The sequence below is a fragment of the Schistocerca gregaria genome, chromosome 2, assembly GCF_023897955.1.
Source record: "Schistocerca gregaria isolate iqSchGreg1 chromosome 2, iqSchGreg1.2, whole genome shotgun sequence".
NCBI classification, from domain to species: Eukaryota; Metazoa; Arthropoda; class Insecta; order Orthoptera; family Acrididae; genus Schistocerca; species Schistocerca gregaria.
The window spans coordinates 357447894-357592072 of record NC_064921.1 but is presented as its reverse complement, the minus strand read 5'-3'; the positions used below and the strand labels follow the sequence as shown (position 1 = coordinate 357592072).

The 144179-nt window shown below is 41.5% G+C and overlaps 1 protein-coding gene across 2 annotated transcripts; it reads left to right on the top strand.

Annotated features, from left to right (window-relative positions):
* The first annotated feature begins 94159 nt into the window (after positions 1-94159).
* On the top strand, positions 94160-138002 carry LOC126337060 (uncharacterized). Of its 2 annotated transcripts, XR_007565039.1 has the most exons (7): positions 94206-94287; positions 119514-119606; positions 124233-124377; positions 128924-129057; positions 129986-130135; positions 137371-137580; positions 137712-138002. XR_007565039.1 is itself a non-coding variant. In XM_050001388.1 (6 exons), exons 1-6 carry the CDS (start codon positions 94224-94226, stop codon positions 137514-137516), a joined length of 732 nt encoding a protein of 243 aa, XP_049857345.1. In that variant the 5' UTR covers positions 94160-94223; the 3' UTR covers positions 137517-138002. The 2 variants fall into 2 exon arrangements, 1 of the variants encoding a protein (XP_049857345.1); XM_050001388.1 differs by having other exon boundaries at positions 94160-94287; positions 137371-138002.
* The last annotated feature ends 6177 nt before the right edge of the window (positions 138003-144179 follow it).

Here is a 144179-nt window from a genome sequence, read left to right as displayed (position 1 = left end):
TTAATGCGGCTGTTGGGCTTATTAACATGGGGCTGGAGAAGGCACTGATGGCACAGGGCATGGGTCACCTTGCAGTCGTGCCAGTTGTCTGTCAGTAGATCAGGTTTCACTAGCCATGGCCTTCACCTCAATAGGTATGGGAAGAGGAGGCTGGAAAAAGCTTATAGGTGACAGTGCAGTGGGTGGTGGTGGGATCACTCAGGGAAAAATTGCTGTAATAGTTGGTGTTAGAGCAGCACCTTTTTTAGATTTAAGTCATTTGGTAGGTATACCTAGTTAAAGGAAGTACCCGTAACTAAGGAATCACATTCAAAGGATATCAAGTATCTAAGTAGTGAACGAATTGGCATATTTCATCAAAATGTAAGAGATATTAGAGATAAAGTAAGTGAACTGCTTATAGATGTTGACTCAAACATTATTGGTATGTCGGAAGACAACTTAAATAATTGGACAATTCAGATACTTTCTTTATCAGGATACAGAGCAGCTGGTTGTTTTCTAGGAGTTCCTTGCAGACTGGCCATTTGTGCAAAAATCAGTATTCCATTTGGGTCCATAGACGTTATCCAATAACATAGATGACAAATATAATGCTTTCCTTAACGTATTTCATAGGCTCTTTGTGAATTGGTTTCCATTAAAACTTTCTAAACAAGTTACTAGCAGTAAAACGCAGCCTAGGTGGCTGACCAGTCGGATAAGTATATCATGTAGAACAAAGCGGCAATTATATCAAAATGTTAGAAGTAGTACAACAGTACTTCAAGGCGTTCAGAAATGTTATTAGGAAGGCGAAGACTACGTGATACGCAAATAGAATAGCTAATTCATGATAGAAAACCATAAATTGAGTTGTGAAGGAAGTATCTGGTCAACAGCACAAGGTGCATGATATAATGTCAGTTCACAGTAAAAATATTTCTGTTACTGATAAGTCATATATACATACAGTATTTAATAATCGCTTCCTGAGCATTGTTGGTGAATTATTTTATCAGTTTCGTTTCTGCAGGAAATCATACAACTACCTTGGAAAATCCCTTCCCGAGACTGGTGTCTGAAATACTGCTCTGTGATACCGACAAGGGGAGATTGAGTCAATAATTAAATCACTAAAGCCTAAGGGCCCTCATGGATATGATAGACTGCCTAGAAGGCTATTAAAGTACTGTGCTGCACATGTTAGCCCTGTACTTACCTATATTTGTAATTTTTCCTTTAAGAATGCTCAGTTTCCTGAACGATTTAAGTACTCAGCAGTAAAGCCGCTTTATAAAAAGGGAGACAGAGATATTGTAAGTTGTAGACTTATTTGTATGCCATCAGTGTTTGCTGCAGTTATTGAAAGGGCTATGTATGTAAGTATGATTGATCTTTTTATACCACATAGTATACTATCAGATGTACAATTCGGCATTAGAAGCGTTTAATAACTGAAAGTGCTATATTCTTTTTTCTCTGTGAGGTATTGAATGGATTGAACTAAGTGTTTCGAATGCTAGTCAATTTTTTTATTTAACTAAGGCATTTGATTATGTTGGTCACAAAATATTGCTCCAGAATTTGGACCATTACGGAAAATTTGCAAATTTGTGGCAAGATCTTATGGCACCAAACTACTGAGGTCATCGGTGCCTAAGCTTACACAGGACTTGATCTAACTTTAACTAATTTATGCTAGGGACAACACACACACCCATGCCCGAGGAAGGACTCGAAACTCCGACGGGGGGAGCCGCGCGGATCGTGACAAGGTGCCGAAGACCGCTCGTCTACATAGGGCGGCCAAACATTACGGGATACGGGGAGTAGCTCAAAATCGGTTCACTTCTTACTTCAACAACATACAGCAAAATGTCATTATTCACAGTGTTGAGAATTGCTGTGATATAGGGATTGAGTGAAGTATGATCAAACAGGGGGTGCCCCAGGGATCAGTGGTACTTATTTATATAAATGATATGCCGTCTAATATTGTTCATAATTCTAAAGTATTTTTGTTTGCTGATCACACTAGCTTGGTAGTAAAGGATGTTATGCGCAACACTGGCTCTGTGTCAAATAGTGCAGTGCATGACGTAAATTCATGGCTTGTCGAAAATAAACTAAAGCTAAATCACAGTAATACTCAGTTTTTACATTTTCTAACATGCAATTCAAAAAAACCCAACGTTTTAATTTCACAAAAACTGAAAAGTTCAAATTTCTAGTTGTTCAGGATCTAGTTTAGACACTTAATGCTGCCAGTTTTACTATTCGAACGGTATCTGAAATAAGTGATCGTTCGACACGAAAATTAATCTACTTTGCTTATTTCCATTCGCTTATGTCGTATGATATTACGTTTTTGGGTAACTCTTCCCATTCTAAAAGGATATTTTTTGCTCAGAAAGTTGTGTAAGTTAGCAAACCTCTTGTCTACCCCTGTTCATTAGTCTGGCTATTTTGAGATTTGCCTCTCAATATACACTCCTGGAAATGGAAAAAATAACACATTGACACCGGTGTGTCAGACCCACCATACTTGCTCCGGACACTGCGAGAGGGCTGTACAAGCAATGATCACACGCACGGCACAGCGGACACACCTGGAACCGCGGTGTTGGCCGTCGAATGGCGCTAGCTGCGCAGCATTTGTGCACCGCCGCCGTCAGTGTCAGCCAGTTTGCCGTAGCATACGGAGCTCCATCGCAGTCTTTAACACTGGTAGCATGCCGCGACAGCGTGAACGTGAAACGCATGTGCAGTTGACAGACTTTGAGCGAGGGCGTATAGTGGGCATGCGGGAGGCCGGGTGGACGTACCGCCGAATTGCTCAACACGTGGGGCGTGAGGTCTCCACAGTACATCGATGTTGTCGCCAGTGGTCGGCGGAAGGTGCACGTGCCCGTCGACCTGGGACCGGACCGCAGCGACGCACGGATGCACGCCAAGACCGTAGGATCCTACGCAGTGCCGTAGGGGACCGCACCGCCACTTTCCAGCAAATTAGGGACACTGTTGCTCCTGGGGTATCGGCGAGGACCATTCGCAACCGTCTCCATGAAGCTGGGCTACGGTCCCGCATACCGTTAGGCCGTCTTCCGCTCACGCCCCAACATCGTGCAGCCCGCCTCCAGTGGTGTCGCGACAGGCGTGAATGGAGGGACGAATGGAGACGTGTCGTCTTCAGCGATGAGAGTCGCTTCTGCCTTGGTGCCAATGATGGTCGTATGCGTGTTTGGCGCCGTGCAGGTGAGCGCCACAATCAGGACTGCGTACGACCGAGGCACACAGGGCCAACACCCGGCATCATGGTGTGGGGAGCGATCTCCCACACTGGCCGTACATCTCTGGTGATCGTCGAGGGGACACTGAATAGTGTACGGTACATCCAAACCGTCATCGAACCCATCGTTCTACCATTCCTAGACCGGCAAGGGAACTTGCTGTTCCAACAGGACAATGCACGTCCGCATGAATCCTGTGCCACCCAACGTGCTCTAGAAGGTGTAAGTCAACTACCCTGGCCAGCAAGATCTCCGGATCTGCCCCCCATTGAGCATGTTTGTGACTGGATGAAACGTCGTCTCACGTGGTCAGCACGTCCAGCACGAACGCTGGTCCAACTGAGGCGCCAGGTGGAAATGGCATGGCAAGCCGTTCCACAGGACTACATCCAGCATCTCTACGATCGTCTCCTTGGGAGAATAGCAGCTTGCATTGCTGCGAAAGGTGGATATACACTGTACTAGTGCCGACATTGTGCATGCTCTGTTGCCTGTGTCTATGTGCCTGTGGTTCTGTCAGTGTGATCATGTGATGTATCTGACCCCAGGAATGTGTCAATAAAGTTTCCCCTTCCTGGGACAATGAATTCACGGTGTTCTTATTTCAATTTCCAGGAGTGTATATATTCTGTACTGTCGGTTTTTGTTAGCAATATCGGCTTTTTTTTCAGGAATTAGCAGCTTTCACTCAGTTAATACTCGCCAGAAATCCAATTTGCATTTGGATCACACTTCCGTAGGTCTTGTGCAGAATGGTGTGCAGTATACTGCTGCGTGTATTTTCAGTAAGCTACCACTAGAATTCAAAAATCTTAGCAGTAATCCACGCTCTTACAAATCGAAACTGAAGGGTTTCCTCATGGGTCACACTTTCTATTAATGTTGAAGAATTCCTTGAAAAAATGAAGCTGACTCTTGTGTTACATTGTTGATTGCTTTTATTTAAACTTACGGTTTGTCTTTTATGGGCTCATAAATATTTTATTTTACCTGCTATTACTTTTATGTTTTACTTTAATTTCATGTACTGACACTTTCCATGACCTTGGAGATATGCTCCTCAATTTGGTCCTGTGGCACTAAACGTGTAAATAAATAAAAATAAATACAGGAAAATTAGAGAGACCTTTGTAGAAAAGAGATCCACATGTACGAATGTCGAAGGCTCAGATGGAAACCCAGTTCTAAGCAAATAAGGGAAGGAATATGTAAGGGGTCTATACAACGAGGATGTACTTGAGGGCAGTATTATCAACATGGAAGAGGGCGTATGTAGATGTATATGTAGATGTAGATGAAATGGGTGACATCATACTGCATTAAATCTGCACTGACAGACCTAAGTCGAAACGAGGTCCCAGGAGCAGACAACATTCCTTTAGAACTACTGACAGCCTTGAGAGAGCCAGCCATGACAAAACTCTACCATCTGGTGAGCGAGATGTATAAGACACTCAGACTTCAAGAAGAATATAATAATTCCAATCCCAAAGAAAGCAGGTGTTGACAGGTGTGAAAATTACCGAACTATCAGTTTCATAAGTCACGGCTGCAAAATACTAACACGAATTCCTTACAGACGAATGGAAGCACTAATAGAAGCCTCCCTCCCTCAGGGAAGATCAGGTTGGAACACATGAGGAGATATTGACCCTAGGACTTATCTTAGAAGATGGATTAAGGAAAGGCAAACCTACTTTTCTAACATCAGTAGACTTAGAAAAAGCCTTTGACAATGTTGACTGGAATACTCTCCTTCAAATTCTGAAGGTTGCAGGGGTAAAGTGTAGGGAGCGAATGGCTTTTTACAATTTGTACAGAAACCACATGGCACTTATAAGAGTCGAGGGGCACGAAAGGGAAGCAGTGGTTAAGAAGGGTGTTAGATAGGGTCGTAGCCTATCCCTGATGTTATTCCATCTGCATATTGAGCAAGCAGTAATGGAACCAAAAGACAATTTTTAAGTAGGAATTAAAAACCATGGAGAAAAAACAAAAACTTTGAGGTTTGTCGATGACTTTGTAATTCTGTCAGAGACATCAAACGACCTGGAAGAGCAGTTGAACTGAATGGACAGTATGTTGCAAGGAGGATATAAGATGAACATCAACCAAATCAAAACGTGGATAATGGAATGTAGCCAAATTAAATCAAGTGATGCTGAGAGATTTAGATTAGAAAATGCGACCTTTAAAGAAGTAGATGGGTTTTGCTATTTGGTAGCCACATAACTGATGATGGTCGAAGTAGGGAGGATATAAAATGTAGATGGCTATGACAAGGAAAGCGTTTTTGAAGAAGAGAAATTTGTTAACATCGACTTTAGATCTAAGTGTCAGGAAGTCTTCTCTGAAAGTATTTGCATCAGGTGTTGCCCTTTATGGAAGTGAAACTTGGACAATAAACAGTTTAGACAAGTCGAGAATAGAAACTCTCGAAATATGGTGCTACAGAAGAATGCTGATGATTAAATGGGAAGTTCACGTAACTAATGAGGAGATGATGAATAGAATTGAGGAGAAGAGGAATTTGTGGCACACCTTAACTACAAGGGTTTAGTTGGACAGACACATTCTCAAGCATCAAGGGATCACCATTATAGTATTGGAAGGAAGCGTGAAGGGTAAAAATAGTAGGGACAGACCAAGAGATGAATACAGCAAGCAGATTCAGAAGGTTGTAGACTGCAGTAGTTACTCGGAGATGGAGAGACCTGCACAGGATAGAGTAGCATGGACAGCTGCATCAGTCCAGTCTCTGGAGTGATGTTACTCATCTGAGACAAAGGATGACAGACTGATGACCTCAGAAGTTAAGTCCCATAGTGCTCAGAACCATTTGCGCCAACACAGAATGATAGTCTCCCCTGCCTGCTAGACCACAGACATATTTCTCCAGTCAGTTTGAGTCTGTTGGCTGTTCCCAAAATACGTAAAACATACTTTTACCCTACAAGTACTAAGTATTCTGAACTTGTCTTATAACCTATTTTCAGCGACATGAAAATCCACTGAATGTATTCACCACAAGCCATTATTCACTTAAACACGCAGGTAACTGTAGATCTTTTTATAGCAGTTACGGTTGTCAGATCACTTGTTCTAAGTATGGAATTCAGGATGGCCACTCGACCCATTTTAATTTATCTTAAATTAAAGTCCATGTTTATAAATTCCCCTCTGACATGACAGTTTAAACAATTGTCAAACTCATTTTGATCAAACTTTTCCCAAGTCAGTGTATGACATCCTTAAACAACTGCTGGGAATGTTTAAACAATCACCCTACCTCTCTGACATTAAAGCTTCACAATTTCCCCCATTGCTCCAACAAAACTCTTTAAACAGCTCATCCTGATCTTGGAGATCAAAATGGTAGGAAAATTCAAAATTCAATTGTCCTAAGTTTAGAATGGTGAGAAATTCACTTACTCTAACTTTAAAATTAGGGGAAGCTCTCTGGTTTTCAGAACTATACCAGTTGTCCATCACTTGTCACTATCCTGTGTAGCAGTAGATTAGGTGTGGGTAGATATGCACCTGTGTCTTTATTTAATCAACAGGGTTCCAATACCACATAACACGTCGCCAACTTAACTGCACCCCCATCTAACCAGCGCGCAATATGCCCCATGATGCTGAGAGATGGAAAACCGTTGGCCTAAGCCTCAGGCAGTTTCAATGCGCATGCTGTATTTGCAACTGACCGCTAGATGCTCCAGCTGGTTGTTTGGTCCTGTGTACCCAACCGCTTTCACCCTCGCAGTACATGCCTGAACTGTCCAGCGCCACGTCATCAATTGGGAATGAAGGTAAACACCTTCTGTTTGCTGCGAACAGAGCGTCCCAGCACATTTGGTTTTCAAATTAACTCTAAACTCAAATTTTAAAACAAGAGAACAGCTGCGTCGTACAATCTGTGACCATCAACACTTTGTGAAAGCATCCACCAATCCCTGCAGTGAATACTGTCCCATATCAGTGTTACTCAGATGGAACTCTTCAGGAAGCTGGTAACATTGAAATGCTCGAAAGCTATACCTCTATAGTGCCTGTGAAATGTAGCTAGTAATCTTAGGCGTCGAGAATGTGACGCTATTAACATTCCAATGCAGAAAATCTATTTGTAGCATCTAACATAATTTCACCTAACATGTTTTCTTCTGTATAGAGTTCTACATACTTCGACGATAAACTTTAAGGGGGTGAAATTCAAATCCTACAGCTCAAAAGAACCCTCAGTGTTGAAGTGAATCACGTGTCACAGCTCTATAACGATAAACTGCCGCGTGGGATTAGCCGAGTGGTCTAAGGCGCTGCAGTCATGAACTGTGTGGCTGGTCCCCGCGGAGGTTCGAGTCCTCCCTCGGGCATGGGTGTGCGTGTTTGTCCTTAGGATAATTTAGGTTAAGTAGTGTCTAAGGTTAGGGACTGATGACCTTAGCAGTTAAGTCCCATAAGATTTCACACACATGTGAACATATTATGATACACTATTTAGTCAAGGCATTTGTCCAATCTGAGGAAAGCACATACAGTGCCTGTAGATGATCACAAGTAGTGCAGTTGTTACTTATGTGGTTGCCAGAACTCCTTAAGGTTGTATAGTAGCTACGATCGTGTGAAACTCTACTGCAGTTATGGAACGAACTGTTAATGGTCTAAAAAGGGAAGTTCTCGGAAACTGTTAAAATGTAACGTTTATGGCACCAGTTTCTACATCTAATGATTTATAGAGCAGTCATCCGCTGGTCTGGTGTCATTATCAAGTAGACGTCACAGCATTTAGAGGCGGTCTGCTCAGATCACAACAGGTGAATGCACCGAAATGAAAGTGCAATGCAGATGCTTTGCGAACTGAGATAAGGAAGCGGAACTTTGTGTAGCGCTGTGAAACTAGTAGTAGGACACATAGCTGTAGGCCTATATACAGAGGTGATTTCATTGGAAACTTATGGTGGTGTCAGGAAGAAGCATACCAGGTTGTAACATTTTAAGATGACTAAGTGAGTCACGGAAATTTTGCTCTCTTTCACACATTATAAAATGTGACATGGATTGAACAAGCCCATGATAGGTTGAAAATGAATGAGGCGTCTGTTGTTTTAAACCGTTAGACCTTTCTAAACCTGAGTGAAATATATTCAGATGTAAAGGTTTCCTATTGAATACTACATATGCACACAAGCCGAGAATGCCTAACTCACAATACGCATGAGTTGAAAATTTAACACAATTTAGCCGTACTAAGGTCTATATATTAGTAAAAACAGGTGGACATGGGAACAAAGGGCTGTTTGAGACGCACGTATAAGCACTGTATAGATACTTGATGTTTTACTTGCAGTATAGATGAAGTTACTTGACAGAAAACTTAACACAAAGTCAGCGAGAAAGTCATTAACATGGAATAATGCGATAATTTCACGTGTGTAGACTTAAGTTTAACTCCAGTCATTCCTCCTATAAGCAGATGGTTCAAATGGCTCTAAGCACTATGGGATTTAACACGTGAGGTCATCTGTCCCCTAGTGTTGGAACTACGTAAACCTAACCAACCTAAGGACATCACACACATCTATGCCGATGCAGAATTCGCACCTGCGACCGCAACAGCGCCGCTGTTCCGGACTGAAGTGCCTAGAACCGCTGGCCACAGCTGTTGGCCTCCTATAAGCAGAAAGAGATCTAGTATTCAGAACAGCATCGTAATTTTTAAACGATTCCTCGCATAAATTATAAGCTTTTTAAACATAGGACATCCGGCACCGTGAGCTTCCATGTGGAGTATCGTGAAAATCTTAACAGCAGAACACACTATCATGACCACCTGCGTCTTTGACAAGCAATAGATTTACAAAACAAGTGTACTGTTGAAGGAATCTCACCAGCATATCGCGAAATGATTTAGAAATCCTATGGAAAAGGAATGTATATGTCCGACACTTCTCCGACAATTTCCAGTGGATGTACTCTGTTATCATCTATCTTTGATAGTAAACCACTTTCCATCGTCCTTCTTGTTTTCTGTGTTTCCAGGAAAAGTATAGAAGCCTACTGTCTACACAGCACATGTCTACCCATTTCCAACAGGTTTGAGCAGTACTGTGCAGCTGATTTTACCGTGCATTTGGAAAGGCGGCTCAGCTGGCTGGTGTGTCATTATGGAGCTCTGACTTGTGATTCATTGGTGGTTCTCCTCAGTTGCACCATTAGAGTTTCACCTCTTAAAGCTTACCACGAAAGTGTGTAGACCTCTACACAAAAAAACCTTGTTGGATGAAACTACTTCGGGTGCTAGAAATGGATTCCCAACGAGTCTCCCAAAAACGTTGCAGAGGCGCATTCTTACGTTATCACATTCCTGACGAACGAAAAGAGCTTCATACAAGAATGACTGGTATGGGACAGTCTTCACTGCTGGGATTGCGGACGCTTTCACAAAGTGTTGGTGGATGCAGGATGTATGACATAGCTGTTGTCCTGTTCTAAAATTCGAGTTAAGGGTTAATTGCGAAACCATGTAACCAACTGTGTTGTGATGTATTTTTCATAGCAAACAGAAGGTGTTGACCGTCATTCCTAACCGATTATGTGACACTGTATATTTCAGACATGTATTGTGAAGGTGAAAGAGGCTGGGTACACGGACAAAGTGGCCTGCTGGAGCATCTAGCAGTCAGTCTAATTGCCTGAGGCTTATGGCAATGGACTCAATCTTTCGGCAGTGTGGGGCATGTTGGGACACTGGCAAGGTCGCGGCGGCAGTTCAATTGGCGCATCCAGTTCCCTTAATCCTCTGGCATGACATGGCGACCATAGTGTGTAAATAAAGATCCAAATGCGTGTATGTCCCAGTTCTATGCCACTGTATGCATGACAGTGGCAAGTGTTTGTCACGTTGTACCAGTGAACAACGAAACTTCAAAGTTAGGGTCTAGTTCTGACAATCAGAGGGCTTCACATCTTTTTAAACTTCTGAGTGTAAGTGAATTTCTCGCCATTCAAACTTTGGACAATTTAAATTGAATTTCACTGCCTTTTTAAACTTGGGAAAAGTAATCTATAAATTTAGACTGAGGTAAATTGTTTACACTGTGAAGGAAAAAGGGTTGGCAAATTGTTAAGCTGTAATGTCAAAGGGGTAGGGTGATCGCTTATCCATTTGCAGCATTTGGTTAAGGACATCCTAAGCTCAGGGAGAGCCAAATCCAAATTCACGGTGACAATTGTTTAAGCTGTAACATCAGAGTGGAATTTCTTAACATGGTGTTTAACTAAGGATAGACGGTATGTGTGGTGTTGGCGGTGGGGAACAAGTGTCCATCTGGACTTCTGTTCTTTAACATGTCATGTGGCTACCATAACTGCAATAAATAGCTCTACAGGTCCCTGTATGTCTGAGTGAATAACAGCTGGAGGAAAGATCTAACAGGTTTTTCATGTCACTGGAAGTACGTTAGCATGCAAGTTCAGACCGGTTACTACCTGCAGGGTGAAGACATAGTAACGTATTCTGGAAACAGCCAACAGGCTCAGATAACAGCTGTACCTAACAGGCAGGCTTCGACCTGTAGGGAAAACAATAACCTTTGTCTAAGATGGATGACACCAGGGAAGACATAGTGGGCCTCTTTGATTCTGTACTTTATATATGAGTGACATGAAAATCATCACCATGGATTTCCCATCAATGTATTTGTTGGACAACAGCCCTACTTCCATAGTGATGCCTTAGGAGTGGGAGAAACACTGTAGCACAACTGGGTTGTATCTGTATTTCATGCCAAATTTTGAATTTCCTATCACTATTTTAAATTCTTATCATTGTATACATTAGGAAACTGACGTATGTCAGAGAAGAGGGGCGAAGGGAGGGGCAAATGTCGCAGAAGTGTATGATGTCATCACTGACGTCATCAGAAATCTGACAATAATCCAGACTGTGTCAGAACTCTCGGTGTTGAATTACACGCCATCTACTGCCTATAGTCACTCGCAGAAATCATCCTCTCTATTGACACTATCTGTGATCTACAATCCGAATTCCTTTGTATATCTTAACCATATATTAAGGTTTAACATTCTCTTTTACTTTTATTAAAGTATTTCAAATATATTCTCAATTCGAACATATAGCAACATCCAAACTCCATTGATCTTCTCGCCTTGTAGCAATCGAAACGTTATGCTTACTTAAGACGCAGTAAAGCAGAAAGCAAGGCCGTCTTTGAAGAAGACTGTGGTCACGTCTGTCTATTCGCCAGCAACAAAATTTCCTCTGTGAAATTAGTTGATGCGCAGGCATCCATAAATTTCACTGTTAGTGAGTAAAACGCAAAACCGAATAAACATTGCACACAGTAGAAGAACTATCAATGCGTATGCAAGCTTTAAAATCCCAAAGCAGCTATGCAAATGTCGATTTTCTGTGGTTTACTTAAAGGGATGAATGCGAAGACCAGAATATTTCCTTTGGAAAGGATGCAGCCGATTCCCTAGCCCACTATTATTTGCTCTTTCTATAATGATCCAGTCATCGATGTGGCGTTAAACACCTGATGATTACTTCGGTAACAAACGAAAGAATGGAAGAATTTGTTAACTATCCCTAGACGATGGAACACTGTTATCTTCATTTGCATCAGCGCGGAAATAGAGGGTTCCACAACAACGGAAACATATGACAGGCAGTAACCAAATCACGAGTTTTAAACGATACTGTGCAACTGGACTTGTTGCCACTAAGCTGACTGTATGTTGACCCATTTTCAGATTACTGAACTAGAAGGTGAATGCAGTTTGCAACGTAACTACACTGCCAACTTATGCACATCTGGCACATTTTTACAATTATTTTGTGAAATGCCTTATTATTTGCGATTTTTATTGATTATATATGATTTTTGTTAATTCATTGCTTTATTGCTTTTCTATTTGATTTTTACCTGCAGAAAAGTATAGTAATTACATCAAATAAATTGTATTAGAACCAGTGTATAATTTGAACCTAGCTAAGCAGAGAATTTTTTAAATCTTTGGTGTAATCGCACAATATAAGCTGGAGAACACTCTCTGAAGTTGAGGCATGCTGCAGATTGATGTAAAAACATAGGTGTACTGTTTGCTTACAAGACAAGGAGAAATCATAGCGAAAACAAATTCTAGCTGCAGTCTGCTCAAGATAATAACTGTTAGCCTCAGATGGATGTACTGTAGTAATTTCAACTGCTATAATAATAATTTCACATAAGAAAGCATGCAAGAAAGAAGAATGTGCAGGTGGTTCATAAGGTGTACCATATGAAGCAACATGTCAGAGCGCCAATGAACTGAGCCTAAATCTCACTATAATCGACCACCAAATGGGTGAACTAATATTCGTTTAAATGTATTTTTGGTAATTAGTGTTTGTCCAAAGTTTGACAGTGCAATGTTCACACACAGTATGATATAGATGGTACGCTGTATAAGAAGATAGTTTGCCTTCAGTTGAACTTATTACGTGACACACTGTGTTACCGAACTTTAGATGAACACTAAGCATGCAAGAAAAAGGAACTTAGAAATTATATGTAAGCTATACAATGTGAAGCAACATGTCAGAGCACCGACGAACTGAGCGTAAGTGTAAATTTCACACTCATCGGCCACAAAATGCTAGATTTAAGCCAATAAAATTTACTTTTGACAATAAACATTCTTCTAAAATTTAACGGTATAGTATATAACATAACATGTTCAATGTGTTTAATTGATTGCAAACTACCTTATTATCCATCATCAGTGCAGTCATATCCACTGAAAAATATGTTCATGGTTGGTTCTTGTGCATATTCGACTTACTTCAAATTGGTGGTTCTGAACTTTCCAGCGCCATCAACCTTGATGTTTTTAGTAGTATTTTAATCCAGTCGCCGAAAAGTGGGTCGACTTTTACCTCATCCAGTTCCAATGGGTCAATTGCTGGCACCCCCAGGTCAGGAATCCCTAAAACAAAAGTTCCAACCATTTTACTCTAACTGAATAAAAGTACAGCTCCCTTGATAATCCGTTAACCGACTTGTGTCATAGTTTTTTGCATCAGCAAGGTCCACATACAATTATTTATCTGTCGCTTTTTTCATTTCTTTTGGATTTATAATGGTTATCGACGAATACCTGGAAAATTAGGCTTAGTCCATACCATGGCTGTGATACTAAGCTTTGATACTTCTTTTCTATGACGTGGTATTGCAGAATAGTCATTACTACGATTTCATTCTGGTCTTGGTAGTAGAGTTCCACAAGTAGTAAATGTCTCTGCCACTTACGTAGGCTAAACTTCTTATTCCAAGAGTGCAGCATGATCTGACTGGTGAAACTGGAGGGGAGAGGGGCAGGGCAAGTTTCATTGGTTTAGAAGAACAGGGTGGAGAGGAAATAACACAATACAGTTCATTGCAAAATAAAACTGATAAAATTCAGAACTATTGCAAGATTAGTTATCCATAAAATATACTAACGTAGTTCATGCAGACAGCATTTAGATATGTCTGAGTACTTTCTGTGTTCTCATTTTTTTGTAGTTGCTGATGTTGGCTGGTAACATGAGAATAAACATTGCAATCAGAAAGTCTGATGATGCTGGAGGTTTTCAGAATCCTGAACAATCTGGTTTTTGCAATTTCAAGGAGAATTGTAGTGAACGGTGAAATTCTTTTGAACTTTCACAAGAAATGTCGCCAGACACACTTGCTATTAATTAATATACTTTACATCATCTGTCCTCAGTGTGGTGCCTAACAGGTATATCTGTAAGGCGGGGAAGAATGCGAGTATGGTTGGCTGATATAATAACCTTTTTTGATAGGAGAAAGAGCCAGCTGCCCTTCCCTGTCCTATTGATGGGTATCCCATTGACATCTGTGTAACATTTCTTACTGTCATCTCTACTCTCTACGTGCTGAGAATCTGTTTGCACATCTGTCTATCTAATACTACGTACTTTAAAACTGAAGTGTTACTGCACAGTTTCCCTCCCAACAATTTGCATATCCGTGGGTGAGGTTGTTTCTCGATCATACAGGTACATTTGGCAGTGTGCAGTCTGCAGCACTGCCACTGAGGTTCCCTGCGTCAACCCAACAATGCAGAAGTTCAGTTGGCTCTACAGAGGTGTACCAACAGCATCATCTGTAGCTCAGTAGCATGTTCATTGCCAGAGTGGCTGTCAGTCCAGCGGGATCGGCATGATGGATAGGGTTTTCTATTGCCAAGCTGGCCCTGAATATGCCAGTCAGCGTTACGAAGCAAATGTGGCAGCCACAAATTCGTCCAATGCCGGAGGCTTTGGTATCAGTGTCAGAAAAATTATGGGCCGGATCTGGGCTCTGTTAGGGTACAGCCTACAATAGTTTTATGTCCAATGTTGTTGGACCAAACAATTTCTGTGAGGCACTATTTGGAGCAGAGAGAGTTTATTGACGGCCAACAAGTGAGATGGAAAGAGGAATAAAATGGAAAATAGCATTTGGTGGAACCTGGCTGCTTTTAGAGGGTTTAACGATAATCATGAGACATCAGCTACTTGATGTGGATGGTGTCTTTTCCCATGGTCGAGAAGGAGACGGTAGTCCACAGCTAGAGACAAGGAATTATGAAGAGTTTGTCTATTGCAGAAGTGTATTGCTGGGAGGCTGACAAGTGCCATCAGACTGAGGTTAATGTGCAGCAGGTGCCAAATGAAGTGAAGTCATCAAGTGTTTCTTGCAGTGTTTTCAAACATAGTGTGGTCTTTATAGGGAGTAAGGTCTACATTGCGTAGCATGGCCAAGATGCGTAGAGGGTGTTTTTACTGCAATTTGATTTTTAGTATTCACACAGAAGGCATGACTCAGTCATTGTAAGTGTTTATGTGTTATGTAGTTCTCCTTCGTTAGTACATTAGGTAGCCCTGTGAAGTTGTATTGCCTTTAGTTGTAGTTGGGTAAATAGCTAAGATTCATGCTAGTATAGTGTATCTCTTGTTGTGGCAGTTCTTAATTTTTAGTGTACATTGTTATTCTTGGTGTCCACTTGCAAAGCTACTCAGGCTGGCATTGTTCTTCTTGGTTACTCTGGGATCGAATAAGATACTGTTTAAGGAGATTGCATCTGTATAAAATAAACTTTTCCACTTTCATTATTTTGTGCTATGCTGAATTTGAAGGTATAATATTGCTCATTATTTTATGTTACCCTACAAGGATTTTTATACAGTCTTTTATGTTATATGTGGTTGTCAATAAAGGGCATTTCAAAGAAGCCCACGCTACCACAACCGCCAGTCCAAGTTCCATGCCACCTAAATCCTGTGCTAGAACAGGTAGATGAGAGCAGTTGTGTACTGTGCTGCTGCGGTGTGTATAGCTTTGGCATTAGCTTGTTGGGAAGCACTGCCTTGCTTTCCTTCGTCATGTTGCGGCTATGGCTGCTAGGGATGCGGCAGGTGATGTGCGGCTAAGCAAAGAAACGTTGGTTTATGAGGTGTCTTTTCTAGGGCAGGCCGAGTTGTTCCAAGAACTTTGGCAGATTCAATTACAGTTGGGATCTCAGCAAGGACACAACAGCATCTATTTGTCTCTCGTGGGCATCGATCCTTACGTTTTCTAAAGTACACCATATTCGCCATTGACTGTATAAATTATTTATTTTCACTACTGCAGTTTTGCCTTTTTGGCCACCATCATGTGGTCTACAGTAAAAGATTGGACTTTATCATTGTAAGAGGTCCGTAATTAAAGAATTTGTTGCTAGCGCACTCGAGCTGATGTAATTTCGATGTATTGCTCACGCGCTGCCTGCGATATGTGAGCTAGAAGAGAATCTGAGACCAAAGAGCAGTATTGACTGCAGTAGGAACTGTGTAGCAGTAGCAGTATGTTGTTGCTAGCGAGCAGTCGTGTCTGGTGTATCGTGTTGGCTGGGCCGGTCTTGTGCAGCGATGACGGAGCCTGAGCGTTGTAGGATAAGGTAAAAGCAGCCTCGGGCATATGTAGTAGTGTTACATCAAGTCCCATGCAAATGTTAAAAAAACTGTTAATAATAATCTTTCTCATAAAAAGTAACTTTTGACATTTATCTCAATTTAAAGAATTCACTAATTTCTCCAATCCTTGACAATCCCGATTATTGAAAAGAAAAATCAGTTCTTTCCTTTTATATATGACGAATCTATCGGCCAGCATTGCACTTAGCTGCGCCAGGAAAATTTCTTATACGAGCAGATATATACGCGGTATCCGGCGACCTAATTAAGGTAAGATTTTTCAGCTTATTCAGAATGATGTATCAGGGCCATGACGCAGCATTGCTGACGTCCAGAATTTACCAGGTTAAATTGACTGTCAATAATTGAAAGGTTATAGGTTTGTCACATTGTATTATATTTTCACTGTTGGGTAGTTACGCTATATGAGAATATTATTCATATTATTTTATTTTGTGGGGAGGTTACATCATATTTTATCCTTTAAAAATCTTCTGTTATATACATATGTCATCAGCGTATCTGAGCCTCTGATCGTACGTAACATAAATATCAACAGACCATGGTCCTTGTACACTGTTTACATGATAACTAATGTAAAGTTGTAGAGTTTGACATGTGTTAAAACACAGTCGTTTGAGGTACATCATTCGATAAAACTACAATAGTGTACATAAATGATGTATATAGTCAATAGCAACTGTCTCTTTTAAAAAGTATTACTTGGTCAAGATCCTCCAATCATGAGTAATCACCGAAGTATGTTATAAGTGAGCCATCTTCGCTTGTGCAGTTGCGTAGATTACAGAATAGTGCTACACGTTACATAAACTGAGTATCAACACATAAAGTATATTGGCAACTGGTTGCATAAGTGTAATATGAAAATCTTGACCAGGTTTCGGTAACACTAAGGGTATTTCTTCAGAAGGAAGTCCCGTCTAATGTTTTCAACATATTATAAAATAAAAGCCGAAAGTATGTAAAACTTGACCACATTGAAAACGAGAATATGGAATTAAACGGATACTTACATAAATTACATGACGTTAAAATTGTAAATATACATAATGAACTAAGGAACTCAAATCAAATAACAGGAAATATAGAATAAAATCCTCTGTGGAAATATTAAAAATTGTTACTTTTGTGTAATACATACATTCTGCTTTTTTATACCACATACCATTTACGTCGTTTAAAACATCTAAATATGTATCAAACTGATGTAATACTGTTATGGTTGTGTATTTCATTCAGTTGAGCGGTTATCACGTTACAAGCGCCCAGCAAGTGCCACGCTCTACATCACGTTTACCTGGCATGGAAATTAGCAGTCACACTTTTAAAAAGTTCTATGAGTTGTAACAATTTTTAATGTCTCCACGAAAGATTTTTTTCTGTATTTTTTGCTGTTGACTTGAGCTCCTTAGCTCATCATGTATGTTTACAATTTTAGCGTCATGTAATTTATGTAAGTACCTGCTTTATTCCATCTTCTCCTTTTCAATGTGATCAAGTATTAAGTATTTTAAATGTTTGTTTTGTAATATGTTTAAAAAGTTATATGCGACTTCTTTCTGAATTAGATACCTTTAGTGGTATCGAAGCTGGTCAAGTTTTTTATATTACAATTATGTGAAGGGTTGGCTGTATATTTTATATATTGGATTTTTTTATGGGTGCTGCTGTCAGCTATGTTTCACATTGTGATTAATTAGTTATTTTAGTTAAAGAGGGAGGATATAGGAACACATTAAAGGAATTGTTAAAAAGAGTAGCATGAGGAGACATTGTTTTTAGTGAATTATTGTCTGTTTTATCATCTCAGGATAAGAGGAGTTTAATTTAGTACAGCAGTTTGATGTTACAATTCTGGCAAAGTGGCTGTGAGGACCTCAGTTGTTAGGTTTGCACCATCTTCTACCCTCCCCTCCCCACCATTTACCACAGGGTGCCATAGTATTATATCAGATTTGGGCACTTGCCATGGGTTCTGTTCGTTGTGTTACGTAGACATAGTGTGGATATTTTGGCCCGTAGCTGCCCTAAATGATAGAAGAGTGTAAGACACGGGGTCTTTACGTCAGATGTATGTTACCTGTACTTATTTTTATTGGTGCCTCCTTAACAGGCTCAGGTTTGGTTCTTTTCGAGTTTGTAATCTGTTTTATTATATTGCAGTGTATCTCCAAGGGTGATAAGTCACTCTTGGCAGGCGATGGTAGCGACCAGTTTTACATGGAGGAGTATGCAGCACCATGGCACTGATATTATGCGGCACTCTTCCATCTGTCCCAGCCGGACGGAACCACTCCCCTCCCTCCAGGTGAGGCACTGTTCTCGATCCAGAGGGAACGTTTGGTGGCATACAGGCTGAAGCAGCAGCACTCTGAGGCTTCCTGTGTCAGCACAGCATTGTACCAGAGTATTTGGCAGTACAGAGAAGTGCCATCACCATCATATGGCGATCAGCATCATAGCCAATGTGTATTTTGTTGACGATTCTGTGGCCTGTCGTTAGGGGCAAGGCACAAGCTGCCTCTGGATATGAATCGGCGTCATGGAGCAGACGTGGTGACAACCTGTTGAGCCATTGCCAGAGGCCACTGTGTCCAAGCTGAAGATCGATGCCTGACTGTGTTAGGGTGCTGGACGCAATTGTTTTGGGTTCGTCGTTGCTGGCCCAAGTAATCGTCATGGGCTACTGTTCGAAGGAGACCAAGTTCGTTGATGACGAGTAAACAAAACGGAAAAGGAGAGGCCCGAACGTGGTATTCCGTCCAGATGGACAGCGCGTGAGAGCCAACAATGAGCGTGCCCAAGTTGAAAGTGGACATCGCCTAATTGAAGAGCGGGTGCTGCCTTTTCCAAGTATCCAGAAGAAGACACAAAGCTACAGCAGTAGATGAGGTACTGTGTAAGGTTTCTGTCAATCTTTACGCTTACATGTGAAGAATGTAGTTACTTCAGAAGTGATTAGATCACCAACAGTTGTGCTTTTATTGGCCACACCTATTGTAGAGCAGCTGACAGGCTTTGTCAGCATGAAGTTAGTGTGCGCCAGGAAACAAACGTAGTTAAGCATCACTGCACCAACAAGAGACTACAACACGGTTACTCAGCTTTACAATATGCTTTCCACGAGAGGCAGCAGCAAGATGCCACATTTGAGACTGCAACCCCTTTCCCGCCAGCACTAGCAGGTCACTGACAACGTCACACTTACCGGTCAATCGTTAAGAACTACAAGTAAGTACTCATAAACTCTATAAACACAATCACATGCAAGTTATTTTGTCTACTTACGCAAGGGAATGGGTCAGTAAATGCTGGGGTGTTACAGTCTGCCTGAAAACTGAAAAGTGAGCAGCTCACTTTTCAGCTTACAGAGAGGCTATACCGCCCCAGCGTTTCGTGTCCCACTCACTTATGTAAGTAAACAAAATAACTTGCATGAGCTTTCCTTTATATAGTGGTGGGAGAAGTTGCCTTTCCCGAAAGAATGCTGCAGCCTGTACCGTCTCATGGAAAGCATTCTAAAAACCATAGTAAAATATTACGATAATCACAGGTGAATTGTGTCAATAAAGAACAAAACTATGCGTGTGTATGTATGAAAATGTGGTATGAATGATGGAATATTATATTAGAACAACAAAAACACTCCAACTTTATTTGTTTTGAACATGAAAATACTAATAATAAATATATTCTTTGTAACAGAAAATGGTTCAAATGGCTCTGAGCACTATGGGACTTAACAGCTGTGGTCTTCAGTCCCCTAGAACTTACAACTACTTAAACCTAACTAACCTAAGGACATCACACAACACCCAGCCATCACCAGGCAGAGAAAATACCTGACACCGCCGCGAATCGAACCCGGGAACCCGGACGCGGGAAGCGAGAACGCTACCGCACGGCCACGAGCTGCGGACGGTGTATCAAATACTAAGAATAACAAACAATAAAATGATCACTCTGGTGTCACCTCTCGAACCTACTAGACTCTTCTGTACGAAGGTGCTTCTGAACGCACTACCGAGTATAGCCGACCTCAGGTGTTTATATATACAGTTATTTACGCATTCAGTGATACTGTAGCAGTGAGATAATTGCCACTAAAGAACTCATTCAACAAAAGGTTTTCGAATCAGATGGTTAGATATGTAGCAGCAGACACAATTAATGGGTTTACTAAGCAATTGTACAGAAATCTTTTCCGAGAAGCCAGGAATTGTAAAAGGTTATGTTTAAACATGAAACATATTGCCCCGCAACTTACTCTGTCCCTTGGGCGCAAAAGGAAGTGGCAACTAGAAAAGACGTTAGAGTGGAATATTATACAGCCTTCCTAGTCTTTGTATGGCAATCCACTACTGGCTATAGTAAAGGCGGCTGGAAGCGTAAGGCTTGGGTTTGGATGCGAGGGGTATTAACAGTATAGTTTTACTGGTACGTACCAGGCCGGAAAATTTGGAGGAACAGGATTTCTAACTGGTATTAATATTTAGATTTCATCCGGAAAGTAGCCCGATTGAACGAGTGTTCAAAGAGTTTAACAGATTTACATGAACCTACAGCCCTAGATAACATATGTGTTGGGTGGGCTATGTGGGTGAATATCAGCAAATATACAATAATTTGCTCCGTTCTTCTACTGGGAGAACCCCAGTAGAGATTAAGTTAGCTCCTAAGAGAGAGAATTTGTAATGAAATCATCTCGAGATCGACTGGGGCAGTTACAGGCTGGCACCACCTGACAGTATCACTGTCAAGGCATGTATCCATATAAGGACTTGAAAACTACAGTTGGAAGCAGAGGTCCGCTATGGTCGCAGGTTCGATTCCTGCCTCGGGCATGGATGTGTGTGATGTCCTTAGGTTAGTTAGCTTTCAGGTTAGTTAGGTTTTAGTAGTTCTAAGTTCTAGGGGACTGACGACCTGAGAAGTTAAGTCCCATAGTGCTCAGAGCCATTTGAACCACTTTTTAACTTGAAAAAATTTATAGAGTAATTTGCAATAAGAACAGTAAGACTTCTCTTGGAAATGTTTGTCTTCTTTGTATATGTGTTGTTGTTCGTCATGTAAGTATTTCTAGTATGTAAGTAGTAGATAGTAGATTTCTATCTTACGTAACAGTTTCAATGCAATTGTTAATAGGATGCCCATGCGGCAACTAACGCAGAAATCAGTCTACACAAAAAACGTGAATTGCATTTAAGAATTGACTTGAAAATGGTTTTCAAGCACTCTGAATTATGACTCTTGTATAACATTCGGAACAGGGGTAGAACACCACTAAATGCTAGTTACTTGAAATGGGAATGGCTGATGGTTAATCCATCTTTTTAATTCAGGTTCGTTTCCTTATAAGTTTCGATGAGAACAGTAATCTTTTTTTACATCATGTAAATGTAGAATGTAAGAAGATTAGAATAAGTTTCATTTTGCACCCACAAATAAACAATGATTCATTATTTACTTAAATGTCTTTATGTGCCTTCACAAACATTACCAGATGCACCATGGATTATCAGAGCTTGAATTGCTTTAAGATGAATAAATGTATGATTAGGGCCTCGCGTCGGGTAGACCGTTCGCCAGGTGCAAGTCTTTCGGCAACTTGCGCATAGATGGGTATCAAATGATGATGATTAGGACAACACAACACCCAGTCCCTCAGCGGAGAAAATCTCCGACCCCGCCAGGAATCGAACCCGGGGCCTTAGAATTGATAGTCTGTCGCACTGACCAATCACCTACTATGGGGTGGGCATTGTCTTGAGGTAAAGTTCTTCTTACCGGGTATAACGACGGTTTTGACTAGTTTCTTATGTTATTCGCAATTGGGCACCGGTAACTTCCTTTTGTATGTAAACAGGAACATGTACCAGTGTCTTCTACACATGTGACTGTATTCTTGAACATGAAAAATTATATACTGGCCACCACCTTGTAAATGTCAAACCAGAGCCTTGAATGGCAGACTCCAGATGATCAACTGATCATAAGATATGGAGTGGAGAGATACGTATTTAACCTTATGTGAGCACATTATGTATCCAGAAAATATTATTTACACGTCTGTATGATTATAATAAGCGACATGATGTACAGATGACTAATATACGTACATCGCGTAAACACAAACTGTATGTAAAAAGATGTCATAAGTCTTGCAAGAAAAGCTGTATGTTCGATATATAAAGAATAAACAAAGCTAATGTCAGTTACGTATGAACAAACTCAAAAGTGACTGTGAAATTTCCGTGCGGCTCCCTCTGTCAGAGGTTCGAGTCCTCTCTTGGACATGGGTGTATGTGTTTGTGTCTGTGTGTTGTTCTTTGTGTAAGTTAGTTTAAGTATTGTGTAAAACTAGGGACCGAAACCTTACCAGTTTGGTCCATTAGGAATTCACACACATTTGAACATTTGTGAAAGTTCCCGTCGAACGTGATGCATTAAAAACAGCAGTGAAGCGAATGTGTCGAGATTTACGGGACAGTCTGTTTCAGTGACAGCGCAACGCACTTCGTAATCTCTGGGTGACGGCGTCTGACGTTCCTAAAAATAAATTATGAAAACTTTTGAGTGCAAAACAAATCATTTATGCCGCCGATAAGACTATTCAGGTATTTTCAGCCGCCATTGTGTAGTGATAATGTGGAAAATTTTCACAGAGACAGTGAATACGAGGTTCGTGCTTGCTTATGAGTAAATCGTTGACTGGTAACAGTCTTGTTTTCACTTCCGAAAATAATATTCAAATTATAATTAAAAGTATAAAAGATCGGTGATTCACAAGTAATTTATGTAACATTGAGAAAATAGCGTTGCAAAGTAGGTGATTATATTGTAGCGTCAGAGCACTCTGTGGAAAATAAACGCCCCTGGTCATATCTGCACTCCAGTGATTCATAGGGCGAGCTGCGGTATGGTCGATATAACTTCGTGAAACACCTTATACTGGCTTTTTATAACGTAGTGGGATAGACAGATTGGGGAACTGCTTGCTCGATCTTCGTTTACAAGCCTACAACGGAGGGAAGTGCATGACCACACTCTGGGACCTACCTTCCCACACACATCCACTCTCCATCCCCACACACAACCCCCCCCCCCCCCCCTCCCCCGTTCAGAGCATCACAATCTCAGAACATAATTTATCCGTCAATACCCCTCTATTGCTGTTTGTTCTTCATCCACTTCATTTAACAATAAGCATCAATTTTATGCCAATAAAACACTGTTTTTAACGATCTGCTATTTTTCCATCACCTGCAACAGGATACTTTTTGTAAGAAATTTAATGTACGTTAATGTCGTACTGGGAAACATTTTTACTAGAAGTACTGGTTTCCGAGGTTTTCAACAAAAACATAAGAAAGTGACCTTTAAACGGGCCACCATCCCCACGGTCACCCTACTAATCAATAATTTAGTATGTTGTTCATGACACTCCCCCTACCACTACATAAAATTTGCGATTCCATAATTTTTTTTCCCCGAGGCGGCCTCTTGCGGTCTTCTTTGACTGGGATACTTGTCGCATTCGCATAATACACCAACGTACACATATGACCATTAAGTTCCGTTATTTTTATTATTTAATTAGTAAAACAGTCGTTATTTTTAAACGTAGCCGCTGAAACGAAACTATGCCAGTTTACACTGACAGAAAAAAAAAAACGCAAGACAAGAATGGTTGTGTGACATAAACGAAAGTTGGCAGGCATGTTTTTACATTTTAAAAGACGATGTCTGTTCAGATTTCACACCACTTGCGTATGAGTGGCGCTAGCAACGCCACTACGAGGATGCAAATCAGGTTTGCTTAAACACTCGTCGTGGGCGTAAGTTATCTTTGAGACTGGATGTGGTGAGTTGATGTTAGCCACGAATGCCTTTAAAGCGACAAAGACGTCATTATCAACACCTCACTGAGTTTGAACAAGGTCGTGTTAAGGGCAACGAGAAGCTGGTTTTTGCTTCTGCGATGTTGCAGAAAAGTTTGACAGGAACGTAGTGGCTGTACATGACTGCTGGAAGCGGTGGTGACGAGGATGTACAGTAGCAAAAAGCCCGGGCTCCAGACGGTCACGTAGCACTGTCCAGAGAGAAGACCTTCGTGTTCGTCCCATGGATCTGGCTCATCGTACTGTATATGCAGCGGTAATATGAGCAGCAGATAGCTCCACAGTGACACAGCGATCTGTTACAAATCGGTTACTTCAATGACAGCTCCGATCCAGATATAGAGGTTCAAATGGCTCTGAGCATTATGGGACTTAACATCTGAGCTCATCAGTCCCCTAGACTTAGAACTGTTTAAACCTAACTAACCTAAGGACATCACACACATCCATGCCCGAGGCAGGATTCGAAACTGCGAACTTAGCGGTAGCGCGGTTCCAGAGTGAAGCGCCTAGAACCGCTTGGCCACCATGGCCGGCCGCGATCCAGATGTCCTGTTCCGTGTATTCCTCCAACCCCAAACCACCACCATTTGAGACATCCATAGTGTCAAGTGACAGCTCATTGGAGGGCAAGGTGAAGGTGCACTGCCTTCGCTGATGTAATCTGGTTGTGCCTCGGTGCTATTAATGGCATTGTTGGTTAGAAAGACGCCAATTGAGGGCCTGAAACCAACCTGTATGCTTGCTAGACACATTGGACCTACACCTGGAGCTACGGTCTGGCTTGCGACTTCGTATGACAACAGGAGCACTTTCATGATTATCCCAAGCACCCAGCTGCAAAATTGTACATCATTCTGGGGATTCAGCCCGTCGTGCTGCGATCAGTGAACATTATTCTAGAGGTTGTTTTCCAACAGGATAACGCTCGTCCACATGCAGCTGTTGTAACCCATAATGCTCTACAGTGTGTCGACATGTTGCCTTGGCCTGCTCTACCACGAGTTCATCCTCCAACCGAACACATATTGGACATCGTCGGCCGATAACTCCAGCGTTATCCACAAACAGTAGTAATCGCCCGTGTATTGATCGACCAAGTGCAAGAGGCATGGAACTCCATCACACTAACGTCCGGTACTTGTACAACAAAATGACGCATGTCCTCTTGTTTGCATTCAACAATATTGCGATTACAATGGCTGTTAGCGTACCAGCATTTCACAGTTGAAGTAACTTATCTTGCACTTACATTAACCTTAATCTCGCAATGTTAATTAGTTAAATATGTTGCCTAGAGAAATGTACTGCCGATATTTCATTACTCTATTCTTGTTTGTGTTGCGATTTTTTCCGTCAGTGTATTATTATTATAGGCGTGGTACTACAACGACACATGACATCTGAAAATGTTACAGGTTTGTGAAAGTTTCGAGTAGTAAAACACGAGCATCATTGAACCCATGGTATGTCATTTACGTCGCAGACAGATTTATATTTCCATATCCAGATCATTGACACCCTGTTTCTCGTAGTCATAATGTTCACGCGGCGCTGACGACACAATCTCTTGGCCTTTAATGCACGTACCCTTTCGCCTATTATCCTCAAAAATCAAGGCTATTTGGGCTGCCGAGAGGAGTAGGTATGTGTCAGCATTGTGGTTCACTCCCATTATCAACAACAGAAACATGACACACACTCATTACAGTTACATACACTCAACAGGTTACGCTTAAGGAAAACTGTCATGCTTTAAGAGGTAACATTGAATGTGAAAAAAGGACACCTTGTGTTTTGGTTACTGGACGTAACTCTCAGAATCTCTCAGCCGACATTGACACTCAACTCTTTATGTGTAACGTTTACAAGAAAGACAATGGCATTAAGTGCAACTTTAGTCTAATGCTATGTGAGTTGTGACACCAATTGTAGAAGATATTGTTCTCTGTACATCGCAGTTTTTACGTAGGCGTAATGAGATGCTGCCGCATTTTCTCCACTGCGTTCGCGAAACACGTGTCGAGTTGAGTGTCGTCCTTGGGACACGAGACGCCCTAGGAATCTGTGACAAAGATAGACATACTGATGTGGTGAATAGTATTACATCGTGTTTTCGGCTACTTCTTATGACAAAAATTTTGAAAGTGTGCACTTGATGCAAAAACTTCGATCGAGTGACTATGATGTCGCTATACAATCTGCTAGGTATGTGTATTTTTTCTGGAGTTTGCTATCTGTATGACCTTGTCATCATAGTTCTAAATATGTATTTATATGAATAAAGCAAGAACCACAAATATATGTACGACATAACTAGCTATATACAGATGTTTTTCTGTTGTTTTTTTTTCTGCTAGACGGCGCGGTGCGTTTTCCTGCATTGAACGACTAACAGGAGTCCTACACCTTCCAAACGCGCTCTCAAACGTAAATTCATAGGCTTGCAAGTTAAGGTCGGTTTGAAAGTCTATAATGTTGTGGGACTCTGTCGTATATCTCCCTATGACCTGACTGAAATTCGAAACGCAGTTCTAACAATATTATTAATAGTGTCACTCGTTAAGCCCTTGCATGGGTGTAATACAATACACACGCCACAAGAATTGTGACTGGGTTAAAAGTACTACCGACGACCAAGTTACTCATAGAGAAAACCGGGATGATATCGACTACTTAGCAAGGAAACTGATAAAAGAACAATAAAATTGCTGAATGGACGTAAATATCAATAAAATACAGTATAAAAAATGGCGACAAGAAATAATCAAATTTTAATGTAACGAATAACACAACTTCCATGTTGTAAGCTGAATACAATTACAATTTAGGTTAAGACGGCAGAGGGAAAGCTGTTAAAAGATAACTAAACCTCGTTTTCTATTACATCAACTACTGAAACAACATGATAATCTCCTGTTCAAACCGTTCATTGAAAGCAGAGTGGACGTTTTTCTATACAGAAAAGTAGTCCGCATGATACCTCCAGAAACATTGGTACACAAAATTAAAAAACGAGGGAAAACAAAGCAAATAATAGAATTGAGGATTACGTGGATCAATAGTGGGAAGAACCGTACAAGCGTACTGGGAAGAAGCGAAGTAATAGCGCTTTGCGAATGCTCACTGATGAACAGAAAAAAAAGCGCATCGAAAGTGTCCACAAGTTTCTGCGCCATCTGTGATAGGAAAGGCGTTCTGCTGGTTGACTACCTGTAAAGAGGTACAACGTGGCAAGGTACTGTGAGACATTAAGAAAGCTACGCCGGGCTCTACGAGATCGTTTGCACCATGAGAATTCCAGCCACCAACGTCGCTAGCACCATGACAGCTCACATAGCCAAATTTGGGAAGGAAATCAATGACCATCCTCCATGCAGCCCTGATTTGGTTCCCCAACTTGAAACAATACTTGGTGAAAATGAAATTTTCAAGCGACGAAGAGCTAAAGGCAGCTGTCCGTTCCTTCCTGCACAAGTCGGCGGGAGATCGGTACGAAGCAGGTATGAAAAATATTCGATCGTGACGAGGACTACATTTAAAAATGGCTAAAAGTCCAAGCGTTCACAATCTGTAATTGTTTTTGCAATAAAATTACGTTTACTACGTGAAAAAGCATTGGAGACCTTCATTTATGGACAACCCTCGTATAAATAGTTTTTCATAAGTGTTAATATTCTGGACGTGATAACGATTCTTTTCTGTTTTTTTAAAAGCTGCTAATACTGTATTTAATGCAACTGGAGTCTTAGACAAGAAATTTAACCTGAGGAATTGGTGGGAACAAGTGCAAAAATACTAAGTCTTCTTATATAAACGATGACATTTAAAAATGTACACTAGAATAGATTTTCCTCTTGTGTTCTTCCGATCCCTCCAACTGTACTGTATCACATAGAGTCTCCCATCATAGCACTGCACCAACGACCCTGATACTTTCCTTGCATGAAGTAAATGTCTTGGTGAAAGCCTGCGACATGTTCTTCACTTACAGCTCCTACATTTTGCCTAAAGAAATTAATATGAGAAAATAAATACTGCATTGTTACCAACATTCATTCAAGTATGTGATAACAGAGTACCAAACTGTCTCTGAGTTACATGTAATTCTCCCTTCTGTGCCGGCCGCGGTGGTCTCGCGGTTCTAGGCGCGCAGTCCGGAACCGTGAAGCTGCTACGGTCGCAGGTTCGAATCCTGCCTCGGGCATGGATGTGTGTGATGTCCTCAGGTTAGTTAGGTTTAAGTAGTTCTAAGTTCTAGGGGACTGATGACCACAGCAGTTGAGTCCCATAGTGCTCAGAGCCATTTGAACCATCTCCCTTTCTGTTGTTGTCCTAAACATGTTGCCCTGCCATTCTAAAAGCACCCCAGTCATTTAGTTCATCAGTAGTCATCGAGTCTATAAATTCTTTTAACATCAGACGAATCTGAGGTCCTACAAAAACTCAACGTTTTACTTTTGCTTCAGATAACTTGTGGAACATTTGTCTCAGAACCTCACTATTGCTGTCTAAACCTTTATTGTGTTGTATAGAAAGGCCGAATTTGATGTGGAGTGCTGGTAACAGAATCTTCTATCTGGACGGGAGGGGCTTATTGATTATGTTGTGTTGGCCTGGCATGTGTTCTTTTCCTGCTTGCCATTCTTTCCTGATTTAATGCTGACCATCTGCACTGCTACTCCACAAGCAGAGGAAGCTGGAATATTTGGTATAGCCACTTTAAACCGCAGAAGATATCCCAAAATCTTAAAATCAAACATCCAATTTCCAACACCCATATTTTAGTTTTTCCAAGGTCAAAACATCCATGGTGGTGTCTGTTTGTACTATATCGTGTCTTCCTACCACTTTCGCGCAACAACGCTCTGAGCGTGTTTTTTAGGGAATTGACCAGTTTGAACCTGGGACCTGTTTCTGGTAAGGAGACGCCAGACCACACATGACATGTAGAATTCAGAAGAGTTCAGTGAGACTAGCGATGATATAACCATATAATAAATGATCTCAGCGTCAGCTCCACTGCACTCCCTGTAAAAGAATCTTAATACTAACTAAATTTAGTGGAAAGGGTTCAAGGCTTTCCTATTTTTAGTTAGCTGGTAAAATAACGTCGAAAAAGCAGTTAAGTTTACCATTGGAAATTTTATTCTACTCACAAAACATCATTTATAAATTCCACTATTGATAAAAGGAAATGTTTTAATACAGGATGGTATAAACCAACTACGTTCAACAAAAATGTGAACGAATATTCCCTGAATGGGTTTCCAAGTTCTACAATCGATCGAAGGATGACCTATGCCATATCACATCTATAATCTAGGTTAAATTTAAGTTTCGCAAAAGAAAAAACTATCAAAATGGTCTACAGTGACCCTCAATTATCTTTAATTACTAATCTAACCTGTCGTAAATTACAGTGGCTGATGTGGCTTCTCAATAACTATAAAATAGAAAAATCATCGCGTTTCAGATCTTTACTTCAAGTGGCAAATGTGAACACCATGAGTTTTAATTAACGATCGACACTAGTATTACGCAAAAAGGGGGTGTAACAGATGAGACTTCTGCAGTTCTGAGTGAAGCCTTATGCGCTCAAAAATGCGGCATCGCGTGCGTTCATTACCTTGTCGGTGTTTAAGCAGCGTCAGGGCGGCAGCGGCTGGTGCAGCAGCCATCCAGCTCGCCGTATCGGAACCAATTCTTTCCTAAATTCTCCTTACTACAATTTACCGAAGTTAGTTTAAAAAAACTATCTGGCTGTGTTTTCATCTGACCAATCAGGGTCTCAATGTCAACCTTAAGCTCCGCCTACAAAAATTCTGTCTATCCAATGAGAAACGTTATACTTTTCGTGGTGGTGCAATGTTTTTAAAGTTTGCAACGTAACAGAGACGCTAAAAAGTCTCACGCTAAAACCTGCAGCTAGTGTGGTCCTTTTAGCGTTATCATAAGATCTATACTGTTCTTCTGGAGGGCTCTATCTTTTAACATGGGCTGGAGGGTGGTCCTTGACGTACCTGAGACGCTTTACCTCACGCTAAAACGTGCGGGTTGTAGACTTAGCGGTAGGCTAGCGACGTGGGTGTCCACTCCGTCCCTTATCGTAGGGCTTCTAGCTTAACACGGTTCTGCTCTTAGCTTCTGTCCTCGTTTCTCCCCTCGGAACTGTGTCTGCCTCATGGTGGGAAGGTACGACATGCATTTAGGCATTCTTGTGTCAGTCTGTGGTATTACATTTGCTCACTCGTTACTCGTATTACTTTGGTTAATTTAATGTCACGATTTATTCGGAGCTATGTGACATACTACTGGATCTGCTTATTATGTCAGGGTTTTCATGAAGGGTGTTGGATTTAACTGACACCTTACATATCACCACCCTTCGAACTTAATTTTTGCACTGAATTTAGGCAATGATTGAATCGTTGTCTAACTCAGTCAAAAATTTTCTAATTTATCTAAATTTTGTTGCATGTTGTTCAGCCAAATTATTCTGTTCTATGCTAGTTTGTGTTACTAATTTATATTTTTATATTCTTCCACATTATAATTAAAAATGACAGGAGAAGAATATTTTTATGCTATTATTAATTTTTAATTATTTTCTTTCTTTATTTAAGTGTGAAGTTTGTTTTTTAAGAAGTTTGTTTTCGAAAGTGAGGAGTCTTTCACATCGATTTTCTTAGAAATATTGTTTTTATAAATGTAGTAATTAAGTAAAATCTATTCCTAACACATTTTCTAAATATCATGTGCAAGTAAAATGTTTTTGTTTCTAGACACTCATTTCAACATTGTTACACTAACAAATAAGAATCATTTCCAAGAGTTGCTTTGACAAAGAAATATACATACACAAGTATTGAGACATTGTCCTAACAAATGGTACAAATGTTAAAAAAAGAAAACATCCTAGGAGATAAGTTTTTATTCTTTGTTTTTATAAGGAGAAACTAAGTAAAATATAGTTATTCTTTCATTTTTATGAGGAGAAAATAAGTGGCATATTGTTTCTTTATATACTGGCCATTTCAGAACTAATGACTTATTTTTATCGATAGTCTATTTTTTTAAGTCCATAGTCAATGACTGTTGTTTTGTAGTTTATTAGCTGTCTGGTGTGCTTAACGTATTTAGTTTTTCACACGTTTCTTTTGCACAATTCCTATATCACATAATTTGATTTCACACACTCACACAATCCTATGAAAGTTCAAGCACGAGGTTGGCGAATGTTTTTGCGCGAAGGTGATGGACTTGAGCGGGATGGATGTGGGCAAACATTTGATGTACAGGTTCTTTCGTCGTTCCTTGTTGGTTTTGCAAGTGTGTGTCGATGTTGTGGATGTCCCATAATGGAATGGTGCTGTGAGTGCAGAATCTTGTGGTTTACTGGCTGTGTATGCGTGAAAGTCTTCGTTATGTGTCGCTGAAAGCGGTCGTTTTTCGTTGTAATACTTCTCAGACGACTAGTTTGCAATAGGATAGGGATTTGGGAAGGTATGTCGTCTATTCTTCACCCATCTTCTTTCTTGGTCTCAATCTTGCGAGTCTTCAACTTCTGTTCTTCCTGCTTTTTCTCTGCTTCTTACTTGCTTCTTGGTTCTTCTCTGGGCAGGATATGGAAATATTTATTGATAACTAATCGCTTTGAAGTTCTCCTCCTAGTAACAGTTTGATAAATTGTTTGGGCGCGTCATTTTTACTTTGTGGAAGTTCTTCTTCAGTTTCGTGCATCAGCGTGCTGTTTAATAGCAGTAGTGTGACTTTTATGCATATTTTTTGCCAGTGGTGGCTTGCCCAAGCGGTCTTCTCGTCCGGCCGTTTTTTGCTCGCTCCGTTCATTCGGGGCTGGGAGACCCTTCCGGCGTTCGCCGTCCCAACGCCGTCCCGCCGCGTCTCAGCAGGGGTCTGTCACTGTGCGGCTCGGTGTTCCATCCCAGCAAGGTTCCACCTAGCAGGCAAATTTATTGCCCACTTTCGCTACAAGGGCTTTCTGTTAGTTTCGCTGTCCTTTGCCTTCTCTCGACGCTCCTGCTATGTAGGAATCGTGTGTTGCTAATTACGTCCTTTTCTTTTTTGATACATCTTGCATTGCAAATTGTGGGTCGTTGCATCTCTTCCTTGCTGGAGTTTTTACAATGGTTCTTACAAAATGTTTTACTTATAATCATCTAACATATATCTAGTACCTACTTGTTATATGCCTTCTTAAAAAGCTTTACAAATTTCGGCGCTCTTTCCATGTTACAATTCTAAGATATTTGGAGTCTTAACACCTAATCAAGAATCCTCAAATTCGTTTTTTTATTTTTGTGTAGTGTCGTGGTGTATAGCATTTTAGTATTTCATGCTGTTAGACTATCTACGATTTATCCCTTCACCTTAATCTATCGTACTATTGGTGTTATTATTGAAACTACTTTCTTTTTCCCACCTTCCTCTCTCTTCATTCTTCTTTCTCCTGACGATCTTATCTGCAACACAATCTTGAAATATTGTGCTGATTATTTACCAGTAATAAAATTAATCTTCAAACTTTTTGATATGGCTCACATGGTGAAGTCCTAAGGTTTTGCCTGTTTTTGGGTTCATTTGTTCCACAGCATTATCATGAGCAATTCGGCTAATTATGACAGGTCCTTTGTATGCAGCATAAAACTTACGTATTTTGTGTTTCTGTTTGCTGGAGAGATGGTGTGTTTTTACAAATACTTTCTGGCCTACTGAGAATGTTCTTTTAATTGCTGTTCTATCTCCTCTTTCTTTTCTTTTAATGGCTGCCTTTCTGATGTTGGAGAGTGCTGTTGCTATGATTTGTTTGTGCTGTCTACGTGGTAGAATAGGAAATCTAACATATTCTCTGGTTATGTTTGGGGGTTCAATATTTTTAAGTACAGTAACTGGAGGTAGTGGTGTAGTGCTATGTGTCATTTCATTTATGACTTCTTGAAAATCTTTAAGGAATATATCCCAAGTGTTGTGTCTTTTGACTACATAGATCGTTCTGCTGGATTTACGCTAGGTTTGTACTTAGATATGTAGACGGGTTTTATTTTTTGTTGTTTTAACGTGTTCTGCCATTGCACTGATTTGTACTGTGGTCCATTATCGGAAATTATTCGTTCCACTCGACCTACTTGTCTGAGAAAATCTTGTCTAAATGCTTTACTTATTGCAAGACCTGTTGCCCGTTTTAATGGTGTCAAGGTAACATATTTAGAAGTAAGTTCCAAAACGACAAATATGAAAATATATCCATTTTTTGTGCGTGGGAGGGGCCCCATCAAATCTGTTGCAGCTATTTGTTTTAATCTTTTAGGGATTATTGGAAACATAGGTGGTTTGGTTTGGAAAGTGACGTGTTTAGTCCTCATACATTTTTTGCATTTGACTAATACTGTTCTAATTTGTCTTTCCATATTAGGAAAATGGCTTGTTTGTTTTATTTTTAAAAAGCATTTATTTGGTCCAATGTGGCCATTACTTAAATGTGTATACCATATGTACTTATTAATTAGTTAATCTGGGATATTAATTAACCGTTCATTCGTTACAACATTTCGTCTAAAAAATAAAACATTGTTTTTTACGAGATAGTACTGTCGAATGTCTAGAAAATCCTTACTTCTCCACTTGTGTTTGATTCCTAGTATTTCGGTATCCTTGTCCTGTTCTTTGCCTATGTTTTTCAATGCTGTCGTAATGTAGTTTTCGAAAGGTACTTGTTTCATATAGTACATTGTAAACTGGTCATCTGCTGCTTCCAAACCTATGTTATTGGATGCACCCTGTGGACATCGTGATAAAGCATCTACCAATACATTCGCTGGTCCTGGTATGTGTGTAATAGTGAAGTCAAATTCTTGTAGTATTAACATCCATCTGGCTAACCTCCCATGAGTTAGTTTGGCGGATAACAGAAATTCTAATGCTTTGTGGTCAGTATATACTTTTGTTTTTCTTCCGAATAGGAAATATCGAAAACGTTGGAAGCCCCATACAATGGCCAATGCTTCCAGCTCCGTGACTGAATGGTTTTTCTCCCTTTTTGTGAGTACCCGACTGGCAAAGGCAATTGTTCTATATGATCTTATCCCTGCCCGTTCGTATTCTTGGAATAAAACAACTCCTAAACCTGTTTTCGCGCTATCAGTGGCCATACAAAAATTTTGTGTTAGATCAGGATGTGCTAAAATCGGTAGTGTTGTTAGTGCGTTTTTCACTTTTAAAAATTCTTCATTGGCTTGTTGATCCCATACCCATGGGGTGTTTTTTCCAGTCAGTGCACATAGGCGTGGTGTTGCGAGAGAGTCGATCCAAATAAATTTTTTATAGAATCCGGTGAGACTTAGAAATCCTCTGACAGTTTTCTTATTATATGGAGTACAGAATTCTTTGATTGCCGTTAAGTTTTCTGGGTCAGGCATTACCCCTTTCTCGGAAATTATTTGTCCTAGAAATTTGACCTCTCGCCTTCCAAATTTGGAATTTGTTATATTTACTGTGACCCCATGCTCTTTCATGATCTGTAAAAACTGATTTAATGTGTCATTGTGATGTTCCCAAGAGGGTTCTGCTATAATCACGTCATCAACATAACAAGTAATTTTTTGTAAAATTTCAGGACTGAGTATAGTATTAAATCCCCTAATAAATGCAGCTGATGATATGTTTAAACCAAATGGCAATCGTTTAAACTGGTAACATCTACCGAATACGATAAATGCTGTAAATTTTCTACATTCTGGGACCAATTCTATTTGTCAGAAACTACTCCGTAAATCAACTGATGAAAATATCATAGCACCATGGAAGTTCTGTATCAATTCCTCTAATTTTTCTGGGCGATCTGTCTCAGTGATTATGATTGTGTTGATCTGTCTGGAATCAAGCACTAACCTGATGCTCCCATCTCGTTTTTGTACAATATGGAGCGGGCTGTTATATGTGGAGATAGCTGGTTCAATAATATCGTCATCTAACATTTTGGATATCTCCTGGAATACTTTATTCCTGTAGCTTAATGGGATTGTATAGGGTGGCACTCTAAATGGTTTGTGGTGTTTTACTTCAAACTTGTACTGAAAGTCCTTAATACTGCCAGTCTTAGGTAAAAATACCTCTGCTTTATCTCGTAAAATACCCTCTAATTCTCTTTTACTGTGTTCCGAAATACCTTAAAGTTCTTGCAGTTTTTCGTCGATTTTTTTATGGACTTCTAACATGAGTTGAGGCGATTCCCCCTTTTGTGCATACCATTCTAATTCTTCTTCCTCCTTATCTCGCATCATACTTAATTGTTTGTTTATAACTGGTATTTCTTCTAATTTTAGCTTTTGCTCAAAGAGAAGTGTGACTTTCCCGAATGTTACGCTACCTTTCCCCATATCTATTATCGCTCGTCTCTCATTTAAAAAATCTGCACCTATAATCAAATCTACAGTTAGTTTAGGTATAATCACGAAGTTGGCTTCGATCTTTTGACCTTGGCACGAAAGAGTTAACCTTGTTTGTCTCGTAACTTCCACAGCATTGTTTCTAATAGGACCTCTTACTTTAATCTTACGTGTTTTCAGAACTAACAATTCCTCATTGGCATTACACTGCATGAATAAATTTTCTGAGATCGCAGTCAGTTCACTTCCGCTATCAATTACAATATTGACTGGGATATGCTTTATCATGGCCTTCACAATTGGTTGAATTTGAAAGGGTTGGTTCTGTTCTTCTTCTTCTTGATTCAACGAATCCTCCACTGAATCATACATGGGTCTTTTTTAGGAATTTCCCTTGTGAATTCGAACTTTCTGTAGGATAAGCTTCGACTGCTACTTCTCTTTCTTTAATTTCCTCTTCTCTATTTCTTCCTTCATTTACGCTTTCTTCTACATCGCCTACTTTTTCCTCATCCTCGTCTATCTTCTCCTTCTTCGTCGCTACTTCCACATAATCACATCTAAATGCTCTAATTATCGCTTCATAACTTCCTTCATTATATACGTTGGGTTGTGTGCCCACTCGTAACTTATTTTCAACTTCTGTCGACTGCGCATTATCCTCATTGAATTCGCTTTCCCTGGTTTTCATCTCAAATAGCTCTGCAATACTCATTACTTCGTCCTTTCCTCCTACATTCGTTGTGCATGCTTCTGGTAAATGATCTTCCTCGTCAGTATTCTCCCAATTAATTTCGTCCCAACACGATATTGTTTTTTTCTTGTCTTCGTTTTCATCTGGTCCCTGCGGATTTGTTTCTTCCTTCTTCTCTTCTCGTGATAAGATTTTTACTTTTCTGTTCAAGGTGCTGCAATTGTCCTGGGTCGGTGCGTCATTCTCTTTGGCATGGGCGCTTAGTTGTCAATCCGAACGTTTATCGGGTTTTGGTGGTCTTACCTCAACCTCTTCTATCTGCATTCGCTTTTCTTGTTCAGCTTGTTGATAGTGGTTTCTTTGTTGATAATTTGTCGGTCTATTGGTTCTCCAGTACCCGTTCCAGTGGTCGTTATTCCCTTTGTAATAGTTGTTGCCGTTCCTGGATGAATTATAATTATTGCCATATTCTCTTCTTAATCCGTAACCGGTTCTTTGTTGAAATCTATTGTCGTTTCTTGGTCCGAAGTTATCACGTGGTTCGTAATTATCGTTTCTTCGTACTGTGTCTTGTGGATTACACTGATTTTTGCTCTCGCTTTCACGTGCGCTTCGTCTTTTTCTTGCATCATCTTCCGAGAATATGAACTCTAGTTCCCTTAGAATACCTTTAAATGCTTCGATGTCATTGCCTCCGCGACCTACTAATGATTGCTGGTATTTCAATGGTAGCTTCATCGCGCATAATTTAATCAACTCTCCGTCACTGTATGGTACATCTAAGCATCGATTTTTGTTTGCCATTACTTCGAAAATTTTCACGGGACTCTTCTCTCCTGAATTTTCAAAATATGGGTTCTGTAATAATTCGTACTTCACTCTGTTCTGTGCTTCGCTGGACCAATATCGTGAGAGAAACTTCTCTCTGAAATCTTCGTACGAACGGCATGTCGCTGCAACATTTTGCATGATTTCTGCGACTGTTCCTGACATGTTTGCACATATAAAGTCTAATTTGTGTGCTAGCGTCCAGTGTTCTGGTAATCCTACTTGGAATTGATCAATAAAAGTTCGTGGATGTAATGAGTTTCCTTCTCGAAAGTGTTGAAATTTTCTGACTGTAAGGAAATGATCGTTGTCGTACTTCGTCATAGTTCCATATGAAATTCGCGATTCTTCGCCACTTTTGTTTCTGATCATTTCTCCCGTCGTTCTTTCCGGTTGTGGTAGACCCATTGAATATTGTCCACTGTAGCTTTCGCGTACCCACGGTGCAGGCTGTCTGATTTCACATATGCTACATTCCGCTTGTGATTGGAATCGCAAATGCATAATGTCTTCCTTAATTACTTGTTTTTCCGGTGCTGTTACAGATACAGATGTGGTTGCAGACTCAGTGCTTGTTCGATCTTGTTCACTACGCTCTTCAATGGTTTGCAACAACTCTGTTCGCTATTTCTGAAATTGTCGCTTCGTTTGCGTTTCTATTTTGACTATGCGGTTATCATATCTTTTCAGCGCTGCTTTTGTGATACGTTTGTGTAACACAGTGTTTTCAACAATTTCAGGCGCTGTACCTGCTGCTTGTCTAGTAACTACGTTTGTCTGTTTCTTTAGTTTCTTGACTTCTGCCTGGGTGTTGTTACGTAATGTTTTGATCTCGTCCTGAATGTCATTACGCAATGTTTGTACGTCCACTTGTACCTTGTCCATGTCTGTTCTCAATTGATTGTGACCTATTATTAAGTAAGTTTCCTATCACTTCTCGAGATTCTTTTGCCTCGTTTTCAATATGACTTAGGTCTAACTGAATTTTTATGTTTTGTTCTTTAATGTCACGCATTTGTCTCGTGGTTTCTGCATTCTGAATTTGAATTTGGTTGGCTATGTCTTTATTTTGCCTTGTCATGATTTCCGTAATTTGTTGTAACAATTCTGCCAGATTGGTGGGTCCTATTGCCTTTTCTTCCGACGTCCTACGCTCTGTGTTTTCGCCCAAGTGTTGGTTCGCAACCGATTGCATTGACCTGTGCTGTGACACGTTTCTGCTCGCATTTCTTGTACTCTGTGGTGAGGGAACTCTGATTACTTGTACTATAGGTTCTACGTATTCAAGACGCAAGTTAGAATCCTCATCGACTGTCTCACTACTTTCCGGCTCCTCTGTCGTATGCTGACCTAGGTTTTCTGTGCCTTGACGTACATTATCCTCGTTATGGTGCGTTATCTGTCCTATTTCTCGCGATACTGCATCGTCTGATGCATTGTCCTCTATTCTCTGTCCATTTTCATGCTGGGTCCCTACCTCAATTCGGTCAAAGTCTCGATATGCCATTGCTAATCTTTCCGAATCCCCTATTTTCTGTTTTAAAAGCAATTCACGCGCCCTACTTCGCGTCAAAATGTGCTCATACGATCTCACGCGTTTCATAAATTTTTTGTTCACAAGACTTGACACTACCAAGACTGACAATCCATTCACTTACTTGTTGGGACAGAACCAACTTGTCAACGATGTATCCGCCACCTGCGCACTTGTATTGGAGAGAAAACTTAATTCTAACAATTTTCAAAATTCATAACTTAATTATGCTATTGTTTCTGGTAGAATGTCTTTCTTGAATACTTTTACTATCTATCGCTGCAGCTACTGTTTTTGACTATGTATAACTTTAGAATTTTTTTTTTCTACGAAAATTTTTCAGCAGGTATTTTTCTGACCTAGTTAGGCATATGGGCGACCTTCAATCATGGTATTTTACCATCCTGGCAGGGTCGCCATTTTCTAAACATTCATGGTGGTGTCTGTTTGTACTATATCGTGTCTCCATACCACTTTTGCGCAACGACGCTCTGAGCGTATTTTTTAGGGAATTGACTAGTCTGAACCTGGGACCTGTTGCTGGTAAGGAGACGCCAGACCACACATGACATGTAGAATTCAGAAGAGTTCAGTGAGACTAGCGATGATATAACCATATAATAAATGATCTCAGCGTCAGCTCCACTGCACTCCCTGTAAAAGAATCTTAATACTAACTAAATTTAGTGGAAAGGGTTCAAGGCTTTCCTATTTTTAGTTAGCTGGTAAAATAACGTCGAAAAAGCAGTTAAGTTTACCATTGGAAATTTTATTCTACTCACAAAACATCATTTATAAATTCCACTATTGATAAAAGGAAATGTTTTAATACAGGATGGTAAAAACCAACTGCGTTCAACAAAAATGTGAACGAATATTCCCTGAATGGGTTTCCAAGTTCTACAATCGATCGAAGGATGACCTATGCCATATCACATCTATAATCTAGGTTAAATTTAAGTTTCACAAAAGAAAAAACTATCAAAATGGTCTACAGTGACCCTCAATTATCTTTAATTACTAATCTAACCTGTCGTAAATTACAGTGGCTGATGTGGCTTCTCAATAACTATAAAATAGAAAAATCATCGCGTTTCAGATCTTTACTTCAAGTGGCAAATGTGAACACCATGAGTTTTAATTAACGATCGACACTAGTATTACGCAAAAAGGGGGTGTAACAGATGAGACTTCTGCAGTTCTGAGTGAAGCCTTATGCGCTCAAAAATGCGGCATCGCGTGCGTTCATTACCTTGTCGGTGTTTAAGCAGCGTCAGGGCGGCAGCGGCTGGTGCAGCAGCCATCCAGCTCGCCGTATCGGAACCAATTCTTTCCTAAATTCTCCTTACTACAATTTACCGAAGTTAGTTTAAAAAAACTATCTGGCTGTGTTTTCATCTGACCAATCAGGGTCTCAATGTCAACCTTAAGCTCCGCCTACAAAAATTCTGTCTATCCAATGAGAAACGTTATACTTTTCGTGGTGGTGCAATGTTTTTAAAGTTTGCAACGTAACAGAGACGCTAAAAAGTCTCACGCTAAAACCTGCAGCTAGTGTGGTCCTTTTAGCGTTATCATAAGATCTATACTGTTCTTCTGGAGGGCTCTATCTTTTAACATGGGCTGGAGGGTGGTCCTTGACGTACCTGAGACGCTTTACCTCACGCTAAAACGTGCGGGTTGTAGACTTAGCGGTAGGCTAGCGACGTGGGTGTCCACTCCGTCCCTTATTGTAGGGCTTCTAGCTTAACACGGTTCTGCTCTTAGCTTCTGTCCTCGTTTCTCCCCTCGGAACTGTGTCTGCCTCATGGTGGGAAGGTACGACATGCATTTAGGCATTCTTGTGTCAGTCTGTGGTATTACATTTGCTCACTCGTTACGCGTATTACTTTGGTTAATTTAATGTCACGATTTATTCGGAGCTATGTGACATACTACTGGATCTGCTTATTATGTCAGGGATTTCATGGGAGGTGTTGGATTAAACTGACACCTTACAAAGGACACCGTCATATTTTCGTAAGTCTCCTTAAAGTGTGCACAGTGAGTTAGTTAGTTAGTTATGTATTCCATTGATCAATAGCACGGAAAAACCGTTATGATGTGGAACGTGCCAAATGCACAATTAATGCGCACAGGAAACAAGGTTTTTTTTAAACATTATAGTGTTACACCTAAATATTTCTATTATCTATCCCATTCCCTTACATGACACAAAATGCATATCTTGTCTCCAGATTCATTTACTCATATTCAAGAATTCATCTATTGTATAGAAGGAGTTGTCAAGGAGGTATGATTTCGTTTTTGAAATTATTACTGCTGTCTGTCAGATATCTTATTTCATCTGGTAATATATCAAGAAGTGAGCTACCGGTATGAAAGAAAACTTGTTCCCATTCGGACGAATAACATCTTTGAGACTTCTGATTCAACTACCTTAGAAATAGAAGCTACTGATCCGGTACGTGGGTACTCTTAATGTGTTCAAACTCTTAATATTACCAAAAACATCAAAGATCTCTGTACATTTGCTAGGAGTATGCAGAATCCTCATGCATTAACCAGTATCTTGTTATTTTACAGGACTTATCGATCAACACATTGCGGACGGATACCGCGCTGACTAATGTTTCGCTCGTCATCCTCTATGGATAGCGCTCCAGGTAACTGGTGTTCTGTCTGTGGATGCCATCTGCTGTGATATACAGTGCGAAAAAAATCACAACACCAAAAATGTAATTGATGTAGAGTAATGAACTTTCGGAAATATGTTTGTTCAGGTAATATCTTTAAGTGACTGACACTGAAAGGTCACACGCTGTAAGTAGGCTGTTTAGGTTTTCTTATTGGTAACGCCACATAGCGCTCGGTATGAAAAAATCACTGGCTGTGCCGTGTGCAATCTGTGTTTAGTCTGCATTGTTGTCTGCCATTGTAGTGTTGGGCAACAGCAGCTGGATGCTAACATCGCGTAGCGTTGCGCAGTTGGAGGTGAGCCGCCAGCAGTGGTGGACGTGGGGAGAGAGATGGCGGAGTTTTGAAATGTGTAAGAATTGGTGTCATGAACTGCTATATATATTATGACTAGTGAGGTAAATACATTGTTTGTTCTCTATTAAAATCTTTCATTTGCTAACTATCAGTAGTTAGTGCTTTCAGTATTCAGAATGAGATTTTCACTCTGCAGCGGAGTGTGCGCTGATATGAAACTTCCTGGCAGATTAAAACTGTGTGCCCGACCGATACTCGAACTCGGGACCTTTGCCTTTCGCGGGCAAGTGCTCTACCAACTGAGCTACCGAAGCACGACTCACGACCGGTACTCACAGCTTTACTTCTGCCAGTATCCGTCTCCTACCTTCCAAACTTCACAGAAGCTCTTCTGCGAAACATGCAGAACTAGCACTTCTGAAAGAAAGGATACTGTGGAGACATGGCTTAGCCACAGCCTGGGGGATGTTTCCAGAATGAGATTTTCACTCTGCAGCGGAGTGTGCGCTGATATGAAACTTCCTGGCAGATTAAAACTGTGTGCCCGACCGAGACTCGAACTCGGGACCTTTGCCTTTCGCGGGCAAGTGCTCTACCAACTGAGCTACCGAAGCATGACTCACGACCGGTACTCACAGCTTTACTTCTGCCAGTATGCGTCTCCTACCTTCCAAACTTCGCAGAAGCTCTTCTGCGAAACATGCAGAACTAGCACTTCTGAAAGAAAGGATACTGTGGAGACATGGCTTAGCCACAGCCTGGGGGATGTTTCCAGAATGAGATTTTCACTCTGCAGCGGAGTGTGCGCTGATATGAAACTTCCTGGCAGATTAAAACTGTGTGCCTGACCGAGACTCGAACTCGGGACCTTTGCCTTTCGCGGGCAAGTGTTCTACCAACTGAGCTACCGAAGCACGACTCACGACCGGTACTCACAGCTTTACTTCTGCCAGTATCCGTCTCCTACCTTCCAAACTTCACAGAAGCTCTTCTGCGAAACATGCAGAACTAGCACTTCTGAAAGAAAGGATACTGTGGAGACATGGCTTAGCCACTGCCTGGGGGATGTTTCCAGAATGAGATTTTCACTCTGCAGCGGAGTGTGCGCTGATATGAAACTTCCTGGCAGATTAAAACTGTGTGCCCGACCGAGACTCGAACTCGGGACCTTTGCCTTTCGCGGGCAAGTGCTCTACCAACTGAGCTACCGAAGCACGACTCACGACCGGTACTCACAGGTTTACTTCTGCCAGTATCCGTCTCCTACCTTCCAAACTTTACAGAAGCTCTTCTGCGAAACATGCAGAACTAGCACTTCTGAAAGAAAGGATACTGTGGAGACATGGTTTAGCCACAGTCTGGGGGATGTTTCCAGAATGAGATTTTCACTCTGCAGCGGAGTGTGCGCTGATATGAAACTTCCTGGCAGATTAAAACTGTGTGCCCGACCGAGACTCGAACTCGGGACCTTTGCCTTTCGCGGGCAAGTGCTCTACCAACTGAGCTACCGAAGCACGACTCACGACCGGTACTCACAGCTTTACTTCTGCCAGTATCCGTCTCCTACCTTCCAAACTTTACAGAAGCTCTTCTGCGAAACATGCAGAACTAGCTGTGGCTAAGCCATGTCTCCACAGTATCCAATTAATGCAACAAATGAAACAAAACCAGAGACAAACACAGCAACAGTTAGACACAATGGAACAAAATCTTCAAAAGTTAGACACAATGGAACAAAATCTTCAAAAGTTAGACACAATGGAACAAAATCTTCGAAAGTTAGACACCACACTTGAACAAACACGTGACGATTTAACTACTGAGTTACATAACATTGAATCGCAATGCCAAAAAATCTGTAATGACGTAAAAATACAAATTTGTGAGCATTTTCAACCTATTTTTTCGCGGCATGAAAACTCATTACAGAATCACGAAGCAGCCATAAAAGAATTGCAAACTGTTGTTCGTGAAAATCACGACACCTTGCAAGCTAAAATGGACTCAGTTGCATCCACCGATTCGGTTACGCAACTTGCAAGAACTCAGGAAAACTTAAAGGACACAGTAGATTCGATTTCAACACAAATGGACACTCTGAAACTTGGTTCAGAAAACACACTGAGGAAATGTGTTCACTATCGGAGAAAGTAGCCGAACTTTCGGATCAGTTCACTAATTTATCTACGAAGGTAGATGATAATTTGAATGACACAAAACCGGTAGTCTTTAATGACACAGAAGAGTGCGAACAAATTAGGAAATTCAAACAAAGTCTGAATCAAATTAGTACGCAACACCAAAGAGAAATCCGGGAAGTACAAGGTCAGCTGACACAGGTAATACAACAATTACGTATTTCAGAAGACACTCGCGCTCCAATACGGGAAGAGGGACATAGAAATACGGAACAGCCACAAAATAATAACACAGGGCACTTCGGAAATTATGAAAGAAATTGGCAAGGTACACCGAATTCTGAGATGGAACCGCCGACACGACGTAACAATGACCGATATGGTACCCGCCGAGACGATGATTTTGACTATAAGCTGTTCATTACTACACGTAAATTCAAAACATTTAAGAATTCTGGCAACGACATTCATCCACAAGCGTGGCTCCATCAATTCTCTCATTGTTTTCCTCCCAACTGGTCACTAGAGCACAGATTAGAATTTATGTGTGGCTACTTAGAGAATGAACCAGCTGTAAGAATGCGATCGGTCATTCACGATTGCCACAGTGAAGGAGAATTTTACCATGCCTTCCTCTCAGCATATTGGTCCCAAGCTACACAAGACCGAGTAAAACATGGCATCATGATGATGAAACATTTCGAACAATCTGAATTTTCCAGTCTTGGGAAATATTTTGAAGACATGTTGCACAAGAATCAGTACCTGTCAAACCCATATAGCCTGTCAGAACTCATCCGCATTTGCTTAATCAAATTGCCTGAACATTTACGGCATATTATTTTGGCAGGCCGTTGCAAAGACTACATTGAAGCTTTTCAGAGACTGTTACAAGAACTGGAAATTGACACTGACAATCGAACACGACAACAGGAACACAACAATTACAGGTCACACCTGTCACAATTCCACGATGACAGAAATAATACATGACAAGGCTATTCGTACAACGTAAATCGTGACCAAAACGGACACCACCCGTATGACAACCGTTGGCAGAGTAGTAATTATTACAGGGAAAGATCACCTCTCCGCGGTAATGACTATCACAGAGACAATCAGAGAAACAGACAATATGGAAACCAAAATAATTATTATCAAGGGAGACGGAATAACTTAAGACGCAATGGTCCAGCGCGCAGTTACGATTCAGGGAGAAATTCTCCACCACGTGACCGACAAGAAAGAAACTATGGAATCTACCGACATACGATATGATCGTAACGACATACCTGAATTGCAGCAGAACTGGCGGGAATCAAACAGAGCAGGGCCCTCTGGACAAGGTGAATTTGTAGAAGTTAGGTCTCCCAATCCCATTAACGACTCGCGCCAACAAAGACACAATAGGCAATGACTCATACCGCTGGCAGCCACATAACGTACGAATGAAACTGACGACGCAGCTGCCGTAGCTTGAAATTACGTAAAAATGGAAGACATTAGGGACATCTTACTCCAGGAACAGGACGTAAAACATAACAACATTGCATATCCTGTGATTCACATTACAGTAAATGACGTAAAATTTACGGCAGTACTTGACTCAGGCAGTCCCATTTCAGTAATTAGTGAAACAGCTTTTAGTAAATGCAGCAAATCGAAAGATTGCCCCACACTTCCGTTACGCAAGATTAAATTACAAGGTGCAGTCATTGGAAAAAGTGTAGATGTACGCCAACAAACCAACTTAGAATTCTTTTGTCAAAACCACAGCTTCTCTATGAATTTTCTTATTGTTCCATTATTGTCGACGGAAATTATACTGGGAGTAGACTTTTTGAATGAAAACAAAGCAATCTTAAACTTTCACGATGCTGAAATAAGTTTAGAGAAAGAAGGTAAGTCAATAGCTCTGAAATTTGAAGATTGGCTCTCAAACCATGACGAGGAAATTAATCGGCTTTACCTTCTGTTAGACAACAGTTCGGAATTTTCTACGGAACTAGACACCCACAGTCGCTCTGCAAGTACTGACAGGGATGATATCGACGGCACAATTGAAACTAATGAGTTAATTCAGAATAAAATTCAAACAATTGAGAATTGTAATGACACTGATAGGCAGGACCTTTTTGAGATTTTACAAGCACATTCCACAGTTTTTACTTACAAAACAGGAACAATCAAGGGATTTCAATACCAATTTCGTGTTCGTGAGCATACTAAATTTTGTGTTAGACCATACGTAATTCCAGCACATTATAGGGACCGTGTTAGAACAGAAATACAATCCATGCTTGACGACGGCATTATTGAGCCTGCAGTAAGCTCATACAACAATCCATTACATGTTGTTGAGAAGAAAAATGGATCGATCAGGCTTGTCTTAGATTCGAGACAAATCAATACTATCATTATTCCTGAAACAGACAGGCCGCAAACGTTGGAAGAACTTCTTCAAAATTTTAATGGTGTAAAAGTGTTGTCTTCCATTGATCTCAGATCCAGCTTTTATCAGATCGAACTTCATCCAGAATGTAGAAAATACACAGCTTTCCTTTGTTTCGGAGTTTGTTATCAGTTTCGGAAACTTCCTTTTGGTTTGAACATTTCCTCTGCAGCATTCATTCGCGGGCTAAATTCCATATTACCTGAGCTCTTAAAACGTCACATCACCTTATATGTGGACGATATTCTGATAGCAGAAGCCTCATGGGAACAACATAATCCCATCCTCAACAGCGTGTTACATATTTTTGCAGAATCTGGAATTACAGTTAACTTGGAAAATCTGAATTCGGTAGGACAAAAGTGAAGTTTTTGGGACATATTATTTCTTCTGAAGGCATCCAGCCGGATCCTGAATAGTTAGAAGCAATCAGAGCCATTCCAGTTCCATCCACAAAAAAACAAGTCCGCAGTTTTCTAGGTCTCGTAAATTTTTACCGTCGTTTTCTGAATATGCAAATTCTAGTTACACCAAAACTTTGTTCTCTCACTGGAAAAAATACTATTTGGAACTGGGACGAACAAGCACAGTTGGAATTCAGTTCTTTGAAAGAATCGTTACTTAACGCGCCAATACTAGCTCATCCAGATCTCTCACAAGATTTTTGCCTTAGCACGGATTCTTCTAAAGTCGGTCTTGGTGCCCATTTATTTCAAGAAGCCACAGAAAATGACATTACTGTTCAGAAAACCATTGCTTTTGCTAGCCGAGTGGTAACAAAATCTGAAAAAAATTATTCCGTTACTGAATTAGAAGCTTTAGCTATCGTTTGGCCATTTAATAAATTCCGTTTCTTTCTTTATGGCAAGCACGTAAAAGTATACAGTGACCATCGTGCATTACAATTTCTTATGTCTTCAAAATTAAATCATGACAGGTTAAAACGTTGGGCATTGTTTCTGCAAGAATTCCACTTCACAATAGTCTACATTCCCGGCAAGGAGAACATTGTTGCGGACGCACTGTCACGCGCACCGGCTGGGCTTGAGAAAAGTAACACAGAAAGCAACCTCGAGAGAAATTTCAGTATTCTTTACATCCAGAAAGTCGCCTTTGAAAACTTCATCACCACATCTTTAAAGGACATTGCTCATGAACAAGATAAAGATCCGATTTGGAAAGACATCAAAAGTAAATGGCATGAAAAGACACACACACAGATTCGGCATTATTATCTGGTTAGAAACAACATACTGTTCAAACGATGCACTGTTGATGACAAGCTATGGGTACTTTGCATTCCAGACGATTTTGTTAATAAGCTCATTTGGTACATTCATTTCAGCTATGCACATTTTGGTCCACGAAAATGTTATCATATTCTTCGAATGACTTGTTATTTTAACAATATGGAAAAGAGAATTCGAAGAGTCTTGTCTATTTGTAAACTTTGTCAAAAGGCGAAACCATCTACTGTCACTCATCGTGCTCCATTGTTTCCTATCATTCCTTCTAAATTAAAAGAATTTGCTGCTGTTGATCTCTTGGAACCGCTTGTCAGAACATCTAATGGATTTTCGTACGTTCTAGTCGCTGTTGAACTTACTTCAAAATTTGTTTCTTTCACTCCGTTACGTAAAGCCACTGGACGGTCTGTATCCAACGCCTTTGTTAGAAATTTCTTACGTGAAGTTGGACACGTTAGTAAAGTAATTTCAGATAACGGACCGCAATTCAGATCTGCTGTTTGGTCACGCATGCTTCGGAATCATAAAATCAAATCTGTTTTTATTTCATTGTACTCACCACATTGTAACCCGTCTGAACGGATTATGAAAGAAATCAATAAGCTTTGCAGACTTTATTGTCACAGAAAGCATCAGCATTGGGACAGATATTTACACTTATTTCAAAACGTGCTGAATGAAATGCCTCATGACTCCACTGCTTTACCACCTGTTCTTGTACTGAAGAATAAAGAACCACCAAACAGAATCAGAGAGCTTGTACCTTTTCCGAATACACGTAAACTTCGACACAAAGACATAATTGATTTGGCTATTAAAAATATAAATTCTGCTGCAGACAAAAGAAAAAAATTACACGGTAAAGCAAATGCAAAGAAACTATATATTGGTCAGAAAGTTCTCATTAAAGCTCATCCATTGTCACATAAGAAGAAACACTTGAGTCACAAATTCTTTCTAGTTTACAATGGACCTTACAGAATCCGACGTATACCACATGATAATTGCGTTGAAGTTGAAACTCTGCGTACTAGGAAGAGTAAAGGTTTACACCACATTTCACATGTAAAACCGTTTATTGAAAGATAATCTGCTTTTTAACTTTGTCTTTGCCATAAAATTTTTCACTTCACGTTATTAGTATGCTTTGTCAGACTTAGAAACTGTTAACATGCAACAATGTTTTGGAGTTCACTATCCAGTCTAGAACCTGGGGAACATTTTTAAACAGAAATTACGAATGCATTGTTATAGTGAACAGACGTAACAGTGTTATTGTGCGTGTACATTCTTGCTTGTTAGTTGCACGATTACGTAACGACTATAAGGCTGACATACTTAGAACAGTTACCAGTACTGCTAATGAGATTTTAATGCAACATTTTGGTTTACTTGAAAATAAATTCTGGATTTAAAGTTCTTTCTGTGAGATTAAATACGACTTAGCATTTGGTTTCTTTGATAGCTACACGATTATATCACGACGCTACTAATATGTGACATGATTTACATTGTTGCTTTTGCGGTGTATATGTTTTATATCTGCACAGTTTTTCTGTATTATTCTGGAAAGTAAAACATGTTTTAGTAGTAACTTTTGTGGTATAGCTACAATGAGACAGCCTTTATCGTACCACAACAATACGTTACATTAAAGTACTTTCTTGATCACGGTAACGTACGTAATAACTACGATATCTATACGGAAACCATTTCACCTTCGTTTATGATGAGGTAAGTACATTGACTTCAGCAGAACTTTGCTTACAGAGGACGATAACTACGACAGTTCCACAGAATTATCTTACAGCAAAACGCACATTTAGCACTACAGGGCACGCATTTGAGTGATTAATTTGGTACTTAAACCATTTATTTATTAATATTGTTGAATTAAAAAGAAAGTTTTTTGTGATACATTTCATTCCATTGCTGTAATCTGTAACACCTGAGGGTATAATTACATTATTCCTCAGGGGGGTACACGCTTACTTTGTGTACCATGTGTTTGGCAAGCACAAGGAGCCCTAGCTAATATGGTATTTGTTTATACTACTTTACACATCGTTACCATATTTCTCTAACACAGAGTTACACAGCTATCTGATTATTTGACAGAGAAACATTTTCGGAACCATTGTGATACTATGAGAGCTTTGAATGACATATTTGGTATTGGATCATGATTTTTAAAGTACGTTTGAGGTAGATGACACTTTTGACATGAGCAGAGAATTTTTTTAGGTTTTGAAATTATTGGAGGAAGCTACGACGATTTTGAGAATTTGACTGAGGTGTTATGATGTTATTATTACGATGACGATGTGTATTATGCTGTTGTGGCATGTTTATGATCAATAAGCTGATGCTATATGATGAATTTGATTATGCTACTTATTTGTTATGATGAAATATTGAAGAAGTGTGGACGAATATGTATATGTGTAATAAGGTAAGGAATAATGAGTAGTGGTTAGGGACTCTGGTTTGTGAAAAAGGTGGTTGGAAACCAAGAATCGTACTTTAAGAGATGAAATGTATGTAAATGGGTGAATGTACCACAATGCCGCCGAAAATTGTTTGGACACTGTTATATTTACAGGATTTTGTTTCTACAGATTTGTAACGCAAGTTCTTGACCTGTGAAATTTTTTATATGAGACTGCCACTGTAGCGGAAACTGGTGTCGTAAATATTTCGATAAGACAGTTAAGGGACCACCTGCGCGTAATGCGTCGTGGGCACCCAGCTGGGCGACAGCCACCGGGAAACAAGCCATTAGTGTGTGCCTTTCAGAGGCACAGGTGGAGAAAAAAAATAAAGACGCCATTACCCTCGCTATTGAAATTCCTTTGTAGAAAGCATCGCAAAAACGACACGCTCATTACTTGGAAAGATATTTTCTTACATATGCATACCTGACAATGACAAGCGTCTTTCTACGAGAGTTGAGAGGATTTGTACTAACTCATGAAATGTCACATGACTATTGAATGTTTTTTTTTAATGCTTTGCCTTTCATAGTTGCTTGTTTCATTTGATATCTGTTTTCCAGCTGTGTTACAGCATTGATTTTATAAAATAAAAGTAAATGCATTTGGTAATGTGAAAACTTTCTGTCAACAGATCTGTTAAATAATAATTTTATGATCCACTTTCTTAAAAAAAAGGAGCACTTGGAAAGGAAAGAACAATAAGAAGGGACTAGTAACAGGAACTGCATACATAATTTTCTTTTCAAGTACTTGGTAATTTATTTAATAGAATAAGTTGTGGTGCACCACTTTAATTACATAGTCATTAAGATGTGATTATAACTTCCCCTTATCTGCATTGTTGTCTTTAGTGTACTATTTTTTCTGCTTGTGGGTTTGTCATGTTTAGGTATAAGTTATTACATTTATTGCTGCTTGCTATGCTTACTTGCATTTTTTATTCATTGCTGTTTGTGTTAATCGTTTTGTGCTGCTGCATTGCGTCGTCCCTTAGTTTAGCATCTGAGCTCAGTAGATTTTAAGTTAGCTTAAGAGGGGATAGACTATATAAGAAACTAACTATGATGAATTGGAAGAGAAGCATTGAAAAGCTATATGAAAATGATTTGGCCAAAAAAAAGTAGTGTATAGTGGAGAAAAACTATTTTTGAAAGAGGATGAGAAAAGTACAGAAAGCAGGTATAGATAGGACTTTTTGGAAATAATGAAGAACGAAGGGAGATCTCCGAGAAGTAAAGAAAGTTTTGTTTGAAAACTACTGCAGTAAAACAAACCCTGCCCTTTCCTTGTGTTATCCCACTATGTGTTTGTGTACCCTTGTGTATTTATGTTCTTCCTGTCTTTAAATGTTTATCTGATAAGACTTACGTTGCAGAATTTTTCTAATACTAAGCTACATTCACTATGATGAGGAATACTGTTATCCTCAAATATAATTTGCATTAATAACATGCTATTTACTTTGTGTTTACACATTATTTATTCTGTTTTGTTCTAATGCTCATGTGTGAAGTTGATGTTTCAAAAGTTATTCTGATTTTTTATGTATGTACTTATGTCGTAATTTTCGTAACACTGATGTATTTGCTATTTCGATTCTTTTGTAAAGCCTGTACTACTGCAAATGTTATCTGTAGTGTTATGTTCTTTAAAGATTTATTTTGTACCTTTGTTATTGCATTCTTATGTTGTAAAATTGTAATTGACACCAGTTCATCAAATTAAGTAACTTGTAAATTACATTTCACTGCACACGTTTCTGTTGGTCATAGTATATGGACAATATGTGAGAAGTAGGGACTGATAGTGTTTGCACATGTGTTAATAACTCAGCAAGGGACTGGTTAACAGCATTGCTGGTTCTAAGGACAATTCCAAAAACTTTGTGAGTGGACAAGTGGTGGGTTATGGACTTGCAATGTTATCCGCAAGACTCTTCAATGGTGATTGTGCGCCTGCACAGTCAAACAGATGGCTGCTGGCCATCTCTACAAGGACTACAGTGGGTCTACACCTTTGACGACCCACCGGTACCATTATTTCTACAAGAACTGCAATGGGTCTGCACCTCTGGTGGCCCACCAATACCGTAATCTCTACCAGGACTACAAGGGGTCTACTCTGTGATGACCTACCTACCAATATTCTTCAAAACTTCGACTGACTCTGCTGTGGGTTTGCTCTGTTGTGGCCCATTACCTGTCTGCATGTCAAGAGTCAGCACTGTCTTTCGTTGGAAGGACAACACTACTTCTTCAAGACTGCTTAGAAATCCACTACTTCCAAGTGCAATTTCTTTTATTGCTCAGACTTTGAAAAAAAAAACACTGCAATTTTACTGTGATGAACGATCAGGACTGTCTTTATGGACTGTGAGAAAATTTTAGCTTCTGACCAACATTGTATCAATAAGTGTGTGTATTTGATATCTTTGTTATAGTAATTATGAAAAAATTATCAAATCATTATTGGTCACTGCCCAAAACAATTTGTAAAAATTTTTTGTGGGGAGCATGGGGGCTATGTAAGCAGGCTGTTTAGGTTTTCTTATTGGTAACGCCACATAGCGCTCGGTATGAAAAAATCACTGGCTTTGCCATGTGCAGTCTGTGTTTAGTCTGCATTGTTGTCTGCCATTGTAGTGTTGGGCAGCGGCAGCTGGATGCTAACAGCGCGTAGCGTTGCGCAGTTGGAGGTGAGCCGCCAGCAGTGGTGGACGTAGGGAGAGAGATGGCGGAGTTTTGAAATTTGTAAGAATTGGTGTCATGAACTGCTATATATATTATGACTAGTGAGGTAAATACATTGTTTGTTCTCTATTAAAATCTTTCATTTACTAACTATGCCTATCAGTAGTTAGTACCTTCAGTAGTTTGAATCTTTTATTTAGCTGGCAGTAGTGGCGCTCGCTGTATTGCAGTAGCTTGAGTAACGAAGATTCTTGTGAGGTAAGTGATTTGTGAAACGTATAGGTTAATGCTAGTCAGGGCCATTCTTTCGTAGGGATTTTTTGAAGTCAGATTGCGTTGCGCTAAAGGTATTGTGTGTCAGTTTCAGCACAGTCGTGTATAATTGTTCAAAGAGGACGTTTCACATAGACCAGTCTTATATAATTGTTCTAAGGGGACGTTTCAACGCTAATGAAGCACGTTAAAAGCCACTGCAAATGTGAAATGCTGGTACATTAATAATCAGCGTAACAGCCAAAATGTTGACTGCGAGCATGCAAACGTGCATGCTTTGTGTTGTACAGGTGCCGGATGTCAGTTTGTGGGATGTCTTTCCTGGCCTCTTGCACTTTGTCCATCAACACAGGGACGGTTAATGCAGTATGTGTGACGCTGGAATTGTCGTCTGATGACGTCCCCTACGTGCTCGACTGGAGACAGATTTGGTGATCGAGCAGGCCCAGGCAACATGTCGACACTCTGTAGAGCACGTTGCGTTACAACAACGGTATGTGGGAGAGCGTTATGCTGTAGGAAAACAGATCCTGGAATGCTGTTCATGAGCGACAGCACGACAGGTCGCTTCACCAGAGGGACGTGCAAATTTGCAGTCATGGTGTCTGGGATAACCACGAGAGTGGTCCTGCTGTTATACGAAAACGCACCCCAGACTACAAATCCAGGTGCAGGATCAGTAAGTAGGTGTAGCACTCAGACAGGTTGGTTGCAGGCCCTCATCTGGGTTCCTTTTAACCAACAGACGGCCATCTCTGGCACAGAGGCAGAAACAGATTTCATCAGAAAACGCAACAGACTTCCATCTTGCCCTCCAATGAGCTCCCACCTGACACCAAATAGTGGTGATTTGGGGTCATTGGAATGCACGCTACTGTGTGTCTGGTTCAGAGCAGTCCTCGAAGTAACCGACGCAGTTCATTGTGTCTCTGCGGCGCCAACTGCTGCTCCAATTGCTACTGCAGATACAGTATGATGCGCCAGAGTCGTACACCACAGACAATGGTCTTCCTCCCTCTTGGTAGTGTGTTCGGAGTCTGGTCTTCTTGCAACTGTACATTCTCGTGACCTCTGTTGCCAGCAATCATGTAGAGTGGCTACATTCCTGGCGAGACTTTCTTCAACATGTCACAAGAAATTTCAAGCTTCTCGTAGCCTCCTTACATGAACCCTTTCAACTCGTGAGGTGTTGATAACGGCGCCTTTGTCGCCTTAAAGGCCTTTTTGGCTAACATCATCTCACCACGTCCAATCTCAAACGTAACTATCACTCACGACCATTACAGACAGTATTTAATGCAAACCAGATTTTCATCCTCATAGTGGGGTTTCGAGCACCACTCTTATACAACTGGCGCGAAATTGAAATAGACATCGACTTTGAGACGTATAAACACGCCTACCAACTTTCGTTTACATCATACAACTCCTACTTGATGTTGCGACTTTTTTCCTTTGCTGTATTTTTAACTACTCCGTCTTTGTACGTGTTTACACCAATAATCAATGTATCCACTTTGCCTTCAAAATGGTTGAAAGACAGTAAGCACTATGGGACTTAATATCTGAGGTCATCAGTCCCCTAGACTTCGAACTACTTAAACCTAACTAACCTAAGGAGATAACACACCGCGATGCCCGAGGCAGGATTCGATCGTAGAAGCTTCATGGTGCCGGACTGAAGCACCTAGAACCGCTCGACCACAACGTCCAGGTAACTTGGCCTTCACATACAATTCTGCTTGTTTGTTATTTTGATTGTACACTCTCATTCGAGGAGAGACTCATCACTGAAGACAATTTCACCCTGCTCAATGAGGAACCAGGCCCCATGACCAACGAAGACGTGTCTAGAGAAGCCCCAGAGAGCGATGGGATACCAACATGATTGTCACCCATCATACTACCCGTCTACCAGGAGTGATAGACTGTGTGCCACTCCTAGGCTTACATTTCAGCAAGATAATGCCCGATCTACACACTGCGAGAGTTTCTTCTACTTGTCTTCGTGTTTGTCAAATCTTACCTCGACCACAAGGTTACCGGATCTTTCTCCAGTTGAGAATATTAGGAGTATTATTGGCAGGACCCGTCAAGCAGCTCGCTGTTTTGACGATCTAGCACACGAATTGGATAGCATTTCTACATCCATGTCATTACTCTGCTATCCACAATAAAGTGCCTGGCAGAGGGTTCACGTAACCACATTCAAGCTGTCTCTCTACCGTTCCACTCTCGAACGGCACGCGGGAAAAACGAGCACTTAAATTTTTCTGTGCGAGCTCTGATTTCTCTTATTTTATCGTGACGATCATTTCTCCGTCTGTAGATGGGCGGCAACAGAATGTTCTCGAAATGGGAGGAGAAAACTGGTGATGGAAATTTCATGAGAAGAAAAACGCCTTTGTTTTAATGATTTCCACTCGAACTCACGTATCATGTCTGTGACACTATCTCCTCTATTTCGCGATAATACAAAACGAGCTGCCCTTCTTTGTACTTTTTCGATGTCATCCGTCAGTCCCACCTGATGCGGATCCCACACCGCACAGCAGTACTCCAGAATAGGGCGGACTAGCGTAGTGTAAGCAGTCTCTTTTGTAGACCTGTGGCACCTTCTAAGTGTTCTGCCAATGAATCGCAGTCTTTGGTTTGCTCTACCCACAATATTATCTATGTGATCGTTCCAGTTTAGGTTATTTGTAATTGTAATCCCTAAGTATTTAGTTGAATTTACAGCCTTCCGATTTGTGTGGCTTATCGCGTAATTGAAATTTAGCTGATTTAGTTTAGTACTCATGTGAATAACTTCACACTTGTCTTTATTCAGGGTCAATTGCCACTTTTCGCACCATACAGATATCTTATCTAAATTATTTTGCAAGTCGTTTTGATCATCTGATTACTTGACAAGACGGTAAATGACAGAATCATCTGCAAACAATCTAAGACGGTTACTCAGATTGTCTCCTATGTCGTTAATATAGATCAGGAACAATAGAGGGCCTATAACACTTCCTCGAGATAACGTCGTATATTACTTCTGTTTTACTCGATGACTTTACGTCTATTACTACGAACTGTGACCTTTCTGACAGGAAATCACGAATCCACTCGGACAACTGAGGCGATACTCCGTAGACACACAGTTTGGTTAGAAGATGCTTGTGAGGAACTGTGTCGATAGCCTTGTGGAAATCTAAAAATATGGAACCAATTTGACATCCCCCGTCGATAGCACTCATTACTTCATAAGTGTAAAGAGCTAGTTATGTTTCACAAGAACGATACTTTCTGAATCCGTGCTGACTATATGTCAATAAATCGTTTTCCCCTAGGTACTTCATAATGTTCGAATTCAGTATATGTTCCAAAACCTACTGCAAATCGACGTTTGTGATGTAGGCCTGTAATTCAGCGGATTACTCCTACTTCCTTTTTTTGGGTATTGGTGTGACTTGAGCAATTTTCCAGTCTTAAGGTACGGAACTTTCTGTGAGCGAGTGCTTGTATATAGTTGCTAAATATGGAGCTATTTTATCAGCATACTCTGAGAGGAACCTGACTGGTTGGCTCGATACCCCTTAAGAGGACATCCAACAACTCTATCAATCAACGACAAGCCGAGTACCTACTTGCATAAGGGCCATAGATGGACCAAAGCGTTATTAACTTGCTCTATTTGCGAAGCTCTTTCGCTTGAATAAATAATCCAGTTTTTCTGAAATTGTAATCATTCGCTTGCCTGTACACCTACCGATTTCCTCTCATTCGGATAATTCCTTCGTGGTGCGTCTCTTTTATTATTATTATTATTATTATTATTTTATTAGAGCGTATTGTGATATTTCAAGTACTTTCTAGTTTCCTGTAGTTTCTCTTGCTTTTAGAGATCGCCCTATTCAGAAAATGGAAGGAAATGAACGGATCTGATATACTTCCGGAGGTTTTTGTGGATGATTATTCCTACTGGGAATGAATATCCGGACGATTCTCTGATTTTCTTACCTTGTGGTCCTGACGACAGTTCCAGTGACAGACACATAATTAGATCTGTAAAAAAAGGGTAAGGTGGCAGTGTTTTTAACTGATTTCGTTAATGACGATGAAGATGGTTTCGCTTTTGTGAACTATATCTTTTTTCGAGACGGCCCCCGAGTCTCACTCGGGTACTGGTTATGCACCGGTGAGACTAAGGCGCTGTGCGAGTATGTTAAGTTACATTGCTTCAGAAGCAAAGCAAGCAGTTCAGTCTTTGATTAGGTTAGTTGAAACTCATTAATTAGGCTATCCAACTTTGGTTGAGTAAAGAGCAGTAGCACCAAACTGCTATCATCACTAAAATTGAAATCACTGTCATCATTTGAATTCGTCTCTACGACTTTTCCAGTAGTATTATGTGTCTGCGGTGACGGAATTCACAGCTCTCCATTATATGGTACTTGAGCAATAGACGACGGTACTCTAGCATATGAAATACGTATGGTACGCCTCACAGAACATCGTACCAGAGACAGTTTTATGTTTCGCTTTGTTAGATCTAATGTGGTTCCAGTTCAGCATACTACACTCCTGGAAATGGAAAAAAGAACACATTGACACCGGTGTGTCAGACCCACCATACTTGCTCCGGACACTGCGAGAGGGCTGTACAAGCAATGATCACACGCACGGCACAGCGGACACACTAGGAACCGCGGTGTTGGCCGTCGAATGGCGCTAGCTGCGCACCATTTGTGCACCGCCGCCGTCAGTGTCAGCCAGTTTGCCGTGGCATACGGAGCTCCATCGCAGTCTTTAACACTGGTAGCATGCCGCGACAGCGTGGACGTGAACCGTATGTGCAGTTGACGGACTTTGAGCGAGGGCGTATAGCGGGCATGCGGGAGGCCGGGTGGACGTACCGCCGAATTGCTCAACACGTGGGGCGTGAGGTCTCCACAGTACATCGATGTTGTCGCCAGTGGTCGGCGGAAGGTGCACGTGCCCGTCGACCTGGGACCGGACCGCAGCGACGCACGGATGCACGCCAAGACCGTAGGATCCTAAGTAGTGCCGTAGGGGACCGCACCGCCACTTTCCAGCAAATTAGGGACACTGTTGCTCCTGGGGTATCGGCGAGGACCATTCACAACCGTCTCCATGAAGCTGGGCTACGTCCCGCACACCGTTAGACCCTGTTCCGCTCACGCCCCAACATCGTGCAGCCCGCCTCCAGTGGTGTCGCGACAGGCGTGAATGGAGGGACGATTGGAGACGGGTCGTCTTCAGCGATGAGAGTCGCTTCTGCCTTGGTGCCAATGATGGTCGTATGCGTGTTTGGCGCCGTGCAGGTGAGCGCCACAATCAGGACTGCATACGACCGAGGCACACAGGGCCAACACCCGGCATCATGGTGTGGGGAGCGATCTCCTACACTGGCCGCACGCCTCTGGTGATCGTCGAGGGGACACTGAATAGTGCACGGTACATCCAAACCGTCATCGAACCCATCGTTCTACCATTCCTAGACCGACAAGGGAACTTGCTGTTCCAACAGGACAATGCACGTCCGCATGTATCCCGTGCCACCCAACGTGCTCTAGAAGGTGTAAGTCAACTACCCTGGCCAGCAAGATCTCCGGATCTGTCCTCCATTGAGCATGTTTGGGACTGGATGAAGCGTCGTCTCACGCGGTCTGCACGTCCAGCACGAACGCTGGTCCAACTGAGGCGCCAGGTGGAAATGGCATGGCAAGCCGTTCCACAGGACTACATCCAGCATCTCTACGATCGTCTCCATGGGAGAATAGCAGCCTGCATTGCTGCGAAAGGTGGATATACACTGTACTAGTGCCGACATTGTGCATGCTCTGTTGCCTATGTCTATGTGCCTGTGGTTCTGTCAGTGTGATCATGTGATGTATCTGACCCCAGGAATGTGTCAATAAAGTTTCCCCTTCCTGGGACAATGAATTCACGGTGTTCTTATTTCAATTTCCAGGAGTGTATTTTAAGCTGCCGGGAAGTTTCACATCAGTACGCTCTTCACAGCAGAGTGAAAATATTAATCTGGAAATATCCTCTAGGCTGTAATAAAGGGAAAACTGAGTGAAGTATTCAACGGTGAACCAAAGGAGTGCCATGTACGTGTGACCAGATCAAAAGATGAGAGCAAGGATGAAGAAAATGAAGAAAACAAAGCCATTAGAGTACTTTCCCGCAAACGTCAAAGGTCGCGAAATAGGTTGCTAGAAATAGTGGTAAACACACATTTCTTTAAAACTATTAAGATATCAGAAAGTATCGTCATTTGAAGTAAACAAGTTACTCTCTAAATACACGCACGTATCACTGAACTGAGCATCTCCCCAAGTTTTTAACTCCCATTACAGGTGCACAACATTACCCGCCAGGTTAGCCGAGCGCGCTAACGCGCTGACTCCTGGACTCGTGTAGGCGCGCCGGTCCCGGATCGGATCCGCCCGGCGGCTTAACGACGAGGGCCAGTATGCCGGCCAGACTGGATGTGGTTTTTAGGCAGGTCTCCACATCCTCCTAGGTGAATACCGGGTTGGACCCCACGTCCCGCCTCTGTTAGACGGCTCGCAGACGTCTGAACACTTTCGCATTATTCCATGGATTACATTAATCGCAGACAGTTGGAGTACACTAATTCCTTGCCGTGGGGTACGGGATGGCGGCAGGAAGGGCATCCGGCCACCCCTTCAACCAACACTGCCACATCTGATTAACCGTCCCGACACTGCGTATCCGCGGGAAAAACGGCACAAGCAAAAGAAAGAAAAGAAAGACAGGTGCACAACATGGACACCGCCTGTGATATGGTAAACGTTAACATGTGAGTGCAGTTGAATGGAGTCGCCGACACAAACTGCCCGTGAAGACGCTACAGTAACCGACTTCGGCAATTTGTTCACTGGATTGCCTGTCCGCAGACAGATACTTATTATTCACAAACTGTGATTCTGAAATTCACAAACTTGTCAGGGGACTGTGTGTTTGTGTTGTCCTCACCCTTCCTCAACGTGGTGAGACTGGGCTGTGTAAAGATTAGGACTTCGTACGGGCGCTGATAACAGCACAGTTGAGCGACCCATAAACCAAACATCATCATCGTCATCCCAAGATTGTCAGCCGACTAGCTAGCGCCGTTCGTGGGATTGTGCACGCTACGGCACCAAACACCGTCGACCCTCCCTTCGTCTTAATCACCGGCAAGTATCCCTGGCCTGACACATTTACGACACTATAACTTCCGGCTGCAACGGCGGCCAACCCTGCAAGGTGAACAACGCTAATTGCTGTCAGCACGGCGGTGCGCTCTTACGTAACACCGGCCGGAAACTGTAATGTAGTGCACCCTGAGAGCGAGCAACATCTGATAAGTAAGTAATGCCACAAGCAGCTGCATTCAGGAGACCCGCTTAGAACAATTAATGTAATGTAATTTAATGTCTCAACGGGTAAAGCGCTTTGAGATACACTGGGCAACGGTTTGCTCTCCTTGTTTGATTAAAATATGCAATAATATTGCATTTATTTTAATGTATGTGGTTCCGTATTAGCAACGTTTCCTTGATATGTTACACACCTAACCCTCTACCTTTAATCGGTGGTGATCTACCTTAAGGAATCCGGCATCCAATAATTAAAAACGGCTGATGGAAGATGATGGCTACTGCAGTGCTAGATTTGAATTGCGCAGGCGAGTGTCACGGGGCCAGCTCACCTTCTCCAGCTCCAGTTGCAAATAATTAAAAAACTACGCTTTCCAATACTTGAGAAGTGGGCCAGAATTCCAAAAATTAGTAGACTGTTACTCAAAATCTGTTGTACACTACAACACTCTATGTCTTCTAGTGTTTAACACTCTGCCTCCATAACAGGAGCAATAAACGAAAAATGAGGCTAAAATTAATTTCGTTCGCCACTTGGAACATAAATAATGTATGTAAAGGTACAGCGCCTTTTCGCAAATATTGGTACAATTTTTTTAATTTAGCTGCAACAATTATACTTAAAAATGCAAAACTGGATTTGCCGGACCTCACGTTCGACCAATGGCGTTCGAGTCGACATCTGCTTGAGATTCACGGCAGTAAATACTTCTCCGTACGAGTTTATGTTTGTCCTTAGTTATCCTCCATTGGTGGCCAAATTTTCGAAGTGAAAATTTATACTGTCAACGACAATTTATTCTGTCGTCCTTGGGGAAAGTACGATGAAACTGATTCTGTTAGAATTTCGCGAGGACAACTGCGTTATCATTCTTCTCAACTGAAGCCCATCCAACCTAGAAGTCAAACAAAAGGAAGGTCCAGAATAGATATGATAGGTACAGAACTGCAATTCGAAGAGAGAAGATTGAGTAACACAGGCCAACGATTTTTTTCAATGAAAGTGGCTTATTATCGTCTATTTCAATTTGTTGAATCCTAATATGATGGCAAAAATCCCGCATCAACGACAATTTCTTAATTACTAATAATTAATGAAATGTGTGTTGGCAAAAGACGAACATCGGTTTGGAGTAAAGGTGCCTCCACCAAAATTTTTTAGCACGGAGAGAAGAAAATTTAGCGAAATTACCTCAGGGATCTGAAAAAAAAATCCATTACTACCTCTGTTCATTGAAGATGGACTTAATGAAACAGTTTGCGAAAACATTATTCAAAAGGGAGAATGTCTGAAGTATTTCTATGGGAAGTTCGCTCATTTATCAGAAGATAAATTGAAAGAAGTCGTATTTGTTGTAGCTAACATTTGACAAATGATATTTAGTTCCAACACTGAAACAAAAGTAATTGTGCGTGTGAGGGCACTTGGGTATCATTCAAGTAGGCTGTTACTAATGTATCTATCAAGAAAATGGACTAGCATTATATTTCATTACTAGTCAAAATGCTAGGTGACAACAAAAGTTAGTCTCATGAGCCTCAAGATCCACCGTTTCACAGTCACCTAGACGTCTTCAATGCTAATTTACTGGGAGGCAAGCACTGGTCACGTCACCGAGATGCACAAGAGGACATACATCAGAGAAAAAGCTATTAACAAGTAAAAAGTAACCACAAAATAATTTTTCGTTGGACCGTGTTGTTTATATATCGAACTACATAAGACCAGTTTCAGCTCGCTACAATTTCCGATGTGATTTTCAAACTTCTTGCAGACAGCAGATAGACATTAGATAAAGTTGCTGAGGAAACTACTTAAAATTCTGGATTTCACTTTTGTGTGTTTGTGTGATGGTTATTTCCAACGATTAAATTAGTATTATTATAGAATCACGTACATACAGTCCTGGAAATTAAAGATTCGTCATTATGATTTCGCCAGAGAATTTCAAAACAATAGTAGATCGATATGTTTTTATCACGCGTAAGTATAAATCTGAAATAATAAACTTACAGAAGCAAGCAAGAATGTGAGAGATGTACGTAGGTAAATAACTGGAAATATGCTGCCCATAGCTTCGCGAGGCTAACGGGGGTTTCTCTCACTGCGTATCGTTATGGAGAGAACTATACATCAGGATGGTGAGGCGATATAATTAAAAGTACAACAATGCTCGTGCGGAACCAAAAGTGGACAAGGCCAGAGGAATAATGGTAACATATGTTCTGCTAACTTTTTTTCACTCCCATATTTCCTGAGAGCTTTTGCGCTCATTGTAATTACTCTAACTATGGCTACGAGCCAGCAGAAGTTCCTTATTCGAAATTTTGTTCGAGTGAAGCTCCAGCGTCTCGAAACAGCAAAAGTTACGTGAGTTGTGTCTGACACCAAATCATCAAATGTCAGACACTCAGATCGTTACCAAACGTTATAAGCCGATAGAGTATCAACCAAAACTCCGATTTAGTTCCTACTGTTATCTGTCATCCAGCAAAACGGGCGTAAACGTTAATTAAAAGTAACACCAAAGCTACGGGGCACAGCAAGAGCATAACTGTGAGTAACTGTCCAATGTTGCTTCCGTGGGGAAGTTGATAGAGCGTTAGATCCTTGTACCTAATGACGACGATATTGTTTGCTGTTTTCTGCATGAAAATGTTGTATGGGTCAACACGGTTATGACATGTAAAAGGGCTATTTGGAGTTCACAGAAATGTTCTCTTTGAAGTCTGCTTTCTCTTCGTTTCTTTGAAAGTACTAAACCTACAGAGAACATTTGTAGTTTCACAGAATATCCAATCAGAACAGAAAAATAAAGAAACAACTGCATCACGCACGCCGAAGTATTAATAATAATAATAATAATAAACAAAAAATCTGATCAATTATAAGTGCATAACGTTCAACTAACGAAGAGAAAGCGGACTGCTAAAAGATCATTGTTGCAAACTCCGAAAAGGCCTTTTACCGTGCCAGGAAAATGTTCTCCCATATAACAGTTTACAGCGTAATCAGTTAAGAAAACTGTCATCAGTGGGAGTTGAAGGCGGGACACTTGATACGACAACCGAACGATCTACCTTATCACCCGCGCGAGATATAATTACTCACAGAACGCTTTCCCTGTGCTACGTAGCTCTGGTAATGCTCTTAATTACCGTTTATACGTGTTCTACTGGAGGACAGCACACAGCATCAACTAAATCGCTGTTTTGGTTAATACTCTATCAACGTTTGGTACTGATGTGAGTGACATGTGAAGGATTGTGTGTGAGTTAAATATGTAGTTGACCATGTTGGTGTACTGAATTCATACTTCCGGGTATAGTAACCTACAGATAAAACAAATTAAAAAAAGTGTTATTACGTTACATTCTACAATTGGAAAGGCAGTATCATATGTGAATGTTATCAACAGCACGACTGTAACTAAGTCATACTTCACCCTTGCGCTCCTTCCTCGCAATGAGACTTAAAAGAGTGAAATTTCTTTCAAAGGTGCGGCGATGATTTAACTGCTGGCAAACTGTTCAATTTTAGGAACAGAACAACCACGACTTGGAGACAACCCACATTTAGGATGGCTATCATGCAAGTAAACTGTACGCTGCTGTATAGCATACTGCAACTTTTAAATACTTACTACTCAGATTACCATGTGGAGCCTATCCTCTTATTTACTCAATGATTTTTTGCGATACCTGGACAGTGAGCAGGTTGAAGGGCGTCACAGTTCGCAAACAGAAACACATCAAACTCGCGTGACTTTTTTACCGTACAGTATTTCATACAAGCACAAAAACGATCTGCTTGAATATCTCAGTGGTTTATGGCCCGTAATAGAAAAGCAATTAACGAAAAAGCATCAATAGTGTACGATCGTTCGTGTCCGAACAATCCACGGCCAACCTCGCGTGCTTTGTCTGTAAGACGTGCAGATTACAATATAAGTGGAATAAATAATTAAGAGAGGAGGTGGTCGCTTGAATCAATGACGAAGCAAACACAACAGATAGATTTAAACAACATTTATCGATCAAATATATTTATAAGTACGAAGTTTACATTTACTCTGCTTGAGCTCCTAAGAAGAAAAGGTGATATTACGGGAAGAAGGCAAGTCAAGCTTTTACTTTCAGAATTTTCAGTGGCTTCATTCACCAGCCTTACGAACTCTGGATATTCTGCTCCTTTAAATGTAGTCTTTGAATATTTAGCAACTATGATTGTTACAAATTGTTTTTTACAAATGAGTCATTCTTTTTTAAATATCATTACATTAACAATCATGAGAGTAAAACTTAAAGCAAGAACAGAAATAATAATAATACGAACTACTTAAATACTAATGTGGGCGTGGATACTGAAGTAATAAAGACTACAACGTTTGTATCACAGAATCTGATAGTGGATCTAGTTTTCATTGCACCAGAAAATGATTTTCTTTCGTACTTATATCTAGGCAGTTGTGACTGTCTTTCAAGTTTACTGCATGGAAGGCAGTGTTTGTTGGTAAAATGCTTTAGCAATTCGTCGTTAACGCAGGAGTGTTCTGAACGGTGTAGCATGATGTCTATAAACTTACTGATGTACTGTTCTCTGTCAAGAATTTGCCACAGAATTATGACAAATGTATTCTCCTAGTTGTAGGAAAATACCGAATTTAGTACGAAGCTACATCCTCTCATAGCGGGATACACACTGCAATGAGCATAAAGGGACAAGTTGAACCTGTGTACTGATCAGTGATCGCCCGCCTGTGCCAGGTGTGTATGCGTGACGGACAGACTCTGAGCTGCAACTTGGAACTGAACCTTCTGTATTCCTACCCAACTTCTTTAACTCGGTCAGCTCCCTGTGGGAGTATCATCGAGGGACAACCAACCTCACAAACACGGGGCTCAAACTGACAAGAAATTCTTCTTCTTTGGGTGGAGTGTGTAATACTTTGACTCAGCAGTTCAGCACTCTCCGCTCTTCTGCAAGTCACTGTGACTTGCATGGCTCGACTTGTATTATGGCTATGCAACCGTCGTTGGTTTTCCCGCTTTATCTGTTTCTAGTTGCTGACATGACTCAAGGATACATTTCTTCACTACATTCAGTGCGAAATTTTAAACATCTACATTTACATCTGCAATTCATGCTTAAATGCCTGGTAGGGGGTTCTTCAAACCACCTTAATATTATTTCTCCACCGTTCGACTCTCTAACAGCTCGTTGGAAAAATTAACTCTTTAATCCTTCTGTACAATTTCAGATTTCTCTTATTTTATTATGATGGTCTTTTCTCGCTATGCAGTTTGGCGAAAATAAAATATTTTCATATTCATAACAAGAGGCTGCTGGTTGCAATTTCGCTTAAAGGTCTCGCCACAACAAAAAAAGCCTTTGCTTTGATGATTACCATCCCATCTAAGTAATCATATTGTAATGCTGACTTTCTCAGACCGGTCTGGATTTTTAAAATGTTTTAGAATGTTCACCAAACAAGGTCACATCACACTGCCGACAGCAAGACAACAATAATATCATAAAAATGTAGGCTTTAGGATAAATGAGTTGATGTAAAATTTTCCTTCTTCGTCTAGTTAAGTTGGAAAGGATACACAGAAAATGTGGTGGGTAAGGCTAAACAAAGACTGCAGAACACTTACAAAATGTAACACATCTACTAAGGAGACTGCCTACACTACGCTTGTCTGTCCTCTTTTAGAATAGTGCTGCGCGGTGTGGGCCCCTTGCCAAATAGGATTGCCGGAGTACGTCGAAAAAGTTCAAAGAAACGCTATACGTTTTGTATTATAGCGAGATAGGGGAGAGAGTGTCACTGAAATGGTACAGGATTTGGGGTGGACATCATGAAAACAAAGGCGTTTTGCGTTGCGGCGTAATCTTCTCACGAAATTACGATTACCAACTTTCTCCTCCTGTTGCGAAACTACTTTGTTGACACCGACCTACATAGGAAGGAACGATCACCACGAAAAAATAAGGGGAAATCAGAATTTGTATGGAAAGATACAGGTGTTCGTTCTTTCCTCTCGCTATACGAGATTGGACTAATAGAAAATTGTGAAGGTGATCCGATGAATCCTCTGCCATGCGTTTAAATGTGACTTGCAGAGTATCCATGTTGATGTAGATGCAGTATCTTGATTTGATTAAATACCCGTTGCCTTCACGAAACTGAATCTTTAGGCAGTCGTTGTTAGAGAGAGGAGAAGTTCGGTGACAGAAAACAGCGTTCTGTTCTACATTAAGTCTCAATCCAATGTTGGCACAGTCAGATACAACGAAAGCCCAAAATACCTGGGAGTCACTCTGGACAGAACTTTAACATACAAAAAACAACTTTCCAACTTGGCCAAGAAGATACAAACACGAGTTAACCTTGTGAGAAACCTGGCAGGAAGTACATGGGGAGCAACCACATCAGTCTTCCTAGGAGCATCCCTTGCACTGGTATACTCTGTAGCAGAATACCGTGCACAAGTTTGGCTACGGAGCGCCCACGTAGTGAAAGTAGACGTCCAACTGCACTCAGTTATGAGAGTAATTAGTGGTACAGTCCGGTCTACACCTACTTGCTGGCTACCAGTGCTTTCAAACATCTGTCCACTAGACCTCCGTGGAAAGGCTTCTCTGTACAACCTCTGTCAGCAACATTCTGAAAACAACTCGATCCCTCTTCATGACGATTTGCTATCACTGCCCAGGAAACGCCTCAAATCTAGAAGACCAGCATATGAAATGGGAGTCCAAATGCTATCCACAAAAAATGGCTCTGAGCACTATGGGCCTTAACATCTGAGGTCATCAGTCTCCCAGAACTTAGAACTACTTAAACCTAACTAACCTAAGGACATCACACACATCCATGCCCGAGCCAGGATTCGAACCTGCGACCGTAGTGGTCACGCGGTTCCAGGCTGAAGTGCCTAGAACCGCTCGGCCATCACGGCCGGCTGCTATCCACAGGATTCGACCAGGACGCAGAGTGGAAACGTGAGTGGCAAGCTACAAGAACCCGAAACCACGAACCTGTACACAATCCAACAGTTCCAGTTCCAGGCTTCCGCCAACTAAGGGAGGTGTGAGTGCATTTAAACAGATATCGGAGTGAAGAGGATAGGTGCAAACACAACAATCACAAGTGGGGCTTTTCAAGTGACAGTGTGTGTGACTGTGGTGAACAATGAGCCACATTGAGAATGAATGTCCAGTCAGACGCTTGCCTGGTGGCATTGACCCGTTAAGCATCCCACGAGGCACTCCGCTGGATCGAGTCCAACAACATCCGAGTGTAGTCTGATCCGTTTTAAAACTTGTGTACTGTATATAATTTCACATGTTCATTTTTATACATATTTCTTTGTTTTGCTAAATGTGTATTACTGTAATTGATGCATATGATAATAACAATAATAATAATAATAATGCAAAGAATGATAAAATTCCACAAATAGCTGAAATCCACAAGAGCTATACTTTCTGCAGTACAATTAAGTTTTTGACACTGAGTCATAGCCGGCCGGGGTGGCCTAGCGGTCCTAGGCGTTACAGTCAGGAACCGCGCTACCGCTGCGGTCGCAGGTTCGAATCCTGCCTCGTGCATGGATATGTGTGATGTCCTTAGGTTAGTTAGGCTTAAGTTGTTCTAAGTTCTAGGGGACTGATAACCTCAGAAGTTAAGTCCCATAGTGCTCAGAGCCATTTGAACCATTTGAGCCACTGAGTCATAATGATTTCTTACACCGCTCCCTTTAATGGCGGAGACAATATCTGTAATAGATTGTGGAAGCGTCATTCAATCATATTTCGCTCAGGAGTTCAGAGTTGACATCTAATGATACTAATTAAATGGTAAAAAGTGTGTAGGAGGAGAGTTAGCGTTACAATATACGTGACACTTTCTCCCTTGCTTCGCGATAAAAGTGACTACTCTGGTATACACTGAGTGCAATTAAAGATTTCAGTTTCTATTATGTCGCACTTCGTTCACCTCTTTCCCCAAGAAAAAAGTGATATGCAAACAAGCGCTTTGAAAATAAGTGCTATTCAGGATCGTTTACGAATTCATATCGAATCTTCGTGCCACATCAAATAACTTTGAAGCACAATTTCCGTCACAATGCATCTTGATATAAAAGTATGTTAACTATTGTGAGAACTGGATATGGACAAGGAAAGAAATAAACTTTCTTAGAAGGATTTATAATGTGCAATGATCTTAGAGCTGGAACATCTTACAAATTGCATTGTTTCTGCATCAATAAATTTTCATAGACTTTTAACCTCACCGCGTAATATATCCGAGTTCATTGCATTCATTACAGTAAGAGCGTTGTTGCACCATTGTGTCCTATGAAAGAATCTATGGATTCAGGCAACTTGATAAGCCGGAATCAATACATATGCGTGTGTATATACGTTCCACATATCCTTCTAAATCACTGATTCGACTTCAGTCAGACTTGGTACACATGCCACTTACTGTCTGGAAAGAACCACTGTGGTGTAAGATCCTGTTAAATGGATGGGGGTTGGCGTGAAAGGAGAGTGTAGCTCATGACGTGCAAATAGTCTGATTATATTCATCCATTATATGAGAACGAGAGCACTTGGTGACTCGCAACAAACTTCACATACACTTTCAATCTATTACGAGACTTTTTATCGCTGACATCCCCGCCCCCTCCTCCCACAAAATGATGAAACGAAAGAAGTTTAGTACTTACTACATTTTCGCTGTTCATGCAGTAAAACTGCCGCATCAGGCATGACCTTTTCATTTATTACTTATTTACTAATAACTTCATTCGCAACACATTTTGAAGACATTGTTCACGTATACCACGGACTATACCTACAAAAATATATCATTATACGACACACAGTTCAAGAGATATGATCTGATAAACATAGAGATGCGTGCAAAACTGAAGCATTGTATATGATGTATTAATTTATTATTTCTTTATCGTTGTCTCTATTCGAACACTTTTCGTAGACAGTATCTACAAATTCCACTGAATGTACCTGCAAAATTGTATTGTTCTACGACATATAGTTCAGGAAATATGACCCCAAAACTTTGACCTGCGTAAAAATAAAGCTCTAGAGGGAAGTACGCTAGAGAAAGAGGTGAAATATCCGCACAGATACGTGAGAAATATAAGTGAAATGTGCGTATGCGGAGAAAGCCGTGGGTATAAAGCTACTACAGACCACTGGATCGATTTCAACGAAACTTCGATACACGTATTATGTAGTAACTAGAAAGATATACTGTGGGGTGAGAACCAGTAACCTTCTGTTGGTACGATATTGCAGTGCTTGTGTAGTTAAGAAGAAATGATACAATGTTCTGTCGGACATGCATGTGTGTGGAGGGGGAAGGAGGACATGGACAGAGAGAGGAAAGGGGAGGAAGTGGAGAGAGAGGAGAGCGACGAAGAGATGGACTTGGAAGGGGCGAGGGGCAGGAGAAGTTAGAAGAACGGGAGAGGGGAGAAGATGGACAGAGGGGAAGTGGCAGATGGACAGTGGGGGCAAAAGTAGATGGACAGAGAAAGGGAGGAGAAGGAGGTGGACAGAGAGAGGGGCAGGAGGAGATCGACAGAGGATGGGAGGGTGGAGGAGATGGTCAGAGAGTGGGGAGAGAAGGAGATGGCAGAAAATGGCGAGAAGGAAATAGAGAGTGAGAGGCAGAAGATGGAGGTGGACTAACAGAATTGGAGGAAATACAGACTGGAGTATACTTGGTAATCAAACGAATGTAAGTTTGGGACCATGCATTGTTCAAATATATTATATAGTGCAGCAATCAGTCGACCTTTTTTAGATTTTATTACGCACATCCATATTTAGGCCAGTAGCCGAAATCTGGATTTGCGTAATAAAATCTAAAAAAGGACGACTGATTGTTGCAATCTATAATTTATAAGTCACACAACAGTCGCTGAGTGTACCCACTTACTGAATGGAGGGTAACCAAGCATATTTAATAAGACTAGACTGGAAACTAGAAGCATTTCACCTTAGAAGACCTGCTGCCACTGAGATTTACGGCCATCATTATGTCCAGAAACAGACGAACCTACTCCACTCGAGGAAATAACTGTCACAGTGGGAAACTGATGCTGCCAACAAGGTGCGTGAAGTTTGGATGCCGTCTGCTTGCTCGGATGGCAAAAGTGGAACGATGGCTGCATGTATGAAAACACTCAGCAGATCGTTGTCAGTAGATTACAACACGCCAACGGTCACACCAGAACCACTTCATTACCACGAGACAACCTGCCTCCGTAGTCGTGGTCGCTAATGCTCGCCTTTGCGGTGACGGTCGACGCAGAGATAGCTGCTTCAAATACTGATGGTGGTGGATGAAATTTTCACTGCCAGTATTTGACCCGAATGGGGAAGGGAGGTATGGCAAGAAGTTTCCGTTCATCAGTATCTGCGCCGCTGTCTTGGCTTCAATTCCAAACCTTCCCACAGTATCTCATGAAATGAATGCATGTGACACTGCTGACGGTTATCTGCCTGTCGGATGGGTCCGTTAAGCTCGGTTGATCATTCACAATATTAGAGAGGAACAGGCTACGTGCTGGCGCCAGGTTTCACCATCTCCCTTCTCTCATCGCGGCCGTCGTCATCATCATCATCATCCACAACAAACAACATGATCATCACACTCTAAACGTATTCATTACACTCAACTACACTCCGAAAATACACACACGACAGAAGTCTCACATATCCGCAAGGAAATAGGTCAGTGTACGCCGAGAAAAAAATCCCTTTCTCATGAGTTAGCTCAGCCCGTAGTACAACATGATATTTAATTTAATTTGAGCATGAGGTCCTGCAGTTATCGCCCAACACAGCTAAAAACGTCTCAAACAGGTGGCTCAAAATACTTCTACTAGATCAACTCGTCAAGGTGGCGCATACATTGTTTTGAATGAAATGAGTTCAAACATCTCTCTCTTACTTAAGATTTCCGTTGTTTCTCTAATCTTTTGGTGAAGAAATTGCTTCGGTAACCCTCCAGCAAATGAGCGCACGCCCCGTCTCTAATGACCTCACTGGCGGCAACCATATTATTTCTTCCATTTTCGGCGCCATCTGCTAGCATTCTTCTCTGTAGGATAATACTGCTCGTACGCATTCCAGTTTTGGCCAAAATCACACCTCCGTTCATCCGCTCATTCAGCAAGGCAATATCCTGCTATATCGTGTAATATCAGAAATTCTCTCCTTGGGCGTGAAGGTAGTTTCATGCTCCCTATAGTTCCACGACCTCAAACCAATTGTACAGTAAGGTGTGCCGCTGAGAAGAATTTGCACGCTTACGTACTACTTAGTCTTATTCGTTGTGCAGTCAGTGATCGACACGTGAGTGCTTCCGGTCTCTTAAGAAGCGAGAATAACGACAGTTTTCTGTCGTCCCCCTGGCAGTACCGTTGATACAAGCTTCGTATAATACGTCCTTTGCGTCATGACATCACAAAGCTCTAGAGTCCAAACAAATGGGAACTGTCAACGCTAGCGTATCTACAGAGGAAAAAGCACAATGGCATTCACTAGATTCTTCGGATTTCGGAATAAAGTCCAGCACTGCGTACGTAAGACTCGAATCTTTCATCGGATGTTGCCGAAAAGCAGGAATTGTACGACTGTATATATTCGGATAATTCAGGTGTACCAGGTAAAAGCAGGGCTGTTGTAACTTCAGTAAATGAAACGTTCACGAGTATCTAGAACATGAATTATTTTACGGTGGCATTCTATAGTGAACCAGCCACAATTCATATCCAGCTTCCGTACTTCAATGAGACACTTAGCTGCTTTACAGATGGCACGAGCACCACTGAGTAACAGCACCTGCTCATCAATCGGTGGTTTACCAAGGTTTTACTAAATGAAATTCCTTTGAAAGGGTACTACAGAATTTTTCCCCGGTCCTTCCATAATCTGAGTTTTGTATTCTGTCTATGATCACATCGATGCTAACGAGATGCTAAACCTAATCTTCCTTCCTTTGTCCGCAAAGACGGGTTTTCAACAACTCTAGGTTGTCAAACAGAAGTCAAGTAACGGAATATTCTAATCTTTCTCGTCTAAGCCTACATCTGTACTCCAAAAAAACATCTTAGGATGAGTGGCGGACGACCTTCTAGCACAACTACATCCGCCATCCCTTCCCTGTTAGCCGGCCGGAGTGGCCGAGCGGTTCTAGGCGCGTGACCGCTGCGGTCGCAGGTTCGAATCCTGCCTCGGGCATGGATGCTTGTGATGTCCGTAGGTTAGTTAGGTTTAAGCAGTTCTAAGTCTAGGGGACTGATGACCTCAGATGTTAAGTCCCATACTGCTTACTGCCATTTGAACCTTCCATGTTGTATACAAGAATCATTGCCGATAAACTTCCCCACGGCCTTTAATTTCTCTGATTTTAGCTTCGTAGTCATTTCGCGGGACGTATATGAGTGTAAAAAACGTTTCTTGCCTTTTCTTCGAACATACGATACAGGAATTTCAACAGTTAATCACCCCGCGGTGCCCAACGTCCCTCTTGTAGAGTATGCCCTGTACTTCGTTACACATTTTCCTAACGCTGTCGTGATTCGTCAGATGATCTCTGTCTAGACTTTTGATACTACTTAATGTGAGCCCGGACTGATGTGGAACACTCAAGAATTAGGCAGACAATTCTTTTGTTAACTGCTTCTTTCGTGAGTAAACTGCATTTCTTCCACGGAAGCTCAACCTGACATGTGCTTTAGCTAAAAAAACATCTGCGGATATTCCACGTTTTGGTCGCTCCGTTTTATCATTCAAAGATATTTCACGGTAGTTACTGTTTTTAGAGACTTATCGCTAATGCTGTAATCGAGCAGTATCGGATTTCATCAGTTATTTACGGGTAGTATGTTACACTTATTTATGTTCAAGGTTAGACTGCTAGTTCCCGCACCAGTCGCGGTTCTTCTGCTCGTCTTCCTGCATTTAGCAACAGTCTTCTGGCTCTAGAAGCTTGCTAAAGACTACAGCATCGTACATCAATAGCCTCACAGAGGTCGCGATATAATCGACAAGATTTGTTTTGAAGGATTGTCTAGCCTCCCTTATCGAAGTCACTTTACACAATCCGTTATACGTCTGTTTCAGGAACGGTATCCAGACAGGCGACAGCAATGTTATCGATATAAGTTCCCTCTTAGAGCTTTTAGCAAACGGAATCATACTGTTAAAATACAAGTGAGGATTGGCCATGAGTTACAAGGTATTTTTGGACCATGAAATACCTTACGTTTGCCATACCTACCCAAGTATCTTCATTGTTCTTCGTGTAATTAGTGGTGTAATCGAATATGTTTTAGATGTCCCTTTAAGTTTATTCGGTTTATACTACTTAGTCTTTTGTAAATGGTTCACAAATGTTGCTTTATAAAGTGTTCTTCAACACCAGGAACTACGAAGTTAACAGCAGACATCAAAACGGGAAACGGGAAAGTAACAGCTTTCTGTATATAACCCAATGAAACGATTAACCTACAATTTTATAACATAAATTTTTTTAAGGTTTAAAACTTTTGGTGCCTTGAACGAAATCTTCCTGTTACAGTTAAATCACGGTAACTAATTTCGGTTGCCCTCTACAATCATCTTCACTACGTGCAAGCCGGACGCAGTGACCGAGCGGTTCTAGGCGCTCAGTCTGTAACCGCGCGACTGCTACGGTCGCAGGTTCGAATCCTGCCGCGGGCATGGATGTGTGTGATGTCCTTAGGTTAGTTAGGTTTAATTAGTTCTAAGTTCCAGGGGAATGATGACCACAGATGTTAAGTGCCATAGTGCTCAGAGCCATTTTTGAACTACATGCAAAATGTAAAAATTAGCGGTAAATCCACATTGGAAAGCTTTATTAACTATAGTCAAACAATTTTTTTAGTATAAACACCAAGACAATGTACGTAGTCAGCATGCTAAATTGTTGATAGCAATCTCGCAGGATGGCGGTAATAATGAAGGCAAATGGTGATTTTCTTGAGTTAAAGTTGCATGAAAAGCTCTTTATTTGTAACTGTGTAGGAGGCATTATAGTCAGAACAGTACCAAAAGCTGTCAGCTTTTCCATAGCCTGACTTACAAAAGAATGAAGTCTAATAGGTTGAAGAACAAAAGGGAAACGCCATAGGCACACCAGCCTGACAACAGACGTCAAAACACTATTTCATAAAGGTTATTTCATACGCCATGCAGGATATAGTGTTCTCACTATAATACCTGCTAGACAGTTGCAGATAATGAGGTTTTGATGCAACTTTAACTAGTGCAACTGGTCATTTTTCTTCATTATTACAGTCATTCTATGAGGTCTACAACCTGGTTTGATGTGGTCCGCCAAAAATGCCCCTTCTGCGCCAATCTTTTCATTTCAGAGTTGCACTTGTAACCTACGTACTCAATTACTTGTTGGATAGATTTAAATTTCTGCCTTCCTCTACAGTTTTTACCCACTACAGCTTCCTCTAGTACCATGGAAGTTCTTCCTTGATGCCTTAACAGATGTTCTATCATATGTCCCTTCTTCTCGTCAGTGTTTTCCACACATTCCTTTAGTCTCCGATTCTGCGCAGAACTTGCTCATTCCCTACTACACTCCTGGAAATTGAAATAAGAACACCGTGAATTCATTGTCCCAGGTAGGGGAAACTTTATTGACACATTCCTGGGCTCAGATACATCACATGATCACACTGACAGAACCACAGGCACATAGATACAGGCAACAGAGCATGCACAATGTCAGCACTAGTACAGTGTATATCCATCTTTCGCAGCAATGCAGGCTGCTATTCTCCCATAGAGACGATCGTAGAGATGCTGGATGTAGTCCTGTGGAACGGCTTGCCATGCCATTTCCACCTGGCGCCTCAGTTGGACCAGCGTTCGTGCTGGACGTGCAGACCGCGTGAGACGACGCTTCATCCAGTCCCAAACATGCTCAATGGGGGACAGATCCGGAGATCTTGCTGGCCAGGGTAGTTGACTTACACCTTCCAGAGCACGTTGGGTGGCACGGGATACATGCGGATGTGCATTGACCTGTTGGAACAGCAAGTTCCCTTGCCGGTCTAGGAATGGTAGAACGATGGGTTCGATGACGGTTTGGATGTACCGTGCACTATTCAGTGTCCTCTCGACGATCACCAGAGGTGTACGGCCAGTGCAGGAGATCACTCCCCACACCATGATGCCGGGTGTTGGCCCTGTGTGCCTCGGTCGTATGCAGTCGTGATTGTGGCGCTCAACTGCACGGCGCCAAACACCCATACGACCATCATTGGCACCAAGGCAGAAGCGACTCTCATCGCTGAAGACGACACGTCTCCATTCGTCCCTCCATTCACGCCTGTCGCGACACCACTGGAGGCGGGCTGCATGATGTTGGGGCGTGAGCGGAAGACGGCCTAACGGTGTGCGGGGCCGTAGCCCAGCTTCATGGAGACGGTTGCGAATGGTCCTCGCCGATACCCCAGGAGCAACAGTGTCCCTAATTTGCTGGGAAGTGGCGGTGCGGTCCCGTACGGCACTGCGTAGGATCCTACGGTCTTGGCTTGCATCCGTGCGTCGCTGCGATCCGGTCCCAGGTCGACGGGCACGTGCACCTTCCGCCGACCACTGGCGACAACATCGATGTACTGTGGAGACCTTACGCCCCACGTGTTGAGCAATTCGGCGGTACGTCCACCCGGCTTCCTGCATGCCCACTATACATTCTCACTCAAAGTCCGTCAACTGCACATGCGGTTCACGTCCACGCTGTCGCGGCATGCTACCTGTGTTAATGACTGTGATGGAGCTCCGTATGCCACCGCAAACTGGCTGACAGTGACGGCGGCGGTGCACAAATGCTGCGCAGCTAGCGCCATTCGACGGCCAACACCGCGGTTCCTGGTGTGTCCGCTGTGCCGTGCGTGTGATCATTGCTTGTACAGCCTTCTCGCAGTGTCCGGAGCAAGTATGGTGGGTCTGACACACCGGTGTCAATGTGTTCTTTTTTCCATTTCCAGGAGTGTATATCAGACCACCTAATTTTCAGTTTTCGTTTGCAGCACCACATCTCAGATGCTTCGATACTCTTCTGTTACGGTTTCCCACAGTCCATGTTTCACTACCATACAATGATGTGCTCCAAATGTAAATTCTCAAAAAAAAAAAAAAAAAAAAAAATCCTAACATTAAGGCCTATGTTTGACACTAGTAAACTTCTTTTGACCAGGAATGCTCTTTTCTTCAGTGCTAGTTTGCTTCTTTCGTTCTCCTTGCCCGGCCCGTTATGAGTTATTTTGCTGCCCAGCGTACAGCATTCCTGAACTTCATCTACTTCGTGACCATCAATCCTCAGTTTAAGTTTCTCGCTGTTCTTATTTCTGCTACTTTTCCTTGCTTTTGTGTTTGTTCGATTTACTCTCAGTCCACATTATGTACTCATTAGGCTATTCTTTCTGTTCAACAGATTCTGTAATTCTTCTTCACTTAACTGAGGATAGCGATGTCATCAGCAAATCTTATCATTGACATCCTTTCGGGTTGAATTTTAGTTCCACTCTTACAGTTTCTTTTATTTCCATCGTTTTCATTTAATAAGCTATATTTAGACCGCCGTCTCTTCCCTGACAGTGCGAGTATTCATAAATATGTGACTCGCTGCGTTAATATGCCAAAGTTGTTTCGAAAAGAAAAACATTTGTACAGTAGGTATAACATGTCTTCGTATGCTTCACCAGTTATTCTGGGACATTTTGACAATGTGCTTAACATCTCCAGAGCTAACTGCCAAACACATTGTTCTGTCATATGGGGGTGCATGAAACAACATCGGTAGGGACAGCTGAATCGCCCTATATACAGGGTGAACCAGAAACCCATCGACAAAATTTCGGAGGCAGCTGAGGGATATTTTGAGTATTTCGGTGTAAGGGAACCATGGTCTCCTTTAGCTGGTTTTATGCTAATATTTCAATTATGATTTATTCCGTTCACTATCCCCATTAACTATGTTTCTGTGAAATAAAATTCACAACAGTGAAAAGCCTGTAATTCGCAGACAGTAAAATTTACAGCACAAGTCAGAGAGTAATGACATAACTCTCAGACAGGAGTGAAAGTACTGTCATGGGGACTGTCGCTATGGAAACTGCGCAGCATAGCGTGGCTATTCAGCTCTTCCACCGTTCATCACAAGCGTCTTCTAACCAAACTGCTTGCCTACGGAGTAACGCCTCAGTTGTGCGACTGGATTCGTGATTTCCTGTCAGAAAGGTCACAGTTCGTATTAATAGACGGAAAGTCATCGAGTAAAACAGAAGTAATATCCGGCTTTCCCCAAGGAAGTCGTATAGGCCATCTATTGTTCCTGATCTATATTAACGACATAGGAGACAATCTGAGTAGCCGTCTTAGATTGTTTGCAGATGATGCTGTCATTTACCGTCTTGTCAAGTCATCAGATGATCAAACCGACTTGCAAAATGATTTAGATATGATATCTGTATGGTGCTATAAGCGGCAATTGACCCTGAATAAGGAAAAGTGTGAAGTTATTCACATGAGCACTAAAAGAAATCAGCTAAATTTCGATTACGCGATAAATCACACAAATCTGAAGGCTGTACATTCAAGTCAATAATTTGGGATTACAATTACAAATAACCTAAATTGTGGGTAGAGCAAACCAAAGACTGCGATTCATTGGCAGAACACTTAGAAGGCGCAACAGGTCTACCAAAGAGACTGCTTACACCACGCTTGTTCACCTTATTCTGGAGTATTGCTGTGCCGTGTGGGAACTGCATCAGGTGCGACTGACGGATGAGATCGAAAAAGTACAAAGAAGGGCATCTCGTTTTCTATTATCCCGAAATAGGGGAGACTGTGTCACAAACGTGAATTAGAGTGGCAATCATTAAGACAAAGGCGATTTTCGTTACGACAGCATCTTCTCATGAAATTTCAATTACCAGTTTTCTCCTCCAATTGCGAAAACATTCTGTTGGCACCCACCCACATAGGGAGAAATGATCATCATGATAAAATAAGAGAAATCAGGGCTCGCACAGAAAAATTTAAGTGCTCGTTTTTCCCACGTGCCGTTTGAGAATGGAACGGTAGAGAGACAGCTTGAAGGTGGTTCATTGAACCCTCTGCCAGACACTTTAATGTGAATAGCAGAGTAAGCACGTAGATGTAGATGTCGATGTAGATTGCATTCAGTGAATCCGTACAGAACGTGCGTATAAACCAACATTCTATCAGTAAACCTGTCCATACCACTTTGTATCACTGTTAATGCACAACCATCAATGCTGGAAAATCAAAGGCGTGACAACTGAAAACAGAAAGCCCGCTTGAGGGTGATGAGTGGAGTGTGTGTTACAGTTGTCAACATACAGTGCCGTAAGGTAACAGGGCAAGTCTGGATCAAATAAGACACCCTGTTCTTAATGTTCACATGTGAATTTCTCTGCAGATGTATTTAATGCAACACAGATAATGAAGATGCATAGGGGTAAGAAGTGAAACGAAATGGCACTCTGAAACGTCCCCTTTGAAAAATTTTACACGACTGTGCTTAAACTGAAACACAATTTTTTTTAGCGCAACGCAATCTGACTTCCAAAAATCCCTACGAAAGAATGGCCCTGACTATCATTAACCTATACGTTTCACAAATCACTTACCTCACAAAAATCTTCGTTGCTCAAGCTACTGCAATACAGCGAGCGCCACTACTGCCAGCTAAATAAAAGATTCAAACTACTGAAGGCACTAACTACTGATAGGCATAGTTAGCAAATGAAAGATTTTAATAGAGAACAAACAATGTATTTACCTCACTAGTCATAATATATATAGCAGTTCATGACACCAATTCTTACAAATTTCAAAACTCCGCCATCTCTCTCCCCACGTCCACCACTGCTGGAGGCTCATCTCCAACTGCGCAACACTATCCGCTGTTAGCATCCAGCTGCCGCCGCCCAACACTACAATGGCAGACAACAATGCAAACCAGCCACAGACTGCACATGGCACAGCCAGTGATTTTTCATACAGAGCGCTATGTGGTGTTGGTGTTACCAATAAAACTACTTAAACAGCCTACTTACATAGCCCCCATGCTCCCCACAAAAAAATTTACAAATTGTTTTGGGCAGTGGCCAATACAGATTTGCAAAATTTTTTCATAATTACAATAACAAAGATATCAAATGCACACACTTATTGATACAATGTTGGTCAAAAACTAAAATTTTCTCACAGTCCATAAAGACAGTCCTGATCGTTCATCACAGTAAAATTGCAGTGTTTTTCTCAGAGTCTGAGCAATAAAAGAAATTGCACTTGGAAGTAGTGGATTTCTAAGCAGTCTTGAAGAAGTAGTGTTGTCCTTCCAACGGAAAGACTGTGCTGACTCTTGACATGCAGACAGGTAATGGGCCACAACAGAGCAAACCCACAGCAGAGTCAGTCGAAGTTGAAGACTATTGGTAGGTAGGTCATCACAGAGCAGACCCACTGTAGTCCTGATAGAGATTAGGGTATTGGTGGACCACCAGAGGTACAGACCCACTGCAGTCCATGTAGAAATAATGGTATTGGTGGGCCATCGAAGGTTTAGACCCACTTCAGTCCTTGTAGAGATGGCCAACAGCCATCTGTTGTGAATGTGCAGGTGCACAATCACCCTCGAAGAGTCTTGCAGAGAATATAGCAAGTCCATAAACCACCACTTGTCCAATCACAAAGAATTTGTTTGAAATGTCCTTAGAACCAGCAATGCTGTTGTCCAGTCCCTTACTGAATGATTAACACATGTGCAAACACTAACAGTCACTACTTCTCACATATTGTCCATATACTATGACCAACAGAAACGTGTGCAGTGAAATGTAATTTACAAGTTACTTAATTTGATGAACTGGTGTCAATTACAATTTTATAACATAAGAATGCAATAACAAAGGTACAAAATACATCTTTAAAGAACATAACAATACAGATAACATTTGCAGTAGTACAGGTTTTACAAAAGAATCGAAATAGCAAATACATCAGTGTTACAAAAATTATAAGTACATATATAAAAGAGCAGAATAACTTTTGAAACATCAACTTCACACATTAGCATTAAAATAAAAGAGAATAAATAATGTCTAAACATCAGAAAAATTCTACAATGTAAATATTATTAGCTAAACACATAAAGACAGGAAAACACAAATATACAAGTGTACACAAACACATAGCTGAATAATAGAAAGGGAAAGGACAGGGTTTGTTTTCAGTGTAACATTTGGTACTGCAGTCCAACCCAAAACGTCATTCTGTAGATCTTTCGTCTTATCTCAACATTTGTTTCCACCAAAAATATCATATTCAAGCATGTTTTCTGTATTTTGTTCACATCCTCTTTCAAAAATAGTTTTCCTCCACTGTACACTACTTTTTTGGCCAAATCATTTTCTTGTAACTTCTCAATGCATTTCTTCCAATTCCTCATAGTTAGTTTCTTATTTAGTCTACCCCCTCTTAAGCTAACTTAAACCTACTGAGCTCAGATGCTAAACTAAGGGACGAGGCAATGCAGCAGCACAAAACAATTAATACAAATAGCAATGATAAAAAAATGGAAATTGGCCAAAAAAGGTAGCAATATTACAACTAATATAAGGCAATGCGCAGCAAACAAGAAAAATAAATCAGTAATAAAACTGGCTTAACCTAGTAATACAAAGTGACATTCAGTAGCACTATGAATGGCAAACAGCCTCAGCAAATGCTATAACTTATACCTAAACATGACAAAGCTCAAGCAGAAAAAATAGTACACTAATGACAACAACGCAGATAAAGGAAATGTATATTCACATCTTAATATCTATGTAATTAAAATGGTGCACCACTGCTTATTCAATGAAATAAATTACCAAGTACTTGAAAAGAGAATTATTTATGCAGTTCCTGTGAAGGGAAATGTCTATTTGTGCTCTCTTTTCTAAGAAAGTACATCATACAATGGTTCTTTACTGGGTCTGTAGACAGAAAATAGTTATATTAGTACACGTATTAAATTTTATTTTAACCAATGATGCAGTGCAGCAAGAAACTAGATATTAAACAAAATAGGCAAAGCAAGGCGTGAAACGTCATCCGCTAGCCATAAGTCATTTCATAATGCAGTAAACAATCTTCCAACTAGCAAGACAATAGACATGAAATGTTTCTCATCATTTCATTTCAGTAAATATCATAATTTAAGAACTCCAAAGTGTAATCATTGTTTTCAAGTATGAGCGTGTCGTATTTGCGACGCTTTCTACAAAGAAATGTCAATAGCGAGGATAATGGTCTTTTTTTTTACCTGTGCCTCTGAAAGGCACACACTAATGGCTTGTTTCCTGGTGGCTGTCGCCCAGCTGGGCGCCCACGACGCATTACGTGCAGGTGGTCACTTAAGTTTCTTACCGAAATATTTACGACACCAGTTTCCGCTACAGTGGCAGTCTCATATAAAAAATTTCACAGGTCAAGAATTTGCGATACACATCTTTAGAAACAAAATCCTATTGATATAATAGTGTCCAAAAAATTTTCGTCAGCTTTGTAATACATTCACGCATTTACAAAGCTCTTAAAGTACGATTCTAGGTTTACAACAACCTTTTTCACAAACCAGAGTCCCTAACCAATACTCATTATTCGTTGCTTTATTGCACATATACATATTCGTAGACACTTCTTCAATATTTCATCATAACAGATATATAGCATAATCAAATAACTCATATAGCATCAGCTTATTGATCATAAACATACCGCAACAGCATAATACACATAGTCATCGTAATAATGACATCATAACACCTCAGTCAACTCTCTAAATCGTCGTAGCTTCCTCCAATAATTTCAAAACCTAAAAAAATTCTCTGCTCATGTCAAAAGTGTCAACTACCTCAAACGTACTTTAGAAATCACGATCCCATATCAAATTCATCATTCAAAGCTCTCATAGTATAACAATGGTCCTGAAAAAATATGAACAGTTCACAAAGTACAGACAAATACAATTTCATAAGTGTGACGTTATCCAACGGTGTAATTACGTAAACATCTGTCACTGATGAAGTAAAATAAATGTTTGTCTCTCTCAGTTAAATGACCAGATAGCTGTGTAATTTATGTTTTAGAGAAATATGGTACCGATGTGTAAAGTTGTATAAGTAAATACCATATTAGCTAGGGCTCCTTTTGCTTGCCAAACACATGGTACACAAAGTAAGCGTGTACCCCCCTGAGGATTAATGTAATTATACCCTCAGGTGTTACAGATTACAGCAATGGAATGAAATGTATCACAAAAAACTTTCTTTTTAATTCAACAATATTGAAAATTAATGGTTTAAGTACCAAATTAATCACTCAAATGCGTGCCCTGTAGTGCTAAATGTGCGTTTTGCTGTAAGATAATTCTGTGGAACTGTCGTAGTTATCGTCCTCTGTAAGCAAAGTTCTGCTGAAGTCAATGTACTTACCTCATCATAAACGAAGGTGAAATGCTTTCCGTATAGATATCGTAGTTATTACGTACCTTACCGTGATCAAGAAAGTACTATAATGTAACGTATTGTTGTGCTACGATAAAGGCTGTCTCATTGTAGCTATAACACAAAAGTTACTACTAAAACATGTTTACTTTCCAGAATAATACAGAAAAACTGTGCAGATATAAAACAGATACACCGCAAAAGCAACAATGTAAATAGTGTCACATATTAGTAGCGTCGTGATATAATTGTGTAGCTATTAGAAGAGGAATGCTAAGTCATCTTTAATCTCACCAAATGAACTTCAAATAAAGAATGTGTTTTCAAGTAAACCAAAATGTTGCATTAAAATCTCATTAGCAGTACTGGTAAATGTTCTAAGTATGTAAGCCTTATAGTCGTTACGTAATCGTGTCACTAACAACCAAGAATGTACAAATAACAACACTGTGTCGTCTGTTCACTATAACAATGCATTCGTAATTTCTGTTTAAATAAGTTCTCTTGGTTCTTGACTGGATAGTTAACTTTAAAACATTGTTGCATGTTAACAGATTCTGACAAAGCATACTACTAATGTAAAGTGAAAAATTTTATAGCAAAGACTAAGTTCAATAGCAGATTATCTTTCAATGAACGGTTTCACATGTGAACTGTGGTGTAAACCTTTCCTCTTCCTACTACGCAGAGCTCCAGCTTCAACAGAATTATCATGTGGTATATGGTACATCGGTAAAGAATGCTCAAATTTTTCTCAAGGTTAGAGTCTATGTTATTTTTCTCAAGCCCAGCCGGCGCACGTGGCTGCCTGCCGGTGCGAGTCATTGTCTGTTTCTTTGTTGGCGCTCGTCGTTATTAGGATTGGGAGACCTAACTTCTACAAATTCACCTTGACGAGAAGGCCCTGCCCTGTTTGAATCCCGCCAGTTCTGATGAAATTCCGGTCTGTCGTTATGATTATATCGTCTGTCGTAATGTCGGTAGTTCCTGTATTTTCTTTCTTGTCGGTTCAGTGGTGGAGAATTTCTCCCTGAATTGTCACTGCGTGGTGGACCTTTGCGTCTGAAATTATTCTGTCTCCCGTGATAATAACTGTTTTGGTTGCCATATTGTCTGTTTCTCTGATTGTCTCTGTGATAATCATTACCACGGAGAGACGACCTTTCCCTGTAATTATTACTACTCTGCCAACGGTTGTCATACGGGTGGTGTCTGTTTTGGTCACGATTTACGTTGTAAGAATAGCCTTGTCGTGTATTATTTCTGTCATCGCGGAATTGTGACAGGTGTGACCTGTAATTGTTATGCTCCTGTTTTCGCGTTCCGCGATTGTCAGTGTCAATTTCCAGTTCTTGTAACAGTCCCTGAAAAGCTTCAATGTCGTCTTTGCATCGTCCTGCTAAAATAGTGTGTCGTAAATGTTCAGGCAATTTGATTAAGCAAATGCGGATGAGTTCTGAGGGGCTGTATGGGTTTGAAAGATACTGATTCTTATGCAACATATCTTCAAAATATTTCACAAGACTGAAAAATTCAGATTGTTCGAAATGTTTCATCATCATGATGCCATGTTTTCTCGGTCTTGTGTGGCTTGGGACCAATATGCTGAGAGGAAGGCATGGTAAAATTCTCCTTCACTGTGGCAATCGTGAATGACCGATCGCATTCTTACAGCTGGTTCATTCTCTAAGTAGCCACACATAAATTCTAATCTGTGCTCTAGTGACCAGTTGGGAGGAAAACAATGAGAGAATTGATGGAGCCACGCTTGTGGATGAATGTCGTTGCCAGAATTCTTAAATGTTTTGAATTTAAGTGTAGTAATGAACAGCTTATAGTCAAAATCATCGTCTCGGCGGGTAGCATATCGGTCATTGTTACGTCGTGTCGGCGGTTCCATCTCAGAATTCGGTGTACCTTGCCAATTTCTTTCATAATTTCCGAAGTGCCCTGTGTTATTATTTTGTGGCTGTTCCGTATTTCTATGTCCCTCTTCCCGTATTGGAGCGCGAGTGTCCTCTGAAATACGTAATTGTTGTATTACCTGTTTCAGCTTATCTTTTACTTCCCGGATTTCTCTTTGGTGTTGCGTACTAATTTGATTCAGACTTTGTTTGAATTTCCTAATTTGTTCACACTCTCCTGTGTCATTAAAGACTACCGGTTTTGTGTCATTCAAATTATCATCTACCTTCGTAGATAAATTATTTAGCTGATCCGAAAGTTCAACTACTTTCTCTGATAATGAACTAATGTCCTCCATGTGTCTTTCTGAACCAATTTTCAGAGTATCTACTGTGTCCTTTAAGTTTTCTTGAGTTTTTGCAAGTTGTGTAACCGAATCGGTAGATGCAACTGAGTCATCTTTAGCTTGCAAGGTCTCATGATTTTCATGAACAATTGTTTGCAGTTCTTTTATGGCTGCTTCGTGATTCTGTAATGCATTTTCATGCCGCGAAAAAATAATTTGGAAATGCTCACAAATTTGTGTTTTTATGTCATTACAGACTTTTTGACATTTCGATTCGATTTTATGTAATTCAGTAGTTAAATCTTCACGTGTTTGTTCAAGTGTGGTGTCTAACTTTTGAAGCTTTTGTTCCATTGTGTCTAACGTTTGAAGCTTTTGCTGTGTTTGTCTCTGATTTTGTTCCATTGTGTCTAACTTTTGAAGATTCTGTCCCATTTGTTTCTGATTTTGTTCAAGCGTTATGTCTAACTTTTGAAGATTTTGTTCCATTGTGTCTAACTTTTGAAGCTTTTGTTGTGTTTGTCTCTGATTTTGTTCCATTGTGTCTAACTTTTGAAGATTTTGTCCCATTTGTTTCTGATTTTGTTCAAGCGTTGTGTCTAACTTTTGTAGCCTTTGTCCCATTTGTTGCATTAACTGTAATAACAGTGCACTGGTGTCTGAAACATGTTCCTCAGTGCTTTTCGGCAGTGCATTTGAACCGGCAATATTCGCATTTTGAAAAGCAGACAATGTGTCTTGATTTATTTGAGAAACGGTGAGGACGCAAAATCTGAATCTACAGTATTTGCAAGATTGTGTCCTGTCATTTCGGAATCCTGAGGCGAGCTGTTGCCGACCGATCTATCGATAATGCTTCCCTGTTCACTAATTGTTTCACTGCCTACACCATTATTTGCAGCCCACTCCATTTCCCTATGCGCTATTACCAAATTACTACTTTGAACGTTAGTGAATTCATTACATGGTGACGCTAACACATTGCTTTCGTCTTCACTGTCATTTCTCAGTTTACTTTGGAGCCTAGTGTTACGTTTTTCACACGCCATTATTGTCACAATTTTTCACACGACAACACAGAAAAACACAATTTGAAGAACAAAAATAAGAGAACACATTAACATAGCACTGAAAATAATATCTAGGTAATTGCAAGCCCATCTGCGAAATACTTGGTGCAAATCTACATGCATGCCACAACTGTTTTACTGTACAACAATGAAAGACTGCAACTACAAAGGAAATTCTCTCTATGATTACGCGCTAGCAATAAACAAAGGCTACACTGACTACACAAACTACAAGAAAAAAATCAGAAGATTCCAGTGAGGTATCCGTGTCTAAGGGTCGACATATGAAACGTCCCCTTTGAAAAATTATTACAAGACTGTGCTTAAACTGAAACACAATATTTTTTAGCGCAACGCAATCTGACTTCCAAAAATCCCTACGAAAGAATGGCCCTGACTATCATTAACCTATACGTTTCACAAATCACTTACCTCACAAAAATCTTCGTTGCTCAAGCTACTGCAATACAGCGAGCGCCACTACTGCCAGCTAAATAAAAGATTCAAACTACTGAAGGCACTAACTAGGCATAGTTAGCAAATGAAAGATTTTAATAGAGAACAAACAATGTATTTACCTCACTAGTCATAATGTATATAGCAGTTCATGACACCAATTCTTACAAATTTCAAAACTCCGCCATCTCTCTCCCCACGTCCACCACTGCTGGCGGCTCACCTCCAACTGCACAACGCTACCCGCTGTTAGCATCCAGCTGCCGCTGCCCAACACTACAATGGCAGACAACAATGGAAACCAGCCACAGACTGCACACGGCACAGCCAGTGATTTTTCATACAGAGCGCTACGTGGTGTTGGCGTTACCAATAAAAATACTTAAACAGCCTACTTACAACTCTTCGATAACGTACCACCGGACGCCATTGATCTCATGTATCAAAATTTTCAGAAAATATCCCTGAACAACTTCTGAATCTTTTTCAGTGGAGTTCTGTAATGAATTTTTGATACTGCAGACGAGTGTGCTGGGCCGAGACTCGAACCCGCGATCTTTGGCCATATCGGTCAAGTGCTGCATCAGTTTTATTTTCTTCTTATTTTTTTCCCTTCCCTCATAGCCCCGCCTTGAGATCGCCAATATTACATCTTCTGCAGTTTAGCCTTTTTTTGTCACAGAAAACTAAAACTGAGGAATGCAATTGTTGCATCGAACTGGCGGCTAAGCGTATGGAGGGGACTGACACAGCGTAATATATAGCTACAGCAAAAGAATAAAATGATTGTAGTGTGTGGGCAAGGAAGCCATGAAATGAATTCGAAGAGTGGGATCTATACCATCACCAGTAACTGATAATATACTAGTAGCTATTAAAATTGCTACACTAAGAGGAAATGCAGATTATAAACGAGTATTCATTGGACAAAAATATTATACTAGAACTGACATGTGATTACATTTTCACGCAATTTGGGTGCATAGAACCTCAGAAATCAGTACCCAGAACAACCACCTCTGGTCGTAATAACAGCCTTGATACGCCTGGGCATCGGGCTCAAACAGAGCTTGGATGACGTGTACAGGTACAGCTGCCCATGCAGCTTCAACATGATGCCACTGTTCATCAAGAGTACTGACTGGCGTATTGTGATGAGCCAGTTGCTTGGTCACCATTGATCAGACGTTTTGAATTGGTGAGAGATGTCGAGAATGTGCTGGCCAGGGCAGCAGTCAAACATTTTCTGTATCCAGAAAGGCCCGTACAGGACCCGCAACGTGCGGTAGTGCATTATCCTGCTGAAATGTAGGGTTTCGCAGGGATCGAATGAAGGGTAGATCCACGGGTCGTAACACATCTGAAATGTAACGTCCACTGTTCAAAGTGCCGTCAATGCGAACAAGAGGTGACCGTGACGTGTAACCAATGGCACCCCATTCCATCACGCCGGGTTAGACGCCAGTATGGCGATGACAAATACACGCTTCCAATGTGCGTTCACCGCGATGTCGCCAAACACGGTTGCGACTATCATGATGCTGTAGACAGAACCTGGATTCGTCCGAAAAAAAATAACGTTTTGCCATTCGTGCACCCAGGTTCGTCGTTGAGTACACCATCGCAGGCGCTCCTGTCTGTGATACAGCGTCAAGGGTAACCACAGCCATGGTCTCCGAGCTGATAGTCCATGCTGGTGCAAACGTCGTCGAACTGTTAGTGCAGATATTGTTGTCTTGCAAGCGTCCCCATCTGTTGACTAAGGGATCGAGACGTGGCTTCACGATCCGTTACAGCCATACGGATAACATGCCTGTCATCTCGACTGCTTGTGATACGAGGACGTTGGGATCCAGCACCGCGTTCCGTATTACCCTCCTGAACCCACCGATTACATGTTTTGCTAACGGTCATTGTATCTCGACCAACGCGAACAGCAGTGTAACGATACGATAAACCGCAATCGCGATAGGCTACAATCCGACCTTTATCAAAGTCGGAAACGTGATGGTACGCATGTCTCCTCCTTACACGAGGCATCACGACAACGTTTCACCAGGCAGCGCCGGTCAACTGCTGTTTGTGTATGAGAAATCGATTGGAAACTTTCCTTATGTCAGCACGTTGTAGGTGTCGCCACCGGCGCCAACCTTGCCTGAATGCTCTGAAAAGCTAATCATTTGCATAACACTGCATCTTCTTCCTGTCGGTTAAATTTCGCGTCTGTAGCACGTCATCTTCGTGGAGTGGCAATTTTAATGGCCAGTTGTGTATATTGTGCGGTGGACTGGAAACTAAAGCAGCAGTGTATCCTTCCTTAATTAAGGCGAAAAATAAAAAAAGGGATGCACATATTGCAGCACCGTGCAAATGGTCATCACGGACCTCTCCCGATGCTTAAACATGTAGGTGTGACTTCTCGTACTAAGTAAGATACAGCCTATGTTAAAACGTGCCTTGGTCTATCATCTTTTAACTTGTTCTACCAGTTATGATCAAGCTGCAAGGAGGCTCATAAATAATTAGAGAAATATTGCCTGTGTTTTGTATACGGAGGATCTTGCAATGTCATGCCTGCAAGTTATTCTAGAAATCCAAAGTGTCCTTAGTGCCGTCTTGGAAAAAATAATACAATGTCTGCTCATGAAGCCACGACACAGCATTAGTTTTTATACTTGGGTAATACGTCACATTAGGAAGTACTGGAGCCTTAGTTCGACATGATTTGGAGTTACTCGAAGAACGTACGCCAACATTTGCTTCTCCGAGCGTCACCCTGCCGCCGACGCGCCACAGCTAAGACGGTTGTCATCGTTGTCTTGGACTCTACAGCCCGTGCACAGTGCAGAATCCGTAATTTGGATCGGGTGTAGCCCTGATCTTTTCATGTGCTTGCCGTCAACCGTAATGAACCATACAGGAATTGTACGGTGTCAGCATAACATGCTGAATCGTTGTCACATTACGTTCCAACAGACTTCCTGGCGCTTTCTCTCTACCACGTAATTTCTGCGTCCACGCTGCATGATACGATACACCGTCCGTGCCGTCGCCGGTGGAGTCGCTGGTAGGGTGAGACAGACCTAACTGAGGTCTAGATAAACGACACCAATGCAGCCAATGTAGAAGAGTGTTTCTGTGGAAGACGGAGGGATGCACAGGCGACGTTACGGAGGGCAGCGCCAGTTCCTCTAACAAACCCGTCAGACTGTGCGAACGGCGGTGCCGTAATTTGAGCAACGTGCTTACAAACAGAGCGACCGCCCTGTCGTGAACATGGACTACGTTAAGGTCTCCCAGACCCTGGGGAAGGGTCAGAGTTTCACATTTGATCTTGACAAGCATTTACGAACGAACAGAGCACCCAAATTCGCTAGTATTTGTCGAAGAAAAAGACCATCATCATCAGTAAGTTACTTATCAGGAGGATGTGCAGGATGCGTGACGCCAAATGAATGTTAACACACTGAGTCCTTTGGAGGATATAGTCTGTCCTTTATTGATCACAGGTATCTCTGAGCTGGAAGGGGGGACTGAGGGGGAGGAGGACACACAAACTTTCAACAGACAACCAACCCCAATATTCATCGCCACTGATTTGGTGACGTTGACACGTCTACTCAAGGTTATGCCATATGTACAACTATCCAATCCAGCCAACTGGTCTACTCATGCACGTCCCACGACACGTCCTCACAGTTTAGCTACCGCCAGTCGCCGCTCTCCTGTCTTCCGTACTTCACAGTTCAACTGGGAAACTTGCAGGCTTAGCATTCCTGGAAGGAAGCATATCGGGGACACATGTGTTAGCCACATGCTCTGGGATGTTTCCAAGAATGAATTTTTTAATCTGCAGCGGAATGTGCCATGATATAAAATTTCCTGACGGGTTAAATGTACCGGACCAGGACTCGAACTCTGTGCCTTTTTCTTCCGCTGTTAAGTGCTCTACCGACTGAGCTACCCAAACACGACCTAACCATACAGCTTCAATTTCGTGACTGCCTCATCTCCTACTTTCCAAACTTCACAGAAATTCTCTTACGTAGCTTACGGACAAGCACGCATGAAAAGAAATGGTTCTTAAAATCTGAGGTCATCACCCTTAGAACGTAGAACTACTGAAACCTAACTAACCTAAGGACATCACACATATCCATGCCCGAGGCAGGATTCGAACCTGCGATCGGAGCGGTCGCGCGGTTCCAGACTGAAGCGCCTAGAACCGCTCGACCACAGTGGCCGGCTAAAGAAAACTGCAGATACATGGCTTAGCCAAAGCGTGGAAGATGTATCCACTATTGATATTTCACTCTGCAGCGGAGTGTACGCTGATACGAAACTTCATGTCAGATTAAAACTATGTGCGACACCGGGAATCGAATGAGGGGTCTTTTAAGGGGCTTTAGTTGTAATCTTCCAGGAAGTTTCATATCGGTGGAGTTGTGTTTCAGCCTGTACATCGTAAAGATTAACCTCCCTGTAACACGATCTTGGGGTACTCCAAACTAATGACTTCCAGCTGCACAGGACATTGCGGAAATGAAATGGCGAAATCTGAAACTTTGTGTCGGACCGGAACTCGAATCCCGATTTACCACTTCTCATTAGCTGTTGACTTAACCACTTCAGCCATGCAAACACACTCCCTGGCCGAGGCAAATTTCCATCTTATTGCACGCAGCACTGCAGTGTCCCTCGTCAGTTAATCCCCTACTCACAAATTATTGATTCACGCAGAAGTTGGAACGATATTAGCTCTTCCACACTAAAATAAATCTCATGGAGCTGTCAGGCTGTCATGGCAAATAGTGGCTGCTCTGTAGGACAGCCACAACTCGTATTTAAATATACATTACTGTGATAGTGTGACAGTTTCATGACATTTGCTTCGTACGAGCTCCAATGGGAAGCAATAATTTGCGAGAAGCGGTTAGTGGATTAGGGACGCTGCTGCATTGCATTGCAGTTGGAAATCTGGGTCGGTCAGTGACCGTTGTGATGACATCAACCCACAGGAAAAATAATTATCAAAATCTGAGCTGTGAAGTCATCCAAAATTCTAGTTGGAAAACCACACACTTTGTTATACTTCTCAATTGGTCACGATCCAACTTTGTTTATGAACTGAAAACTATAATATTCACTAGAAACTGCTCTGAAATTAACCTGAACCGACAAAAGTGTATATATATTATCCGAAACTTCAAAGACATCTAAGACAATATCAGAAAGGAATTAGAAAAAGTGACAAAATTTCGCGAATCACACACAATACTGTTAACAATCACATGAACACTGGCGGGGTTCACCATACATCTACCCACTTTTGAGTATAACCAGTGTCTCTTAATACTACGACTCGTAGCAATACAATATCAAAAACTTTTATTACTGGGTAAACAGTCCCTACTTGATTTGACAGCTGACATTTGTAATTCCCGCTCACGTCAGGAAATACACCAATACGGGAATAGCAGCTTTTACGTTATTGGTCAGAACGCAAGCAATTATGGCGGTCGCCGTAATTTTCAAGCCATATTTCGGGACAAAATACTCTAATTACGCACTGTCATATATCTAGTCTCAAAACAATACATAAAACTACATAAAATAACTACAATAATTTTGACATGCAAGGAGAATTATTCCTAATGAGAGGAAGAAGTTTATATTCACTGGTGTTTCAACAATGACTACCAGGCAACTTTTAATTCACTGATTGTAATTTTATTTTCGTTAGCAGTAAGCAAACGTAAAGTAAAAAAAGAATTTAATTAAATACAGTCTGTAATTCTTATACTTTTAATAGAGAAAGAAAGAGGATAGCGTTCGGCGAAATCCCTTAACTTTTTGTTGCATACGAAGCGTTGCGTTGTGCAGCACGATGTTGGCGGATTAAGATGATGAGAGCAGGATTCAGACAGTTCCGCTGGTTAATCTTCTCCTGCGAAACGCAAATAAAGTTCCGGTACAGCTCTGTCATTAACCCCGTGGTGATTAACAAATCACAAGACGCCAGTATACGAACGTCGTTGACATGTCCTCTCTTTCGAAGTACAAGACGTAGACATCGCTCGCTTTTACACTTTATGCACTGTCCGTGATGCTATCGTCCATAATTACACGGTTCGTCAGATTCATATAGTCTTAGCCACAAATACACAGTTCATAGAATTGTTCTTGTGTGTGAAGCACACCGCAAACAATGTCCACTCCGTTCTCACATTTCAAACTTCGACAACGTCATTGAAAGCCATTTATATTGCACAGTTAATTAGTCTTCACTTTCACGGCTTGATAGAATGTGATACACAACAGTACCACCACCCAAAACCAATACCAGCAAAGTTGATTCGCATAAAAGCACAGTTCGTGTCGGCCACAACAAAGTAATGTTAGCGGCACTTTCACAGTCCGGTTTATTTCCTCTTAAAGTTCGCTGGTGATGGAATTACCTGCCGCAGTGGTAAAGAGAATTAACAATCTGATAGTTCGGTATCACTGTCCATACAATTACGTATGCTTTTCATGAAACACAGTACTATTTTTCCCGCGCACGTTTCACAGACACCCCATCCACCATCCCCTCTACTACGCAACCACCTTTCGACTCTCGATATCACTATCGCTGTCCCTTGTCTATAGAAGTTATATCGTTATCGTTAATTACATAAACCTTTATAAATGTTATTGACTGCATTTTTCACAATTAATAATATTCCAAATGAGAACTTTCCAAACTTTACCACAGGTACAAAGCAAGAAACATATTTATCCATTGGCAAACGAAATAATCACAATAACGTCTTTACATTTAAAAATCACTGTAGAATGTTACATAATCACAATTTGAAATGCCCATATGAACAAAAGAAAAAGAAAGGCAATCTAAAGAAAATCACGAAAAAAATTTTAATGCGTAATTAGCAATGCCTTCACACCGTGTCCTGATATCTGAAGCCGATAAGACAACCGCTCGTGAGAAGCGGTAAATCCGACTTCGAGTCCCAGGCTGGCACAAACCTTGAGCTTTCGCATTTCCACAATGCTCTGTGTGCCTGGACGTCACTAGTTTACCGTGCACCCATCATCTTCTCATTCCATACTTCGTATACGATGTATTCACCTGTCGCTTCCTCACGAAGCAGAACAGACACAACTCGTGTATAAATTATTTCTGTATGCCCTTGCCTACGGAGTTGCGGGTCTCGCGGAAGAACACTTCCTATTGCAGAAGCCGCAGCAGGGCATGACTGCAAAAGCGGCCGCGTCCAGGACGTTGCCACGTCCGGTAGGAGTGTCGCCCGCCTGTCGCGAAGGATGATGCGCGCCGCTGGAGAAGACGGCATCGCAAATGATGGGGACGCCTCGAGCCGCGCGGGGCGGGGCGGGGCCACGTCGGCCTTGGCGCCCGCGATATAAGCCGGCGGTGTGCGCGACCCCACAACAGCGCCGCTCGCTGCAGCCATGGCTCTCCTGCACGTCTCCTGCTTCCTCGCAGTCGCGATTGCCGCCGTCTCGGCTGCGCTACGTGAGTACACCTCCACCACACAGAGTAGATAAGCGGCGACGTTAATTAGTTCTGCCTAGTGCTGTAAGACTACCGTAGGCTACCGTAGACTATCACAAGTAAGCGTGGGCTACGGAAGTTTTACTAGTAGCTTCGGTTAGTTAAAGTCGTACCCGCTTTACTTGTGCGTTAGGTGTGTTGCCTACCTATCGGGCGTCGTGTCATTACGAACGCTTTCTTTACGTATGCGGTCAGTGTGTTACTAGATTCCCCTAAAAACCAGAAGTGATGAACCGTCTAGAAACTGAGTGAGGATATATTAAGGGCCGGATAACCTGCGGAACATCTAGTTTCTCCGTAGATATCTTCCTGTCTGTTACTCTAGATCAAACAGTATTTATAGCAAAACTGAAATCGTTGTTGTTTAATTAAAGTTTTATTCTAAAATTGTTGATTTGTGACGTGAAACAGACGGATGTTGTATACAATACAGAGAACGAAATATCCTCAACGAGAAGGTAAAATACAACACCCGCAAAACAAAAATGTGTCAAACATCACTGCAATACTTTGTCGAACTTATATAAAACATGTCTCTGTTACTCATAAACAGCTTTAGCATGTATAAATGATAACAGAAAACTCTTTCCTTTTCATAATTGAGTACAAATAACAATATTTGTACTCAGTGATATATACATATATATATAATGTTTGTGCATGTAAACTGTACTTCACCGCCCGGGATTAGCCGAGCGGTCTATGGCGCTGCAGTCATGGACTGTGCGGCTGGTTGCGGCGGAGGTCCGAGTCCTCCCTCGGGCATGGGTGTGTGTGTTTGTCCTTAGGATAATTTAGGTTAAGTAGTGTGTAAGCTTAGGGACTGATGACCTTAGCAGTTAAGTCCCATAAGATTTCACACACAATAAAAAAAAACTGTACTTCCATCAAAAGTTATGGCTAGAGTTGCATAGAAGCGTCTAAGTTACCCTAACAACTATATTTTATTACTTATGAAATACAATTTATCTTCTGTTAGAATGTAAAATGAACTACGCTGAATGATGTTTCGTTCTAATTATGAGCAAAGCAAACAACCAAACAAACCAGAAAACAAGAGGCAAGTCGCCCGCTCTCACTTCCTCTCTCACACATTCATTTAGGTTCCTTTCCTACCATCCACCGACAATCCTACCATCTACTACGTCATATATGCAGTGTTCCAAAACTACTGAGTAATAGTTTTGGTAGACCACAGCCCTATTCCTGCCGATAAGGACGCCGTGGCTTCAGCAACGCCTACGCAAGATTCTCTGGAATCGTGGAAAACGGTTGGAATTCTTCGAGAAACAGCATTGTAACCATAAAGATCCTCAACGACGAATATTGTCTCTCAAACTAAGGCACCATTCATACCGTTACTAGCTTTATGAAGCTGCTTCCTTCTTGACTAGTACAAAAAGATAGCAATTTCTACCGAATCCATTAAATTTCGGGCAAGCGTGAATTCTAACTTGTCACGCTGTTTCTTCAGCCGTGTACCTTGTCGTCATGCACGGTGAAAACCAAGAATGTCACTTAGTTCCTTCCGAGGATGGCTGGAAGACATGAGGCACAAATATCAATGAAACTAATGTAACTTGTACAGCTGCATGCCAGAAACTTAATGGGTTATTTATTTGTACATTTCTAAACGATTCCTACTTCTGGAAGATGCGTTGTTAATGGGATGAATATAGACTCTCTTTAAATTTGGCGCAATTCCATTAAGGTTTGACATTTTTCCCAGACTCGCTATGTTAAATAACTTATAGATCCTGTTTCATATGCACGATTCACTCATAAATTAGAAGAAATGATAATGGTACTTGTTTTTGAATGACACCGAAGCTGGAAGTTTTAGAATGACGAAGCTGTTACTGCTTTTGGAGGAAGTCGTTTTCCTGCATAAGCTACTTTTGTGTTCGAAATAAACACTTCATTTCATGCTTAAATTTTAGCTAATTTGACCCACTTGGGCGAAAAGAAGTATCTAGCACGTAACCGAGGTGGTGAATTTAGGTAATTGCTAAGCATGAAATATAGTGATTATTTCGAAAATAAAAACAGACTGATTAGGAAAATGACTTTCCACATGAAATTATACCGACATTGGAAGCATGTGTACCACTGTCTAGCCGCGATGGATTAGCCGAGCGGTCTAGGGCGCTGCAGTCATGGACTGTGCGTCTGGTCCCGGCGGAGGTTCGAGTCCTCCCTCGGGCATGGGTGTGTGTGTTTGTCCTTAGGATAATTTAGGTTAACTAGTGTGTAAGCTTAGGGACTGATGACCTTAGCAGTTAAGTCCAATGAGATTTCACACACATTTGTACATTTTTTGAACCAATGTCTATTGTTACTACTCTACAGTTGGCGTCAGTTTCTTAAGAACAATTTACAGGAAAATTTAAAAATTTCATATATTTATTACGTCTTAACGGTTTACGAAACAACAGAATTGTGTTAAAAAGGGGACAACAAATTGTTAATGTCTCTATGAAGGAATCTCCCAGTATGTGTTTTACGGAAACTACGGAAAACGAAACTTCGAATAAGGATATATACTGTAACGGAATGAAATTTCTAACCTTATTCGATCATTCTTTCTACTTCATTACATGTCGTAATGCTTTCATTTATTCTGTACCTCGTTTGATGTTACGGTTACCTTTTAATGTAGAAACTATGTCGAGTTATACAGTACACTTACAGATTACGCAAACCCCCAGTCAACTGTACAAACGCTTGTTTGGTTTATTCAAGAAGACATCAAGTCTGATCTTTGGCAGCATGTTGGGTCCTCTTTCCTTATCCCGCTATAGATCATTAAGGTTGACATTTTCACACGTCTTGTTTATCTCACGAATTCCATTGTCCGTTTAATTCTTCCGCGAGTCACAGAGTGCTCTCCTACAAATTGAGATTTGATACTGATGTTATTTTATATTTGATTATTTTGACATGATTTGTCGACGGTTTATTCATCAGATTTTCGCTATTCATAAAAAAAGATTTCGTGGTAAAAAGTGTAAGAAATGTTCTCGTGCAAACCATCAAATTCTATAAAATAATTAAGAGTGTGCCGATGAACAGATAAATTCTGTTTATCACGTTCGAAAACCCAGTCATATTACAGTTACGTCAAAAACTTTCGTCTTTGGGCACTCAAATACGAAGTCAAATAATCAAGGAGAATTAATAACAGTCTTATAGTAAGTTACATACACGTTGCTTCTAGAGAAATATTTCTTACTATACCCCTAGCAAATTATATAAAATTGTAGCTATTATTTCCATTTTAACACAGAATTAAACACAGATGTGCTATCGATTCCTTGATTCATATTGGCCTATTGAAATGACGTATTATACCAAACAGACCAAGACACACACCATGTGCAAGAATGCGAAGGGGGTTACAAACTACATCATTGTCAAAGTACAGTGCTCAATATTTTATAAATTCACTGTATCCCGATTGAAAATTTGAGTCGCACACCTCTTTTTACAGCTGGCACTTCAGCTACTCCAGTGTTGACTCCTTTGCTCATCGGACTGTGTCAATCGTCATGACTGCCCTCGTGATCGTTCTTTAAATTGCAAATCAAGTTTTTCTTCTCTTGCAGCTGTTTCGTAATACTGTGCTGTTGCTCAAAGAGGTTATAAATGTCATAGTGTTGCGCAGTCATAGAGCTGTGAGTTCCACTTCGTCCTTCAAACGCAATAGAGAGCAGGAGCAAATCGCTTATATAACTTATAAATAATTTAAATATTTCAGTAAGTTACACATATTTTTATTCGTGGATTAAGGTTCCATCGACACTCTAATTATGAACGGAGAATTAACCATACTATCCGAAGAATTTGGAGGGAATTAGATTGGAGCATTCACAAGAACTTCGACGGTTTTCGCGCGTTTTATTGTATGGTCTCCATGGAAAATTAATTCGAGGTCATCGGATCGAGAGTTAAACGTTGTTTCCACGGAATAAAAGTCTTTCTCTACGTCTACCTCCACTGTCTGTCCTCAAGAGGTTTCGTAACGAGAACATGATAAAACGGATCGTGTAAGAGTTGCTTCGACATCCTGTAGTTAATTTATAATTAGGTATTGTAATTATCTTTGAAAGTAAATGATGCAACATATTTTCTGGCTATTCCTAGGAAGGGCCTCATTTTTTCCTCATTATTGTTACGCGGATGAATCTTTGTGCAAGACAGTGTTACATTTGTATTAAAGTGGATGACTATCGAAATGAAGACAATGCTGAAAACGACAGTAGCTGCTTCTTTCGAGCAGCATCAAGGAGACCGCCGAACTTGTCCACATCCAACTCACGGATCACCGTCAACAGTAGTGCAGTCCGAGAAACTTCATGGAAGACAGCAGAGGGGTTTTGCTTTATCACGAACATTGATGCTCAGTTGATGGCAATAGACTTTTCTTACCCCTATGATCACATATTGATTATGAACTTCTCCTCCACAATCACAATTCGAGTGGACCTCGATTATTTTATCCGTAGTCGCGACAATGTCTCTTACCGGACAAAAGGGAATGGACTCGAGCAACTAAACCTAAAAGCTAAATACAAATTATATCCAAAACTCAGCACGTCTAACATTCTTCTCTCAATATTTTTTAACCTTACCGGTGCGGTTTTAACGCGGGGCAGACTGTTAGAAGACGTAAGTATTCATGTGTACGACGGTAAATCCATCTGTATTTCTCCTACATTAAAACATACAAAATCTTAGGCTACATGTATCCACAGCAGACTGAACTGTAGGCCTGAGCCACATGAGAGGTCACAAAACAAATGGAAGACTGTTGATCCATTAGACCAGCCGACAAGAGTGTGATGCTCGAAGTGACAAAAATGTACGAACTTTCCGAGTGACTGTGTGACTGTGGATGTAATTTTTAGGCGGTTTCCCAAATCCCAATAGGTCAATGCTGGGCTGGTGCCCAAGTCTTGAGTATGTTGCACGATTAGAAAACATTTTTTTCAGAAGTATTTTCGCTCACTTCCACTACACGCAGACAGTTGTGGTACACATGTCCCGGGGATAATGGGAAAGCAGCAGGAAGGGCACCATACAGCCCTTAAATTAACCAAGTCAAATCCGTTAATAACCAAGCCATCCTTACTCCGATGCCAGAGAAACCTAAAAAAAATCTCTTGAAACCATTACATAGCACTAGGAACGTAGCAAAACAGTCGGTCAGTCGGTCTGTCGATGTTATCATTTACCGAGATAGACTGCCTTTCCTTCAACGATACAAAACTATTTCCAAGTATTCCTGCAATGCAAACCAAGTAAAAAGAGAGACAAAACAAAAGATTACCTGCAGACGACGTGGCAAGTCTTAGGAAGATGAAGGAATCACGCCACTTTTAACAGGGACATTCATATTATCTGGAAAAATGCTCCAAGGACGGAAGTCGAAATTTGTTATCTGTGCTCGTAATTCATCTTCACGGATGGTTGTAACGTCGATGTATAGTATAATTTTCAATAAAACCGTAGACGTCAAGCGAAAATTGTTACGGCACTATATTTTGCACCACAGATCCTGTAGTATTTGCGATCGTTGACGCTATTCTGAGTGTTTTAGTTACAGTAACAGGGGGGAACAAGACCAGAATGACACAAATTGTACACTAAATCCTTACTACTTGCCTTATGTTGCGTATGTGGCTAATATTGAGCTGATGTACACGACGACATATCTACAGATTTGCAGAAGGAAAGTTGAAAATCCCGTTCGAAGTCTGTGTCACTAGAGACGGATTCGCAAATGACTGTAAATCAAATCTTCCTTTGTGCCTGTAATCAAACATCTCGGAGTTGAACTCAAGTACTTCCGGGAAATTTACGGAATTACAATAACAACCGTCTCTGCCGAACTGTCTTGTCCACTAAGCCGCCGTGCTGAGGGCGCAACTTTACAAGAAGTTTTTACGTCGGCTGGCGACATCTTTTATTGAGGCCATGTATTTCCCCTGACTGCCCTCACCCATCCTCTCTAACTACATTTCATTACTCATCTGCTTGCAGTCATACAGATCAGTGTTTCTCGAAATGTGTTCACTCAAGAGTTCTGCAAAACGTACTTGAGTTTTTTCACAACTTTCAAGAAAGTAAATTAGAAAAGAACAAATTAAAAAAACAGAGTAGCAATTAACCATTGCTTCCATCTGCTAACTGGCTAGTATGTACGAATGGGACATCGACAGTTACAAATTGCTGATTTCTACAAAGATCGATGAACTTAATTTAACCCTTCAATGCGGACAAGTAAATACATTTACTATTCTCTAAAAAATCTTACTTTTAAGAAGAAGAATTCTGAAAAATTTGTACTCGCTCTAATAAGTGTCATTGTTTTCCATGAATGAAAGCCTTTTTAGGAGAAAGGGTCTGGAATAGGAGAGACTTAAATAGTTTGAATGAAGCTGTTCATCAGCGTGAACAGATTAAACATCTAAATGTGGTATAAGTGAAATCCTGATTTATTATCAATGTACGACCTACCAGTCGACGGAAGAATACGTAACTACTATTGAGGAGACATCTCATTCACCGTAGGAATAAAAATTTGAATTAACGCTGTTGTCGAAATTGCGATGCAGTTTAAAAAAAATGAATATTCTCTACTGTCACAAAACGCCGTGTTGATACTTTTAATATTTGAAACTACATCTACGTGCGAAACGGTGTTCTCACGACAGTATGGCATCTTAGGCACTTTCTAACACTTAAAACACTTGAAGCCGGAATCATGATTGTTTAAGTGTAATGTAACACTGTAAATAAACAACAGCCTAATGGCGCCACTGACTTTAAAGGGTGTTCTCACCTTTTGCGTCGACAAAGATTAAATACCGTCACAGAAATGATTCAGAACAACCCATGATAATTTAACTTTCACCCATAAAGCCTAGTGTCAAGTCGAAAATGAGAACCAATACATCTCACCAAAATTTAAATTTAGAAGTACTCTTTGATTATATTACTTTAAAATAAAGCAACTTTACGAACTTTCGATTAATTTGAAATTATTTTCTGAAGACAATAAACAAAGTTTAAACAGTTGTCATTTTTGTGGGAAATAATGATGTACAAAATGTTGTACTGATAATAAACTACACAAATAAGAGTGAACATTAAACAGGATTCCTTTTACAGAAAACATTAAGAAACTCTGACGCAGATGATGCACAAAGAACGTCAAAGGTTCTTATATAATAACACAGGAAAATTTTAGCCACAGAGTAGCAGAGCAACGATATAAAATAGCATCATTTCCTACAAGGCCAAGGATGAAGCCAGGGATGACCTTGGAGTCCAGAGTGCGTTCGGAGCAAGGCGGCAGATGCGAAAGGAAAAGAAAACGTTGAGAGCCCCTTCCAGAGCACCGAGTGACTTACGTAGTCAGTCTCTGCATTACGTAAAAGGTTAATGTGGGGAACTACATGCCGGTTAGCTGGCTTGTATATGCCTGGAAAAAACCAGTTACCCCGTCGGTAGGAAGGCCTTGAGATGGCCAATTAAACTACGTTGTACAATTTTACGGTGGATGCAAAAGAAAAGAACAATCCACGCACTCATTATCTTCGACGCCCTTGATAGTCTTCTTGTTGTATGTACGGGATCATCACTATGACATTTTTTGAAGGAAGGAAGGTTAGAGTTTAACGTCCCGCCAACATCGAGGTCATTAGAGACGGAGCACAAGCTCGGATGGAGAAGGAAATCGGCCGTGCTCTTTCAAAGAAACCATTCCGGCAGTTGCGTGGAGTGATTTAGGGAAGTAACAAGTAACTCAAATCAGAAGGGCCGGAGGCAGATTTGAATGGTCATCCTCCGGGATGCCAGTCCAGTATGATAACAACTATGGCACCTCACCCGGTGTATCTTTCGACGTTAATGAAAAAATAATTACGAATGCTGTACTGTTGGTACCGTGTAAACTCAGGCAACGCCGCAAACTGCAACGCATTAACGTGTACTAGCACCACTATATAAAACAGAGGAGCTAAATCCTCAAGTGATCCTAAAATCGAGAACGTTGAAAAATTATGTGAACTTCTAACAGACGAATTCGTAGTGCTAAACTGTTTTTCCGGCCGTGATTCAATCAATATTTGTTTGAAACAAATAAGCTCTTAGTATTTTCTTAAAATTTATGGCAAATTTCATGAATTACCGTTGTAACAAGTCCGAAAATATCTATTTCTCGTCTCACTAGAGGCATATATACTGGATACTGAAACTTATTTGTATTGTCAGAATATAATCCTCGTAGTAGTAGTCGTATAATTGGTTCATAGCTTCCCGAAACAAATTTCTCACTCTGCAACGGAAAATAAAATGTTAAGAAATTCCTTATTAATTGAAACTCTATTCCAGACTTAACCTTGAGCCCAGATGACTTTCTCTGGCAGTGCCTGGCAAGATCTCTGCTGCAGCACACAGCTGTAACCGGTGAGGAACCTTGAAATAAGAACCTTTCGAGAACGGCAACAGAGAGACAGATAAGAGTTGCCATTGTGGAAAATAGGAGCAGAACTGTCTAACCTGACCAGTACAGTGATCGAACAGAACATAACCTGCCGTGAGTTGTGGGATTAGCAAGCTTAGGATACATGGAACGACAGTTAATTAAATCAACAGGTATGTAGCCGGAAAAGAGATGCAGGAAATATTTTGTCACCGACTAACTGCAGTCGGATATTGAGTGCTGCTCTTGTAGGTACCTCTCTAAAGATAGAAATCGCCCTTAACTGGGCGACGGTAACTCGCGTTTTGTAAACAGTGCAGAGGGCACCATACTGAGGTGGACTGCAGCGCCGGCTGGTGTGGCCGAGCGGTTCTAGGGGCTCAGTCTGGAACCGCGCGACCGCTACGGTGTCAGGTTCGAATCCTGCCTCGGGAATGGATGTGTGTGATGTCCTTAGGTTAGTTAGGTTTAAGTAGTTCTAAGTTCTAGGGGACTGATGACCTCAGATGTTAAGTCCCATAGTGCTCAGAACCATTTTTTGAACTGCAGCGCTGGTCAAAGTGCAGATATGTCGCAACCGTTTGTTGGAAATTGAGCATTTGTAGGAGGAAACCTGTCTGTACGAACCAACGATATAGTCAGTTATGACTGTCCTAGTCACGGGAGCTTCGTAGTTGCAATGACAATAAGTTGTATGGTTGTGTACTGTAAGGCCGCTTGATGTCGAGTGTCCCCACGTAATACATCGCGATCCAGAGGCGAACAAGTTGATTGATGGACTGAGTACTCACCAGTGGCAACCTTATTATGTTCGAACTAAGCACAACTTCCCGACGCAGGTGCTTACTACTGAAAGCACAATAAACAATGCAGACGGCGTGGAGATTATTACTGTGGATTTACATCAGTTAATGACTGAAGTCTTATTCACCAGTAATGCCGCTTTCCAGTTGGACTATTGTCTGTATCAAATATTTATGCGATAAGCATTACGGTGATGTCCTTATATTTGTCGGATATCAAACCACTCGGATACATTTACGTCTACCATATGTAAGTGATGGATAATACACGGTATACTCCTACCTAATCCATTCGCCAATGGGACGTGGGACAAACGGGTATAGGATTCAGTCCCTCTGACCTTCAGGGATTACTTGTGATCCGTCTGCCCATAAGTATCTCCTGTCACGTGCTATAGAACTGTCGAATCCACTGTAAGGCGAATCCCTGACGTTTGATGTGCCTAAAACGATCCCTTACTATATTTCGTAGGTATTGCTACTGTTATGGCTGAAAGTTGCTTTACGCACGCATCTTAAGGTTACTGTCTTAACCAACTACTTCCGTTAAATAATTTACTTGCAGTGGTCAGCTCAGCATTACTGGAACAAATAAAGTGCAGCAGAGCGTAAGTTATATATTTGTAAAAAAATATTCAAGAGAAATTTACTTTGAGGAGTCTACAGTCTGTAAAGTTTTCTGAAGTGCTGGAACCCCCAATTCTGAATCGATAAAAGTCTTAAGACTACGGCCACTGTCACCCATAACAATCCATAAACACAGTGTACAGTAGTGCTGCTGTAGCTGTTCTTGAACGCTGTGTTACAGTTCGCTGTGCAGTTTACATAGATTCAGAAGTAACTCTGGGCTCTCGGAATACAACGGAATGAAAACTGAAAAACACAGACAGAGGATCTCTCTAGATTTCGATTCGTAATAAACGCCGTTGCATAGTTGAAATATGCACGACTGGAAGGCAGGCATGTCAGAACATATAGGCAAATTGTCCGCGCCGTATCGCCGCAACGAATTAGAGGGCACCTCCAGATGCGCAACAGAATCAACAGATTTTCAGAGCGGGCTGTCGACCTTGCACAGACATGCTCCTCCGCCCATATTGACGGTGACCATGTCGAGCACCTGTAGTGTGACTTAAAAACTTGGAGAAATGCTGTATCGATTGACATGCATATATTCTGTATATGCTGCAGTTTCCAGTTTGCACACAGTTATCTTCTGAAACCCCAGAGATACTTATCAAAACCCACTACTGTGATGTGTTATTAAGTAATTTCTGGTCCAAAACACTTTAAAATCTGTGCAGACAAACTACGAAAATTCATCTGTTAAATGATGCTTTGTTAAAACGACTGGTTTCGCAGCTTACAGCTGCATCTTCAGGTATAAGAGTACCTCTGAGGAGAAAGAATGGGCGAGCTCAGTAGGATTCGCTCTTTGAGGGTTCCATGCAAACTTAATTAAGTATGCAGATAATTTATCTATCCCGGGAATTGATACTCTCAACGATTTTAGCGTGTTATCGACATCGATACTGGCAAGATAGCCGTTCCAGGAATTCGAAGGTCGTCGGAAATGTTTCAGTTTAATGTTTAAATTTTTAACGTAATTTGGATTTCGCTATTGTTATTGCTTACAAAAAGGGATCTTAACAGATGAACAGACAGGAAGGAGGACGGATAACAAATAACAAATTTTAAAATAGGAAACCAGAATGTAAAATCCATATAGTCACAAAGCCGGGACAAACGCAAGTGCAGGCGTTGCAACACTGACGAGGAGAATGCGGCAAGCGGCATAACCCGATTTTATGGATGCCTCGCTCAGTGGAAGGGGAGCCGAAATAAGTGAACATGTGTCTCAGATTATCTGTAGACTCTCGACCGTTATTGATAATACGAACCTCAAAGTTTTCGCCCTTATGTAAATACCTTTTAGTAGGCAATCAGTGCAGTCCATGTGGCTAGAATAGTGGCTAGAATCGGGGCTTCACACTTTTGTGCCCCGTGTTTGAAACCCGACAACTATTTTTAATTTTCGTTTGTCTAATCACGTTCGTAGACGATTACTACAAGAATTTTTTCCAATGTATGTTGAAATAACGTTGCCCTTATTCGTCTACTAATTATATATCTGGTGAAAGCACTAAAAGGAAATAGAAAAATAATTTGAAATTGTTTTTGGTGAAGTTCCTGTAGTGATCCTGATTCACAACCAGGTGCAAGCGCCAGGTTACGAAAGAGTGATTCGTTATGTGTGGTTGCCGCAAAATTATTGAAAAAGCGTGAAATTTTCAGCAATCTTAACAATGTTTCTTTCCCTAGTGAGAGATATACTGACGTCGTGCGTTGCTTGTGGTGTTTCGAATTTTTATGTTCGGAATGTTTCCACGATCGGTTTCATGCACCAAACCTTCCTGGACAATAGACATAGGAATAAAATAAAAGAATTATGATTTGATATAAGAATGAAAAATGGGAATTTAAACAGTTTTTTACATCTAAAAATACCATAAATACATGTATTAGAAAATGAAGATAGATAATAGATAATAACAGCCCAGTCATAATTTTGCAGTTAATATATTGGTCGCGACGTTAGCCACTATGCCACCACTGAAAGCATGCTAAAAGGCATCTAAATTATGTCGAAAAATTTGACGTTCATTTTCTCAGAAACGGTCCAGTATCTACTGATAAGCCAGGACATGTGTTAGCTTATTTTGGCTCCTTTTACACCGAGCGAAGTATGTGGGAAATCGGCAGTGGCACTTGCCGTGTTCTCCTCGTGAGTGGTGAGTGGTGAGTGCAGTGGGTGGTAGGGAGGTGCAAGAAGCCGACGTAAGCCAGCGCGAGCGGGCTAGGCAATAACAAAATAAATACATCTCAATATCCACATAAGTGACACATAATGAAGGTGTGTTTATGGGTGGTAACAATTTTAAACGGAAAGAGAGATACTGAAAAATTCAAAAGAGCATAAAAAGTTAGCATTAAAATATTATGTTCAAATTATACCCAAGAAGGAACACACAGAGTAAAAGCAAGTAATAATGTAGGTAAGTGTACAAACATTTATTTGGATACGAAGAAAGTTCAGGCAAAAATTCTGTGTGCCTATTAAAGGAATGGAACTAACCAGATTAAAATAGACGGTATTCTAAGGAAGTTTCAATAAAGTAAAAATTGAAACAGTTAAAGCGATCGGGATAAGTAACAAGAAATAAGAAATAACACAACGTGATATACCCTGTCAGAAAAATGCTTAGGCGATAATTGACGACGGGACGGTTTTCATGGACGATAAACTCAAGAGGACCGGTACAATATGATTAGACGAGAGAAAAAGAGCACAGTCCCAGAGAGTGAAGATAATATGGGTACAGACTAAAGCTAAAACAAATTCAGGAAATGCCGCTTGTTGTACATCGTCCGGTGAAGAATAAGCAGACGAGTCCCCCACCTCTGTACCTAACGACATCAGGCTGTTTTCATAATTTTAGGGGCTCTTGTCGATACCCGTTGTCGAGGGATAGCGTCTTGGATTAGTAATCAAAACGTCCTCATTCCCATGTTTGAGGCCTACCACTGCTCAAATTTGTAATAAAATCATCATTAATGGCGGTCGAAGACATCAGGCATAAGAAGTTACCATCTTCCTGCTAACAGCCTTCTCAAAGAGGCCGGAGGAGGGGACTGGTTAAGGGCACTCTCTTGCCCCTGGGGTGAGAAACTGCCCCTAAAAGGCGGAAGAATCAACATCGATCAACAACATGAGGATGCAGAAGCAATGGAAACTACTCCCTTAAAGACATATACAGCAATGTGTATCCACAGGACTTGTTGAATGCAATCGAATAAGTGTCTTGATAATTTCTGCATTGGCAGATGATTCCGGATTAATCCTCTATCAGATCGCCGGCTGGGAACTGTCAAGGGGGAGGTGACCACGAGGAAAAGATTGAACAACCAACGGAAGGATATCGTTCTACTGGCCGAGCTTCGAAGTAAGAAGTTTGAACGTAGTAGGGAAGCTAGAAAATCTGAAGAGGAAAATGCTAGATGTAGTGACGGATAATGAAACGAAATGGAAAGAAGAGAAGGTTCTCTAGTCAGATGGAAGTAGAGTAATATTAACAGCAGCAGAAAACGGTGTAAGGGGAGTAGGATTCATTGTGAACAGGAAGGTGGGTCAGAGAATGAACTACTGCGAACAGTTCAATGATAGGGTTATTCTCATCGAGAATCGATAGTAAACGAACACCGACAGCGGTAGTTCAGAGCAAGCAGAAGATGAAGAGACAGAAAAAGTGTGTGATTGTATTGAGCGAGTAATTCAGTACGTAAAGGAGGATGAAAATTTAACAGTCGATTGGAATGTGGCTTTAGGGGAAGGAGTAGGAGAAAATGCTACGGGAGAATGTGGGCTTGATAGTAGAAATGACAGAGGAGAAAGAGAAACTGAATTCTGCAACCAACTAGTAACAGCGAATACTATATTCAAGCATCACAAAAGCAGCAGTTATGCTTGGAAAATGGGGGGAGATACGGGAAGATTTCAGTTAGATTACATCATAACCAGGAAGAGATTCCGAAACCAGAAACTGAATTTACGCAGGAAGAGATACAGACTCAGGACACAATTTAGTAATGAATAGTTCATTTGACAGTTCATTAGAAGAAGAATGGACATCTTTAAAAAGGGCACTCACAGATGTTGGAAAGAGAAACGTAGGTACTAAAGGTAACTGCCAAGAAATTATGTGCAACTGGAGAAATATCTCAGTTGATAGACGAAAGAAGGAAGTACAAAAATGATCAGGGACATTTAGGAATACGTAGAAACAAGTCACTTAGGAATAAAACAAATAGAAAGTGTAGGGAGGTTAAGGCAAAACGGTTGCATTAAACGTGAAGAAAGCGAATGAGAAATGATTGTCGGAAGGACTGATCTAGTACACCAAAAAGTCGAAGCAACCTTTGGTGAAATTAAAAACAAGAATATAATGGGAAGGAATTCCACTGTTAAATGCAGGGGAGAAAGCGAATATGCGGCAGGAGTGCATAGGCCTCTATGAAGGGAAGTACTTGTCTAATGACGTAATGGAAGAAGAAACAGGAATCGATAGGGAAGAGACAGGGGATCTTGTATTAGAATCAGAAATCAAAAGAGTTTTGATATAATTAAGAGCAAATCTAACTTAACGGACACATAACATTCAATAGTAATTACTAAAATCATTGGGGGAAGTGGCAGAAAAAAGACTACTTACGCTGGTGTGTAGAATGTGCGAAACTACTCATGTACTGTGAGACTTCCACACTGTTCCGAAGATTAAAAGAGCCGTCAAGTGTTAGAATTATCGCACAATCAGCTTAACAAGTCATGCATTCAAGTTTCCAACAAGAATAATATACAGAAGAATGGAAAAGAAAGTTGAGGATCTGTTAGGTGACAATCCCTTTAGCTTTAGGAAAGTTAAAAGCACCAGGGAAGCAGTTCTGACGTTGCAGCTGATAATGGAAACAAGACTGTCTTGACACGTTCTTAGGATATGTAAACCTGGAGAAAAAAGTTCGACCGTGTAAAGTGGTCCAAGAAGTTCGAGCTCTTCAGAAAAATAGGATTAAGCTATAGGAAAATTTGGGAAACATACAGAAGTAGAAGAACCAAGAGGGAACAACTAAGTGCACGGATTAGAAAGGATGCTGGTCAATGTATACGTCAAAGAAGGAATGACGGAAATAAAAGAAAGGTTCAGGAGTGGGATTAAAATTCAAAGTGGGAGAATATCAAAGTTAAGATTCGCTGGTGACATTGCTATGCTCAGTGAAAGTGAAGAAGTATTACAGGATCTCTTGAACGAGTTGGACAGTCTAATGAATAAACCGAAGAAAGACGAAAGCAACAGTAGAAATGAGAACAGCGAGGGATTTAACATCAGATTTGACCACGAAATAAATGAAGGTAAGGAATTCTGCTACCTAGGCAGCAAAATAAGCAGGAGCAAGAACGACGTAAAAAGCAGAATATCATTGCCATAAAGGGCGTTCCTGGCCAAGAGAAATCTACTAGTATCGAACGTACGTCTTAATTTGAGGCACAAATTTCTGAGAATCTACGTTTTGAGTAGGGCATTATATGTATGACATTAAAACGCGAACTGTGGGAAAACCGGAATAGGGGAGAATCGAAGCTTTTGGGATGTGATGATGAAGAAGAATGATGCTAAAAATTATGTGGACTGATAAGGTAAGGTATGAGTAGGTTCTCCGCAGGATGGTCGAGGAAGGAAATATATGGAAAAGACTGACAAGAAGGAACAGGATGAGATGATATTTGTTAAGACATGAGTCAAAGAAATACATATTCCTTACAAAGATCATTTCATTGTCAGTTGGTTGACTGGTATAATGGTTAAAGGGGCCAGACTACTATCTCATCAGTCTCTTTTTCCTCTAACAGACAGAAGTATACGGCCTTATATCAGAGACAGCGTACCGGTGAAAACCCACAGGAATAAAACGCACGGTCTGCGATGGGTCAATGAAGGCGAAATATGAGACAAAAAGAAGAAAAGGAGACAGAGGACGAAAGGCAGGCAAGGTGCACCATCTATGGCTCAGCCAGAAGGCCCCGAGAGCAGACTGTAACGAGGGGACATTCGTCCTCCAGCAGCCGCCACTTACCAGAGATAGGCGTACTCCACTCAGAAACTGCCTAGGAGAGACTAGCAGTTCGAACATGGCAACAGAAGTACAAAAAGTGAACAAGTCTGACAGATCACGCGAGAGGGGCCAAGAAGAGTAAAAGAGAAGGTTGGCTCCGTAACGGGCTGGACCACGAAGCCCAGACAGCCACAGCCCGGTTGGAGCAGAGGAGGCAACAGTGTTCTGCCAACCCTTCAATGGGCAGATAATGTTAAGTGGCACCTTCTTAAAAAAAAAGTGGTAAAAGCCCCCTTCACAAATAGAACATGGAACTAAGTCAGCCGCTAGGATATGGTCTCGTAACATGAGGGGTAGCGAGTCAGGGAGATTATGAGTCTGCCGCAGGGCGGCTAGGTTTACAACGACAACGAGAGCCGCATGGACATTTTACCAGAAGGTGGTGTTGCGCTATGATATCGATGTTGATGTTGAGCCCGCGGACCGACATGATTCAAATGCTTATCAGCAGAGCATACTACCTTACGTGTCCTCTAAATACGAACGTCCTATCTCAAGTTGTTCGAGGTGTTCTATTTTTTCTAAACATGAATGTACGTCGGTTCCGGGTTCCGTTTTGTGGTGCTAACCGAGGCCTCAGGGACTGACGGTATCTCTGCCTCGGCGAAGCCCTGCGACCGGCAGACTGTGGCTCGTGTGCAGTTGAAGACCAGCGAAACATTGGAAAGAAGTGTCCTGAAGGACCCCTTCCTGGCAGGAAGGGACCAATGTCCCTGGTGGCTGGGAAGTCTTCGATTTCAAAGCATAGCAGCAAGATGAGAGCCCTCAACCATCAGGGGACAGGCATGACAGCTGTCGGTGTGGACTTGCTTCTTACCGAAAATTAACTTTCACAGTTATTACTGTGAGGAACTTTTTACGTACAATGATGGGCTCAAAAAGAGCAAATTACTTTTGTTCAAATTATGATATATCTTTCTCTTCAGCTAAGCTTGATAATGGCCACTGAGCGAAGCTAGTAGGGAATTGTGCAAAATGAATAGACTTGCGTTGTCCTGAAGGTGCACTATCCAAGGTGGCAGTTTCTGCGGCATTGGTTTTAGATGTCGCGCCTCAGTTCCGGGAGTGTGACACACACACACACACACACACACACACACACACACACACACACACACAACTTGTATGTCAGCTATAATTGCCGGTCTGCGTTAAAAGAAGTGAATAAAATAATACCTTTCTCGTTCCAAAAATCGGTAGCCATCGTTTTTCGAGTCGAATAAGGAGATAACTTGATCATGTTCGATCCCACGTGAGTGATTACACCCCACAACGTTATGTAATCCTGAAGGTTAGCATCGTTCATAATGTTATCTGTCTTATTTATTGCGCTGCAGATCTAGATTCTTACGACAGTGGAGCTATCATCTTAAAAACTAATAACTTGCATCAGGACATGACATATGGAGTAATAGATGCCAGTCTTTTGATTTAATAGTTGTTTAGTCAAACAACTATTGAATCAAAAGACTGAAATCTATTGCTAGGTGAAAGCAAAAAACTGTCGCTCCAAAAATCGTTGCTGTTGCCAGTACTTGTGGTAATTCCATTTCTGTCTGAAAATTATCTAGAACTACTTAAGTTCGTTAAGAAGTGTGCTGGGTTTAGGGACGTATAGTAATGAAGGGATGTTCACACAGTGTTGAGTGTACGAATGTGCTTCATGAAAAGTGGACGAACATTTTTAGAGCACTACCGACAAGATGGAGATGGTTTGTTTTCCCACATCGCCATGGGTGACTAGAAGTGGATATCTCATATCGGAGTGGGATAAATACAACAGTCAATACTGTGTCCTCATTTCTGCCATGCCAGAACAAAAACTCAAGCAGTCTCCATTACTGGAAGCTGGTCGTAATGGCCTCCGTCCTTTTTATTTCATTGTGGAGCTAGATTTCAACCGATAGTGTAGCTGTCATCACTACGTTATAAGTAGTCATGGAGACTAAACGCAATTATAACGACACAATCTACATGCCTGAATTAGGTTGGAATGACTACTTATAACGCACTTTCAATTGAAATCTAGAGCTGCAGTGCAATAAGAAAAAACATCAACACTGAAATGTAAACATACTGCCGTTAGTTTTCGTGGCCTTTTCGTATAGATCTGCTCTTCAAAAAGCACCGAAAATCATCCTTTCCCTCCATAACGAGCGTGGAATAAAACCGAGGATCTTTCTGGAATATGAATCTTATAGGACATCGAATTATTTCTAATTTACCAAGAAAAAGAAAATAATTTGAATTTTTCTCTCTGTTACCAAAATCATGGTGTAAGCATAGGGAATGAATAAATGGATGACACTGAAGTGGCTGCGGTGCACGAGTGTTTTATCCTCGCCTCAGTCCCACGCCTTTCCTCTGCAGGCAGCGCACTGGGTCTTAGCGGTGGAGAAACGGTTCGGACTGTATGTTAATTCACGTTATGGTGCACTTTTGTAATACAGTCATACTTCTACGCAATATTTGGTTTTTAGATAATCTGCTTTGTAAGCACGACGGATACATCTAGAATACTAGAATATCTGTATGATAGTAGCAATTTTCTAACACTATTTTCCTGCCTATCTTCTCTATCCTTACACATTCTTTCTTTTGTTTTCAAGTGACACAGCCAAGTTCCACCTATCTGAGAATTCTCCTTAGGCCTACCTATTTAAACATTTTCGAAAGACTGTCTATGACATCATAAACTTAGAAGAAGGATTGGTGATAAAATAAGAACAATGCCATTTGTATCGGTTTCAAAGGCCCTAGCCCTTTCAGTGACGGAGTTGAAACGTACGAACTGTCTGTGAAGACACTGTCGTAGCTAACATACAGCTATAACCTTTGTAACACAGAGCTTTCTTACTATCGTATTATGGATGTATGACTTATCATTTGAACGCTGTTTGCGATTGTACTTTAAAAGCTGTTTAACACCATTGTTTCTATCACCACTCACCCTTTATCAGGTAAAGCTGCAAAATACCTAAGATCGACTTTAAGAAAATGTATTATAATAATTAAAACATCTGGCTAAATATAATTAATACCCTTTCATCTGCACTGGTCCATTCCCTTCCGCTTTTGGTCATGTAGGACTTTCGCATGCAACCTTGTGCACTGTATTTTAGTGGTCACACGCAGCTTTTCCAGTAGTACGAGGGTCATTCGGAAAGTAAGGTCTGAATCGCCCTAACTATCGTATATAGCAAGAACACTGAAACACGCAAGTGTACCGTCTGCCGACGTACCTTGTTCGTCAAACGGCGGCATTTGCATTGTTACTGTTGCAGTGTGCTGTTTACAGTCTCAGTTCAAAATGTTTAAAACAATTAATCAGCCCATTGACTACGAAATACGGTCAGCGATGCGGTTTTTTACGGCAAGGAACGTTGTAGCAGTGGAAATTTGACGACAGATAAGTGAGGCGCAGTATTCCATTGCGATGAGTGACGGCAAGGTGTCTAAGTGGGTGAGAGCTTTCAAGGACAGACGAGAAAATGTCTGCAACGAACTGCGATCAGGTCGACCATTAGTGATCTCAGAAGATTCGGTCGAAGCCGCGGAAGAAAAGATTCGTGAAGGCCAGCGAATGGCAATTTCAGCTTTAGCACTGGAATTTTCGAATGCGGGTGTAAAAACTTTGGACTTGTCTCAGAAAAATTGTAATTTAGCAAATTCTGTACACATTCCGTTCCCAGGCTGCATATCGAAAAACACAAAATGGAAAGAACAGCTTGTGCTTTTGATTTTTTGGACTGATATCATAAGAAAGGTGATCAATTTTTAGAGATCTGACATAGGGTACGAGACGTGAGTTTCTTACATGGCCCCAGAATCTAAACGTCAGTTAATGCAATGGCGTCACCCGCTATCGCGTATCAAAGTCAAAGACATGCAGACAATCTCAACTCGTAAGGTTATGGCAACTGATTTTTGGGACAGAAATGGAGATTTTTTAGTAGGGTTATGAGTAAGGGGCAATAGTTGACCCAGCTACCTACTGCGCTATCTTGGCTAAACTTCATTGTGCGTAATAGACTAAGCGATGTGGCCGTCTGAGTCTGGAATTCTGCTATTGAGTCATAATGCCAGATCACATTTTGCCATTCACACCCAAAATCTGATCAGACCTTTAGGATGAAAATAGACTGTCCACCTGCTGCACGATCCAGACTTGTTGCCGAGCGATTTTCAATTGTTCCGCTGTCTAAAGGAGTTTCTCGGCTGCAAACGTTCCGCGACAGATGACGAGGTTGGTTGGTTGTTTTGAGGGATAAAGGGACCAAACTACAGGATCATCAGTCCCAAGGTAAACCAATTCCCAAAGTACGTTTGGGAAAGGAAAAGGGGGAAAATCAACCAGATCACAGGGAAAACATACACCATAAGGAAAAATAGAAGATTGCATTAAAACCACAGAGCTGATGGTCTGGGCTGGCTGGTCACAAGAATAAAAGAGGATGAGCCAGTCACTCTGCAACACATTCAAATGTGCACTCCAAAAAGACAAGGCAAGATGAACACATGTGGGGAAAATATGAACACAAACATATGCAAAGAAAGGTTGACAAAGTTAAAATGGAGGGAAGGTGGAGGCCCCAGAGAGAAGGCCAAACGCCCACCCTTATATGGTATGACAAAAACCCCAGCTAAGATTGGGCAGTCAGGGAAGATGTGCACGACAGTCAGAAGTGAGCCACAGCGACACCCTGGTGGGTCTTCGCGATGGAGAATGTAGCCAAGTGTTAGCCACGTATGGCCAATGCGGAGGCGGCAGAGGACAACACATTCCCTGCGAGTGGCTTGCGTGGGTGACCGCCACACATTCGTCGTCTCCTTGATAGCTCGTAGTTTGTTTGGTGTACTCAGAGTGCCCATTCAGTATCCCAGATCGCGAAAGCATTGCGGCGGAAGACTGCTCGCAAATCGGTCTCCAGTAGGCCAATCTCCAGAGTTGGTGTACTGGTGGGCTGCTTGGCCAGATGGTCAGCAAGCTCATTGCCTGGCATCCCGACATGGCCTGGGGTCCAAATGAAGGTCATTGAGTACATAAGGATGCCTGGGGAAGTACTGGTCGAGAGCTTGTAGGCTGCTTAAGGAGTCACTACAAATAAAGGACTCTCCAGAGCAGGAGCAGATGTGATCAAGTGCGCGATAGATGGCAACCAACTCTGCTGTGAAAGTGCTGTAGCCATCCAGCAAGGAGCATTGTTCAGTATGGCCAACGTGAGCATAAGCGTAGCCAACAAGACCATCAACCAGTAATCCATCGGTGTAAATTATTTCTGAGCCCTCAAAGTGGCATGGAAGACAGATAAAATACTGACAGAGGGCGTCAGGTGGAACTGAGCCAAGAACAGAGATAGAATCCCGACAGAGGGCCTCAGGTGGATCTGAGCCTTTGGGGCCTTGCAATAGGTCCAACCGAAGCTGTGGCCGAAGCATGGACCATAGAGGTGTACGGAAGTGGACCTGCAGGAAAAAGGTGGTGAGGGAGAAGCGCCGATTTCATGAAGAAGTGACCAGATACGGGCGGCAAAGGGAAGCCCAGTTCTAGGCCGCCATTGTGGGAGATGTAGAGCCGTGGTGAGGTGAGGACGAAAATACTCACTCCACCTGACAGTCTGTCAAAGGCAGGATGGTTTTTGTAGTACCCCGGTAGCCATGAAGGGTGGGTGTCCGCATTGTCTTAAAGGACAATGCAAAAGGCGGGTTTATTGCTTAAGAGTTGACATAACTCAGCCAGTTGGGAGAAAAAGCCACCGCAGTTCCACTGGAGAATGAAGCTTTCTGTTATCTGGGGTGGCATGGCGTGACCAAGGAGGCACATTAGGCCTCAGAATCACCTGTCGCCACTGATTGAGCGTTGGCATCGAGTACCATTGCATCCGAGGCATCAGCGAGATCTAGGTCCTCAGGGGACGCCAGAATCTCCACCTGGACCTCGGAAACACATCTGTGAGGGAGTGCTGGTGTAAGCAGCACTGGAGGCTCCCGTTTATTAGTGGACTTCTTCTTTGAAGTTTTGCTCTCTTGCCACTCCTTGGGTGCTTGCCAGGAGGGCTTCTTGGAACTATCTTCAGGGACTGAGGACGACCTTGAAGCCCTTCGACCAGCAGCCAGTGGATATTTCAACCACTGGCTGGTGTCCACTGGGCTATGGGGGGTGGGAGGGACTATGGAAGGTAGTGTTCCAAGGGACTCCTTCCGCATAAGAGGACCCAGGTGAGGCCATTGCTTCCCCAGCTGGGTGGAGGGAACAGATGTCCCCTGGCAATTTGGGGGGCGATGCTCCCAAAGTAGAAGCTCTGGGAGCAACAGAAGAGGATGTACCTCCAGGCACCTGGATGGGGCAGGAAGATGGGCGACCCTGAGGGCCCACAGGACCAACCTTAGAGGAAGGGCATAACGACGTCATCGATTGCGACGCCGTTGCGGCGGCAGGAGCATATGAAGATTGCATGGCAGCAGGGTTTAGTGATTCATATTTTAGTTTAGCCTTGTGGTAAGATAGGCTGTCCAGCAAGGGTCTTGTACTCCTTTTGGAGTACCAGGCACGCTGGCGAGAAGGGGAGTGATACTGTCCCAGTTCACACAGGTAAGAGGAGACACACGTGGAGTATTCAGATGCAGTGAACAACTTTCGTCTACCTGTGGCATTGGAAAGGCACTGGGAGGACATGTGCCCAAATTTCCAACATTTAAAGTATCGCCTAACGGGAGGGACAAAGGGTTTGACGTCACACCGGTAAATCATAACCCTCACCTTGTCAGGTAACGAATCACCCTCAATGGCCAAGATGAAGGCACCAGTGTCAACTCTATTGTCTTTCGGTCTCCTACAAACGCGTCAGATGAAACGAACACCCCACCTTTCTAAATTGGTATGTAGCTCGTCATTGGAGTGTAACAGCAGGTCGCGATGAAAAATAATTCCCTGGAACGTATTCAGGATTTTCTGGGGAGTGACTGAAACAGTGATATCACCCAGCTTGTCATAGGCGAGTAACTCCCGGACTGAGTTGGGGATGCTGTCTGAATCAAAACTTACCCATTGTGAAATTTGGATAGCGCTATCACTTCCCCAAACATATCTTCCAGGTGCTCAACAAAAAAGCAGAGGCTTTGTTTCCTAAAGGAGTACCCATCATTTCTGCTGCAAAATAAGTAAATTGGCGAATAAGAATGATGTCGCTCTGAAGCCCTACGTGCCTCCCAAGGTGTTGCTAATGAGGGGAATGATTTAGGATCATACCTGTCAGTGTTGTAATCATTCTTTCCTTACTTAAAGACTGCTGGGGCCATTCGGTCCCCAGCAAAAGATGACTTAGTCCACTTTATTGCGGGTCATCCGCTCTGATGCCACCCACTCCGATCAGGGGCTCTCCCAATGGGCGCCATCCAGCCATAGCAAAGGCCACCTGGCTTGATGGCCATTGCCAGGAGTCCGGATGCTCCAGGACGACAGGTGTCTACTCCTTGGCATACGTGGGGAGTTTACAGCTCAGGTATCAGCAGTGCAATCCCTGTGTTGTCAGGGGGCTACCACCAAATGGGTACATGATAGCCCCACCACAATGGGCTGGGTACCGTGCTGGATATTAGGCGCAGAGAAATCCAGTATTGTCATGGAGTCAAAAGGGGACAGGAGACGATGGAAGAAGATGACCTACCCCAGAGAGTGTCCTCGCCCAGATAGTTGAATTGCAGGTGGAGATGCAAAGCCATGACAAGAGGTTCAAGAGATCCAATCTAATGGTACTATGCATAACTCATGCACAACCTAAGGCGTCCTTCCCCAAATGGCCCGCATTTCTGTAGAATTTGGAAATATGGAGGTCAAACCCTACAGGGGACCATCACATAAAGGCCGAAACGTGTGAGACTCCTTTTAGTCGCCTCTTGCGACAGGCAGGAATACCTCGAGACTATTCGAAACCCCGGACCCAAGTTAGGGGAGGAGGGGGTGGATGACGAGGTGAAAGAAGCAGTTAAAGACTGGTTGTTCACATTGGCGGCTGACGTCTATGTCTTAGGGATACAAAAGTTTGTAGCACTTTATGACAGATGCTTAAACAAAGATGGAAACTTCTTAGAATAATAGTGAAACATTTAAGGAATTAAGTAAAAACGTTTTTTTGAAAAAAATCTGTGATGGATTACATTTTACAGTAAATCATACTTAAATTTCTGCGTAACCCTCGTATTTACGTCACATACACTGCCTATAAAATGAAGCAAAGCTTATTAGGCTTAGTTCAGTTTAGAGGCAATGTATGTCATACTACTGGAATAACCGCCTGAGACCATTGAAAGACAGGGCCTTAAGTTGCACGCAAAAATCGTACATAAAATACGTGCACCGATGCATTATTAACTGACACAACTCCAGCGCTTGTTGGAAATAAAGCCTCCGAAACGTGTAGTGGGAAGAACAATAAATATGACGTTATAGTTCTTCGTATTTCAAAGAGATATTCGAAACGGTCACTGTCAAACTTAATCTAAAATGTTCGCATTTGAAGATTCATTTTGTCATCAGCAGTAAATTTAGCGTCTATGTTATCTGTTTGGTTGTAGCGAATAACTATTACAGGCAACGAATAATACACAAAATTCGCGGCTCGCTGTTGGAGACAATAAGTATGATTGTGACTGGTGAACACCTCGATGTACGGCCGGTTCTTCTGCTGACGTGGGAGGACTCCGCCGTGCCTTCGCCGGCGGCTCTCCAACTGCGGAGGGCCTTACCGTTCACTGAGGTGTTTCTTTTCGTAGAGTTATCACGAAGCTATTCCTATTCTATGCAAGGAAAGCTTCACATACATGTTAATTGATTTCAGTTGTTTCTTATTTATCTCTTCTAGCCAGACGACGCTTCTCTGTAAAAATTTAAAAAAAATAATAAAAAAATAAAAAATAAGAAAAGCTGCAATTCAACTTAACTTCTCATTTTTTTCCTTAGTATTTACATAGCCAATAATTAGATGAAAAAGCAATATCTAATAACGAGTAGTATAATCCCTCTTTTCGAACAAGAGGACTTTTGTTCATCTAACAACACCGCAAACATCATTTTAATTAGTTTTGATGTAAAACGTAAACAGGAAAGAGAACTTTTATAAAGTGTAACTGTAGTTTCAGGGTATAACACTGCTGCGTTCTGTTTGTTGCAGCGGACTACGTCCCCGTGTGTCCGAGGAATGACCCTGACATCAACGCCTGTGTTTCGAATGCTATCGAGAAGCTGAGACCCGCACTGGTGCAAGGTAAGCGGAGGTGACGTACAGACAACAGTATACTGCAAGCAAACAGCATTCTGTCTTGTAACTGCTGCTGGCGTGTAGTCCATAGAAGCAGATCGTAAAATTTATATGTAACTACCGTGACTCTACATGTTGTTTTTTACCTTTATCTTGACTTTATTTTTAACTTGCATATCTGTCTAAGGTGTACTCATTTCTAGAAAGAACATTTCTCCATGCATTAATTTTAAGCATGTTAAGAACCCTGCTTCGTTAAACCCTCTTCCAGACACTCTTGCGTGATTTGCAGAGTATCCACTTAGATGTAGATGTACAGACGCCTAATGTATTTACTGATTTGGGCAAAAAACATAATACGATCAGCAATGTTTCAACTTGATCTTAACTTGGATGTAACATGAAACGTTAATGAGCTGTAACAATCTGATTTACTAGCAAGTGAAACGTAAAAGAGTGGGCTTAACATTCACGGAATTTTCTTACACATTTTCGTTAAATGTAAACCTGTTGATACACACTCATGAGCGAACTGATTAAAGATAGCTGGCCAGACTCCTGTAGAATCCACTTTGACAGTGATAACGGCGGTCTCACATCGTGGGAACGCAATTCACGCTAGGTGCCAGGTTGCCTTCCCGATTCACGACCATCCACAAGTGTTGGAGAGTGGTTCGATTGCGCTCCACATGTGTTCAGTGTGACTGAGGTCAGATCACCTGAGGCTGTACGCTCAATGAGCGCCCTGACAGTTGAGGTGTGACTGATTGTGGGGCACTGTGTTGTTGAAAGTACATGGCGCCTAGTGAAGGTGGCACTCCTTGCTTGAAGCCTTCAGGGGTGATGTTCCTGAGCCTGTTCTAACTGCTGGAACTGCTACTTTCACTGGCTTCCGTACCACACAGGAAGAATGTAGTTTAGGCGGGTGACTCGGCGTGGAAATGGCGACTCACCTCGTGCACTGTGGCTGGGCATTAACTGTCACGTTCCAAGACAATCGACAGACCCATGTCACCGACACGCTGTTGCCCATGGCAGTTGACTCTGACAGGAGCCTTTTTCTCATGAATCGAATCTCTCACGGTGCACTCTTGACACGATGGCACGTAAAAAGGAAGGACCTTCACCACTTCTTAAATGCAGTGTCCCATATGTCGCTCACCCTGAGACCACTTGCCCATCCTGCTCTAGACTGTCACGTCGACGGGCAGTGCAGAAACTGAAGAGATCACACTCACGAACTCTTCCAGTCACTGTGTTGATAGAAGCACTCTCTAAAACACAACAGCTACCTATAATTCGGTTGACCATGAATTAAATCTCTAATCAAATATTTCTCCACACTCTTCTGTAATGCAGAATGGACCGCTAGATGTCACGATTAAACCAATATAGGAGGCGGGGACTATTGTGTTGTCAGTAGAGAAGCAGTGACAGCAGGATGGTTGGGTCAGGAGAGCTGTGAGACTTCGAACGAGGACTGGTTATTACGTGTAATTCTGAGTAACAAAGCCATCAGGGACTTGTCAATACTTCTAAAGCTGCCCACATCGACTGTCGATGATGTGATTGTGAAGGCAGACCTCATCTACTGATAGGCAGGGACAGTCGGGCATTGGGGAAGATGACTCATGAGTCCCACAGTGCTACGAGAGCGAAACTGAATGGCGTACTATGGTCGAGCAGCTCCTTATGAGCCACTCGCCTCTGTAGTCACTGCTAATCGTGGTGGTGTAAAGGGCGACGCTACAGGACAGTGGATGACTGGAAACAAGATATCTGAAATTATGTACCACGCTATACCCTGCGCAACCCAAAGAAAGTATCCGGGTATGGTGAATACCTGGAGAACCTTACCTGTCAACACTGAAGTATGGCGGAAGTGGTGTCACGGTTTGGGTACGTCTTTCTAGGTTAGTGTGTAGTCTCCTTGCTGTTGTTAAGAAAACGCTAAATTCTGAATGATCTGAACTCGCGTTACAACAGAGGAACAGTTCGGAGACGAAGACTGATTGTATAACCATGACAGCCTATCGCTTCATAGAGAGGCATCTGTGAGCCAATGTTTCGCTGAGAACAGCTTTTCTGAAATGAACTTGCCTGCCCGGAGTCCCGACTCGAACCGAATTGAACACTTTTGAAATGAGTTAGAGCTTCGGCCTCGCTCCAGGCTCTAGCATCCACCATCTCTGGTTTCGGCTCCTAAAAAGACTGGATTGCCATTCCTCTACAAACACATCATTCAAAGTGTCTCCAGCGGAGATGTCATAAAGGCGACGGGTGGACACTGACGATATTTATGTCAACTATTAGTTGTCCGGATACTTTTGATCTGATATCGAATAAACATCTAGTGAAATAGCTTACTTGATTGGATCTATAGGGCATATTTGCGATTAAAATTGTAGCGTGGAATACGAGCAGCTGTTACACATGTGTAAAACAGCTACATATTGTATATTTAGAGATACGTAATTAACTATTTTTGTTTAACAGCTCAATTATGTTACGGAAGGAAGCATCAAAGAGAAAAAATCGAATATCATGTGTTGTTGTGGTCTTCAGTCCAAAGACCGATTCGATGCAGCTCTCCATTCAACTCTATCTTGTGCAAGCCTCTTCATCTCTGAGTAACCAGTGCAACTGTCGTCCTTCTGAGTCTGTTTACCGTATTCATCTCTTGGCATCTCTATAAGATTCACCCCCGCCCCTCCACCCACGCTTCCTTCCAGTATCAAATTGATGCTCCTCTAACGCCTCAGAAGGTGTCCTACTAACCGATCTCTTCTAGACAGGTTATAACACAAATTTCTCATCTCCACAATTTCTTCAGTACCTCCTCATTAGTTATCTGATCTACCCATCTAATCTTGAGCATTCTCCTGTAGCACTACATTTCAAAAGCTCCTATCTTCTTGTCTAAACGGTTTATCGTCCATGTATCAGTTCCATACATGGCTAGACTCCATACAAATACTGCCAGGAAGGATTTCCTGACACTTAAATCTATACTCGATATTAACAAATTTCTCTTCTTCAGAAGCGATTTCCTTGTCATTGCCAGTCTACGTATTATAACCTCCCTACTTCTACCATCATAATTTATTTTGCTTGCAAAATACTAAAACTTATCAACTACTTTAAGTGTCTCGTTTCTTAATCTAATTTTCTCAGCATCACATGATTTAATTCGACTGCTTTCCATTACCCTGGTTTTTCTTTTGTTGATGTTCGTATTTCACCCTCCTTTCTTGACACTGTCAATTCCGTTCAACAGCTCTTCCAAGTCCTTTGCTCTGTCTGACAGAATTATTATGTCATCAGCAAACCTCAAAGTTTTTATTTCTTCTCCGTGGACTTTAATACCTACTTCAACTTTTTCTTTTGTTTCCTTTAATGCTTGCAGCAAGCCAAGTTGTGTGTAATGATTTAATAACGTTTGGCAAAACACAATTTACTGTTTTTTTTTCATTTCAGTGCTTGCTTTAACTCCAATTCTTATATTATGTGCAGAAAAAAAGTGCGCTGGCTCCTATTACATATTAAATAGTGCGTGACTCAAATACACCACTTAGAGCGGAAGACCCACGATCGAATATTATGAAACGTCGTTCGTAAGTTATCCGGCACAGGTCACATGCAGTCAATCAGCGATTTACTTGAAACACTCAGATTGCGTTACAAACTTCGTATATACGAAATAAATCTTGAACTGTCTGATTTACACAGTTAAAAGGTCGCTTCAAAAAGGTAAAACCAAGGGTCGAAAATAAATTAAACAAATCCCAAAACTTTTATAATGAACCTTTTAAAATGTTCCTCCTGTGGGTACAGTACGCGTAATAACTGTCAAAGTATGAAGACTTGCCGAAATCCACTCTCAGTGCTTAAGTATCACATTGCTTTTCCCGCCTCGTTACTTATTCAAGTCCCAGAAAAAATGTCTAAGGAGAGAGGCATGCCTGTAGCTGTGAGCATCCCAATTATCACATTTATTTAAATAAGCATAACAGAGGCATTTCATCATCTGTCTAGAAAGGCCCAGCATCTACATGTCAAAGAAAGATATCCTCTAAACAAATTAAAAGCATCGTGTGTAGCATATGTTGCCCCTGAATCGCATGTGTTAAAGGCATTTAAATGGACGAAGGAGCCGCTCATGGATCATTTCTCCATTGCGGATGACTTTTCTGTTAGAAAACGTCCCCTTGCTATGACGGCAGAATGGAGCTACCGTTGTTTGGGGACCGAACAGAGGATTTACAATGCATACTCTGGTTTATATTCATCCTACCTGAATGATATCACCTAGTCAAGCCATTCGCCCTCCAAAGCTCCAATTTTCTCGTTTGTATAATTTAGTCATAAATGTTGGACATATATAACAGTAAATTTAAAACTCAAACAGTCGGTACTCGAACCCATTACCTCTGCTTCAAAGGCAGAAATGCTATTACGAAATGATGGATTGGGGCCGTGCTTAATGTGTACAGTGGAGACAGAACACGCCTGGGTAGTTGGAGTGCTTCAGAATGATAAGAATAATGACTCCACACAGCAACAAATAGAACTAACACGTACTGCAGTCTTAGTGTAGTGAGCCTGAGCAACGAGCGTGTGCGTTTGCTTCAGGAATCCCGGAGCTGGAGGTGCCACCAATCGACCCACTGGAAGTGTCCGAGGTGACGGTCTCTCCGATTCCTGGACAGCGCGTTCGCGTCACCGCCAGCAACATCAAGGTGTACGGCCTCGAGAAGACCAGGATCAACAGGATCAAGTAAGGCAACTGGTACAGGAGATGAAGGTGCCTGAGAAATATCTTATTTGTTGTCGTTGTGGTCTTCAGTCCTGAGACTGCTTTGATGCAGCTCTCCATGCTACTCTATCCTGTGCAAGCTTCTTCATCTCCCAGTACCTACTGCAGCCTACATCCTTCTGAATCTGCTTAGTGTAGTCATCTCTTGGTCTCCCTCTACGATTTTTACCCTCCATGCTGCCCTCCAACGCTAAATTTGTGATCCCTTGATGCTTCAGAACATGTCTTACTAACCGGTCCCTTCTTTTTGTCAAGTTGTGCCACATACTCCTCTTCTCCCCAATTTTATTCAATTCCTCCTCATTAGTTATGTGATCTACCCATCTAATATTCAGCATTCTTCTGTAGCACCACATTTCGAAAGCTTCTATTCTCTTCTTGTCCAAACTATTTATGGATCATGTTTCACTTCCATACATGGCTACACTCCATAAAAATACTTTCAGAAACGATTTCCTGACACTTAAATCTATACCCGATGTTAACAAATTTCTCTTTTTCAGAAACGCTTTCCTTGCCATTGCCAGTCTACATTTTATATCTTCTCTACTTCGAACATCATCAGTTATTTTGCTCCCCAAATAGCAAAACACCTTTACTACTTTAAATGTCTCATCTCCTAATTTAATTCCCTCAGCATCACCCGTCTTAATTCGACTACATTCCATTATCCTCGTTTTGCTTTTGTTGATGTTTATCTTGTATCCTCCTTTCAAGACACTGTCCATTCTATTCAACTGCTCTTCCAAGTCCTTCGCTGTCTCTGACAGAATTACAATGTCATCGGCGAACCTCAAAGTTTTTATTTCTTCTCCATGGATTTTAATACCTACTCTTTATTTTTCTTTTGTTTTCTTTATTGTTTGCTCAGTATACAGATTGAATAACATTTTTCCTGATAACGACGTCCTCTTGAGTAGTCCCCGCCCGGAGATCTTAATGGGGGACTATTTTACCTCCGGAATATTTTACCCAAGAGGACGCCATCATCATTTATCTATACAGTAATGCAGCATGCCCTCGGGAAAAATTACGGCGGTAGTTTCCCCTTGCTTTCAGCCGTTCGCAGTGCCAGCACAGCAAGGCCGTTTTGGTTAATGTCGCAAGGCCAGGTCAGTCAAACATCCAGCCTGTTGTCCCTGCAACTACTGAAAAGTCTGCTGCCCCTCTTCAGGAACCACGCGTTTGTCTGGCCTCTCAACAGATACCCCTCCGTTGTGGTTGCCCCTACGTTACGGCCATCTGTATCGCTGAGGCACGCAAGCCTCCCCACCAACGGCAAGGTCCATGTTTCGTGGGGAAGGAGAAATATCTTGCAGTGAAAGAATTTTCCACGTATTGTGGGGTTAATATAGCACAAACTGACAGAACACGAATTAAACTATACGGCTGCAGAAACATCACGTCTCAAACGTTTATGATGTGCTTATAATATATATGCAGATTGAAGCGATGAGTGAAAATGTATACAAACGCCAGTATTCTAACCCAACTCTCCTTCTAACTACGCAGTTGGGCTAACCACTAAGCCACCTGTGCACAGTGTCTTTGCGCAGCTGAATGGACTTTCCTAGAACGCCTGCACATATACGTCACAGATTTTCGAGAACTAAAAAAAATTCTAGAATCGTAGAGTTTGATTTGATTAACGTGCCTATATCTGTGTTTCGGGCAGGATCTCCCGTTTCGTTCGATGCTGAGGTGACATTCCAATGCAGTTGAAGAGCCTCTGCAATGATCTTCGAGTTTATGGGGCGTGAACCGTATCGGTAGTGAGCCGGGTGGCATGCTAGGGTAGCCCATGGAGTTGTGCAAAACCGAAAGCTAATGCGCCAAGATGGCTTCGTGGTTAGCGAATCTACTTAGTAAGTAGGAGACCTGGGTCCGAATACCAGCGTTGGTACAAATATTCATTCGTCGCTTCAGTCTGCATGTATACATGAGAGAATGTTCTTATTGTCGATGCTGAACCACAGGAATAGGAATGAGAACCGATACTGCGTCATTCTCTTACAGGCCCTTTATGGTGTCATTTTTGTATTATTTTTCATTTACAACGCATTTCTAACACATATGTAAGTCACTTGACGGTACAATCGCTCGTCAGGTCGCACAATTCTTATTATCTTACGATGTAACCGGACCTTTAGAGCTCCACATCCCTCTTTGGAAATTCCCAGACTTTTTGGTGGATATTAAATCAGAAGAACCACAACTGTAAATTTTTGTATAGCGATGTAACAGATTTGTATGGTGGAAACACATAAGATTACGTTATACTTACGCATAAAGTCCCGTATGGCGCGGAATACTCAAAACGTAGTTTTCGTCACGTTTGCTGGTGCAGCTACTTGGCTAAATTGGTGCCAGACTTATGTTCCAAAGATTCGGGCTTCAACGTTCAACTTCTGTCACTTACCGCTTCTTCGCTTCGGGTAATTGTCTTTACACGTAAAAAATGTCAGGTGGCAGCACGATTTAAAAACGACGTTTAACTACAGGTCCTCTACAACTGGCTCGGTGAGCAAGTTCAGTCAACAGGAAAAAACGGGCGTACCACCTCCGTTAGGCCCGCGCGTTGTAAACCACTGCGGTGTTCTAACATACTTTCGGTTTAAAGATAGTTTCAGGCAATGCCCCATAATAGTTCAAGCTCGTTAAAGAGCATATTTGTCCCACCTTCGGTTTTATAATGGTTCAATATATATGATTTTAGACAAATCACAATATTCTAAGGGTATTTGTCTTTATTTGAAGTTATCGTGAATCTTTCAGCAACAAAGGTGCTGAAGCAGTTTTTTAAATGACGATGTATTACTTTTTATGGTTTTCGAGAGATGTTAAAAAGAAAGTTGGGTAATTTTCAGAGAAACTTTTCTAAAAAGAGGAACTTTATGTGAAGCCAGTACAACTAAGTTTCACCAATATTACGTTCAAACTACACGTAATGAAATTGAAACTTTGGCATTTCTGCTGACAATGGTATCACATTTCCTGACTATTTATACAAAAGTTTTCCGGTTCGTCGTTTCAACAATAAGTGTATCGGCACAATGCAAATTAGCAAGAGAAAGAAACACAAGCATCTGAGAAATTTTCTTTTCACTCCAGGAAAAGTTGGTTGAAAATAAAAAGTCACCACGAGAGAGATATAGAGGAATCAGAGGAAATTTTACAAAGATTCTCAATATTTGCAGAGATGATACGCCATCCTGTCCTATTGGAAAGCACGCAGAAAGCGACGTGGATTTAAGAAATGAGGAGAGAGGAAATCAGAGGTCATGAAAATTGCCGTTCAGAACAGTGGAGGAATCATTAGCCACGTTGCTGACGTCTCATTATGACCGTTTTTTAGGACTGTCAGATTTAGGGAAAGGAACTGAAACTCAAACACCTATCCACTAGTGAGATGAACATTCGTAGGAACAGTTACAGACTGATGAAGACAGCGAAGCGTGGAGTGAAAAGTTTTCTGCGACGGAGAGCTAGAAGAACCGTAAGAATACCCCAAAATTATGAGACTGGTTAAGAGTCTTATCCTAGAAAGCAGTTAGTATAAATTACTAACGATGGTCAAAGACTTGTATGCGCTGATACTAGATGCCAGAAGGCATGTGAGAAGACCTCGTAGGAGACACAAAGCCCGATTGAGTGGGTGTGTCCGGGAAAACCAAAGACGACTGCAAATAGGAGAGTCTGAGTCACTCGACTCATCTCTTCCTCCATTGTTCTTGACCGTACAATAGAAGAAACAGAGAAGAAGAAGAAATGAATAAGAAAAAGAAGAAAAAGATATGCTAATATTTCGCATATTTTAGCTGAGCCAACACGAGGCCTAGTGAATGTTTAAAACGTAGGCGAATGAGGAATATCGGGAAGGAAGAGCCAACCGGTTTACTTCCAGTATCTCAGTATCCCAGTAAAATATAGTATTAGTCTAGTCTGTGTATTCTTATGAGTCGTAAATCTTATAAGATCTCCAATAGCGCATTAAATGTTATGTATGTTTATCTTGTGCTGGGCACGGACACTAAATCGCTGTGACGATGGGGGAGATCGAACTTTTAGGAAATTCAAACATTCTGCAGCACTTTGTTAAAGGTGCTTTTTGATAAAGGCAGGTACATGGTAATTCATGATACTTTGAAACCATTGGCAACAGAACGTCAACATTATTTGTAAGTAATCGTTCCGTCAGTTATTTCTTTTGACTTATATAAAAAAAAGAACGAACAGTGCCCGTGTAGGACATTCCCAGAAAAACGTGCTTAGAAGCTATGCCAACGAATATATCTCAGGCGGCAGATTTAAGAAGTCCGTACCCAGGAATAATCCTTGATTAAATTGTGGAAGCACTATACTGGAATTATCTAACATGCTTATTTCAATTTTTTGTACACCATTTGCCCAGCTGAATATTTTTTAAAAAAGTTATTTGTTGTGAGGCTATATGATTAGGATATTATTGCTATAGTATTTAAACAAGTTTTTTTGCATACTGTTGTAGCGTCAATGTGCGGAACCAAGAATTCTCTGGATCAGTGGAAATGCCTAATCTGATGTTTACGGCTGACTACAACGTCGACGCTAAGTTCATGCAGCTGTCCATGAAAGGGAAGGGAGCTGTGAGCGGCAACGCGAGTAAGTAGTCCGCTTCTCACTTTTAGATTAGCATTAGTTTGTTCCACATACATTTCTCATTTCAAATGAGAACTCAACGAATACTGTACTTGTTCGCCTAAGAAGAACTGTATGCGATAAGATGAATTCTAGAAAGTGCTGTTTCAAATGTCACTGAAATGGTAAAACAGAATGCGGCGAAGCCAGATGGTAAGTGTGCTAGGCAGGTAGCTGGTTGTCTCAACAGGCCATTACATCACAAGTTACCACTTACGCAGATGGTTCCGTCCACCTGAGTCATGATCGGAAGAAAACGTAAATGTGTTACATGACATTGTGGCTTGAGTGACATAGAAGATTCTTCAGCAGCATTCCAGTTCAGGAAAATGATCCCTCTGTGTTCGTTTCGTGACTTAAACTCCCTTGTTTATCGCAGCTGCGTTGAAATGACCGCCATTAAATTTTAATATTTTGGAGCGTTAAGGAAGATAGTGGGAACTGCTGTCTGCACGTCGAGTAGTCTATGCCATTCAAATAGGAATGAAGGGAACACCGAAATTAAAGACCACATCGGGTGGACAGAACTCCATCAGCAACGTTGTACGTCGTGACCCTATGAGACCGTAGAGATATTGTATTTACGGTTTCACCAAGGACTTTGTGTAGCAGCTGCCATAGAGCTTACGTCACTATTTCCCTACCTACCAGGACAGAACCTGATGACTAACATTTCTTTTCCTGTTATCGACAGATCGTGCTATTACAATAGCGTCAATGATCTCCACCAAAGAGGTGGTATACGATGAAGTGGTAGACGTAGGTCAAAACTAATAGTTAAGTTTTTAATACAGTGATGGCTGTACTCTCAAACTTGACTGTATCAAATTTGCCAAATATTTTATGTTGTACGGAGCGTTGATAACGAAACCTTACTCTTGCCCTGTTACAGCTGGCGTCCATGGAGATTTTACGCTCAGAGGAAAGCTTGTGAAACGCAAGAACGGCAACTATTTGCAGTTCAATAAACTGAACCTTAACTTCAACGTGGATCGTTCGCATTCGCACATGGAAGGTCTCGTGTCTGGTGACCTAGTGATAGGTAAGTTTGAAAGGTGCAAGTATGTCACCCATACACAATCTAACGTAAGCATAATATACTAATATGCCAAATTAAACTAAGAAGGCCAAAAGAAAACGCACAAATCAACTGTAGGCGCGTAACAAAAATGGAAGCTCTTAAGATGAAGTGTTGGGCCTTTGGAAATATCAAATCGTATTATACGTATATGATCAATTTGATTTACTCTATTGCAGTTGCAATTACTTGAATGCTTTAAACGCTCGCCGTAACACTATTACGACGCTCATTGCGTCCCCTTTCAACATACATGGTGAAACAGAATGAAACAAAAATTAACAAAAGTCAGAAGCAGTGTAGCTTGTAAAGGATCAGTGCTTTTATCTTAAAATTTTCATTCCTCTGCACCTTATTACTACTACAGTACAGTGGTGTCTGCCTTACGTTTCGATTGAATAGTGTTTAAAAAAATGGCTCTGGGACTTAACATCTGAGGTCATCAGTCCCCTAGAACTTAGAACTAATTAAACCTAACTAACCTAAGGACATCATACACATCCATGCCCGAGGCAGGATTCGAACCTGCGACTGTAGCAGCAGCGCGGTTCGGAACTGTAGCGCCTAGAACCGCTAGGCCACAGCGGCCGGCTCGAATAGTGTAATTTGTAAATAAATTACTCAAGAATTTCCATTATCTTTATGACGTGAATATGTTTTAGTTTCTGCATCGAAAAATACACCTCTGATTACAGGAAATAGCTATATAGAGAATGTGCGTAATGGTGGTAAAAATCAACCGGAATTCTCGGTGCAGTTCAGTACAGTCCGTTCTGTCTTCAGCGGAGAATGTGACACTGGAGATTTTATACATAGTTGAGTCTATCAACATATCACGAAGGGTCACTTCAAGCTTGGATTGTGCACAAAGTGTCAGTTTATGGCAAAAAGGGAAATTGCGTACCGAACTGGTGCTGGTCACAGGCTGTGAACAGTACCAAGTGGTGATCGCTGCCAAACGACTACTGCTCTTAGCCACACCAAAAGTCGAGCTGCCACAGGAAGATTCCTGACAGCTGCAGTGGGCTGGAGCCAGCAGCTTCATATGCCTACATTAACCTGTAATGTAATGCGATTTTGTATATGTGTAATTACTTTTGCGTGAAATGTTATCCTGGCACAGAAAACTAATTAAGAGCCAGAGACACCTTTAAGAGATAGTCAATATGAATGAAAGATGATTAGCAGAAACAATCTTCCGATTGAGACAGTAAATAATTCAATTAAAAACATAATCATTCCAAACAGACGACGAATGAACATGAAATGATTTACAATCTCTTTGTGCAAACTTCAAGTGGTAGCTTTGTTGATTTTCAACGTTACTTGAACCAACAGGAAAATTGCCTTTTTGAAACTAACAGCAGTCTGAAAATTATCCTCGAATCTCTTTAACCCCAATGGAAACCAGTGGCTGTGATCCTAATAGTTTTTTAGGAACTGATACAATCGCTACAGCAGTGGTGCATCTGAAACAGGTGATTAAACTGACTTCCACAATTATAGACCAAGAAACTCCCTAACACAGCAATGCTGCCCATTATGCTTATTGTAACTGTCCACCGATGTTCACGCAGAATTCTGCTGTTGTATAAATGGCTCAGGCTCATGTCGTCACAACTCCTGACCCACTCGTTTGCCAAGATGCACGCCACTGTCAGTCTGCATCGTACACGGCTGATATGCACAACATACACACACTTAAATGATTCCTGAGTATACACATATAAAAAAAGTTTCGCATCATCATAGTTCACAGAACTCATGAAGATAGTCGTTGACTGTGGATGTTGTATCACGGACACACTCCCTTTGACTGTCCAGAGACGTCACTAAACCCGCCCAAATATGTGGAGAACCATGCAAGAGCAGCGCCTATTAGACGGAGGGGGTCCGACAGCCGATCAGTTCCAGTCATTCCACCAGGATGGATGTACACGACTCGTGTTGTCTGTAGTTCAACCATGCCTAGACGGTCGTCCGCACTGTTGCTTTTTGCCAGGAAGGTCTCTCAACAAGGAAAGGATCCAAGCACCTCGGGGTGAAAGAAAGTGATGTTGTTTGGACATGGAGGTGATACAGAGAGACAGGAACTGCCCATGACATGCCTCGCTCAGGCCGCCCAAGGGCTACTACTCCAGTGGATGACTGCTTCCTACGAATTACGGCTCGGAGGACCCCTGACAGCAACTCCACCATGTTGAATAATGCTTTTCGTGCGGCCACAGGACGTCGTGTCGCACCTTAAACTGTGCAAAATCGGCTGCATGAAGCGAGGTCCATCTTTGCAGCCACGACACCAAGCAGCGCGGTAAAGATGGGCCCAAAAACATTCCGAATGGACCGCTTAGGATTGGCATCATGTTCTCTTCACCGATGAGTGTCGCATATGCCTTCAACCAGACAATCGTCGGAGACGTGCTTGGAGGCAGTCCGGTCAAACTGAACGCCTTAGACACACTATGCAGCGGGTGCAGCAAGTTGGAGGTTCCCTGCTGTTTTGGGGTGGCATCGTGTGTGGCCGACGTACGCCGTTGGGGTCATGAAAGGCGCTGTGACGGCTGTACGACACGTGAATGCCATCCGCCCACCGATAATGAAAGCATATCGGCAGCGTATTGGCGAGGCATTCGTTTTCCATGGACGACAATTCGCGCCCCCATCATGCACATCTTGTGAATGGCTTCCTGCAGGATAACGACATCTCTCGACTAGAGTGGCCAGCATGTTCTCCAGACATGAACCCTATCGAACATGCCTGGGATTATTTGAAAAGGGCTGTTTATGAACGACGTGACCCACTAACCACTCTGTGGGATCTACACCGAATCGCCGTAGAGGGGTTGGACAATTTGGCCCAACAGTGCCTTGATAAACTTGACGAATGAAGGCATGCATCAATGCAAGAGGACTTGCTACTGGGTATTAGAGGTACGGGTGTGTACATCAGTCAGGACCACCGCCTCTGAAGGTCTCGCTGTGCAACACGCAATGTGTGGTTTTCATGAGCAATAAAAAGAGCGGAAATGATGTTAATGTTTTCTGGTACAGGTCCGGGAACTCTTGGAACCGAGATGATGGAAAACTTTTTTGATTTGTGTATTAGGCTCAGCCTTACCCCCTTGCTATTTCTTCCTACCAAACGGGAGATGCCAGCCAATGCGGAAAATGCGAACACGGCCATCCAATAGCGAGGTTCCCTCAAGCAGACAAAATTCCAGAAATGCGAAGCATCACAATCATACAGGTACCATATCACAATATGAGCTTCTACTTCTAAAGAACTGTCGTTTCGGTACCGTCTGCATGGTGTCACTATCAGATTTACCAATGGTGCGTTTTTCCACCCAGCAACTAACATTGCTTCAGGGGTTGTCTGAAACTAGAAGGCTGCTCGTGAGGCTAGGTCATTATTTTCTGCAAGCCGTCTTTCTTTCTAAATACGCAATATGAGAAAGTGCCACCCTCCTGCTGCTAGAGTCGCTTCCCGCCCTCAGTTTGGCCACTGGGTAAGACGTTGTAAAATGCACAGTAGCTTGCTACATCACCCCCCCCCCTCAACTGCCATAGCTGGGGAGTGGGGTGGGGGGAGATTGGGAGGTGGAGACCACACTTGGAGCTTCAGTCTGGGCTGACGCACGGCGCCGCTTTTTTCGCTTCATTCTCTGCTCTATCTGTCCCAAACCCAGTGCACTGCACCTTTCCTCTCACATAGAAATCACTCAGGAGAACAAGTTAGTCCAGCATCATGTCAGAAAGAAATGTGGCTAGAATGAGCTCAGTATTTAGTCACTGTTTTCTGATATACTTCCATAAAAGCAATGCTATATGAATCTGCACTGTTATTACTTTCTAATCAGTGAATCAGAAACATATTAAATGAAAGAGGCACGTGGTTTTGCGTGATGTATTTCAAATATCTTTATGCCGTTTCCTCCGCTTCGTTGAAGTTCCACAGATGATTACAGTTTTTGCGTGCAGCTGTCTGCGAGCCGCAGTTGAATGCTGGCCACATTGTTGCCAACTGTCAGGGATCTTTTTACACTGACTTCACTGTAGGAGAGCATAACAGGACAGTGCGCTGCCCTTTTAGAGGCAACCAGGAGGGCTGTGTTGTCTCAGACAGTGCGAAAGTCTCTCCACATGACGAATTTGGCCTTTAAATGTACAATACGGACAACAGTACAAATACTCATCGCTGCAGGCGAAGAGACACTTGGAAAGGTACTGGGATCAGTGGACCGGGATTGTCTGCGCTGATGTATGTATCACTTGTCAGCCTCCTAAAGACCATCGTGGGAAAGAGTGAAGGCAGTCAGTGGTTGCCAGGGAGGTGAGTCAACAATGTTCGGGCCAGCATCATATAGGAATGTTGGGCGCCCCTCAACACAATGAATGGTAATTTTACGATTGTGTAGCACCAGTACAGGAACCTCCTACCAACTTCCCCGCCCTAGAGTTAACATTTCAGCGACGAGTTGGTCTCTCAAGACGATAATGCACGAATAAACCGCCGCCATCTCTAGGACACCTTCTTCCAGGAGGCAGTAATCCACTTAGTGTGTGGAATTTCTTGCACTATCTGCTGATCTGAACCTGACAGATCATGTTTGAGACTAGTTGTAATCTGTAGCGCATCGTGGTACAAACTCTCGAACACACTGTGTAACCTGAGGCACGTCTCCTTTAAAGAATGGGATAGGCTTGAACAATGCCTCGACAATCTTGTGTACAGCGTGCCGAGGAGGAGCCAAGAACCCAATGCACGGGGCGGAGCAAAGCGGTACCTACCACCAGGTTTTGAGTTCACAGATGCGTAAAAAGTGTACTTTCTAGTAGACTGCACTAATTATGTTTCTTCCAGAATTAAGTCCCAGTCTTTCATTTCCTGTACCTCTTGATTATGAGCTTACACTTGTTTCCAGATATGCAGGTAGTGCAAAACCATTTTCAAGCAGTTTGTGTTTGAAAATGAATAGCAACATAATTGCGAAAAATTAAAAACGTTATATAAGTCAGAAATGGCTGCTTAATATGACACTCCTTTGGTCCATGTTTCCACTAGATTGACAGCTATTATAATGTATATACATACATAAAGTACAAATACGAAACGTATATGGCCTAAAGAGGTTCATAAATCGATATCTAACGTGTACTTGAGGTAGCCTTGTGCATTAAAACTTATTTCTGTTTGCCCAGATTGTTTAAATTAAATGTAACTTCAGTCGACTTCTTTACTCTGTCAATAGGTAACTACAAATCTAAAATTAAATGTAAATGCTTCTAAGGACTAATTTTGAGTTAGGTAACAGATCCATAGCACTGGTTCGAGAACAAGTGTGAATATTAGAGGGTTATTTAAATGTTTTAAATTATTTTTGCCTATTTTATACATGTAATCTATGATATGTATAAAGAAAGAGTATTTACTCTTTCGGAAAGACGGACAAGAAAATTATTATTGCTTTATGAAGGAAGTAATGCCAGCATTTATTACCAAACGAGAGTACTTTGCGCCCGCGATTGGTTCAGAAATAAAGTGAATTCCATCTATGGAGAGAGACAAGGCTACCGGTCCCTTTTTATTTTATAATTAATCGTTGTAGCACCTTCACTGGTTGCGAATTCTTAATGTTGAAACATTTCTGAATTTTGGAGGCTAAACATTACTAACGATGTTCCGAGATTGTTCATGGAAAGATTCAAGTCAAAATCTGCGAAAAGAAAATGGCGCTCCAGTACGAGAGGACAGCATCGTTAAAAAATTGCGCAATCATTGTGACAGTATATGTAAGCCTTTGAAATTGGTGATCAAAATAGGGAATCACGTATAAAAAAATTAAATTATTTGATACACATATCTCCAGTTAACTACAAGGGATAATAGATAAAGAAAATTTGAAGATCAACCTTACAGCTGAATGTCCCATATAACTCAGAGAAGCAGAGTTAGCTTATTCGCACAAAGGTATGAGAGCTGTTGGCTGCGGTCTGATGCAAGCCTTTCTCTCGTTGATGACCTTGGAAGGACGTATCTCTGTAACATACAGAGAAAAAAAAATCTGTAACTACGTTTCACTGAGCTTAAAACTCAGAGATTCAGTAATCAACTTCTGATGTTCGTAAGCACAGAAAGAAATCACTATTTCTTTGAAACAACGCTCTCGTAATTGTCATATGTTGCTTTCGTGTTCAAATTAATAAGATACATTGCTATGTTAAGAATGTTAATGGAACTGTAAAAAGGTCGTAAAAACTTTAAAATTATTATATAAAATTATAAGCAATATTTCTTCTGTGAAATGTAAGATGACTGAAGTAAAGAAACAAACTTACAGCAACAATTGTTAGCGCAAATTTTCAGTAACACTCTCAGAGAATAAAATAAAAGTAATTGATCAATGCTGGCGCAGATTCGCCGTTTCTGCGAAAGTTTTTACGGTGGGGGAAAATTGCAACTGTAATCGGTATCTGCTATAATGTAATTTAAAAGAATGTGTACGAAATACACGTAAAGTTAAGTAAAAGGTAATTTAGAAAGTTGTTAGTAATTACTTTTTATAAATCGGTAGCTTGCGTTTTAAGTTTTGACACTTCATAAAGAATACTTATTACTGTTACAAATGTCTTTCAGTACATCAACTTTAGCCTATGAACAATGTTTACCACACATACTGAAGACTGCGGAAATAATTACTGATCTTTCAGCAAAATCTTTCTTTCTGTCAATTCTGACTTCTTTTCTGTATTGATGATCACTGTGTGTTGTCTAGGAGAAGATGTTGTTGTGCATACATAATGATAATAATAATAATAATAATAATATACAGACCTGTTAACAAGAATTACAATGCAATAGACAAAATTTGTGGCATCTTATGTCTGCATTCTCGAATTCTCCAGTTGCACATGTCACCAAAAACTTGTCTGTTCGAAAATTTCTCCTTACATTGTATGAATTAGTACCACTATGCTCCTTTAACCAAGGAGTTTCGCTCGGTCTTGAACAGGTTATATTACAGAAATAAACCGCAAAATGAGCGTAACTCGTCGATGTATGAATATTTCGTATCAGTGGTCTGTGACAGGGCTTCATAGGTCTCCAACCAGAAATTAGTTTTGCACACGCAGCAAATTTCTTTGATTTATGATGATATTCACAAATTTATTCTGAATTGTTTGCTGCTTCTTTTTAGGTGATGATACCTATGACCAAGGCGACAATGGTATTAACATCTGGCCGCTGGCTAAACCTGTCATCGAGAGATCAATTGCAGAAGTACTTCTTGAAATGGCCAACAGGATTGTATCACATGTCTCCTACGACGAAATGTTCCCATAATAAAAGAAACAACGGTCCCATTTAGTTTTTCTTGCCGTTTATGTCTCTCAATAAAAGTTTATGTGTAAGTATATATTTTTATCTGTGTATTAGTATTGATTGCCTCAAACACAATTTTTGGTGATTAATAATGTTTCCTTTGGATTTGATTTATACGATATCTGTCAAATTCAATATTATAACAACATTACACAGCCTACAGAAATGGAACACTTTCACACTACTTCTGAATGAGATTCGAGTTCCTCCATGACGGACGCAAGAACGAAAAGTAAGCTTTTGCAGTCAACGTGGTGGGCTTTACGAATGACCTCCTGTATGTAACTAAGAAATTTTTATATGATTAGCTAATAGCATTCAGCGAAATGAACAAAAGAAAAGAAAAATGTCTTTGTGAACTTATAAATAATTCTAAAAAGTCCATCGACGAAAAGTGTAAAATGTACATAACTTGACACCGTAATAAAGAAGGAATTCTGTATGTTATATGACGTTTCTGTCTTTTCGTCGTCAGATTTCTCATCTGTACTGCAATGTATTTCCTGTACTTGTCAATACATTAACTTCGTGAATATCGCTACATCAAGAACGACAGAAGCGACTGAAATGAAATTTACACAACACATGACGTACTTGACAATAGGCAAACGAATTACCAAGCTGTACATGATCTGTGCCCTTCAGAATTGAGTATGTTGTGCGTCTGAATTGACTTGTTTGGAAGTCTCTAATCATGTTGAAAACAAATAAAATGAAAGGAAAATTGCGGTTTAATGTTCTATCGATGGGGAAGTCATTAGAAAGGAAACAAAACATTGTATTGGGGAAGGGCGGGGATGGGGACATTTCATAGGGATCATCGTGATTTCAGACTTAACTGACAGAAGGAAACCACGGATATCTAAATTTTAAAGACTAGATGGTAATTTGACATTGATCCTCCAGAATGCGGCTTCAATGCCCTACTACTGCACCAACCTGGATGCTGTTGAATTAAAGAAGACGTGCATATGTTCAGGGGGAATATCCCACTCAAGTGTTTCGCATCACTCAACAAAGCAACAAAAGTTTTTGCTAAAGGAACGTGAAAAACAGGACAATAGCTAACCATTTCTGATGGAGATTATTATTTTGTCTATTTGTTGCTACCTTTGCCTTGCGCAGTATTCTTAACTATATAAATACTAATATTTAGTGTATATTAACACTATAATTTTTAAATCCAACACACTGGTGTTAGTTGGCAATAAAATCATTTGCCCTGTTATGACAATAGGGCGACAAAATGTTATGTACGTTTGACAGGCGATAAGTCGGGCTCACGTACTACACTCCTGGAAATGGAAAAAAGAACACATTGACACCGGTGTGTCAGACCCACCATACTTGCTCCGGACACTGCGAGAGGGCTGTACAAGCAATGATCACACGCACGGCACAGCGGACACACCAGGAACCGCGGTGTTGGCCGTCGAAGGGCGCTAGCTGCGCAGCATTTGTGCACCGCCGCCGTCAGTGTCAGCCAGTTCGCCATGGCATACGGAGCTCCATCGCAGTCTTTAACACTGGTAGCATGCCGGGACAGCGTGGACGTGAACCGTATGCGCAGTTGACGGACTTTGAGCGAGGGCGTATAGTGGGCATGCGGGAGGCCGGGTGGACGTACCGCCGAATTGCTCAACACGTGGGGCGTGAGGTCTCCACAGTACATCGATGTTGTCGCCAGTGGTCGGCGGAAGGTGCACGTGCCCGTCGACCTGGGACCGGACCGCAGCGACGCACGGATGCAAGCCAAGACCATAGGATCCTACGCAGTGCCGTAGGGGACCGCACCGCCACTTTCCAGCAAATTAGGGACACTGTTGCTCCTGGGGTATCGGCGAGGACCATTCGCAACCGTCTCCATGAAGCTGGGCTACGGTCCCGCACACCGTTAGGCCGTCTTCCGCTCACGCCCCAACATCGTGCAGCCCGCCTCCAGTGGTGTCGCGACAGGCGTGAATGGAGGGAAGAATGGAGACGTGTCGTCTTCAGCGATGAGAGTCGCTTCTGCCTTGGTGCCAATGATGGTCGTATGCGTGTTTGGCGCCGTGCAGGTGAGCGCCACAATCACGACTGCTTACGACCGAGGCACACAGGGCCAACACCCGGCATCATGGTGTGGGGAGCGATCTCCTACACTGGCCGTACACCTCTGGTGATCGTCGAGGGGACACTGATTAGTGCACGGTACATCCAAACCGTCATCGAACCCATCGTTCTACCATTCCTAGACCGGCAAGGGAACTTACTGTTCCAACAGGACAATGCACGTCCGCATGTATCCCGTGCCACCCAACGTGCTCTAGAAGGTGTAAGTCAACTAACCTGGCCAGCAAGATCTCCGGATCTGTCCCCCATTGAGCATGTTTGGGACTGGATCAAGCGTCGTCTCACGCGATCTGCACGTCCAGCACGAACGCTGGTCCAACTGAGGCGGCAGGTGGAAATGGCATGGCAAGCCGTTCCACAGGACTACATCCAGCATCTCTACGATCGTCTCCATGGGAGAATAGCAGCCTGAATTGCTGCGAAAGGTGGATATACACTGTACTAGTGCCGACATTGTGTATGCTCTGTTGCCTGTGTCTATGTGCCTGTGGTTCTGTCAGTGTGATCATGTGATGTATCTGACCCCAGGAATGTGTCAATAAAGTTTCCCCTTCCTGGGACAATGAATTCACGGTGTTCTTATTTCAATTTCCAGGAGTGTATTATGTAATATTACACATTTTCACTTTTGTTGCAAAAATTTCTTTCTTGGACTATTGTTGTTCTGCTTATGATATATCAATGAATCAGTAACTTAGGAAACTTCAGTAGCGCGAGAAATGTTGCAGAGGAATCACGCCGAAAGGAGTAAATAAGAATGTGTAACATAAAACATCTTTGGCATGAGGGAAAAAAATAAACAATAAATGTAACGAAGAGTGTGTCAGATTTCCATGGTGCTGCACAGGCCGAGTCTTAACCACTATGTCGAATCAAATGTAAACCATAGTCCTACTAGAATGAACCGTACTACAGTCAGTGTGGAACTTATACTGAACTGTGTACATCTGTGACATACGTGCACGTTTAGAAGGAGAAACTGCAGCCTGTCAGTGACCACCGAGGACTCTTCCAGTCAACTTGTCATCCATTCCTTGGGAGAAGGACGGACTGCCTACAATGCCCTTGAATCACGTCACAGAGAGGGCTTTAGGTCGCTAACAAACATGTTTGTCAGCTGTGGGTAACCATATCGCATATCAGCTGTTTTGTAGTCGTGGAAGATGGTTCAAATGGCTCTGAGCACTATGGGACTTAACATCTATGGTCATCAGTCCCCTAGAACTTAGAACTACTTAAACCTAACTAACCTAAAGACATCACACAACACCCAGTCATCTCGAGGCAGTCGTGGAAGAAATTTTCCGGTTTTATTCATTATTTTTCGAAGAAGCATCTTAGATTTAAAAATTTTGCTCAGTACATTTTAGACGATTTTGCATTATAAACGTCTAATAATTTAGTTTGGCCTTTTCCTGTAGCCTTCCTGACAACCCTTGAGGCTTATTTTCATTTCTTCTTTACACTCACTTATTGGATTGAAACGGAGGCCTGAAATATTAAGAGCATTTCTGTTAGATGATTCGTACAATCGTTTTTCTAGTGTAATAGTGGAAGTTACAACATATAAGTTTGTGTGTGTGCATCTGTGTATAGTGGTGTGCATCTGTGTATAGTGGTGTGCACTGGTATTGTTTCTTAAACCATCCCTTAACTGGGTGACATCATATACGGAATTTTGGAGTACCCCTGATATAACTGATCAGTATTTTGAATGGAGACAGTGATTGACTGGAAACTGTGTAATGTGCGTTACTTATTTGTTGTAGTTCCCCTATTCCCATAGAGTCAAAGTCTTCCTTATTTTTAAGTGGAATTCAGAAACTTTGCAAATATTCTTTATATGTTGTGGGAATAGTACCGGAGTAGCATTTCTGATTGCACTAGCCAACAAAAATGATTTCGGGGGTGAATCACGTTTTTCGGGGGTGTTAATAACGAAAATGTTAATAAAAAAGCAAGATTAGCCCTCATTTTGAAGTTGTAGTAGCTTTACGCTGTTTCCTATATAAGCTTAAGCATGTATTTACGTGTTATCCCTCTGAAGAAAGTCACCGAAGGCGCAACCGCTTTGCCTGACGTTTGTAGTTTCCTACTCATGATTGCTTAATTAGTGTCCAGCAGTGATAGGCTAACGCTGACGCACTCCACGTTCCCTGGTATCTAATTTCCATGTGCGAAATTTGCTGATGGAAGTATTCTGCGACTCGTCGGTTACTTCAGTCGTTGTCAGGAAAGCAATCCAAATGTGAATCTCGGAAATGTAACTTTAAGGATATGTTTCACCCAAGTCTACTGTAGCAGTACGGAACATTTGCCACAAGATCCCTGTGGTTTTGTGTTCTCTCAATTCCTAGCAAATTTTCTTAGACTTGAACAAAGGCATACCAAGCTAACTTTTCATCACTTGATAGGAGGGTGTTGAAATGCTCATCTTTGTACAGTCTGCATATCCCCTCTTTCATTTTCGCCTCACTAAGAAGCGGAAATGTCTTGCACAAATAAATACTCTGATCAGCCAAACTATTATGACAACCAATCTAATAGTCGATACGCCCACCTTCCAAACTGATGACAGAGGCAGCGCGTCGTGGCATGGAAGCTGGAGGAAGTTGGCATCACATCTTCACGAACAGGTCACCTAATTCCCGAAAATTCCTCGGAGGGGGTGATGAACTCTGCCGTCACGTTCAATCACATTGCACATGTGTTCGATCGGAATCAGCTCTGGCGCGTTGGGGGGCCAGCACATCAACTAAAACTCACCAATGTGTTTCTCGAACCACTCCATCACGCTCCTATCCTTGTGACATGGCGCATTATCTTGTCGTAAAATGCCACTGCTGTCGGGAAACATGACCTTCATGAAGGGCGTACCTTGTGCGTCAAGGTACCTTGTGCGAGCTTCACTGGACCCATGGCTGCCCACGTGAAAGTTCCTCAGAGTATAAAGGAGCGGCCGCCAGCTAATCTCCGTCCGGCAGTACTGAGGTCAAGGAACTGTTCCCCTGGAAGATGACGGATTCGAACCGTCCCATCGGCATGCTGAAGAAAGTATCGGGATTCATTAGGCCACGCAACGCTGTCCCACTGCGCCAGAATCCAGTGACGATGGTAACGTACCCATTTCAGTAGTGATGCCGATGTGATGGTTTCAATATAGGCACATGCATGAGTCGTCAGCTGTGGAGGGCGGTGCACTGTATTTTCAGACACACTTGTACTCTGCCCAACATGAAACTCTGATGTTAGTTCCTTTTACCAGTTTGACCAGCCTACAACGTACGATATCTGCAGTGAGGAGTGACCACCCAATCCTACGACGTCTGGACGGAGTTTCACCTTGGTTAACTAAATTTTTCGTTAGGCTCAGTTTTACAGGAAGAGCATGGAGAGCTGTTCTGTTGGATTCGATAGTGCTTCAAGCATAACAATGTGAGATCCGTCGTTCAAGTGGCTGATGCTAAGGCCAATACTTTCTTTTATAAAGAACTACTTTGGCGCGGCTATAACAGAGACACAGGAAGCCGTGTTAGAGCCCAAGTAATATGCCTATGACTTTCAGACCCGTGGGAATCTGGCATTTAAACTTCTCATAGTTCGATTGCAATTACTACTCTTTCATGTTATTGTCAGTTTCTTTCTCGTCAAGTGCACATCCAATCGATGGTAACACATTGCTACTATGGAGTAGCACACACTTGAGACTTTTTGGAGCACTCGATTCACAACCTCAACTGATAACTTATATAGTCAATGACATCAGCTGCGATTATTCCCTGTGCATGATTACAAAATAACAAATTATTTTCACTTTCGAAAAATGGAGGGAATGGCACACAACTTGTAATACACTGAAACTACACAAAGAAACATGCTCTGCTCATCCCTTCCTCTTCCCCTTACCATTCTTCCTATGACTCCGAGCTAAAAATAGAGTCAAAATACACACAGCTATTGTTACGTGAAACTTCATCACTCTGTCTGCCATCAATGTAATTTCTAAGCGTGTATGGGAAACGAATGCTAATAAAATATAAGTAAATGTTTCTCCCTTTCATTTGGAAACGAGAACTAATTCGAGTTTTTCATTCGTTTTCTTTATCAGTGGGGTTGATATAGTTAACAGACATTTATTTCATCCCTGTTACATTTTCCTGTTGGCTAGTCTTGTAATTGTGTAGATCTATTATAATGAACTCCATATGAATATGTCAAAATGGAGACACTGATAAGGCAGTGAGGATGTTACAATTGGTCTTAAAGTTATTGACCGTTCTGTTGTTTATGTTGGTCTCATACTATTTGTGAGAACTACGTAGACAAATATCAGCTCCCTAAATTTGTATGTGAAATCGTCGGTGCTGAATATGGGCAGCATGGGCAGCATATGTTCCTCAGCAGACGTCTACACGTGTGCGCAATCCAATGAAGCCGCTGCCTGAGAAAGCCCGACGACAGCAGCCCGCTCAGGAAATATGTTCGTTGGGTTGCCTACCTGCAAGCACTTAC

What these genes read in the sequence shown, in the direction of transcription:
- LOC126337060 (XM_050001388.1), top strand. Translation starts at nt 94,224, where the DNA reads ATGGCTCTCCTGCACGTCTCCTGCTTCCTCGCAGTCGCGATTGCCGCC. An exon ending in GAGACCCGCACTGGTGCAAG is followed by an intron (nt 119,607 to 124,232) that starts GTAAGCGGAGGT and finishes CGTTTGCTTCAG; the next exon opens with GAATCCCGGAGCTGGAGGTG. An exon ending in GTCTGGTGACCTAGTGATAG is followed by an intron (nt 130,136 to 137,370) that starts GTAAGTTTGAAA and finishes GCTTCTTTTTAG; the next exon opens with GTGATGATACCTATGACCAA.